The sequence below is a fragment of the Bos javanicus genome, chromosome 3 (assembly GCF_032452875.1).
Source record: "Bos javanicus breed banteng chromosome 3, ARS-OSU_banteng_1.0, whole genome shotgun sequence".
Taxonomy (NCBI): Eukaryota; Metazoa; Chordata; class Mammalia; order Artiodactyla; family Bovidae; genus Bos; species Bos javanicus.
The window spans coordinates 5,915,447-6,059,625 of NC_083870.1; the positions used below are offsets into that span (position 1 = coordinate 5,915,447).

Below are 144,179 nucleotides of genomic sequence, written 5' to 3' on the forward strand. Positions count from 1 at the left end.
AATAACTATTAGAACTAAAAGAATTTATAAAGTTGTAGGCTATGAGATTAACATTAAACAGCCTTCTTTGATACTAACAAATCAGATGGAACTATAATTGTTAAGCGCTTCTTCCCCTGTGGCTCAGTGGTAAAGAATCCACCTGCCAATGCAGGAGTTGGAGCCGGGTGCGACCGCGGGGTGGTGGGGGTGGGGGTGTCCAGGGTGAGCCGCGGGGTTGATCCTTGGGTGGAGAAGACCCACCTGAGAAGGAAACGTCAATCCATGCCAGCGTTCTTACCTGGGAAATCCCACAGACGCAAGACCCTGGCAGGCTACAGTCCATGGTGTAGCAATAACAGTCGGACAAGACTTAGCAACTGAAAGTGCGTGCTGTCATTTCAGTCGTGTTGGACTCTGTGGTAGCCTATGGACAAGAATACTGGAGTGGGTTGCCATGCCTTCCTCCAGGGGATCTTCCCAACCCAGAGATCAAACCTGCATCTCCTCTCCTGTATTGGCAGGCTGCTTCTTTACCACTAGCGCCGCGTGCGAAGCCCATCTAACCCTATTCTTACACATCAGAAGAAAAAGGATAAAGAATTCAGAAATAAGTATGGTAAGGCAATGTGCAGGATTAATGATGAACAGAACGCAAGATAGTGTAATAAATTTTAAAATTCTGACTTAATGCTTAGTTCTTTTGACATTTACTTTTATGCAAGTTACAAGAAAGGAATTTGGCTTTTGAAAGTGAAAGTCACTCCATCATATCGGACTCTTTGCGACCCCATGGACTATACAGTCTATGGAATTCTCCAGGCCAGAATACTGGAGTGGATAGCCTTTCCCTTCTCCAGGGGATCTTCCCAACCCAGGGATCAAATCCAGGTCTCTCACCTTGCATGTGGATTCTTTACCAACTGAGCTATCAGGGACTGTCTCCTCAAAATAGGTAAGTAAACTCTGGCATCCACATCAGGCTTGCCCATCATTTTGAAACATCACATTGATCATCTAATAAATTCACACATATTTTAATGCTTTTTCTAGACTATTTAGTTATACAATACCCCTGAGCTGACCTAGCTGCATATTTCTAAGCTGATAATTGTGTTGATGCTTAAGAGAAAAGGTATTTGCTAAAAGATTCCAATCAACTGGTTAATAACCCCTGCATAACCTAGGGAAAAAATGATTGGAGTATCATTACATAGACTTTAGAATTGTGTAACTGCGTGGTCTTTTCATTTGAGAAATCCTGTATACATGCCCTTCTCACTTTGTTTTTGACACTCTTATTAAATATAACAAGAAGTTGATCTTAAAAGAAAGTTCCCACCTTCTGTGTTCCCTGACCTAGTTTGGAGCCCAGCAAGTTGTTGCTCAGCTTTTAAGAAACTGGTGACTCCCTCCAGGGGGTTTTAAAATCCTAGTGGCAGGTGCTGCACATTTCTACAAAGGCACAGCTCAGCATTTCCAGGCTATTCCAACTCTTCTCTAGGCTGAAGCTAGCAGTTCTGTCAGTCTGTCCCCAAGGAAGCTAAACGTCCCACCAGGAAAGCAGAGAGTCTTGCTTATTTAATTTTGGTTTGCTTTAGAAAGCACATACCTACACATTTTAGTAAACGTCTGTGAGAACTCATTTGTTAACCGAGTGACTATTTCACTGTGTAATTATATGACATCATCCTTCCTGTTTCCAAGGCGGTTTCACTGTGCCCACAGACAAGATGGCTGCAAATTGAATGGCTCTCTTAGGAATCAGATCAGAATTTTTTCTATTTTGACCAAAGATTTTGAAAAGCTTTCACAGAAATAACAGGTACAATCTGGCATTTAGAAAAGTTACAAAGTCCAAAACTGACCCAAGTTAGAGTGAATTTAAAATCTAAAAGTGGGGCAATCATGCACAGTTTTTAAGTTGGTCCTGTAAAACAAATCATCAGTTCAATGAATCATTGTGTGCATGCTTAGTCACTCAGTCATGTCCAACTCTTTGTGAGCCTGTCAGGCTCCTCTGTCCATGGGGTTTTTCAGGCAAGAATACTGGAGTGGGCTGCCATTTCCTCCTCCAGGGGATCTTCCAGACCCAGAGATCAAACCGGTATCTTCTGTGTCTCCTGCATTGCAGGTGGATTCTTTACCCACTGAGCTATCAAGGAAGTCCAAAGTATCGTTAGGTTAGCTTAGTATCCTCTTATAGATAGCTTTGGATCTTATTTTCAAGGTGATTGATATATGAAAAAGACCTAAAAGTTGTGCACAGATCTTGTATGCAGTGAAAAGTGAAAGTGAATTCGCTCAGTCATGTCCGACTCTTTGTGACCCCAGGGACTGTAGCCTAAGAGGTTCCTCCATCCATGGAATTTTCCAGGCAAGAGTACTGGAGTGGGTTACCATTTCCTTCTCCAGGGTATCTTCCCGACCTAGAGATCGAACCCAGGTCTCCAGCATTGCAAGCAGACAATTTTACTGTCTGAGCCACCAGGTAATCAGTAACTTAAGTTTTATGTTTTCTAGAACTATTTTTCAAGGACTAGTTGGACTGATCCCTAACAATTTTTAAGAGGAAGAGGAAAGGGACGTCAATGTACTTTGGACCAAATTCTAGTTATATGGAAGAGGATTGAGGAGTATTGTGAGTGATTTTCTACCTCAGAGAGTCTGGATGACAGCCATTTGGGGAATGGTGAAACCTGATGTTATCTGCTTTCAGTCATGATAATGAACTGTGGCTCTGGCATCGTTTGCTACCTAATTCTGGGGAAAATAAATTGACTAAGTAAAATGATCTAATGTAATTAACCTGCTTATTTTATAATATGTGGTTGGGGAAGGGGGATTTTAATATATGTAATAGCCCTTTAGACAAAGACTCTGGCCGTCAAGTATCAGTGTCAATGTGAGAGCAAACCATTCAGTTTGACAAATGTTTCTGGAATGTATATTAGGTCCAGGGACCATGTTAGGTGCAATGGCTTTAAAGATATGATTCCAACCATAAGAAGTTTACACTGTAAGGGGAGAGACAGATGAACTTACAAAGAGATAATCTCTATGTAATACCATAATTTACAAGTTAAGACCAAAAAAATTCTTGCAAAATTGTGAGGTACAAACTGAAGCATAAGTCTCTTGAAGGAAAAGCCAGACTGCAGAACCTAGATCTTTTATGTATAATCTTGGGCAAGATACTAAATTGCTCCAGTCTCACTTTTTCCATTTATAAAAAAGAAGAGTAATAGAATCTGTCTTGAAAAGCTTTTTGTGAGATTTTAGATGAGATACTTAATATGAGGAGCTTGCTTCTTAGTAGTCATTAAATAAATAGTATCTATTGGTAATATATGTTATTAGTATATGGAGTATACAAATCAATACAAAATTATCCCAAAAAAAGAAAGAAAAATGAACAATGTGCACAAAGAGACGACTAACAAAATAATAAATTCAAATAGCTAATTTTTTAAAAGAACATAATCCAACTTCACTTATAAAAAATTAAAAATAGAATAAAATGCATTTCTTTGCTACCATATTTGCAATTTATTTAGAACTAATACTTAACTGTGGCAAGATCACAGTAAGATGAACTTTTCCAGGCAGTACCAGTGACTGTGTAGATAGATGAAATCTTTCTGGAAAAAAATTACTCAACATATTTCAAGGAACTTCAAAATGTTCATGGCCTTTAGCTAAGTAGTTCTACCTCTGCTTTAAATATGCCCATTACATTGCTCTCTAGTATAAAAAATTTTTTTAAACACAATATAGATACAGAATAATAGGAAAATGTAAAGTTTCGTATGTTGCATTCTAAAGATAGACTATTATACAGTGATAATATACCATTTTTATACCAAGCATAATATAATGCATAATGGCACGATTTTTTAGTAGTATAGTTTTGATTAAAATGTTAAGGGGAGAGTGGGATACAAATTTGTTGTGATTCTTGTATCCTCTCCTATGTGTATGTGTATACAAATGTATGTATATATGTGTACATATGTATGTTTGTATCAGTAACATACTGTTGGGTACATAGGTTCATGTCCATATACAGTATATGTATTAGTAAGTTATTGCTGCATAACAAAGGACTCCTCAAAACTTAGTGACTTAACCATTTATTTAGTTTATAATTTTGTAGTCATTTTAGGCTGGCTCGCCTAGGCGGTTTTCTTCTAGGTTTACCTCAGCTAGGTTTGCTTGGGCATCTTTGATTAGCTGGTCAGTCGGGAGCTGGCTGATGTAGGATGGTCTCAGCTGGAATGACCACCTACTCTCCAAATGTTCTTTTATGCTTCCTCGGGCTAGCCTGGGGTTGCTCTCATAGTGAATCAGGGTTATGGGAGAAAGTGGAAGTGTACAAGGCGCAGAACCGGCATTGTTGCCATATTTTATTTTTCAAATAAAGTCAGATCAACCCCTCCACAAAAAAAGAAGGGAAAACAGAACTCACCTCTTGACAGAAGGAGCCTCAAAGTCACATTGCAAATGACGAGTACATAGGTGTGGGGAGAGAATTGGGAAAACGTTTGTAATTAACCTATCACAATATACATGGAAAGAAGGCTGGAAGGCAATACATCCGAATATTTACACTGTATTTCTGAATGGTAGAATTACTGATGACTTTTAGTTTTATTTATACTTTTTCATTTTCCATTTTCTACAGGCAAACTTCGGGCTTCTCAGGAGGCACTAGCAGTAAAGATCCTGCCTGCCAATGCAGGAGACATAAGAAATTTGGGTTTGATCCCTGGGTCGGGAGCATCACCTGGAGGAGGGCATGCAACCCACTGCTGTATTTTTGCCTGGAGACGCCCAAGGACAGAAGAACCTGGAGGGCTACAGTACATAGGGTCACAAAGAGTAGGACATGACTGAAGCAGCTTAGCACACATGCACACATGCACAAGCAAACTTCACTTTTAGAAGGAGATAAAAATAAATATCTTGAAATGTACATACATCTAGTGATATAGACACATCAAAGCAGTCGTGGGGTCACAGAGGAAGCACTTGGTACAGTCTGAGGGGGAACATAAAGCCCACTTCAGAAGGGGGTGGCATCTGAGCTGGTGGCTGAACAAAGTATAAAGACCATTTGGCTAAACAAAGTGAGGCCATTCTAGGCAGAATGGTTCAAGGAGAGAAATCCTGTACAGTGTGGGGGAAGAGGGCCAAAATGAGGAGGAAGGTCAGAATGGGAATGTGGTCCCAGGAGGGGTCTTGTGTTTCACTGACTGAAAATGAGCTATGAAAATTTGAACCCAGTCTTTACAAACTCCAAGTTGGGTAATTTTAAAAGGGCATTCTTTTTTTTAAGTTTTTTTAAAATATTCAATGATGGTTTTATGAACATGGGTGCTGGAGGGGGAAGTTTGCTTTCAGCTGAGATCAAAAATCCAAAAGAACAGAGGAGCAAAAATAAAAGGATGGCCATCTGTGTTTTTAGCACTGGACCCACCGCCCCTCCCCCAAACCCACTTCCCCTTTAGAAGCACAGAGAATCTGGGTCACTTCCTTGCTATGGAAGATATTTAGAGCAGGATTAATCAGCACCTGGTGATTAAATTTGGGGCTATAAAATTGCAATATAGCTGTCACAGTTCTAGGGACTGTAGTCTGTGTTATATGTGTTCCAATGAAATGCTTAATTAAACTGAATGCCTAGATATTTAAATTCCTAGGACCAAGCAATCATCTGGTTGTTTATGATTTATCAAAGGTATTAATAATGTAACTGAGGTCCCTAAACTCAGAGAGTGAGTGGACCTATACTCCTGAAAATTGAATTCACAGCCTCATCAGTACCTGGCTTTATCGAAGGAAATAAATGCTGCAAAACACACTATCCTACTATGCCAACAGAGATAGGGATAACAAAAGACCATACATGAAAAGCTAATCACCAGCTTCACAAATGCCACCTCCCTCAGTAGATTCTTAACTCTTCTCCTTAAGAAGTCCAAGTAATGTAACATCTATGCTTCACGTGACACCCATAGGCACTTAGTAAGAGCCCAAGGAAACTTCTTTCACTTCCTTCTCTAATTTTCTGTGGCTTCATGTGATTATGGGTAGAAAGACCGGAAAGAAACAGCAGTTTTCTTTTAATGATGAATGTAGTTTAATTAGGATCGCTAGATTCAGCAAATAAAAACTGCAAGATGCCCAGTTAAATTTGAATTTTAGATAAACAGTAAATATAAATGTGAGACATACTTATATTAAAGAATTGCTCCTTGTTTATCTGAAATTCAGACTTAACTGAATTGCCCTGTATTTCATCTGCCAACCCTAATTTTAAGGTTTTGCTGGGATGGCAAAAGCTCTTTGGAGAAACTATGGGACTATCACAATGCCTGGGAGAACACGGAGGTGAGTTTGAACTAGGCACAGTTACGGCAGAATTTCTGTTCTCAAGCCCCAGCTGCATTCTCTTTCATCAGCACTCCCTAGAACGGTGTGCTCCACTTGCTTTGGTGGAGCAAGTCGTTTGACGGATTTCATTATCTACCAACTTATTCCACTGAATTTTATGTCACTTACCCAGAGAGATAAGCTTTTTTAAGCAAAACTACAAATTACCTAATTTGCTCACTTGAGAAAGACAACATTTTGATTGTTAGAGTCACAGTAGCAGTTACCGAACCTCTCTATATACGTATATTTTTGACCACGCCATGCAGCTTGTTACTCGGCCCTCAGTCTCTGGACCCTTAGAGAGTTCATGGTCCTAACATGGTTAGGTGGTCTAACCTGAAGTCTGCAGTCTAAACTACAATGGTATTGGAGTTTAGAAATATATACATTAAGATGTTATGAAAGCACAAAAGTATAAACTACAAATGAAAATAATCACTTTAAGGAGTATGACTAATTTGGGAAGAACTCTGTTCATCAAGCAGAGCATCCATAATATAGGAATTGAATGCTCCTCTCCAATTCATTCTCATTAAGAAATTAGAAAAAAAAATTGTTTGGTTTGCTGTGGCCAAGAGAAGAAAAATATCCCTGTTCTAGAGACAACCAGATTCCTCCTCTTCTGTCTAGTTTAATTTTGGAGATTCTGCTGGATATTGCACTCTGCTCTTATCCTACACTGGCCTCTCTAGAATAATGCCTCCTAACAATACGGCTCTTTTTACCATGTGAAAATTTTTCCCAGTATCTGTCTGCAATTGATCATTCTTTATTCACAGCTGTAAGTTCTGAGAATGTTCCAAGAGTACTGCTAAGGATATTTCAGTTCAATTAGGCTTAGTTCAGTCCCTCAGTCATGTCCAACTCTTTGCAACCCCATGGACTGCAGCACTCCAGGCCTCCCAGTCCATCACCAACTCTTGCAGTTCACTCAAACTCATGTCCATTGAGTCGGTGATGCCATCCAACCATCTCATCCTCTGTCGTCCCCTTCACCTCTCTCCCTCAATCTTTCCCAGCATCAGGGTCTTTTCCAATGAGTCAGTTCTTCGCATCAGGTGGCCAAAAGTTGCAGTTTCAGCTTCAGGATTGTCTGTCTAGTGAATATTCAGGACTGATTTCCTTTAGGATGGACTGGTTGGATCTCCTTGCGGTCCAAGGGACTCTGAAGAGTCTTCTCCAATACCACAGTTCAAAAGCATCAATTCTTTGGTGTTCAGCTTTCTTTATAGTCCAACTCTCACATACATACATGATTACCGGAAAAACCATACTCTGACTAGATGGATCTTTGTCATCAAAGTGATGTCTCTGCTTTTTAATATGCTGTCTAGGTTGACCATAGCTTTTCTTCCAAGGAGCAAGTGTCTTAATTTCATGGCTGCAGTCACCATCTCCAGTGATTTGGGGGCCCAGAAAAATAAAGTCTGTCACTGTTTCCATTGTTTCCCCATCTATTTGCCATGAAGTGATGAGACCAGATGCCATGATCTTAGTTTTTGAATGTTGAGTTTTAAGCCAGCTTTTTCACTCTTCTCTTTCACTTTTTCATCAAGAGGCTCTTCAGTTCCTCTTCACTTTCTGCCATAAGGATGGTGCCATCTGCATATCTGAGGTTATCGATATTTCTCCCAGAAATCTTGATTCTAGTTTGTACTTCATCCAGCCCAGAATTTTGCATGATGTACTCTGAATATAACCTAAATAAGCAGGGTGACAATATACAGCCTTGACGTACACCTTTCCCAATTAGGAACCAGTCTGTTGTTCTATGTCTGGTTCTAACTGTTGTTTCCTGACCTGAATACAGATTTCTCAGGAGGCAGGTAAAGTGGTTGGTAGTCTCATTTCTTGAAATTTTTTTCACAGTTTGTTGTGATCCACACAGTCAAAGGCTTTGGCATAGTCAATAAAGCAGAAGTAGATATTTATCTGGAACTCTCTTGCTTTTTCAATGATCCAACAGATATTGGCAATTTGATCTCTGGTTCCTCTGCCGTTTTTAAATCCAGCTTGAACATCTTGAAGTTCGTAGTTCACATACTATAGAAGCCTGGCTTGGAAAATTTTGAGCATTACTTTGCTAGCATGTGAGATGAGTACAATTGAATGGTAGTTGGGGCATTTTTTGGCATTTCCCTTCTTTGGGACTGAAATGAAAGCTGAACTTTTCCAGTCCTGTGGCCACTGCTGAGTTTTCCAAATTTGCTGGCAGACTGAGTCTAGCACTTTCACAACATCATCTTTTAGGATTTGAAATAGCTCAACTGGAATTCCATCACCTCCACTAGCTTTGTTCATAGTGACGCTTCCTAAGGCCCACTTGACTTCACATTCCAGAATATCTGGCTGTAGGTGAGTGATCACACCATCATGGCTATCTGGGTCATTAAGATCTTTTTGTATAGTTCTTCTGTGTATTCTTACCACTCTGTCTATCAGATCTAATCCCTTGAAACTTTTTATCACTTCTGCTATACAATCATAAGGGATTTGTTTGATCATACCTGAATGGTGTAGTGGTTTTCCCTACTTTCTTCAATTTAAGTCTGAATTTGGCAATACGGAGTTCATGATCTGAGCCACAGTCAGCTCCTGGTCTTGTTTTTGCTGACTGTATAGAGCTTCTTCATCTTTGGCTGTAAAGAATATAATCAATCCGATTTTGGTATTGACCATCTGGTGATGTCCGTGTGTAGAGTATTCTCTAGTGTTGTTGGAAAAAGGTGTTTGCTATGACCAGTGCATTCTCTTGGCAAAACTCTGTTAGTCTTTGCACTGCTTCATTTAGTACTGCAAGGCCAAATTTGCCTGTTATGCCAGGTATCTCTTGGCTTCTTACTTTAGCATCCCAGCCTCTATGACGAAAGTTCAGTTCATTCGCTCAGTCATGCCTGACTCTTTGCGACCCCATGAACTGCAGCACACCAGGCCTCCCTGTCCATCACCAACTCCCGGAGTTCACTCAGACTCACATCCATTGAGTCAGTGATGCCATCCAGCCATCTCATCCTCTGGTGTCCCCTTCTCCTCCTGCCCCCAATCCTTCCCAGCATCAGAGTCTTTTCCAATGAGTCAACTCTTCGCATGAGGTGGCCAAAGTACTGGAGTTTCACCTTTAGCATCATTCCTTCCAAAGAAATCGCAGGGTTGATCTCTTTCAGAATGGACTGGTTGGATCTCCTTGCAGTCCAAGGGACTCTCAAGAGTCTTCTCCAACACCACAGTTCAAAAGCATCAATTCTTTGGCACTCAGCCTTCTTCACAGTCCAACTCTCACATCCATACATGACCACATGAAAAACCAGAGCCTTGACTAGAGCGACCTTTGTTGGCAAAGTAATGTCTCTGCTTTTGAATATGCTATCTAGGTTGGTCATAACTTTTCTGCCAAGGAGTAAGCGTCTTTTAATTTCATGGCTGCAGTCACCATCTGCAGTGATTTTGGAGACCAAAAAAATAAAGTCTGACACTGTTTCCACTGTTTCCCCATCTATTTCCCATGAAGTGATGGGACCAGATGCCATGATCTTAGTTTTCTGAATGTTGAGCTCTAAGCCAACTTTTTCACTCTCCTCTTTCACCGTCATCAAGAGGCTCTTTAGTTCCTCTTCACTTTCTGCCATAAGGGTGGTGTCATCTGCATATCTGAGGTTATTGATATTTCTCCCAGCAATCTTGATTCCAGCTTGTGCTTCTTTCAGCCCAGCGTTTCTCATGATGTACTCTGCATATAAGTTAAATAAGCAGGGTGACAATATACAGCCTTGACTTACTCCTTTTCCTATTTGCAACCAGTCTGTTGTTCCATGTCCAGTTCTAACTGTTGGTTCCTGACCTGCATATAGGTTTCTCAAGAGGCAGGTCAGGTGGTCTGGGATTCCCATCTCTTTCAGAATTTTAAACAGTTTATTGTGATCCACACAGTCAAGGGCTTTGGCATAATCAATAAAGCAGAAATAGATGTTTTTCTGGAACTCTCTTGCTTTTTCCATGCTCCAGCGGATGTTGGCAATTTGATCTCTGGTTCCTCTGCCTTTTCTAAAACCAGCTTGAACATTTGAAAGTTCACGGTTCACGTATTGCTGAAGCCTGGCTTGGAGAATTTTGAGCATTACTTTACTAGTGTGTGAGATGAGTGCAATTGTGTGGTAGTCTGAGCATTCTTTGGCATTGCCTTTCTTTGGGATTGGAATGAAAATTGACCTTTTCCAGTCCTGTGGCCACTGCTGAGTTTTCCAAATTTGCTGGCATATTGAGTGGAGCACTTTCACAGCATTATCTTTCAGGATTTGAAAGAGCTCAACTGGAATTCCATCACCTTCACTAGCTTTGTTTATAGTGACGCTTCCTAAGGTCCACTTGACTTCACATTCCAGAATGTCTGGCTCTAGGTGAGTGATCACACCATTGTGATTGTTTGGGTCGTGAAGATCTTTTTTGTATAGTTCTTCCATGTATTCTTGCCACCTCTTCTTAATATCGTCTGCTTCTGTTAGGTCCATACCATTTCTGTCCTTTATCGAGCCCATCTTTGCATGAAATATTCCCTTGGTTTCTCTAATTTTCTTGAAGAGATATTTAGTCTTTCTCATTCTATTGTTTTCCTCTATTTCTTTGCATTGATTGCTGAGGAAGGCTTTCTTATCTCTCCTTCGTATTCTTTGGAACTTTGCATTCAGATGCTGATATCTTTCATTTTCCTTTGCTTTTCACTTCTCTTCTTTTCACAGCTATTTGTAAGGCCTCCACAGTCAGCCATTTTGCTTTTTTTTGCATTTCTTTTCCATGGGGATGGTCTTGATCCCTGTCTCCTGTACAATGTCATGAGCTTCCGTCCATAGTTCATCAGGCACTCTATCTATCAGATCTGGTCCCTTAAATCTATTTCTCACTTTCACAGTATAATCATAAGGGATTTGATTTAGGTCATACCTGAATGGTCTAGTGGTTTTCCCTACTTTCTTCAATTTAAGTCTGAATTTTGCAACAAGGAGTTCATGATCTGAGCCACAGTCAGCACCTGGTCTTGTTTTTGCTGACTGTATAGAGCTCCTCCATTTTTGGCTGCAAAGCATATATTCAATCTGATTTCAGTGTTGACCATCTGGTGATGTCCATGTGTAGAGTCTTCTCTTGTGTTGTTGGAAGAGCGTGTTTGCTATGACCAGTGCATTCTCTTGGCAAAACTCTATTATTCTTTGCCCTGCTTCATTCTATATTCCAAGGCCAAATTTGCCTGTTACCGCAGGTGTTTCTTGACTTCCTACTTTTGCATTCCAGCCCCCTATAACCAAAAGGACATCTTTTTTGGATGTTAATTCTAGACGGTCTTGTAGGTCTTCATGTCTTCATAGAACCATTCAACTTCAGCTTCTTCTACTGGCTGGGGCATAGGCTTGGATTACTGTGATATTGAATGGTTTGCCTTGGAAACGAACAGAGATCATTCTGTCGTTTTTGAGATTGCATCCAAGTACTGCATTTCGGACTCTTTTGTTGACCATGATGGCTACTCCATTTCTTCTAAGGGATTCCTGCCCATAGTAGTAGATATAATGGTCATCTGAGTTAAATTCGCCCATTCCAGTCCATTTTAGTTGACTGATTCCTAGAATGTCGACATTCACTCTTGCCATCTCCTGTTTGACTACTTCCAATTTGCCTTGATTCATGGATCTAACATTCCAGGTTCCTATGCAATATAGCTCCTTACAGCATCGGACCTTGCTTCTATCACCAGTCACATCCACAACTGGGTATTGTTTTTGATTTGGCTCCATCCCTTCATTCTTTCTGGAGTTATTTCTCCACTGATCTCCAGTAGCATATTGGGTACCTACCGACCTGAGGAGTTCCTCTTTCAGTATCCTATCATTTTTCCTTTTCATACTGTTCATGGGGTTCTCGAGGCAAGAATACTGAAGTGATTTCCCATTCCCATCTCCAGTGGACCACATTCTGTCAGACCTCTCCACCATGACCCGCCCATCTTGGGTGGCCCCACACAGCATGGCTTAGTTTCATTGAGTTAGACAAGGCTGTGGTCCATGTGATCAGATTGACTAGTTTTCTGTGATTATGGTTTCAGTGTGTCTGCCCTCTGATGCCCTCTCACAGCACCTACCGTCTTACTTGTGTTTCTCTTACCTCGGACGTGGGGTATCTCTTCACAGCTGCTCCAGCAAAGCACAGCTGCTGCTCCTTACCTTGGATGAGGGGTATCAGAGCCACCCCTTCTGACCTTGAATGTGGAGTAGCTCCTCTTGGCCTTCCTACACCCATGTAGCTGCCGCTCCTTGGATGTGGGGTTGCTCCTCAGCCGCTAGACATCTTTTTTGGGTGTTAGTTCTAGAAGGTCTTGTAGGTCTTCATAGAACCATTCAGTTTCAGCTTCTTCAGTATTACTGGCTGGGGCATAGATTTTGATTGCTTTGATTACTGTGATATTGAATGCTTTGCCTTGGAAATGAACAGAGATCATACTGTCATTTTTGAGATTGCATCCAGGTACTTCATTTCATACTTTTTTTGACTATGAGGGTTACTCTTCTTCTAAGGGATTCTTGCCCACAGTGGTAGATATAATGTTCATCTGAATTAAATTCACACATCCCAGTCCATTTTAGTTCACTGATTCCTAAAATGTCATTGTTCACTCTACCATCTCCTTTTTGACCACTTCTAATTTACCTTGATTCATGGACCTGACATTCCAGGTTCCTATGCAATATTTTTCTTTACACCATTAGACTTTACTTCTATCATCAGTCACATCCACAACTGGGCATTGTTTTCACTTTGGCTCCATCTTTTCCTTCTTTCTGGAGTTATTTCTCCACACTTCTCCAGTAGCATATTTGGCATCTACCAATCTGAGGATGTCATCTTTCATTGTCATATCTTTTTGCCTTTTCACACTGTTCCTGAGGTTCTCAAGGCAAGAATACCGAAGTGGTTTGCCATTCCTTTCTCCAGTGGATCACGTTTTATCAGAACTCTCCACCATGACCCATCTGTCTTGGGTGGTCCTACATGGCATGGCTCATAGTTTCATTGAGTTAGGGAAGGCTGCCGTCCATGTGATCAGTTTGATTAGTTTTCTTGATTGTGGTTTTCATTCTGTTTGCCCTCTGAAGGATAAGGTTAAGAGGCTTATGGAAGCTTCCTGATGGGAGCCACATCTCCTGGTGGCTGTTAAAAGGCCTGTCATAGTGCAGGATGACTTTCATTCTGCAAAACTTATTAAATACCCAGCATGAGAAAGGGCCTGTGTTAAGCATGGCATAATGCATTCAACATACCTGTTGATATTAACCATGTATAGTTAGCCAAGAATATGGATAGGATGCTCTGGAAGCCAGGGATGTAGAGTCCCCCACTCCCTATTGGTTAATAATGACAACAGTAATTGGTTGTCTCTATGCCAGGCACTCTGCTGGATATTGGCAATTAAACAGTGAATGAGCCCAAGAACTCACAGATGATGAGAAGTTATTCATACAGAGAAATGATAATAAGACATGATGAGGTTGGTAAAGGAAATACAGGACCTGGAAGAGATAGCCGATACAACAGTCTAGAACACTATGGAGAGGAGCTGATGAGCTTAGTCCAAGGTTGCAGGCCAAACACTTAACCTTGAGACAGGTTATATCATGTAATCTTACTAATCTTTATCAGTACTTGCAAAAATAAAGCCCTTAAAACTCCTTACAGTTCATAAAATACTGGTGGGTATTTTGAATCTATTTTCAAACACTACAGTATTGAGAGCTTTATAGGGTACTGGTGCAAAATAGTTTGGGTAATATCAGCTCACTATTACCTGCTACTGGTCAGCTGACTGAATGGGGTCTAAGTTTTAAGGTAGGAAAGCCAGAGACTGCTACTAGGAACTGCTGGTATTTTTCTTCTTTTCCTGAGCTAAATGTGTGATATTAAGCTGCTCCAACCTTAAAGTCCCCTATCGGTAATCTAGTTCATAACTTGTGACTACTAAATGTTTTGAGGATGAATGTCATGATGTCCCAGAAACAGATGGCTCAAGATATCTAAGTATTCTTACTACACCTGGTGACACTAATATGTACTTTTAGATTTATTTTTAGGACAGACATTACATTTAAAGTACATGGGGTGAGGTTTTACATCTCGGGATATCTAATTACCAACATCATCTGTACCAATCATGAATAAACTTACTGAAGACAAAGTATAACCAAAACCACATTATTGGTGGAGCAAGTCAGAATCCCCATTTGTCTGGGGGACAGTACATAGAAGCAGGACTAAAGTTGAGATTAATGGACTGAGATTATCCAGAATCAGGTGATAAATTGAAACTACTTGAGGGTAAACAGCTGTTTTTAGTCCTAACACTGAATATTATTTAAATTGGATAACAATTCTGGTTGATGCCATCATTTTAACACTAAAGTATGCCCTTCACATGAATTTTCGGTCCAGACTTTCCAAATAAATCAGGACATCTGTTGATTAACCTCAACATTATATTTTATTTATTGTTGCACTAATACCCCACTCAAGTCAATGGTCTTAGTCACAAAGGGAAGGAGATAATGCCAGCTTTGAGCACATAGAAAGGCTTGACAAGGGGCCAGCCAGTCTTCATGATGTCAGGCAGTGAGCTAAGAGAAGAAATGTGAGACTGAAAGTTATGGCATTAGGTGGAAAATCTACAAAGCATTTTAGGATAGAACATGTCCCTAGTAGAGATTGCCCAACAGAGAGAGGAATCTTCTGCAACTTTTTGAGCAGAGAGAGCTCAGATCATCTGTACTGCCCTATGGACTGAAGGTGGAGTTAAGAAGTGTTGATGTATGGCAAAACCAATACAATATTGTAAAGTAATTAGCCTCCAATTAAAATAAATAAATTTATTAAAAAAAAAAAAAAAGAAGAAGTGTCAGAATAATGTACCTCACTGCCTAGCTCCTTTGGTAAGATATCTTCACTGAGCGGTGGAAATCAGGCAGGAAAAGTTTGTTTCTCTTGAGTCTTGGGCTATATTTCTCCTCTAGCTGCCTGCTTATGAGCCACTGGAATCCAGATAAATAGTGCTTTGCACTGCTTGTTCTTGGACTTCCCTGGTGGCTCAGGGGGAAAGAATCCACATGCCAACACAGGAAAAGCAGGTTCCCTCCCTGGGTTGAGAAGATCCCCTGGAGAAGGAAATGGCAGCTCACTCTAGTATTCTTGCCTGGGAAATCACCCGGACAGAGGAACCTGGTAGGCTACAGTCCATGGGTTTGCAGAGTCAGATATGACATAGTGATTAAAACAAAATCAACAAACTTCTTGTTCTAACAGGTCAATAATGTAAGCCTCCAACAGCAAAATCACACAATTTTATCTAGTACAAAAATGAAGTATTTTACAACATGTCTGTTTTCCTTTAAGAGAGGGATTCTTATCCAGAAATATACAAGATGACCTACCACATTGTGAATAATAATGAACATCTGTGTTCCAAGTCATTTCAGTTGCTCAGTCATGTCCAATTCTTTGTGACCCCATGGACTGCAGTGTGCCAGGCCTCCCTGTCCATTGCCAACTCCTGGAGTTTACTCAAACTCATGTCCGTGTTCCAAAGCCTTACTTAAAAAAGAAAAATTTAAGAATACAATTGAAACTCTTTCTGGTAGCCCTCCACAATGACAGCTCTCTCACTGCTCTCAGGTCAGCATTACATGAAATTAGAGTTTGAAATGGGTCACCAGTCTCAGTGGGGCAAGCTATGGTATGAAAACTTCAAGGCGGGCCTAGTGCAGGGGCATGGTTTTCCCTGAAACCAGGCCCTCTGAAGGCTGGCAGAATCCCCTCCCACCTCTGTGTAAATCCCTGTTGCCGAGTAATGCCAATGAATTTTAAAAATCTGGAGCAAGCAAGTGTAGTTTAGTACATTTTTAAAAATTCAAATTCATTACCATAAAAATGAGCCTCTTCTCTGTCACAGCTTACAATTCTCTCTGACATTCAATTGACTGATCAGCAGACCTGGGCTTTATAGTAGGAGACTTTTTGCATTCCTCTTTGATCTGATTTCCCCCTATTTAATAGACAATTATAGGCTCTTTAAATCCCAAAGGTTCAGAGAGAGCAAATAATTACCAGTAGCAATTTTAGAATAAAGCCAATCTAAATGAGCTCAGTTAAATTATGTAATACTAAGCAGTGGCTTTTTTTTTTTAAACAAGGACAGTGAATCAAAACCCCAAACAATCGTTATACTGCCTCAAATTCCTCCTGACAGCTGCCTGTTAAACTTCTGACCTGTTTGTAAAAATCTGCACACCATCTACCAAAGGGATACACACATGATTGCAAACTTCTGTTCTAAGGACATTAAATAAATTATTTCTTTAAGATCATATGGCAGATCTATAATTAATTAAACCCACCATGATATTACGGCAAAATAATTTAGCTTTTCTAAAAAGGTAAATGTAATTTGCCGGTCTGGTATTTGGAAGAATGCTTTACCCCAAATCAATTCCTTTAGTTTCTAGAGAATAGAAACTAGAGGCAATCTCATTTTAATTATATCTCTTTATTGCTAACAAAGGAATGATTTATGCAATTAAATTAACCGGCTACAAAATTATTCTCAGCTGGGCTGTCCTAATTCTTTGCTTTCTGAATTGCAGGTTCTTACACTTTCCTATGTAGATTAATTTTTCTGATATGCAAACAATGCCTCTTGTGTTCATCTTTTCCACTTTTTTTTTTTTTTTTTTAATTCAAAAGTCTCCTTTTCTTCTTGCTGCGACATGAGTAATATTTGTTGAACTGCTGGGCTGTGGCTAAATTTTTTTTTTTTAATGTTAAAAAGATGAAAAAAATCTTTTCCAATCTCATTATTCCAGAACAGAGCAAGGTTTGAGGGATTTCTTATCTGTGATACTAGAACAGCGGCAAAGACAGGGAAATTTTGCAAAAATGTCAAAGGCTGCAAAATTTGAAAATGGTTTCAGCAGCCCTGGGAGTTGTAAATTAGCAAATGCTTTTAGAACCACCTTTTTCCATTGCATCCCTCTGTTCCTTTGCTTGCCCCGCACCCATCCCACACCTGTCTGTATGCCACAATTATTTCTTACAAAATGTAATCAGGTATATCCAGGCATGCTAACATCACCAGCTACAAGCTAGCGTTTATGGAGTGACCTCTTTGAGCAGGACACTGAATGAGGGGCAGGTGGAGGAGGGCAGGGGAAGGGGGTTATAGAGGAATCTGAAGACATTCCCTCTGTCCTTCAGTAGTTGATGGTCTAGGAGGTAATTTTTGGTAAACATTCTTATGAAGTAAGATACATTTCTGTACTGATCAATTAAAGACAGAATGATAACATAGCTCCAGGGCTGATAGCATTATATGGGACCTACATTGATTGAGATTATTTTAAAATATTCTACATAGTTTGCTATTCATTCTTTTAAGATAGGATGAGGTAAGAAGTAGCAAAATACAGTCTGGCAATGTTAAGAAAGTGACAGAAAAGAGATGAGGTGCATGTTTTCTTTTGAAGCATAAATATGTGGCTTCCCAAGTGGCTCAGACTGTGAAGTATCTGCCTGCAATGTGGGAGCTCTGGGTTTGACCCCTGGGTTGGGAAGATCCCCTGGAGAAGGGAATGCCAATCCACTCCAGTACTCTTGCCTGGAGAATCCCATGGACAGAGGAGCCTGGCGGGCTACAGTCCATGGGATCACAGAGCCGAACACGACTGAGCAATTAACACCTTCACTTCATATGATATAGGCATGCTTCTCATGCCTCCACCTTTATTTACCAGATCAGGGGCATAACCCTTCTCTGTGAAGGGCCAAATAGTAAATATTTTTGGAAATGTAGATATTGTTTCAGAAATGGGACCCCTTCCAGGGCCCCAAAGGGGGCTCTTGTCTAACACTAGGAAATGAATTGTCCCAGGAGACACTTGTGCTGAAAAAGCAAGAGATTTTATTGGGAAGGGGCGCCTGGGAAGAGGGCAGGAAGGTAAAGAAACCCAGGAGGACTGCTCTGTCACTGCTCTGTCATGTGGCTTCCAGTCTTCAGTTTTATGGTAATGGGATTATTTTCTGGGTTGTCTCTAATCAATCATTCTGGTTCAGGGTCCTTCTTAGTGACGCACGCATTGCTCAGGCAAGATGGACGCCAGTGAGAAGGATTCTAGGAGGTGATGGGACGTCTCTTTTGGTGGTTTGTTAGTTCCATGTTCCTTACTAGGACCTCCTGTTGTGAAATAACTCATCTAGATGGTTACTAGAGTGCCTGGACAGGGTGGGTGGTTTCAGTGTGCTTCCCCTAACAACGTGGTGTCTGTCACAATTACTGAACTCTGCCATCTTGGCTTGATTACAGGCATAGACAATATGTAAACAATGAGCCTGGCTGTGTTCTAATAAAACTTTATTAACAAAATCAGGGAGCACCTGGGGGAATTCCGGCCCTAATCCCAAGGTTTGCTTCTTTTTTCCTTTTCATATATCTACAGAGGGGAGGGAGTAAGGGTGACTTTGGGGCTGAGTGTGTAGAAAGGAGAAGGGCTTTTACCCTGGAATGCCTTCGCTTCTGCAGATGAACCAGGTGTTGGGGGAGAGAAGTGTACCTCTGGGCAGATGCCCTGTAGTGCGGGTAAGGCATGTGGAGCTGATTTTTGTTCCCCATTCACCTTTCTGAGAAGTTGGAAGAATAATCACTCTGAACATAAAAGTTAAGCAAAAAAAAAAAAAAAAGAGGGAAAAAAGTTACCTTTTCTCTGTATGAGCAAAAGACAAGAGAGTTTTCTTCAAAACTCTCTGGAACCTGGTAACCTAATTTGTTACATAGCAGTGGATAACTACTAAAGGATTTGGGCAAAAAGGAAAGCATAACATTTGCGTGGAGAGAAAGCCCTTAAGAGTTGACAGTGTCCATGGATACTTCTTGACAGCAGAAACTGACTTTTTCACTTGACTTCTTCCAGTGTATATACTCATATTGCATGTGGTATAATTACTCTTAGTAAAGGACCATTGTATTATGGATTGAAGTGGACACCTAAATTCTGTGAAAGTAAATGAAGCCCAACCATGGATATGAGTAAGGGAGCAAATAGGGCCACATGTATAGCCATATATGCGGGCTAAGTCACTTCAGTTGTGTCTGACTCTGTGCACACCATGCTGCTCTGTCCACTGGATTCTCTGGGGAAGAATACTGGAGTGGGTTGCCATGCCCTTCTCCAGGGGACCTTCCCAACCCAGGAATCAAACCTGCGCCTCATGTCTCCTGCACTAGCACTAGCACGTGGGTTCTTTACCACTAGTGCCACCCGGGAGGCCCAGATGTATGTATGTATGTGTGTACATGAAGATATGTGTGTATCTTTCACATATTTAGGGAGACCAATCATTCTGGCTTGCTCTGAACTGAGGGGTTTCCTGGAATGTGGGACATGCAGGGTTAAAAACTAGGACACTGAGAGAACTAAAGGGAACCCTTCTAAGAAAAATAGAAAATGGGAGAACCTGAGGAACAGATGACTACACCTTTGAATACAGTAGGGTTTCTCCATTTGTTTCTTCAACAGATATTAGTTTGCTTCTATTGTATGCTAAATTCTGTAGATTAAAATTTTGTGGCCTCTGACTTGAATGAGTACTTATATAAAGTTGCCTTGATTTACATTAGGACAAATTTGCCTCTAAGATAAATACATTTGATTACTGAGAACTTTTTAAAAGATATTAATATTTCTATAACATTTTTTTTTTTCAAGTCTAGTCTAAAAGATGGCTTTAAGCATCTGTTTTCTGAATCCTTTCTCAGGTATGCCAGGTGACATAGTTGAGAGCAATAAACATTAGTAGTGGGTAGGTCACAGTCGCGAGTTAACACATGCCTTTTTTTTCTGGTTAGATTCTATTTCTTTCAAATTGTAAAAGCTCACCTAGAACCTCTGGCAGCTATTTTTGTCATCTCTATTTCTTGGGTTTTACTAGTAATACTAGCCATTTACAAAGAGTGATAAGAAGCTCACATTTATTTTCTGATTTAATTCCTACAACTATGTGGAGTAAAGACTACTATAATCCCTAATTTACAAATGAGGAACCTGAGGCTCCGAGACATTCTATAACATGACCCAGTTCACATGGCTGGTAAGTCACAAACATGGAATTTCAAAGTCCTTCCAAACCCCACATTCTTCACCACTACACTAAATTGCTCATCCTAATAATTGTTACCATAATGTAAGGTGCTTGCCTATGCACAGGGTGCTGTGCCATGCACTTTACACATTACCATCACTTCCTTGGAAAGTAAAGGACTTGGTGATATGAACGTGGAATCGATGACGAGAGGCAGGGAGTGATATCGACTTTGCTATTCAAGGTGTCGTCCGGAGTCCCGCAGTGTGTTTCACCCAGAAGCTGTTTAGAAACGCAGAATCTCAGTTTTTTGCACGTGTGCTCAGTTGTATCTGACTCTCTGCAACTCCATGGACTGTAGCCCACCAGGCTTCCCTGTCCATGGGATTCCCCAGGCAAGAATACTGGAGTGGGTTGCCACGCCCTCTTCCAGGGGATCATCCTGATGCAGGGATCGAATCAGTCTCCTGCATTGGCAGGCAGATTTTTTACCACTGAGCCACCTGGGAAGCTCTGCAGGATCTCAGATCCCACCCAAACCAGCTGAATGAGAATCTGTATTTTAACAAGATCTAGTCTAGGTGACTTGTAAGCACATCAATGCATTTCAATTGCTATAGAAGACCTATGAAAAAAACCTATCCCCACCTGTGAATGGATTTCTCTGTTGCAGTGATTCTCTAAGTGGGATCCCTGACCAGGAGTGTCATCTTCACCAGGGAATTTCAAATGAACATTCTAGAACCCCACCCCAGACCTTCTGAATGAGAAATTCCGAGGCAGTAATCTGTCTTAGCCTTTCATGGGATTCTGATGAAACCCGAGGTTTGAGACCCACCCTTCAAAGGTTGTACAATCCTCACACCTGCGCTCTACTTGGAATGAGGAGTCAGCAGTGACACCCTGTGGAGCCAAGGGAAGCTTGCATGTTTGCCATGAGTGTGCTTGCCTTTTGCTCCTGGTAAGAAAGATAAAACCATCATGATCTATATTCTTTGTACTAAAATTACAAAGCTGATTTGCTACCCGGTAAACTATATGCTTTAGAATCCTCTGCTCATTTTGGCCAAGCTGACAAGATCCTTTAATTCAGCAAACATTCACTCATCACCAAGTAGGCATAAAGGACTGCAAATAGAGGTAGTGCAGAAAATAGAAAGCCTGCTCCCTGGAGCAATCTACTACCAGTTATGTTTATAACAGCACCAGCTACCATGTATTTGCTGTGTAGCAGGCACTGTGCTGTTTTTTTAAAAGACTCACTCAATTCTTATGAGCTAAAGATGTATTTATTATTCCCATTTTATAAGAAATATAAATACTGACTCTAAAGTGTATGCTTTTAATCACACAGCAGAGATTCTTAAAGTGATCTCCAAAGATCACTGTTATCAGCACTTAGTGCACTTAAGTGTAGCCTCCCAAGGACCCCTCCAAATCAAGGCATATTTAACAAGCACCCCAGGCAAATGTTATAGACAGTATAATTTGGCAACTACTGTGTTATATCACGGAGAAGGCAATGGCACCCCACTCCAGTACTCTTGCCTGGAAAATCCCATGGACGGAGGAGCCTGGTGGGCTGCAGTCCATGGGGTCGCTAAGAGTTGGACACGACTGAGCGACTTCACTTTCACTTTTCACTTTCCTGCACTGGAGAAGGAAATGGCAACCCATTCCAGTGTTCTTGCCTGGAGAATCCCAGGGACAGCGGAGCCTGGTGGGCTGCCGTCTATGTGGTCGCACAGAGTCGGACACGACTAAAGCAACTTAGCAGCAGCAGCAGCAATGTTATACCACATGGCCTCTGTCAAAGTATACTATCCTTCAAAGTATTATGGATCATATCCTGAAGTGAGTTAGCATCAAATATTTGTAAAGCAGTGGCAAAGAGATGATTAAATTTGTATTTTAGGGAGATCTATGTATTGACAGTATGAATGGATTAAAGGAGGATGGTAGTAGTAGAGAAGGACTTTATCATCTTATCATGAAGACCAACAAACAATGTCACACTAAAACAAGGCCAGGTGGTGGTCTAGGTTAATTTCCTAAGTGACTTGTTCATTCTAGTACAGGTGTCTCAAATTCGTGTGCAGGAAAGTTCAGTTTTAAGAGCTGCATGAAATCTAAGCTAGAAATCCTGAACCAAGTACTAGGAGGATAATTTAGGTAATCTAAAGAAAAATAACGAAATAGGGTCAGAATTGGAGCTTTGGCAGAGTCATCCTCTTAGCAAACTTTTAAAATAATTTTAAGTTACTATTTAGAACCTACTTCAATTCCTAAATAGATTGTCTATAAATTCTGATACTTTTTTTTTTTTGAGTTGCTGCTGCTGCTGCTAAGTCGCTTCAGTCCTGTCCACCTCTGTGCAACCCCATAGACAGCAGCCCATCAGGCTCCCCCATCCCTGGGATTCTCCAGGCAAGAACACTGGAGTGGGTTGTCATTTCCTTCTCCAATGCATGAAAGTGAAAAGGGAAAGTGAGGTCGCTCAGTCGCGTCTGACTCTTTGCAGCCCCATGGACTGCAGCCTACCAGGCTCCTCTGTTTGAGTTGTTACTATCACTTTAAAAATTTTCAGCTCTGCTGTTTCAAATCTTAAAATCGAGTTATTCTATTTAATATCATTGGTTATACAAGTTGTGTTATGCCCCCTGGTGGCAATAAGGATAGGAAGATGAGAAGCATATTTCAATCAAAATGAGAGCCGACTTAATTGAAACAGGGGACAGGTCCTGAACTTGAAATGGAATTTCATATAAAACTTTTCTGGTCTTACTAAAAATAGGAAACATCCCGTTAAAACTAAAATCAGATGTGTTAACTTCAGCCTGCAAGGTGCATATTTCAATTTTCCTTGCTTTGTCATAAAATGGATTAGCTCCTTGAAATATGTCAGTTGAACTTGAAATTAAATATTTGCTCTACATATAGCTAATAAGTAGCTGCACTCATATAACATAACTGAAGTCTATATACAGAATTTCCTTCAAGATCAGACTTTAGCATATGTCACATATACATAATACTATCGCCTTTTTTCAGAGCATTAATTTCCCTCTATTAATAAACTTTTCAAGGTTACATAAGCCCAAGTAGTCATTTTCAAGAAGGTGTTACAAAAAAGTTCTAAATTGTATAATTTGCCCTCCAATCAAAACAGCCAAATAATGGTTTTAATGGGCATTATACTGACAGCTTCTTGATTAAGGCTTTTATCTGTTTGGGGACCAAAAAAAGATGAGTGAAGATACTGAACTACTAGAACCTATGCTGATGTTTGGTGTGAAAAAAAAAATGCATGAAAGATAAATGTTTCTTCTTGGACTAAGAAAACTTGGCCTCAGTGGATATATTATTTGGTCAAAGAGGAAAAAAAAAACCCTATGTCTTAAGTAAACAAAGTAGCTACCAGGTGCCTGGCACTACACTATCCTATTAGTACTAAAGAGAGACAGTCACTGGCCTAGGCAAGTGGAGGATGTGTAAAAAATTACAATATGATACAAATTACAGTGAAAGTAATAACAAAAAAAGAGAGGAAAACCTGACCTTTAAAAAGGTATTACAGCAATAGTTTGGGTTGGAGACTTTAAAAATGAGTACTGTATGTTCAGCTGGACACACGGAAGAAGAAAAAAAAAAAAACAGTGAGAAGAAACGTGGAAACACATGGAAGTGTGAGGTGCTAAGAAAGCGAAAATAGGTATTACTCATGGATGAAGTTCAAATGAGAACTGGCAAGAGAAAAGGCATGGGAGTCTAGAGTACAAAAGGTCTTGAAATTCATGCAAATTTCTCCTCTAAGTGACAGGTCCCAAAACTTTCTCAGTTCAAGAAGCTCTTAGTGTATCCGAAATTCTTTTACTATGCCCCTTGGTGAAAAAACAAAAAAACAAAAAAAACAAAAAAACAAAACCCCAAAGCTGAAAAGTTCCATTATCAAGTAGTTAGGTTCAAATAACTTAATAGGTATTTATGCCCTAGCAATGTTCATTTAAACAAAACAAAACTGAAAGAGTATTTTCTTCTGTTGGACAGCAATTAACAGTGTGCATGCCAATTCGGCACTGTACAAATCAGATTGGATATTGGCATTCTCATTTCTGATTCCATAATGATTTTCATGTGATACTTGATTTGTATTACAGCAAACCAGTGAATGCCACAACCCAAAACCCAGCTTTGTAAAGAGGTATCATTAAAAGGAATTTAGTGTGATCTAACATTGAAACTGTGAACTACCTTGAGCTAGCAGTTTGCATTGCTGTCCAACAGACAGCAACGATCACTCTATTTCCTTTGCAAACTTAAAATATTGAGTTTACTATGACACCCAAGCACAATTTGAAAATCTAAAAGCTTTTGCAAAAATAATTGACATAATCTAATTCGCATGTTTGAAGTGAAGTGAAGTGAAGTGAAGTCGCTCGGTCGTGTCTGATTCTTTGTGACCCCATGGACTGTATCCTACCAGGCTCCTCCCTCCATGGGATTCTCCAGGCACGAGTACTGGAGTGGGTTGCCATTTCCTTCTCCAGGGGATCTTCCCGACCCAGGGATCGAACCTGGGTCTCCTGCTTTAACCTGAGCCACCAGGGAAGCAATTAGCATGTTTAGAATAACCTAATACCTTTGAAGAAGTGGATTCGAGATTGTAAACCTAGTAAAAAAGATTACTGCCAAGTACACCAGCTAAGAAATGAAGATGATATAAATTGCAACATGGGCAAAGATGTGAGAGGAGGAGACTTGGGTACATCAATCCATAGTTCTTGCTAACTAAATGGATATAAGGAGCGAGAAGTAGTGGCATAAGAGAGAAAGTTGGCTAAGTTCCTTTTCCATAACATACTTTTGAGTATTTTGATAATCATATTTGAATTTAATTGGTTCCACCTGCAGTCCTGTATTCTATTTTATGCACTAAAACATTACATTACTCTGAAAAGGTCTGTTAGGCTTCACCAGAATGCCACAAGGTTAAAAATTTCTACAGTCACCTCTCAGTATCCGCAGGGGACTGGCCCCAGGACCAGTGATCTGAGACTGCTGATGCCCCAAGGGCCATAGTGATCCTCCGTATCCACAGTTCTGCATCCACGGATTCAACCAACTGTGGATCATTTATTCAAAAGTTCTATTCAAACAAATCCACGTAAAAGTAGACCCTTGCAGTTCACAGCGGTGTTGTCAGGGTATACTGTATTGGCTATTGAATACCCAAGTCTGAAATTCAAGAAAAATATGACAAATGTTAACAATGCACATAACGCAGTAAAAGTTGCATGGATGTTTAATTCATGACTGAAGTGGTGGGTATAGATGAAAGTTTCCAAGGAGGGGTACAGAGGTTGAGAAGAGAAGGAGGGTCAAGGGCAGACGCCTAGAGAATACATTCTAGGGGAGAACAGAGAATGAGACCCTCATGGGAAAATATCTAAAAGGAACAGACAATTAAGAGAACTAAGAGGGCAGTGTTACTGAGACACAGGGGAAAAAGTATTGGACAGGTAGAATGTAAGGAAGATAAAGATTAAAATGGTCCAGGGAATTTTGATAACTAGTAAAATGATTTTAGAAACTTCAGTGAACCAGTATGAATAGAAATAACAACACCATTATGGGCAGGGAAAGAAATAGAGGTACATATAAATTAGGTTTTCTAGAAATTTGGTTGTGGGGGAAGAAAAAGAATAAGAGCTAAAGGTGGAGACAGGTCTTGGTGAGTTAAACATTTTTTAAACATAAAATGAGAGACATGGTCATGTTTACACCTGTTGCCCAGCCCCATAAATAGACCTTTCCATGGGCTGAATTTTTTTTTTTTAAAAAAGCAAGAAAGGCACAGGGCAATAGCTCAATTTTGTGCCCCAACTATTCCTCCATTGGACATCTAGCCCTTTCCACTCTTCCAGGGCTTTTCCTCTTACTGAAAGCCTACTCTGTACTTACTGTAGTATTTTATATTTCTGTCAAAGAGAAAAATAACTGGAACTCTGCTGCTGCTGCTGCTGCTAAGTCGCTTCAGTCGTGTCCGACTCTGTGCGACCCCATAGACGGCAGCCCACCAGGCTCCGCCGTCCCTGGGATTCTCCAGGCAAGAACACTGGAGTGGGTTGCCATTTCCTTCTCCAATGCATGAAAGTGAAAAGTGAAAGTGAAGTCGCTTAGTCGTGTCCAACTCTTAGCGGCCCCATGGGCTGCAGCCCACCAGGCTCCCCCGTCCCTGGGATTCTCCAGGCAAGAACACTGGAGTGGGTTGCCATTTCCTTCTCCAATGCATGAAAGTGAAAAGTGAAAGTGAAGTCGCTTAGTCGTGTCCAACTCTTAGCGGCCCCATGGGCTGCAGCCCACCAGGCTCCCCCGTCCATGGGATTTTCCAGGCAAGAGTACTGGAGTGGACTGCCATTGCCTTCTCCGAACTGGAACTCTAAATACCATTAATTAATATGTATTGTCTACCACGGCACTGTTCTAAGCAGTTTGCACATTTTATTTTCCTCATAAAAATGTCATAGCATAAGACCACCACTCTCATACTTCGTCTTTCAAAGAATTACATTAGGAAGTATGGTATAGTAAAAACATTCCAGACCTCAGTATTACACAAAGCACAATTCAAATTTTGGTTCAATTATTTACTCTTTCAGGACCTTCACCCATCAAGTAGTTATAAAAATGTCTACCTAGAGCTGCCTGAGTGAAGATCAAATGAGATCCCACAATGCTTAGTGCAAAGCCAGGGCTCAGTAATACTATACCTCTGTATGTTGACAAACAAAGCGACAAAAGCCATGAAAATAACAGGGGGAAGAAATTTCAAATGCAATTGTTTATTTCAACCACTACTTACAACAAGGAGCAGAGACATGAATACCTGCACAATTTAAGTTCATGGAAGTCTACAATAAATGTATTATCTTACAAAATAATAATCTATGAGAGTATATAAAAAATGACCGAGCCAACATTATTTAGTACTTTTGATACTTTCATTAACTTCAACTTAACTATTCCCTTTCAGAATATAAAATTAAAAGTTGACAAGCTTTTTATAAAAAGATGTGTAATTCTGTTAATCAGGTTGGGTTCTGAACATTTTCTTCTTCAGTTCAGCTGTTTTCACATCTATTTTAGCATGGCAGTCCTCTGTTGCCTTTTCAATGCCTTCGTGGTATTTCTCCAAAGCAGCTTTCAAGCTGAGAAATATTTCCTAAGTAGAAAATGAAATACAACAAGGATTATTCCATGCAATGACCAAAACTAAAAGTGAATTAAAGAATTCCAACAGTCTCATTCATATTTATTCATAATATTTTAAAGCCTACATTATCTTATGCACGTGCACATACAGACACACGTGTGCCTACTCTTATTAAGCCACACGGATGCACCAAAAAGTCAGCTACTCAGAAAGAGCAAAGCAGAGACACTAACAATGGCTTGAATTCTAAGACATTAAGGACATATTTTTAATAACCAAAGAAAAGTTTTTACTTTGGAGCTTTTCATGTTTACCAGGCAAATACCTAGATTTCTGTAAACAGCTATAACCTCTGTATTTGACTCTGATCATTTAAATTACATGTAAACAGGTTTAATAAGTAATCTACAGGACTGAAAAATACACCAGTATTTTTGTTTTAATAAACTGATCGGGCAGTCCTACTATAAGCAATAATGAATTTTCATATAAACCTATATGGATATGTTAAGAATTAAGAAAAAACTACAAAACAATTTTTATAGACTGAATAAAATAATAAACCAATTAGTCTGCATGCATTATCTTTTATCTCATGCTTATCAAATGCAATTTTGATCCATTTATTATTGATTTTTCTTACACAAAACAATTCTCAAATTTTGATACAAGAAAAAGTAGTATTCTGAAAGATTATAAAAGGTGTTCCACAACTGAAATAAAACAGCAGGCCTTTTCCAATGGAAGAAAAAAGTAATAAATGGGTAAAATGGTTATAAATATTCTCAATTTTAACTGCTGTTTCCATTAAACTTTTCTTAAACCCATAGTATAGCTAGTCCTTATCTTAGTTTAAATTCTAGTGTAGATACTCTCTGATTTTGAGCAAATTATATAGGTCATAATTAAATATAGTAAGAATTCAAAATGTTTCAAAAAAGAACAACACTATTTCCAGAGACTGCTACCTATGCAAGAACTATTGCTGGGAATCTGGGAACTATTGCTCTAGATTAAGTGAATATAAATAGATGGTGAAGGCTAAACACTTTCCTAAAATCTAAACATGGATCATTATTAAATCATAATACAAAAACAGAAAAGTGTATTTAGATTCCCAACATCTAATCAGACATAAAATTACTACAACTATGATGGAATATAAATCATTAGGGAAATAAATTAAAAAATTTTGACACCTTTATTTCTTAAAGCTTATTGGAAAAATAAGGTGAATTAGTTGCTAGCTTATATAAACACCATTTTTAAAAATTGGCACAATCAGCAGCTACAGATCAATTTAATTTCATGGTTCTATATAGGAATATGCACTTATTCATAGTAAAAGAAAGCTGAATAAATTTGGTAGAAAGACATTACTCAGGAGAAACTATTAAAATGAAGTGTAGCTAAATAAAGATATATAATCTGTAAATATCTGAACCAACCTTTTAGACACACTCAGAGGAACAATTTTCTCCTGAGGGCAACTGTATTCTCAAGGAGGAACCAAATCTGGCAGGTAGAGCCACATGAACGAATGAATGAAATATTAAAGCCCAGTTCTACCGCACGTCCACAGAAGCAAACGAACATCTGAAGTTCCAAGCCAATCCTCACAGGATGTTAAACCAATAGATCAGAGCCCTCACCAAAGCTACGTATTTCAGTTTCCAATTAACTCTGTACCCAAGTGGAATTTTATATTAACTTGCATAATAAGTAAGTCTTACTGTGATGGCTTGGCTGAAGTTAAATACTTTTAAACTCAAACTCTAGTTCTACAGTGTCTAACATGACAACCACTAGGAACATGTGATTATTTAAATTTACATTTAAACAGTTGCATGCTCCTCAGCTGCACTAGCCACCCTTCAAACGCACTGTAGCTACAAGTACCTAATGGCTACCATACTCAGTAGTACAGAACATTCCCAGCAGTAACTTCTATGGGACAGCGTTGGTCTAGGTAATTACCTCACTTTCCAAATCAGAGATATCAGGATTATATAATATCTATGGAGTTTTACGGCCAGTATAGCCATTTATCCACCAAGTATGTATTAACTCATCAACCAACATATTATTGAGGCCTCCTACAACAGCACTGAAGGTGGTATAACAGTACAATGGGATGTGCAGTTATGCTCTTCTACCCTATGAAACATACAATCCAGACTAGTTTGGATACTCAGCCCTTGAAATATAGCTAGTATAAACCAGGAAATAAATTTTAAATTTTATTTTATTTAAATTAATTTAAATGTAAGTGTAAACAGCCACATGTTGCTAGTAGCTATGGACAACACAGATCAGAATAGACTAATAATGCTATAGTATGTGAGGAGAGAAATCAACGATATCTGAAAGGAGCCACAGAAAGTTATATGGAGAATATATTTTTTCATTACACCTTAAACAATGAAAACGATTAGCTTAGACACAAAACTTTAATAATCCTAGAAGGTAGAGATCATGGCTTCTTTGTTCACACTTATTCTCTGAATCAAATATAAAGGCTACTACCTAGTAGATCCCTTTTATGGATCATAGCTTTGTCACAGCAAAGAGGCTTAAGTAACTCAAAGATGTTATGAGCCATGCTGTGCAGGACCAACCAAGATGGATGGGTCAGTGAAGAGTTCTGACAAAATGTAGTTCAGTGGAGAAGGACATAGCAGTCCACTCCAGTATTCTTGCCTGGAGAACACCATGCACAATATGAAAAGTAAAAAGATACTATGCCAGAGGATGAGTGACCCAGGTCACAAGGCGCCCAACATGCTACCGAGCAGGAGTGGAGAACAATTACTCATAGCACCAGAAAGAATTAGGCAGCTGGGCCAAAGCAGAAACAGTGCTCCCTTATGGATGTGTCTGGTAGTGAAAGTAAAGTCCAAGGCTGTATACTGTCATCCTGCTTATTTAACTTATATGCCGATAACATCAGGTGAAATGCTGAGCTGGATGAATCATAAGCTGGAATAAAGACTGCCAGAGGAGAGGGTGAGATGAATGGAAAGAGTAACATGGAAACTTACATTACCATATGTAAAAGAGGTAGCTAAGGGGAATTTGCTGTATGGCTCAGGAAACTCGAACAGGGGCTCTGTACCAACATAGAGGGGTGGGATGGGGAGGGAGATGGGAGGGAGCTTCAAAAGGGAGGGAATATATATATGCCTATGGCTGATTCATGTTGAGGTTTGACAGAAAACTGCAAACTTCTGTAAAGCAATTATTCTTCAAAAAAAAAAAAAAATACTGTCAGGAGAAATATCAACAACCTCAGACATGCAGATGATACCACTCTATAAAGAACAATACTGCACAGGAACCTGGAATGTCAGGTTCATGAATCAAAGTAAATTGGATGTGGTCAAGTAGGAGATGGCAAGAGTGAACATCAACATCTTAGGAATCAGTGAACTAAAAATGGACAGGAATAGGCAAATTTAATTCAGATGATCATTATATCTACTACTTGGGCAAGAATTTCTTAGCAAAATGGAGTAGTAGCCTTCTTAGTTAACAAAAGAGTCCGAAACGGAGTACTTGGGTACAATCTCAAAAATGACAGAACAATCCTGGTTTGTTCCCAAGGCAAACCATTCAATATCACAGTAACCCAAGTCTATGCCCCAACCACTAATGCAGAAAAAGCTAAAGTTGACTGGTTCTATGAGAACTACAACAATTTCTAGAACTAAAAAAGACATCCCTTTTCAATATAGGGGATTAGATTGGAAGTAGGCAACGGCACCCCACTCTAGTACTTTTGCCTAGAAAATCCCATGGACAGATGAGCCTGGTAGGTTGCAGTCCATGGGGTTGCTAGAGACGGACATGACTGAGCGACTTCACTTTCACTTTTCACTTTCATGCATTGGAAAAGGAAATGGCAACCCACTCCAGTGTTCTTGCCTGAAGAATCCCAGGGACGGGGAAGCCTGGTGGGCTACCGTCTATGGGGTCGCACAGAGTCGGACACAACTGAAGTGACTTAGCAGCAGTAGTAGCAGGAAGTCAAGAGATATCCAGAATAACAGACAAGTTTGGCCTTGAGTACAAAATGAAGCAGGGCAAAGGCTAACAGGGTTTTACCAAAAGAAGGCACTGCTCATAGCAAATACCCTCTTCCAACAACACAAGAGACGATGCTACACATAGACATCACCAGATGGTCAATACCAAAATCAGATTGATTATGTTATTTGCAGCCAAAGATGGAGAAGCTCTATACAGTTAGTAAAAAACCAAACAAACAAACCCAGAGCTGGCTATGGCTCATTATTGCAAAATTCAGGCTTAAATTGGAGAAAAGTAGGTAAAACCACTAGGCCATTCAGGTATGACCTAAATCAAATCCCTTACAATACAGTGGAGGTGATGAAAGATTCAAGGGATTAAGTCTGGTAGACAGAGTGTCTGAAGAACTATGGACAGAAAAGAGGTTGTCTGACGAAGCTCTAAAAATAGTTGAGGAAAGAATTAATGTAATTCCTTCTTAAGAAGCAATGCAAAGAAATATAGGAAAATGATAGAATGGGAAAGACTAGGGAGCTCTTCAGGAACATTTCATGGAAAGATGAGCACAATAAAGGACAGAAATGGTAGGACCCAACAGAAGCAGAAAAAATTAAGAACAGTTGGCAAGAATACACAGAAAACAGAAGGATAATACAAGAAAGATCATAATGACCCAGGTAACCACAATGGTGCGGTCACTCACCTAGAGCTGGACATCCTAGAGTGTGAAGTCAAGTGGGCCTTAGGAAGCATTCCTATGAACAAAGCTAGTGGAGATGACAAAATTCCAGCTGAGCAATTTAAAAATCCTAAAAATGACGCTGTTAAAATGCTGTACTCAGTATGTCATCAAATTTGGAAAAGTTGGCAATGGTCACAAGACTGGAAAAAATCAGTTTTCATTACAATTCCAAAGAAGGGCAATGCCGAAGAATGTTCAAACTATTGTACAATTGCGCTTATTTCACATGCTGGCAAGGTTATGCTCAAAATCCTTCAAGTGAGGAGTCTGCAGTATGTGAACAGAGAACCTCCAGATGTACAAACTGGGTTTAGAAAAGGCAGAGCATCAGAGATCAAATTGTGACATCTGTTGGATCAGGGCGAAAGTAACAGAGTTTTTCAGAAAAAATACCTACTTCGGCTTCATTTGACTTTGTGGATCACAACAAACTGTTGATAATTCTTAGAAACGAGAATACCAGATCTCCTTACCTGCCTCCTGAGAAACTTTTCTGCAGGTCAAGAAGCAATAGTTAAAACCAGACACGAAACAACTGACTAGTTCAAAATTACTCAAGTTAAGGTTGTATACTGTCATCTTGCTTACTTAACTTATATGCAGATAACATCATGAAAAATGCTGAACTGAATGAATCACAAGCTGGAATAAAGACTGCCGGGAGAATATCAACAACCTCAGACATGCAGATGATACCACTCTAATGGCAGAAAGTGAAGAGGAACTAAAGAGCCTCTTGACAAGGGAGGAGAATAAAAAAGCTGACTTGAAAATCAACATCAAAAAAACTAAGATCATGGCATCCGGTCCCATCACTTTATGGTAAATAGAAGGGGAAAAGGTGGAAGCAGCAATAAATTTTATTTTCTTGGCCTTCAAAATCATTACAAATGGTGAATGCAGCCATGAAATTAAGACACTTGCTCCTTGGAAGAAAGCTATGACAAACTAGACAGCATATTAAAATGCAGAGATGTCACTTGGCTGACAAAGATCTGCCTAGTCAAAGCTATGGTTTTTCCCAAAGTCATGTATGGATGTGAGAGCTGGAGTATAAGGAAGGCTAAGTGCTGAAGAACTGATGCATTCAAATTGTGGTGATGGAGAAGACTCTTGAGAGTCCACTGGACTGCAAGGAGATCAAACCAGTCAATTCTAAAGAAAATCAACCCCAAAAATTCATTGGAACGACTGAAGCTGCAGCTCTAACACTTTGGCCACGTGATGCAAAGAGCTGACTCACTGGAAAGGACCCTGATCCTGGGAAAGAGTCAAGGCAAAAGAAGAAGCCAGCTGCAGAAGATAAGATAGTTAGATAGCATCTCCAACTCAGTGGACATGAATTTGAGGAAACTCCAGGAGATATAGGGCTTCCCTGGTCGCTCAGATGGTAAAGAATCCGCCTGCAATGCAGGAGACCCAGGTTTGATCCCTGGGTCAGGAAGATCCCCCAGAGAAGGGAATGACTACCTACTCCAGTACTCTTGTCTAGAGAATTTCATGGACAGAGGAGCCTGGTGAGCTATAGTCCATAGGGCCGCAAAGAGTCAGACACGATTCAGTGACTGAACAAGAACAATCTTGTAGGTATATAGACCGTTTGCTGAATGGTTGACTAAATGTAGGAATAACTACAGGAAAACATGGAATTTGGGTTTTAAACAAGAAAGTGTAGCAATAAGAGTCATATTTTAACAGGAAAAATTCACTATACTTAGGATTCAGGGCAGATTTGATGCAGGAGAATCTTAAGGAATAAATTTAGCAAGTTTGTGCTGCAATTCATGAATATTAGAAAATTATGTGATAGAAATATGATTAGAAAACAGTTGTTATGAATAGTTATCAATGAGTTTTTATAAGTCATAACATTAACTTGGTGACTGTTTGGATATCAGGATTATCTAAAGAAAATCCAAAACTGCAACTCTTGTGATATTTTGAAAATGATGATGCCAATGAAGAATATGAGGAAGCTAAATGAAAAAGAGAGGGAAAGGGAAGGGGAAGGAGACAGAGGCAGAGGGGGAAGAACAAAGTGAGGGTGAGGAAGAAGACACTGAAAGATGTTAAATTTCATAAATGTTATTTTGTAATGATAAGCTTATCCACTGAAAATATCCATCAGGCAACTAAAATAAGGAGTAGAATTGAGGTGGACAGAATAGGAAAAACAGATTTTTGAAAGCTTTATAAATAAAGATGACAATTGAAGTCAGAAGTGATGAAATGTCTATGGAAAGGAATATTTAATGAAAAAGAAGGCTCATTAGGATCCAACAAAATTACAAAAAGAAAAATTTGGCAATTTTAACACATCCTTCTTTCTTTTTCATGAAAGATGATTATAAACTAAGCTAAAGGGGTTTTTTTGACAAAATGTGTCTCAATGTCATCACAGGACTTAGAGACTCTCCCAAGCTATTTTGGAACAAATGGATATGACAATGTCATCTGCGTAAAGGTAAAGTTAGAACAACTTACCAAGTTGAACAACTAACTGCATCGAAAGTTTTGCTGCTGCTAAAAATCCAACTTGATATTATGCTTCATTTAACAAAAGTATAGTGCTCTGGGGTTGGTGACACCATTACTCGGAAGACGACGTTCAGTACTGAACTCTACATATTAAGCAGAATAAAAAAGCAGGAAACAGACTAGAGGACAGCAAACAGAATGGAAATTAAACTATATAAAGAATGGCTGGGAAACGAGCACTAAGTAACCTGATGAGAAGGCTGAAAGAACCCACGATCTTTATCCTCAAATATCTTAAGCACAATTTCATTAAGTAGAAGAGGGTATAGATTTGTTCCAGAGAGATGATCTTGGTCCACTAGAGTACAGAAATATCAATAACCTCAGATATGCAGATGACACCACCCTTATGGCAGAAAGTGAAGAGGAACTCAAAAGCCTCTTGATGAGAGTGAAAGTGGAGAGTGTAAAAGTTGGCTTAAAGCTCAACATTCAGAAAACGAAGATCATGGCATCTGGTCCCATCACTTCATGGGAAATAGATGGGGAAACAATGTCAGACTTTATTTTTTTTTTTGGCTCCAAAATCACTGCAGATGGTGACTGCAGCCATGAAATTAAAAGACGCTTACTCCTTGGAAGGAAAGTTATGACCAACCTAGATAGCACATTCAAAAGCAGAGACATTACTTTGCCAACAAAGGTCTGTCTAGTCAAGGTTATGGCTTTTCCAGTGGTCATGTACAGATGTGAGAGTTGGACTGTGAAGAAAGCTGAGCGCCAAAGAATTGATGCTTTTGAACTGTGGTGTTGGAGAAGACTCTTGAGAGTCCCTTGGACTGCAAGGAGATCCAACCAGTCCATTCTGAAGGAGATCAGCCCTAGGATTTCTTTGGAAGGAATGATGCTAAAGCTGAAACTCCAGTACTTTGGCCACCTCATGTGAAGAGTTGACTCTTTGGAAAGCACTCTGATGCTGGGAGGGATGGGGGCAGAAGGAGAAGGGGACAACAGAGGATGAGATGGCTGGATGGCATCACTGACTCGTGGACGTGAGTCTGAGTGAACTGGGGGAGTTGGTGATGGACAGGGAGGCCATGCTGCGATTCATGGGGTCGCAAAGAGTTGGACACAACTGAGCGACTGAACTGAACTGAACTGAGAGTACAGAAATGAAAAATTTTAAACTCAAAACAAGAAGTAACATTTTAATAACTAAAAGCTGTCCTAGTAGAACAGCTTGCATGGTGATGAGCTTTATAATACTGAAACAATGAAGCAGAATACATCAGTGGTTCTCAAGAGTTATGCTAAAAAAATTTAGGTTCATGGGCCCCACTGCTGATGGTTCTAATTCAATATATTTGGATGAGGGGTTGCTCATCTTTAATTCTTTTGAATTTTTATTGTATTCTAATACACTGCTAGTTTTAAGAAACAGCATGCTACAAAGATTTATGGAAAGCATACTACAATATAAGGCACCATTCTAGGCATGGTTTGGCATGACATACTAAGGTAAAAAATTTGATCACTATTGTTAAGAAACTTAAAATATTATTGGTGAGACACATATGCACAAAACTAAAAGGAATTTAAAGCAGGCACAGGCACCTTTTATGATCACAGACAAAAGGTACTTACATTAGTAACTGGTTCATTAATTATATCTGACGAGGTGATAATAAATCTGCTCATACGATTTGGTTAAGAAGTAGGATTAAATAAGGTTTTTCTAACCCTCATTCCAGAGATAAACTGAGGGCCAAAGGCTTGGCAAATATGAAGGAAAGTAGTTGGAATGTAAAAGAAAAGTAATTGGAGTGTAATGTAAAAACAAAGAAAAAAATCAGGGTAGACCATGGAAGAGGAAACTCAACTATTTTCTTTTTCTTTCTTTCCTTCCTTTTAAAGCAGCCCTGAGATAATTCTCAGCTGTACATATACACTTATATGTGCACATGCTAACAATCTAATGTTTTGGAGGATAAAGACTCCTGAGAACAGGTGAGGGGATTGTTTACTGTGATTCTTTCTTTTAAGAATCCTTGCAAATTAAATGTGAATGGTGAAAGGTAATGACAGCATGTTTAAATATCTTTCAGGTTTCAGAGGTTGTAGGATATCAATGTAGGCAAGATGAAGCAAAATGAAAAAAAAGAGGCCAAGGGATTTTACATGACAAAGGGCTATTTTTAGTGACTCCTGGTAGAGCAGTTTGGGACCATCTGGAGGCTACCGGACAAACTTTAAAGGTTAAAGAGAGAATGATAATGTGATGAACAGAGTAGGAATAGACGACTTCTTTGGGTCTTTGCAGTCAAGGAAAAACAGAAGCAGGGAACATGTGTGGCACTGTACTGATATTCTGGAAAATAAAAATGTAGAAGACGCCTGTCCACATTAAACTTGAGACTATGAAACAATAAAATAAATATACTTGAAACAGGCAAAGTAACTTGGTAATTGTGATAAAATTATCATTAAAAAATCTCAAAATACAGGAACAGACCTAAGCTACTTTGTTTCAGGTAACAACTCAAATACATCTAAACTGATCCTAAGAAACACTTTTGAGATTCTTTTACCAGAAAAAAGATACAAAAATTTTTTGGAAGACTTTTATTTTAAATCACCATCTAAGTTAATTATCAAAAAAATTCAGAAACTTTATGGAGCACCTACTCTTGCTGCAAAGCACAATTCTAGGTGCTGACAGGGAAAAAAGGTAAGGAAAAAGTGTGAGGAGACATACATGCAAACTATCCCAGGGTAATGGAAAAGATACTACAAATGGAAAGAAAAGCAACAGTCCTAAGGGGTCAATTTTTACTCTGAAGAACTGACAAAATCTTCAAAATGAGGGGGACATAATTTACATTTTAAACCCACGTGATTATCTGAAATTATTTCTTATGAACATATACTCACCTGAGACTTCAGTTTCTCTCTTTCAGCAGCATCTTTTAGTTGTTGAATTCCAAATTTAATTTTTTGGATTTCTTGATTAATTGTGGTTACTCGCTCATAGACAGCACCTCTTTTTTCTTGAACTTTATTACAGTCTCTAAAGGAAAAGAGACGGGTGAAATTATAATTCCACTTAAGCATTTAAACAGTCAAACATTAAATCTAATTTTGATTCCAAAGAGAGTATTTGTATCAATATTTGGCTGACACACCTACATCTCAAGATTTAAAAGCAAGCAGATGAGAATCACAAGGTGGTGCTATAATCAGGAAGAGTAAGCTCTTCCACACAAAGCTGTTATTTAAAAATGAGATTTTTAAGTCACCTCTCCCAGCTGCACTCACTCTTGACTCTTGGTGGGAGTGTGAATTAATACAACTTTCCTGCAAGGCAAGTGACAAATTAAAACCAGGTTCTGCCCTTTTTCTTCATCTGCATGAGGAAAAGGAAAGGAAATCTTCAGACCATCCTAATATACCTTTTACAAACTGAAATAGTGTCATCTCATAGACATATCTGGGGCATTTATTCTAAAAACACATTTTTAGAACTGATGGGAAGAAGATTCTACCAATGAAACATCCAAACATACTAGCCAACAACCACGGTGACAAAATTCTCGCAAAGTACTTGGTACTTAAAAAGTAAGACTTTTTCTCAAAATATGCTATAATGCTCTAGACTAGCTGAACAATAACATGAACTAGTTGATTTATCCTAATACAACTCTGGCTCGCTGGCTCTGAAGTGTACTGAAATAAGCAATAGCACTAGAACCCTTCTAACGAATTATGCAAAGGATTCAGAATTGTGATTATCAGGAAAATAAATTAAAAAAACTAATACCTAAAACATCTCTATACATTTAGATGTAGTAGCATTATGAGTCATAACTAACTGCTTTAGTCACCTAAACATGGAATACCTTTTTGAAATTAGAGAAGGTTTGGAATCTTAAGGAAAATAAAATGAATTAGGCTTTTCTAATTACTTTCTAATACATTAAATTGAAAATAAGTTCATACTCAATCACTGTGCGTTTGTACTGCTTGACATCCTCATGCTTCTTATTTATTCTGAACTGTGCTGTGGCAAGTTTTTCCTTCTTTGCAATCATCAGTCTTTTAAAGGAATTTTCCTCAGTCTTCAATTTCTTCAATTCTGACTCATCACTTTCAATTTGGTCCTCCAAGTTCAGGCTCTATATTTTATGAGATGAATTTAAAGTCAATACAACAAATTAGAATTTACAAACAAACGACTGTCTTCGAGGATGAAACTGAAAATACAATTTCAAAATGTGATAAAACTAGAGAAGTGTGTTTATCACGTCATTTTATCAGCAAGGGCCAGAGCAGAGGAACATATCAAGATCAGCCAACAGGCTAGGTTTCAGGAGGCGAGGGTCTGAATTAAAGGAGCAGGAAGAAAGAGGAAAGGGTAGACCCCAGAAACAATTCAAAGCAGTAGATCTCAATCTCTTTCTTTTTTTTTTTTTTTTTGCTGACTCTTGATGGGAGAAAAGGGAAGTATGCAATTGGGAAAGAATATCCCAGACAATCTCACCTTCCAGCGCCTTCTTCCCTCAAAAGAGAAATCTTTCATCAAAGTCTATGTTAGTGATCCTGGGGACAGTTTGGATTGGGATGATGAAGTGAAAAGGATTTTCAAGTTTCTAGCCTGAGAAACTTTAAACATGTTGGCGTTAGTGGTCCATCGTCGCTCAGGGCAGGGTCTGTATCATGAACCTTAAATCTCTTTATATATCCTAGCTACAGTGTTAGGCACTAAGTTGGGACTTTATACTTACTGACTAGAAGATCATTTCCAACTGTCAGAACGAGTTTAAAATTCCATGACTTTTCCCCAAAATACACATGGCAATACGCTATGTTAATTAATTTATTATTCATTTCATCTGAAGGTAACGATGGGTCTATTACTGCTATGTTTAAAAAGAATAGTGTTTTATTCCTGAGCATACATTGCCACATCTATTATACTGTAGGATGATCCTGCTTTTCGGTAAGAAAATAGCAACTTTCTGTAAAAGCAAACCCGAGGGACTATAGTAAACTATTATATAATAAAAAGACATAAAAATTCCACACAGTACAAACCTCCTTTAAGATAGTGGTTAATTTTTCTCTATTATCTGCAAGGTCCTGTATTTTCTTTTGATATAACTGTACTTCCAGCTGACATGAAGGCAGGCAGTCAACAGAGTCTCGATAGATTTCATATTTTTCCATTACTTCTTGCTTTGAAAGAAAAAAAAAATACAGAAACCAGTTTGACATTCTCCTTTATGAAACTGCAGTAATGTCAATTCATTTGCTCTTAATTTCTGTACTTAATACTGAAAGCTTAAGAGCAAAGAACAATTAAGTTTCTAGGTCAGTAACAAAGCACTATTACTGACACGTGTCTAAGCACATATAATTAGGCTTCCTAATTGTTAAATACCCTTGAACAAAGAAAACATACCATAATTTTACTAAACCACTCATTGAAGTACCTTCCAAAGGTTATTCGTAATGATCTTAAAAGAGTTCATTTCTGCTAATACTCAAACTACTCCCAACTACTCCTGTGCAATTATATTACCAATTACAATCTTCCTATTCATCTGTATAACTATTACTACAAGTAATTATTTCAAAAAGATTAATTCTTCTAAAATTAGGAAATGAGCACATGTTTACCACAAGCACTGCAATAATACAAAGGCTTCTTTCCGAGTCTAACCCTTCTTCCCACTTCATTAACCAGCTGGATTTTGTCTTCAGTGAAATGCTTAATCATAGCACTGCTCATTTTTCCATTAAGCTGTCTTTTTCCTACTAATTTGTAAATACTCTTTTGTATCTTTGCATATCATGGATATAATAATCCCTTTACCTATCATATGTGTTATATATATGTTTCACAGGTCTACTTTTTTCTGCAGCTTTTGGATTTTCAATTTTAATTTAAAAATTCTATCCAAGATAATATTAATGTTCACCTAAAACTGTTAAATTTTCAATCCAATTAGAATTTATCTTTGTAAATGGTACAAGGTACAGACCCAACTTGCTTTTCTTCTAGATGAACAGCCAATTGAACCAAAATTGCTTATCAAATAAATAGACCTCAAATACTCAGATCTATTTCTGGGCTCTCAATACTGTTCTATTAATCTTTGTCTATTCTCATGAGATAATTCTCAATTATCAGAAATGACTTAAATAACAAATTCAGAAATAAACCAGAAACTTTTTTTCAATTAATAGTTTTAAAACCTTTCCTCATAAAGGATTCTAAATTGTCTACCCACTTCTCTCCCCTCTTAAATCTACCTCCCACTGTAGCTCATTATCTTTTTTAAACATAAATCATACCATGTTCCAACATCCCCAACTCATAAATTAGCCAATGGTGCACTCCTGCTCTTGTGAAAATCTAGCATCCTGAAAAACCTGCCCGTGGCCTATTTGTCTATCATCATCTCATACCATTTTCCTTCTTATACATCATACTTTCTTCCTTGAATATAACTTCCTCTCTACTACTACCTCATATAATTGGCACATGCTGTTTCCTTTGCCTTGAATGCTCTTCAGAGTATAAATTTACTAAGATAACCTCTGTTCATCCTTCAGATGTAAGCATAAATTTCTACTTCCTTCCCATTTTTACCTCTAACTTTCACAATACTAAACTAGAGTACTCTCATTATGCTTTTATTGAAGCACCCTATGCTATTTTTTATTTATTTGTTTCTCTTTTTGGTGCTTAAAAAAAACAACAACACTGTTTTTAGAGCAGTTTTAGGTACACTACAAAATTAAGCAGAAGGTACAGAATTCCCATATACTTCCTGCCTCCATACATGCATATCCTATACTTTTTCATAGTATATAACTTAAAATTATATAACTGATTATAAAATTATCACCATTCTCCCTTAAGATATAGTGACTAAGTCTTATGAGGACAAATCACTTCTGTTTTTGATCACCCAGGGCAAAAAAAAATTTGTTGCATAATTTAAAAAAATGTCTTGAAATTATACTTCTTTTCTTATATCCACTTTAGAGAAGAGCTAAAACTTAGAGACAAGGGCAAAAAGTCTAAGAGGGAGAGATGTATAGATAATTTGGAAATTAGAAAATTAACACATGATTAAACAAGAGTTGTTAAAAAATAAAAGAGGGACAGAAAAGCATTAAAATAAAAAGAAAACTCACTCTGGAATTTTTAAGCTTCTGGACTGTATCTTTCATTTTTTCTTTATAATTCTTAACTTTCTCTGGAGAATCCACAATTTTTGTTTTCAAATTCTCTTGTATTTCTTTCAAAGAAACCACTGACAATTTTAGTTCATTCTGTTGAAAAAACGTTTAAATATATTAGATATAATAATAAAACTAGTGATTTGCCACTATAATAATGGAAAAGAAAAAAGAAAATGGCTCTATTTTTGTTATAGTCAGAACAACATATTAAATTCTGACCATATCACATTCCTGCTTGATGGCTCACATCTGTCTACAGGCCAGAGATCAGGCTCTCTTGTACAACATCATGTAGCTCTTACCTTCCAGTCCAGTGTCATCTTTCACCAGCTTCCTACTATACCCTACAATCTGGTAATTCCAGTCTGCCTTATGTCTGGACAATTACAAGCGATCTCTCTCTGATCTCGGAATACTGCCATCCGATTCCTGTACTGCAAATGAATTTCCATTAACCTCTGAAAATCCTGTTCCTACCTACTCTGTATTCTTTCTATAAACAGTATCATCATGTACGTGATAATTATAATTATGCATTTAATATGTGTTTCTGAATTAACTGAGCAACCTGGGGTTGTGAACAGTTATTTTTGCTCTCCCACAACCCAAATAAAGTAAGAGCACTGAGAAGGTACTCAGTATATGGTTATTGAACTAAAACAAATTTCCTTCTGAATTTCAGACTATCTGGGGAACTGAATGAAGGGTCTCTGAGAACTCTCTTACATAACACAAATTCAGTCCTATGAAAACAGAACAAAATAGCAACAAGTATGTATATGCATCTATACATGTGCATGTAATAGCACAGAAAAAGGACTGGTAAGGCTGGCTGAGAGGAGAGGGTCTTTCATCTCTCTCTCTCTCTATATATATATATATATTTACAACAGGAATGTATTACTGTATTACTTGTATAATTTGTCTAAATTATTAACTAAAAATTTTTTTTAAAGTTCTCACTTTTTCATCAACTAACTCAGAAGCCAAAACTGAATGTTTGAAACAATATATTTGTTATTTTATTATTAGAATTTAGCATACCATGTTATCTACTCTTTTAATACTCTATGGAATTAAAGATCATTTTCCTCATATTAGCACTGACTCTTTATCACTTTTAGTCCCTTCACAAAAATTCTAAAATTTGATATTATATATAACTACAAAGTGATTTTAATATCGATTTAAATGGGACAGAGAAATGAATAAAATTGAACCATAGTCAATACTACTCGATCAAAACATCTGGCAATAAAAAGAGTGATAGAAAAATAAGGAATATATTATACTAAAGTAAGTTTCAGATAGTTATAAAATATAAATATCAAAATAATAGGGAAATCATAAAAGTACAATGAGAAAATATGGAATTAAAAAACTGAGGAATGAGATAGGCCTTTCTATACATAGAATTAAACCCAAATGTAAAAGGCTAGTCTATCAATTTTACTACATAAAAACATGAACCTTCTAATAAGAAAACATGATGAATTTGAAAGACAAATGGAGTTAAAACCCGTAACTCATGGAGGTTTAAAAAAAAGTGAAATTAAAAAGGAACATAAACAGGTAATTCACAAAGAAATAACAACAAACCTCTGAATAGGTGGTCTAAATCACTGAAAATCAAAAAAATCAAAATGAAGATGAGACATTTATTCCTCTATAAGAATGACACAGATTAAAAAGGAAAAAAAAAACATAAAAATATCCAATTTTGACAACAATGCAGAGAAAGGAATACTCTCATATTCTATACTGATATCTTTTTAGAAGTCAGTTGGGCAACATGGGCTAAATTTAAGTGTAATTCTCTTTAGCCCCAAAACCCTACATTTAGGAATCTACTAAGATAAAAAGCAGCCTGGTGGGCAAATATACATGTACATATACATGTGTGTAGCACACGTATGCTATTGTTCAATAGCAAAAAAGTTAGAAGCAATGTGAATGTCTATCAATAGGACACAGGATCGACATTAAGGTGCAGTTATCAAAATAATGGAGATCTATATAGATATGATAACTATTTATACTATAAAGTGAAACAAAGCAGGTTTGAGTCACATAGAGTATAATATCATTTATGTAAAATTACAAATATATATGTATATTTGCTTAGAGAAATGTAATCTGTGACATGTATCTGATTGGTGAATTTGCAGGTGATTTTTACTTTTGTCATGCATTTCTGTGTTTCTGTATTTTTTAAAACAATAGTCATCTATTCTATTGGAAAAAGTTAAATTAGCTTCACTTAAAGGGAAGAAAGAGAGAAACATTTAATAATAATGCACAGTTAAAATACTCCTACACACAAGATTCAAACCTTAAATGCTAGTTAAATGAAAAGATGCTTACCAAACGCTTGGTTTTCTCTGAAATATCTGATTTCTTTTGTGAATTTCCCTCTTGCAGCACTATCTAGGGAAAAAAGCAAACAACTATTTTACAGTGATTGAAACAGATTTAAATTTAGTCAATGCTTTTTCACAAAACAGAAGTCAGAAAGTAGAGGAATTAAACAGATTAGACCAGATAATTCTCAAACTTTCTCTGTTCATTATGACCCTAAGGCCATAATAAATCCCTAACAGATCCTTTATTGGGTCATTAAATTCAAATAACTGAGTATTTATGTCCTAACAACTTAGTAGCCCCTTGAAAAAGTAATACATGCAAATTGAAAGAAAAATACTATTTTTATTTTATTCTTAAACAGCTACAACTACTTCCAAATTGGATGGGTATGGTATACTGTAAAACTGAGTACTGTACACATCTTAGAACCATGGGTCACAGGCAATTCTCATTTCCTATTGCATGATAATATTCACACAGCACTTGCTTTTTATTATGGCAAAAGCCAAAAACCCAGGTTCAAAAGATATGAAAGGAAGGTAACACGAGTTCTTGTTGAAACTGTGAACCGCCTTGAGCTAGATATTCAAGCAGTGTATGACAGATGCTGAATGTTGTTTTCCTTTAAAATTTAAAATATCCTGAAGCACCCTTGAGGGCTTGCTGTAGCACCCAGGGTGCCTCGGTGCACAATTTACAAACATCAGGATTAGATACAGAAAAAAATCTTAATTCTAGTCAACAAGATAGCATATACCCTTGACACCATCAATACTTAAAATTCTGTTGACCTGGACAACAGAAATATATATTTATTGTAAGGTGAACAATATATCCTATTTGTTTAGTAACTGGAAGTAATGTGCTGTTGGCCCCTCCATATCACATATACAAAAAACTTTTGAAAAAGATTTAAGATGTCTAACAATAGACACCGTTTTAATTTATTATTTTTATATACGTAAATATATATAAAAGATATATTATTATTATTATTTAATTGGAGGATAATTACTGTACAATATTGTGATGGTTTCTGCCATACACCAGTCTGAATCGGCCATAGGTATACGTGTGCCCCTCCATCCCAAACCCCCTCATTTCCGTCTCCACCCCATCCCTCCAGGCTGGATACCCGGGCACCAGGTTTGGGTACCCTGCTTAGATACCGTTTTTTGACGAAACTCTTGATTCAGCGATTGCTGCAGCTCCTGAATGTCATCTGAAAGCTGCTTGAACTCTGCCTGCTCTTCAACTGGAACAGAACTGAACACAGCAAAGTAAGTTAAAATAAGATGTATCAAGTTCTTAACCTAGAAAGTCCAAAAAAGGTCTCTGCTCTTCAACAACTTAAGTGAAAAAAAACTATCTGCTTTCATGTTTCTGAATTCTCATCCTTCCACATGACAATAATTTAAAATCCATGACCTGGACTCTGTGATCCAGCAAAAATAAAAATCAGATGAGCTCTAAATTTCTGCCACCAATCTATGTATGGACTCATCTGCATACACATCTACCCTAACTCCACTCCTAATTTTAGTGCTGAGTCCATCTTTCTGTGGCTCTCACTTCCTCACATCTCTCTACTGTATCATCCATTTGTTTTGCTCCACAAATCCTTCCTAAGAGCACTTTCACATGTTCTAGTCTCTTCCATATGAATGCTCTCAACTTTAGTTTTTGATATGTGATATGTGGTATAGAATTGTTACTTTAATTTTCATTTCCTTGACTGCTATTGAGTTTAATGATTTTTACATATTTTTAATTAGTATTTGCACTTAATCCTCTGTAAATTCCTTGCCCATTTTTAAAATTATATTTTCCCATCAGTTTGTAGTTCTGTATTTTAGGAATACTACATGGGCATTATTAGAGATTGAAACGCTTTGCTGCAAATGTTGCAAATTTCACTTCCAGTTTGCCATTTCTCTTGTGACTTGGTTTATCATAAATTTTGTTGTTGTTCAGTCATTAAGTCATGTCCAACTCTTTGGGAGCCCCTGGACTGTAGAAAGCCAGGCTCCTCTGTTCTCTACTGTCTCTTGGAGTTTGCTCAAATTCACGTCCATTGAGTCCGTGATGCTAGCCATCTCATTCCCTACCATCCCCTTCTCCTTTTGCTTCAATCTTTCTGAGCATCAGTCTTCCATGAACTGACTCTTCGCATCATGTGACCAAAGTGTTGGAACTTCAGCTTCAGTCATTCCAATGAATATTTGGGGTTGATTTCCTTGACTCGTTTGATCTCTTTGCAGTCCAAGGAACTCTCAAGAGTCTTCTCTAGCACCATAATTTGAAAGCATCAATTCTTCGGTGCTCAGCTTTCTTTATGGCCCAACTCTCACATTCATACATGACTACTGGAAAAAACACAGCTTTGACTTTACAAACATTTCTCGGCAAAGTGATGTCTTTGCTTTTTAATACTCTGTCTAGTTTGTCATAGCTTTCCTTCTAAGGAACAAACATCTTTTAATAACATGGCTGCAGTCACCATCCACAGTGATTTTGGAGCCCAAGAAAATAAAGTCTGTCATTGCTCCCACTTTTCCTCTTCTATTTGAAATCAAGTGATGGGGTCAGATGCCATAACGTTTTAAATGTTGAGTTTTAAGCCAGCTTTTTCACTCTCCTCTTTCACCCTTGTCAACAGGCTCTTTAGTTCTTCTTTACTTTCTGCCATTATAGTCATATTATCTGGATATCTGAGGTTGTTGATATTTGAACACTGTACAAATCTGCCATCTTAAATTTTATTATTGGCCTCCTACTCCCAGTCTTTTCAGTTTACTGCTGTCTCTAACCTCCCTGGTGGCCCGGACGGTAAAGCATCTGCTACAATGCGGGAGAGCCGGGTTCAATCCCTGGGTCGGGAAGATCCCCTGGAGAAGGAAATGGGCTGTCTCTAAAGGCAATTTATGCCAGAGCAGGCTAAAAACAAAGTTTTTAACTGAAACAGAAAAACCCAAAACATCAACATATTAGAAGGGATAAAAAAATTCTTTTGTTCAAAATCAATATATATAAAGCCAAGAATTATAACCCTTGAATGATTTCTTCTCCTATCTGACCTTTAAGTCAAAACAAAACAAACTAAACAATAAACCTCTGTTGAAGGAATAAAAATTTTAAAGAATTAACTGATCTGAAGGAAGAAAGAGAATCCTGTCAGTTACTACTTACACATAAGATAAATACCACTAGATATAATTTAGGAGAGTTGGTTAATGGCTCTAAACATGTCTGGCTAATGCACTAACAACAAGAAAAGAAATAAAAGAATACACTATGTGTATATTAAGAGTTAAAGGAAGCACACACTAGTTTTTCTTCTTCAAAAAAGGTCAACTTAATTAAACACTCTATTTAGTAAGGAAGATAAAAGAGATGAAGTAGACTGTAGATTGTAAAATACTCTACCTTCATTTTGCATTTTGAAATTGCATTTTATTTGTAAATTTCCTACTTACTCAAGTCTCTCCAATTTCATTAATGCCTCCTGGTGTGCAGTATTTAACTGCTGCATTTTGTCCACAGAAGATTTCTATTAAAGCAATTTTAACAATTTAATATCAACATTTTTCAACATAATCAGTGATGTGTTTAAAAAATATCCACCAGTACTTGCACACTCTACAACTTTCACCATGAGAATTAAGAAATTTAAGAAAGAATTAGGCACCTATAACAAATGAGTTAGAAATTTCTTTACTTATTCAACATACAAATGTTGAGTTCTTATTAACACAGTTAATCATGGTGCTAGGTACCAGGAATAACTCCCAAGAAGACTAACTTTTAGTCCCTGGACTTACATAGTTCAGTCTCTTTAACGAGTCAGAAAAATAAATATATACAACTTGTCATAGGACTGAATATAATGACATTCAACCTAACTTGGGTAATGTCTGGGAAGGAGTATCACAGAGGGTTCACAGAAATGATAGAACTCTGAGCCATATCTTAAAAAAAATGAGAAATTAGCCAAGCAAAATTGTGTGTTAGTATGTGTTGGCACACACATCTGTATGCTTTGGAAAGTATTTGATGTTTAGGTGGTATAGGCTGATCATGATTTGTATAAGGAAATATTTATCTATGTAGCTCACTTGTCTAAGTACTAATTCTCTGGTGTTACCCAAGTGCTTTTCTAAAAGTATGGTACCCCAAACTGAGGGCAGATGGGAACAAATCACACAGATGACCCAAAATCTTTCCAAATTCTCTAAATTGTTGGTGAAAGGAGTTTAAAGTGATTTATTTGACTCTTATAATGCAATGCTGAGCAAACAGATGAACAGAACAAAACACCTAATTAGGCCATTATTTAGAAAGCAAATATAAACTTCAAATTTCTCAATTATTTAAAGAACATTACACTATCTATTAAACTCTAAAGAAAAAGAATTTGATTATCACTATTGTCTTCCCCTCCATTTCCTAATAAAGGAAAAGGAGTCCCTGGTACAAAATTTAAATAAAAAACCCAGCCTCTCCCTAATGATACCAAATATAAAAGAAAATCTCATTCTGAGATAAACTCACTAAATTTGAAATTTCATACAAATATAATATGTAAATTTGATTCTAATGGCCATAAAAAATTAGTTATCTGTATCAATCATTTCAAGACATACTATTGGTGTATAAATGATGTTACTGAACTTGTATATGATCCCCAAAATACATTTGAATCTTACATATTGCCAAAGAAATTCCATATATGTCTCACGGCATGCTTCTCGGAAGTGAATAAAGTTGATAATGCCACTTAAAAACCGAGTTGTCCGTTTTGCCTCTAAAAATAGAAAGCAAGCCTCCTTAAATAAATCTTTGAAACAAGAAAAGTGAAAATTTATTTTCTCCCACCATATATTCTGCTTATAGTATACAGAACAAAAGTATTTGTATGCTAATTAACCAAAGTACAGAATATCTGCTCTAACTTAATGATCCCAATTATCTAAATTAAAAAAAACCCCAAAAAACAAAAAGCATTTTTGGCCATGAGAGAACAGAGACCAGATACACTATCCCATCCTAAACAACCAGAAAAACAGATAAAAAGTATAAAATAACAAGCTGTAGACACTGCTGCTGCTGCTCAGTCGCTTCAGTCGTGTCCGACTCTGTGCGACCCCATAGACGGCGGCCCAGCAGGCTCCACCATCCCTGGGATTCTCCAGGCAAGAACACTGGAGTGGGTTGCCATTTCCTTCTCCAATGCGTGAAAGTGAAAAGCGAAAGTGAAGTCGCTCAGTCGTGTCCAACTCTTCCCGACCCCATGGACTGCAGCCTACCAGACTCCTCCGTCCATGGGATTTTCCAGGCAAGAGTACTGGAATAGGGTGCCATTGCCTTCTCAGTGTAGACACTGAACTATAAGTAATATACAACAGCAATTTCCAAGAAAGGTAAATGAGTTGAATCCTGCTAATGCACTAGCCTACCACTTGAGTGAATTTGTAGGCTATATCCTGGGGGAGATCACAAACAGAACTCTTGGGTATTGCTGAGACATGAAAACAGAATTTAGAGTTTGGAGAGAACAAAAAATTAGGATTTTTAAAGTTTAAAGAGGCCAAGGAAGCTAGAATATATAAAAACTCTATCTTCTTGACTCAGTCTTCATGAATATGGTCTATAAATACATTCTGTTTGTTCAGGAAGGTTCAGAAAAGCAATAGCATTATAAGGACAGAAAGGAGAGACCCAAATAAACCTTTTACAGTTGAAAAATAAAATACCTGAGATGAAAAATACAATAGATAGGATTAAGGGCAGATTATATCTACAGATGAAAGGATTAGCGAAACTGAAAACATAGCAATAAAAGCTATCTAAAATGAGAGCCAGAGAGAAAAAGATGAATAGCGTATTTAGGAACTTAAGGACAATATCAAGCAGCATAATAAATGTGTAATTAGAGTCCTACAAAAAGGAACAGTAGAAAAAACTTTTATAGAATAGCTAAATATTTTCCAAATTTGACAGAAACTATAAACATATCCAGGCTTCCCTGGTGGCTCAGATGGTAAAGAATCTGCCTGCAATGCAGGAGATGTGGGTTCAATCCGCGGGTCAGGAAGATCCCCTGGAGGAGGAAATAGCAAGCGACTCCACTGTTCCTGCCAGGAGAATTCCATGGACAGAGGAGCCTGGAGGGCCACAGTCTATGATGTCACAGAGAGTTGGACACGACTGAGTGACTAACACATACACATAAACATATCCAAGGAACTATAAACATATCTAAGGAAGGGGGACAAAAATAAAATCTTCAAAGGCACATGATAATCAAATGGCTACAAACTTGTGATAAAGAGAAAGTCTTATTAAAAACAGCCAGACGTGAGAATCAAGAAAGAATAACTCCAGGCTCAGTAAGCAGTTAGTCTGGATTATTAACTTTCATGAAGAAACAGCTGATCACACCTTGGACTCACATGACACAGGGAACTGGAGCTGAGGTCCCTAAAAGATGTGGGACTCTAGGAAGGCTACATCCTTAGTGAAATGGTAGATTAAGGGGGAAAAATGCAGGGAAATGACAAAGTTTGTAGTGTTTCTGCATTGTCTCTGTGAGGAAATAATCTCCTCTGAGAACTCGAAATCTTGGACCCATTGCCATAAGGATTTTTATTTTAAACTATATATTTGATCTAAGAACTATCAAAATTAGGCATTTAGATAAAAATTGATCTTTGACCAATGATAATCCTGAAATAACTTCAAAAAAGAAAAGATATCTCAGAAGGGATGTGGCCTCAATTCCCGAAGCCAGAGTGTCACAGGACTACTCTGTTGAAGACAAAATTAAATTTATAATCACAAATGCATGTGTGTGTGTGTCAAGTCCAAAGAAATGTAGAGGAATTGAAACTATCACTCAAACATCTATAATAAGCTCATGGGATGCAGCTAAAGCAAAGCTAGAGGGAAATTTATAGTACTAAACATCTATGTTAGGAAAGAAGAAAGGTCTCAATTGATGGCCTCAGCTTCTATCTTTAAAAGGCTGGAGGAAAAAAGAAAGAAAAGAAAACCCAAAGTAAGCATGAAAAAAGAAGGAATAACAATGAGCGCAAGAACCAATAAAACAAAACACAGAAATAAAACACCCAAAAATTAGTGAGACAAAAAGCTGGTTCTTTCAAAAGATCAGCAAAATTGATAAACCTCTAGCCAGATTGATCAGGGAAAAGTGAATGAATGAAGAAACAAATTATTAATGTCAAAATGAGAGAGGGCCATCACTGCCGACCCCTAAGACTGTTCAATGGTACAGGAAAAATATGAGCAATGTTATGTTAATAAATCTGCCCATTTAAAGTAAATAGATAAACTCTCAGAAAAAGGTAACCTACAGAAGCTCATTTAGTAGCTCTGGAAATAACCAGCATAATCCTTTATTTATTAAAAAAAAAATTAATAATTCACAGAGAAAACTCCAATCCCAGTTGAATTCACTGGTGAATTCTATCGAACATTTAAGAAAGAAAGAATACAAGTTTTACATAACTATTTCTGGAAATGAAAGAGGGAATCTCTATAAACTCATCCTGAAAGGCCAGCAAAATCTTGATATCCAAATTTGTCACTGCAGTGGCATTACAAAAAAAATACAGACCAATAGCTCTCATGAACATGATCACAAAAACACAACAAAATATTAACAAATCAAATTCAGCAATATGTTAAAAAACACTATATCATAAGCAAATGGGGTTCATCCTGAATACAAAGTTGTCTTAACATTAAAAAATCAAACAATGTAATCCACTAGAAGAGAACTCACATGATTTTCTCATTAGATGCAGAGCAGAAATTTAACAAAAGTGAACACCCACTCATGATACAAAATGCAAAGAGAAGTTACTTACCCTGATAAAGGCCATCTAAGAAAATCCTATAACTAACACACTTCCTGATAAAAGCCTAAATGCTTTCCCCTGAAGAACAGGAATAACACAATGATGCATACTCTCAACATTTTATTCAACATTATGCTAGAAATCCTAGCCACTGCAGAAGGAAAGAATAATAAGTAAAATACATCTAGATTGGCAAGATGTAAAACTGTCTTTGTTCTCAAATAACTGGACTGCCAGTGTAGAAAACCCTAGGAATCTATTCTAAAAATCTATTAGAAATAAGGTCAACATATAAAAATCAATTGTCTCTCTACACTAGTAATGACCAATCAATTCAAAATTTAAACTGAAAGAAATATACATCACTTACAGATAAATTTAACAAAATGTGTATGACCTGTACTCTGAAAATAATAAAACATAGTCATGAAAAATTAAAGACAACCTAAATAAATGGAGGTAAATACACTTGGATTACAAGACCTAATATTATCAAGTTGTCTCAATTATCCACCAAATGAACTATACATTCAAAGTAATCTCAGTCAAAATTCTAGGAGATTATGGAGGGTAGAGGAGCATAAAAGTAACCAGCTAACTCTAAAATTTATATGAAAATACAAAAGTCCAGAATAACTAAAACAATTATGAAATAGAGAACAATGTTGGAGAACTTAAACACTGCCTGATTTCCAGACTTACTATGAAGGCTGAAGTAATCAAGACAGTATGGTTAGTGCAGAAACAGACATAGAGATCAACAGAGCAAAGAATGCAGCCAGAAATATATATATTAACTGACTTTTTAATGCAGAATCTTTTTTTTTTTTAAACAGGTTTTAAATTTTATTTTATTTTTAAACTTTACAATATTGTATTAGTTTTGCCAAATATCGAAATGAATCCGCCACAGGTATACCTGTGTTCCCCATCCTGAACCCTCCTCCCACCTCCCTCCCCATACCCTCCCTCTGGGTCGTCCCAGTGCACCAGCCCCAAGCATCCAGTACTGTGCATCGAACCTGGACTGGCGACTCGTTTCATACATGATATTATACATGTTTCAATGCTATTCTCCCAAATCTCCCCACCCTCTCCCTCTCCCACAGAGTCCATAAGACTGATCTATACATCGGTGTCTCTTTTGCAGTCTCGTACACAGGGTTATTGTTACCATCTTTCTAAAATCCATATATATGCGTTAGTATACTGTAATGCAGAATCTTTAGCACGCTTTAGGTTCACAGAAAAGTTAAGCAGAAAGTAGAGTTTCCATGTATTCTATGTCCTGATATAGCCTACTCCACTATCAACATCCCCCACCTGAGTGGTACATTTGTGACAAAAGATGAACCTACCCTGACATGTCATTATTAGTCAAAGTTCATAGTTTACATCAGAATTCACTCTTGGAATGTACATATAAATCTGTACAATCTATGGATTTTGACAAAGGTATAGGCCTTTTTATTTATTTATTTATTTTTACTTTACAATATTGTATTGGCTTTGCCATACATTGACATGAATCTACCACAGGTGTACATGTGTTCCCCATCCTGAACCCCCCTCCCACCTCCCTCCCCATCCCATCCCTCAGGGTCAACCCAGTGCACCAGCCCTGAGCACCATGTCTCATGCATCGAACCTGGACTGGCGATCTGTTTCACATATGATATTATACATGTTTTAATGCCATTCTCCCATATCATCCCACCCATGCCCTCTCCCAGAGTCGAAAAGACTATTCTATACATCTGAGTCTCTTTTGCTGTCTCACATACAGGGTTATCGTTATCTTCTTTCTAAATTCCATATATATGACAAAGGTTTGGACACAAATATAACACTGTATAACTACAGTATGATACAGGATAGTTTCACTGCTGTAAAAAATCCTCTCTGCCCTGGCTATCTATTCTTTCTCCCCCCACAGTCCCTGGCAAACAATGATCTTTTTACTATCTTCATAGTTTTTGCCTTTTTCAGATTGTCATAATTGTAATAGTACTGCAAATAGCATTTGCAGACTGACTTCTTATACTTAGTGATACGCATCTGAGATTCCTGATGTCTTTTTATTGCTTCATAACTCATTTCTTTATAGCACTAAGTACTATTCCCCTGGCTTGATGTACTATTTCACCATTCACCTACTGAAGGATGTCTTGCTTGCTTCTAGGTTTTGACAATTATGAATAAAGCTGCAAAAAGATGTTAGCAGGTTTTTGTGTAGACATGAGCTTTCTAGATGTTTGGATAAATACCAAGGCACATGACTATTAGATCATACAGTAAGAATACACTTAGCTTTGTAAGAAACTGACAACCGTGTTCCAAGGCTGCATTTCCACAAGCGATAAATAAAAGTTCCTGTTGCTCCATATCCTTCCTCAGCAGCATTTGGTATTGTCAGTGTTTTAGATTTCTGCCATCCTAATAGATGTGCAGAATCAATTACTTTTGACAAAAGTGCCAGGGTAGTTCAACGGCAAAAGGATAAACTTTTCAATGAGTGACGCTAGAATACTTTGAGAATCACATGCATAATGGAAAAAAATGAACCTTGCCCTTTGCCTCACATGATATTCAAAAATTTAGGCATTAAATAATAAAGGCTGAAACTATAATACACTTACAGCAAAATAAAGGAGTAAAATTTAGCCAAATAAATCCTTGAGGCCAAGATTTTCTGATAAAATGCAAAAAATAGTTTTATGAATGACAAAAGAAAAAATATCAGTTAGAATATTCAAAACTGAAATACATCTTGCTTTTGAAAAGACATGGTTATGAAACTGAAAAAGCAAGTAACAGACCAAGGGGAAAATCTGTATAACACGTATCTGATAAACTACGTTTCCAAAATACTGAAGAAATCTTCCAACTCAATCATAAGACAAACAATTCAATTTTTTAAAAGTAGCTAACTAATTCAAATAGATACTTCACCAAAGATATATGGATAGCAAATAAGCATATGAAAGTTTGCTCATTATTATCTAGCCATGAGGGAGATGTGAGTTGAAACCATGAAATATAACTAGACAATCTTTGCGTGCAGGTGGGCTCAGTCACGTCCCACATTTTGTGATCCCTGTACTGTAGCCCACCATGTTTCTTTGTCCATGGAATTTTCCAGGCAAGAATACTGGAGTGGGTTGTCATTTCCTACTCCACGTGATCTTCCCTGACCCAGGACTCAAACCCATGTACTTGTGTCTCCTGCATTAGCAGGTGGATTCTTTACTACTGTGCCACCTGGGAAACCCAGAGACAGCCTTTAGCATGTCAAATTAAAAACCTACAGTATCGAGTACAAGAAGGATGTAGAGGAAGTGAAACTATCACATACTGCCAACGGCAATGCACTAGAGCATAACGATACAGCCACTTAGAAGAACAGTTTGGAGTTTCCTAAAAGGTTAAGCATGTGCTTACTGTGTAAACCAGCATTTCTACTTTTAGTATTTATCCTGTCTGAATACAGAGTTCCAAAGAATAGCAAGGAGAGATAAGAAAGCCTTCCTCAGTAATCAATGCAAAGAAATAGAGGAAAACAACAGAATGGGAAAGATTAGAGATCTCTTCAAGAAAATTGGAGATACCAAGGGAACATTTCATGCAAAGATGGGCTCAATAAAGGACAGAAATGGTATGGACCTAACAGAAGCAGAAGATATTAAGAAGAGGTGACAAGAATACATGGAAGAACTATACAAAAAAGATCTTCATGACCCAGATAATCATGATGGTGTGATCACTCACCTAGAGCCAGACATTCTGGAATGCGAAGTCAAGTGGGCCTTAGAAAGCATCACTATGAACAAAGCTAGTGGAGGTGATGGAATTCCAGTGGAGCTATTTCAAGTCCTAAATGATGATGCTGTGAAAGTGATGCACTCAATACGCCAGCAAATTTGGAAAACTCAGCAGTGGCCACAGGACTGGAAAAGGTCAGTTTTCATTCTAATCCCAAAGAAAGGCAACGCCAAAGAATGCTCAAATGACTGCACAATTGCACTCATCTCACACGCTAGTAAAATAATGCTCAAAATTCTTCAAGGCAGGCTTCAGCAATATAGGCTGAACTTCCATATGTTCAAGCTGGTTTTAGAAAAGGCAGAGGAATGAGAGATCAAATTGCCAACATCCGCTGGATCACTGAAAAAGCAAGAGAGTTCCAGAAAAACATGTATTTCTGCTTTAGTAACTATACCAAAGTATTTAACTGTGTGTATCACCACAAACTGGAAAATTCTTAAAGACATGGGAATACCAGACCACCTGAACTGCCTCTTGACAAATCTGTATGCAGGTCAGGAAGCAACAGTTAGAAATGGACATGGAACAACAGACTAGTTCCAAACAGAGAAAGGAGTATGTCAAGGTTGTATACTGTCACCCTGCTTATTTAACTTATATGCAGAGTACATCATGAGAAACGCTGGGCTGGATGAAGCACAAGCTGGAATCAAAATTGCTGAGAGAAATATCAATAACCTCAGATATGCAGATGACACCACTCTTATGGCAGAAAGTGAAGAACAACTAAAGAGCCTCTAGATGAAAGTGAAAGAAGAGAGTGAAAAAGTTGGGTTAAAGTTCAGCATTCAGAAAACTAAGATCATGGCATCCAGTCCTATCACTTCATGGCAGATAGGTGGGGAAACAGTGGAAACAGTGGGTGACTTTATTTTTCTGGGCTCTAGGATCAAGACCATCCTCATGGAAAAGAAATGCAAAAAAGCAAAATGGCTGTCTGGGGAGGCTTTATAAATAGCTGTGAAAAGAAGAGAAGCGAAAAGCAAAGGAGAAAAGGAAAGACGTAAGCATCTCAATGCAGAGTTCCAAAGAATAGCAAGAAAAGATAAGCAAGCCTTCCTCAATGATCAATGCAAAGAAATAGAGGAAAACAACAGATTGGGAAAGACTAGAGATCTCTTCAAGAAAATTAGAGAAACCAAGGGAACGTTTCATGCATAGATGGGCTCGATAAAGGACAGAAATGGTATGGACCTAACAGAAGCAGAAGATATTAAGAGGTGGCAAGAATACACAGAAGAACTGTACAAAAAAGATCTTCACGACCAAGATAATCACGATGCTGTGATCACTCACCTAGAGCCAACATCCTGGAATGTGAAGTCAAGTGGGCCTTAGAAAGCATCATTATGAACAAAGCTAGTGGAGGTGATGGAATTCCAGTTGAGCCATTCCAAATCCTGAAAGATGATGCTGTGAAAGTGCTGCACTCAATATGCCAGCAAATTTGGAAAACTCAGCAGTGCCCACAGGACTGGAAAAGGTCAGTTTTCATTCCAATCCCAAAGAAAGGCAATGCCAAAGAATGCTCAAACTACCACACAATTGCACTCATCTCACACACTAGTAAAGTAATGCTCAAAATTCTCCAAGCCAGGCTTTAGCAATACGTGAATCGTGAACTTCCAGATGCTCAAGCTGGTTTTAGAAAAGGCAGAGGAACCAGAGATCAAATTGCCAACATCCGCTGAATCATGGGAAAAGCAAGAGAGTTCTAGAAAAACATCGATTTCTGCTTTATTGACTATGCCAAAGCCTTTGACTATGTGGATCACAACAAACTGTGGGAAATTCTGAAAGAGATGGGAATACCAGACCACCTGACCTGCCTCTTGAGAAATCTGTATGCAGGTCAGGAAGCAACAGTTAGAACTGAACATGGAACAACAGACTGATTCCAAACAGGAAACGGAGTACGTCAAGGCTGTATATTGTCACCCTGCTTATTTAACTTATATGCAGAGTACATCATGTGAAATGCCGAGCTGGATGAAGCACAAGCTGGAATGAAGATTGCCAGGAGAAATATCAATAACCTCAGATATGCAGATGACACCACTCTTATGGCAGAAAGTGAAGAGGAACTAAAGAGTTTCTTGATGAAAGTGAAAGAGGAGAGTGAAAAGCTGGCTTAAAACTCAACATTCAAAAACCCAAGATCATTACATCCGGTCCCATAGCTTCATGGCAAATAGATGGGGAAAGAATGGAAACAGTGACAGGCTTTATTTTCTTGGGCTCCAAAATCACTGGAGATGGTTAAATTAAAAGACACTTGCTCCTTAGAAGAAAAGTTATGACCAACCTAGACAGCATATTAAAAATTAGAGAAAACACTTTGACAACAAAGATATATATAGTCAAAGCTATGGTCTTCCCAGTAGTCATGTATGGATGTGAGAGATGGACCACAAAGAAGGCTGAATGCCGAAGAATTGATGCTTCTGATTTGTGGTGTTGGAGTAGACTCTTGAGAGTCCCTTGGACTGCAAGGAGATCAAAGCAGTGCATCCTAAAGAAAATCAGTCCTAACTATTCATTGGAAGGACTGCTGCTGAAGCTGAAGCTCCAATACTTTGGCCACCTGATGTGATAAGTCGATTCATTAGAAAAGACCCCAATGCTGGGAAAGATTGAAAGCAGGAAGAAAAGGGGACGACAGAGGACGAGATGGTTGGATGGCATCACTGACTCCATGGACATGAGTTTGAGCAAGCTCTGGGAGATGGTAAAGGACAGGGAAGCCTAGTGTGCTGTAGTCCATGAGGTCACAAAGAGTCAGACAAGACTGAGCAACTGAACAACAACAGCAACCTTTATCCATAGAAATGAAAATATGTGCATACACAGATTTGTACACTAATGTTCACAGCAACTTTATACACAACAGCCAAAACTGGAAGCAATTCAAATGTCTTACCAACTGGACAATGGATAAATAAACTGTATACTTATGATAGACTGCTACTCTAAAATAAAAGGACAAAGTACTAATAAATGCAATAACGTGGACAAATCTCAAAAGCACTATGCTAAATTAAAGAAGCCAGACACAAAAGACTATAGTCTATATGATTTCAATTACATGAGGTTCTGAAAAGTCAAAATATTATAGTGATAAAAAGTAGATTAGTGCTTGCAGGTTAAGTGCATGACCAAAGAAACCTAACTGCAAAGGGATATAAGGGAACTTTGAGGGGTCATGACTGTGGTGCTGGTTATATTACTATACACATTTGCTAAGATTTATTCAGTTATGCATTTAAAATTAGTGAATTTTTATTTTCTATAATTTATATGCCAATAAACAACAAAAAAAGAGATCCAAAATGGGATAAAAAATAAATTTTTATATAGTACACCTAATATCTTGAAACATAAAATAACTTGATTTGTAAATGCTAAAGAGTCAAATAAATTAAGAGACACAAAATTAGGAGAACTTTACATTTTAATATAATATAATGATTATCATGATTATCAGTGTTAAAAGGTGTTTTCTTCAAGGTAAAAAGTAATTATGATATTTGATAAAACTGGTATGATTAATTCATTATGCAACACCACAGCTTGCATATTGTTTGCATTCATAATCTCAAATTTACAGAACATTTTCAAATGTAAGGAGTTAAGAAAAATTAACCAAAAAAACAGCTCTTCTGTGACTTTATAAAGGAAAAATGTCCAATAATGGGATATTAAAAAGTTCATCCTTGAGAATCAAGACACACTTTCTAAATCCAAGTTCCTTTAAGTCTTTCTTTTTTCACATTATTGATAGAAAGGTAAAATGTTAGATTAAGGCCAAACATTAGAAATTGTTTTAATTTTCACTTACTTGGATATAGAATATCAGCAATCTCAAAGTCATTCACCCGACAGATGGGCAGAAACGAGTCCCTTGAAGATAAAGTGGAGCAAGTATATTGAAAAGTATCTTTTGAATTACATACTAAGTCAAACAGGATAAACATCTTTTTATCAGAAAGATTTCTGGATATATTTCTCAATGTCAAAGGACAGAGTCAGAAGTCTACTACAATACATAATCATATAGCACTGAAACCTACTTTTTCTGTATATTACACAAGTATTCATGTAATACGAAGGTATAGTTATAGAGTCTAATAAACAACACACACTCTTGGAAGTACTAGGACTCTCTAAGATGCAAAACTAATACTTTTAGACTCACAGTATCTTAATACATCAACTGAAAGAACTGAAGTGGGGGCAGTTAGCTGTATTTGCTGGAAATGTACAATTTTGAATGTTTATGGGAGGGAGTAGAGAGAAAAATGGTAGAAATTCCTTTCCAAAGAAAATCACGTCTTTAAGAAAGCCAAATGTAATGTAAATATGAATGTGGACTAAGAAAATAATGACTCTCTACTTACAAATGGATAAACAAATTGCTGACTGGTAAGAAGCCTTCCATTATATGTGGATACATGACTTCAGAGTTCACTGGCATCTAAACGTAATGCATCACAAAATCCAAGTTACAAATTGATCAGACAAAATGAGAAAAATTTTCAACCTCAAGAAAGTTTAATCACAGATTAAAATCAAAATATATTAACTTGCTGCTGCTGCTTACTATCATTAATTTAAACAAGCAATGCAGATCCTGGCACAAAACTAGACATGTCACTAATTTTAATAATGCTCAGTTCATAGTGAGTGCTCAATAAAGACTGTTTAAATGAGTGAAAAAATAAAGGGGTAATGGTTAGCATTTGCTAAATATCAGGTACTCTGCTAAATTATAAATATATTCTTAACATATATTGCTTCTTAATTTTTATAACAACAGTAGGACAGAGTACTAACCTTATTTTATAGACAAAGAAACTAAGCCTTATAAGGTTTCATAGCAAATAAATAACAAACCCTTAGATTTTCAAACAATATATATTGAGATTCTACAGATATTGCTTTTTTGTACATCTTCAGTTGATGCCCTGATGATTTAACAATAATAGTAAAGAAAGATTAAGAAAAATAATATTCCTACTAGAAATACCTAATTTGCTTAAAGCTCAACTGCTTTATTTCAACTGTTTTCAATCTCAGTGCATTTTTCTAATTTGGAAGTCCTTACTGAGAAGAGAACAGTATCTGTGAAGACTTTGTTATTTCTTATTGTAGTCTCTGAAGACAAGCCTGTAAATCTGTGAATAACAAGTTATTTCTTTCTGTCTCCGGCCGCCGCACCAAGAGGAGTCGCCGCCATGTCCGCGCATCTGCGGACATGGAATCAATAACTTGTGTCATCTAGGTCTTCAGTAATAGTTTTCATCTTAGTAAAGCCATCAATATAAATCATAACTACACCTAAGATTCCTTTGTAAATGACATTAACTTTAAATAAGCCTTTGATTTTGCTAAAAATAAAGTGAAGAACTTCCTATCCTGAAAACCAATATTCAATGTGAGCAGGAGAAATGCAGCAAAAGAACACAATTTTGCTTCATCTTAAACCCACCATGTAAAAATGCTCCAGTCGGATCCCATATACAATCTGTAAAGCTCTCATGTAGATCATATGCAAGACTTCAGGCTGTAACAGAAAAATGCCTTTTAACACTCTGCTGTACCACTATCACCATTACTGTAGTTAACGGATAAAAACAGTGACAACATTACTCCATCTCCCTTGAAATATTTTTTTTTTGCCACTTTATTTTTTAATTGAAGGATAATTGCTTTATAGAATTTTGCTGTTTTCTGTCAAACATCAACAAGAATCAGCCATAGGTACGCCTGTGTGCCCTCCCTCCTGAGCCTCCCTCCCCGTCCTACCCCTCTAGATCGTTAGAGCTTCTGTTTGAGTTCCCTGAGTCATACAGCAAATTCCCGCTGGCTATCTATTTTACATATGGTATTGTAAGTTTCCATGTTACTCTCTCCATACATCTCATCCTTAATTTTTACATGTTTTAAAACACCTTATATACTCATCAGTTTGCTCATATGTGCTAAGTCATATGTGCTGGTCAATAAGATCAGTTGTTTAGGCTAATACACAGAATGATAACAAGAATATTCAAATCCAATCCAGGCAATCTATCCACATTAGGGAATGGAAGAACAGGTTAGTCTTTCAAAACATGTCATCAAACATACGACAAAAATAATGAGGGCGTTTTTTGTTTTGTTTTGTTTTGTTTTGTTTTTTTCTAATTTTATTTTATTTTTAAATTTTACATAATTGTATTAGTTTTGCCAAATATCAAAATGAATCCATCACAGGTATACATGTACTCCCCATCCTGAACCCTCCTCCCTCCTCCCTCCCCATACCATCCCTCTGGGTCATCCCAGTGCACTAGCCCCAAGCATACAGTATCATGCATCGAACCTGGACTGGCAACTCGTTTCTTACATGATATTTTACATGTTTCAATGCCATTCTCCCAAATCTTCCCACCCTCTCCCTCTCCCACAGAGTCCAAAAGACTGTTCTATACATCAGTGTCTCTTTTGCTGTCTCGTACACCGGGTTATTGTTTTGTTTTTAAAAAGAACATGGGAAACCTTGGTTGATGCCTCAGATGTTAATTAAGATGTTTAGTTGTTTAAGGGACTACTATGATTCAGGAGGTATACATTTAATAGGATAGTATGGGATTTTTAACTTTCATCTTCTAAATCAGCAATTCCCAAATACTGGCCTATAGAACCTTTTCTCATCCATATACAAACAAGTTTGTTTATTCTGAGATTATTCCTTCCATTTTAAAGGATTACAGAGTCATCAAGATCAAAAAGTTTAAGTTCTACATCATTAAACCAGGTTTTATTATGTTATCACTTCAAGATGAACACAGGAAAATGGAAGGAGACTTTGGGATTTTCTGTGACACATGAATAGTTCATTTTTGCATTTAACAACTAAAGACATAAAAAAAACACTACCTGTCAAAACAAGTCAATTCCCCGTTGGAGCATAATGCAAGAAAATTAATCTGTAAGCTTCCCAAGAAGATTGCTTCTAAGCACTTTTTGTGATTGGAAACCACCTGGAGCAAGTTCCTTCAAGCTTTACCAATAAATGATACCCTCAGACCACTACTCCAATAATAAAAAGTTTCAGTTCAGTTCAGTCGCTCAGTCGTGTCCGACTCTTTGCGACCCCATGAATCGCAGTACGCCAGGCCTCCCTGTCCATAATAAAAAGTTTAATATACTGTAATACATCTATGGTTTAGAAGCTTTTTTTGGAAGAAAACAACTGCATTAAAGACTTGAATTCCTAATGGGAATGCAGAAGTTGCCCCACATAAAAACAGTGTTATTTTAAAATAACTCCAGTTGAGAGATTTTCTCTGGATTAAAGTTACTAGCCTATATCAAACAGTGATACACATGCCTTTCCCCACACATTACAGACCTCATGTGGCCTGTATACTAACCACATGCAAAAAGAACCACGTTTTACCTTGGGATTTGGAGAAAGATCATTCTTGGAGAGGTTTTTACCATCGGCTCCTGTTAAGATTTTGTTTCGAATATGAACCACAACTTCAGCTGCATTATATCTGGGAAAAGACAAAGTTTCCATCTTGGGAGTCCCCTGTTGGTTTGAAGGAATTAAAAACAAAGGTCAGAAACATGGCACAACCAGCAGTTCTCACCAACTGGAAGCTGACAAATGTAAGGACAAAATTAACAAGCCAGGGTTGAGCTGTATGTATGGTGGTGCTATCATCAAACCGTCACACATCCTAGTAAGGTGACATTAAAAACAAATATAAACACATGCACACACACACCACACACACACACACACACGTATATATTCTAAAACAGCTTTTATTCTAAAGCAACACAGTCATTTTCTAATTTAACTAATACTGTTTTCTTTTTCATGGGAAAGAGGACTTAGGTTGAACACACAGATAAGAAACTATGTTTTTTGGGTTGTTTTTTTTTTTAAAAGTTTGGGAGGCAGAGTTCAATAAGATCCTGAGAATTAATCTTCAAAGTAAAATATATAGGTAGGACTATCAGCAGAATCTATACACAAACAACAGCAACATAGGGTAAATAAATAATAAGCTGTACTGTACTCTGATTTGACATTCTATTTAATGACACACAGTGAGATGATTAATAAGGTTTAAGATGTAAGCAGGACCAGAGAGAAAAAAACAGAGTACGAATAGAATAGCTGTAAGTGAGTAAAAGTCATCAGTCATGTCATCATCACTCTTTGCAACACCATGGATTGTAGTCCACCAGGCTCCTCTGACCATGGAATTCTCCAGGCAAGAATACTGAAGTGGCTTGCCATTCCCTTCTCCAGGGGATCTTCCTGACCCAGGGATTGAACACAGGTCACCTGCACTGCAGGTAGATTCTTTACCATCTGAGCCACCAGGGAAGCCCATGAATAGCTGTAACTGGCAGGAATTCCAATCACCAGAGTGAGAACTTGAAAAACAAAATAACAAAAAAACCACTCCCTACAATGTCCTTCAATAGTGAAATATTCACACTTGTGTCCTCCTAGAGCAGTTGTTCTCACAGTTTTGGAGACAGTTTTGGTTGTCAGCACTAGACTGAGGATGCTACTGGAATCTAGTGGGTAGCAACCCCAGCATGCTGCTAAACACCCTGAAAGGTGATTGACAAATAACTTCCCAGTTCTGCTTAAAAATTTAAAACATCACAGAATTCACTCTCAAAGCAACTTTTTGTCCACCTTAGTATGGCTCTAATAATCAGATAACTCTTTCTAATACTATACAGAAATCTGTTTGTTATAACTCATCTTCTGGTCCTACTTCCTGTCACTACAACTAAATAGAATTTATTAATCCTTGGTCACATGACTTCACTTTCAAAAATGTGAAGAAAGTTATCATCTCTCTCTACTTAGTCCTCTCTGATCTAAAGTAAGTATAGTTTAAGAATACCCACTCCATTTATGACTGTTTTAGAAACTATCATTCTGCTCACTTTCCTCTAAAACTATTTCATGAGTGTCTTCTTAAAATGTAACGCTCAAACTGAACATAATATTCCAGATATGGTCTGATTACGGTGGAATATCAATACAGTTGGCAACAGTCACTGCTGATCTAATGCTACTATAACACATACTGACAAACATGTGTGTGTGTGTGTGCGTCTGACTCTAAGTCCCAGAACTTTTTCAATGTAGCCCACTTCTCCATGACTTCTTACATGACTTTGTAGTCCACAAGCCAGGACTTCTCCATGCTCTTTTTACATAACTGATTATTTGAACCTTAAGAATTTGTATTTCCTATGATTGAATTTCCCATTATTCCTATTTCATACTATTGAATTTCATAATTTGCATTTACTATTATTGAATTTCATAATTCCAGACTTTCCTTCTATCAGTTCAGTTCAGTTGCTCAGTCATGTCCAACTCTTTGCAACCCCATGAATTGCAGCATGCCAGGCCTCCCTGTCCATCACCAACTCCAGGAGATCACCCAAACTCATGTGCATCGAGTCAGTGATGCCATCCAACCATCTCATCCTCTGTCATCCCCTTCTCCTCCTGCCCCCAATCCCTCCTAGCATCAGAGTCTTTTCCAATGAGTTAACCCTTTGCATGAGGTGGCCAAAGTATTGGAGTTTCAGCCTCACTATCAGTCCTTCCAATGAACACCCAGGACTGATCTCCTTTAGGATGGACTGGTTGGATCTCCTTGCAGTCCAAGGGACTCTCAAGAGTCTTCTCCAACACCACAGTTCAAAAGCATCAATTCTTCAGCGCTCAGCTTTCTTCACAGTCCAACTCTTACTGTCAGAATCTTTTTGTATCCAGATTCTGACACCTCACATGTTATATGTCCCTTTTACCATTAATATGCATTCTGTATTTTCATCTAAGTCATAGATTTAAACATCATTGCCAAAAGACTGCAGAAAAAGTCATTTTTCCAAAACAAACTATTAATATATATGGATCAGAGATTATTCCAATAGAGAAAGAGGTGCAAAATACAATATCTTCATAATTATTATCACACATCTCTCCCTTCTAAAGTCTTGAGCACTTTGCTATCAGGTTAATCTGCATAGAACAACAAATGCATCAAGTAACATCTTTACAAAAATAATTACTTGCCCTACCCATCACATCAAATTCAAATGTTTCTGCTTGGCTTTTAAAAACTTCCACAATTTAATAACCTAATCAATTTTCTGTTACAAGTTAGTCTCCTCCAGGACATTTCCCAAACTTCCAATGTTTCCCTTTGAAACCACCTCTCCTATCTAACTTCTTTCTTTGATAGTACAATTTCAGTTCCAATTTATTCACGAGTGTGTGGAGAGAAGGAGGGAGAATGGAACAGAGAGGAGAGGGAGAGAAAAAGACAGGTGGAGAAGCCTTCCAATCCAGTTTGAGCTCTCTGGTGAGATAAAGTATGCTAAGTCACTTCAGTCGTGTCCGACTCTGTGCGTCCCCGTAGACGGCAGCCCACCAGGCTCCCCAGTCCCTGGGATTCTCCAGGCAAGAACACTGGAGTGGGTTGCCATTTCCCTCTCCAATGCATGAAAGTGAAAAGTGAAGTCGCTCAGTCATGTCCGACCCTCAGCAACCCCATGGACTGCAGCCTTCCAGGCTCCTCCATCCATGGGATTTTCCAGGCAAGAGTACTGGAGTGGGGTGCCACTGCCTCTCCGAGATAAAATATACAAATGACCTATTATGTAAAGTAGCAGGCCATTTACTGCTAATCACCTCTCGGTGTCCCATTATCTGCAACACCACAACCAGCGCACAGTAGGTTCATTTTTCTAAAATAAACTAGATCGTGGAAATCAAAACCCCAGGGAACCGCTGCTAAACAAAGAGAAAAGAGTCCCAACCTCAAAAAATTAAGTTTTCGGAAGTTATTCAGGGAAAAATGATCGTGCCATGCACGCAAAGCGTTATATATACACCGCCCTCTTCCTCTGACTTTTGGATTAAGCATGATATTTCTAATATCACACCACAGCTTGGTCCAGTGGATCGCAAACAACACGACCTGGCGACTGAACAACAAAAACAACATGATATTTTAGCCTTTCGATTTTTGATTTCGACTTTGGTTAAGCGATGTTTGAGTAACGGAGATTTATGACAGCATCTGGAACCCCATTATCTTCTAAATAAATCGGTTAAAAATATAGAAATACAACCTTCAATTGACCAGCTGGACCTCAAGTTTCTTCTCGAGTAATCTTTGCTGTACCAGACGGCAGACAGTCGTTTCGTAGGAAATGAGTTCAGATTGTTTTGGGGACTAAAATGTACCCAAACGACCTATGCGCTCACCCGCACCACCCAAAGGCGGGCTTCTGCAGCCTCCTCCCCAGCGACGCGTGTAACGAAAACACTGTCAGGCCCGTGGCTCCAGAGCGAGAGAGCACACAGTGTCTCCCGGACTCCGTCCACGCGTGTCTCTTTGCTCTCACCTACCGCAGCAGCCGCCCGCAGGACGGCGGCGAGTCCGTGGAGCAGCTACACGCGAAATCAAAAGTCAGCAAACATCGACCGTTGTCAATTTTCAAACCAGCCGCCTCCTCCTGGAAGTCCCTCCCCGTTCCGCCACGCCCACTTCCTGCGCTCCGACCGCGCTGGGTACCGGCTGGGCTCAATATGCTTAGAACGGTTTGGCGCTGGAGTTGCGAGAGAGAACGCTGGGCTGTAGGCGGAACTATTTTTTTCGCGGAGTTGACGTCCAGTCGGAATTGGATTCTGCAGGAAGTGGCAGAGCCGCGGTTTGGGGAAGTAACCCGGCGTTGCCGCGGAATTCCCGAGGTCAGTGGATGTGTTTGGCTTTAGAGATGAAGAGTGAAAGTGAATAGAGGGTTTCTGGAGACTTAAGCTAAGCTCCGGGTAACAAATAAAGGAGCACGTGGGGCTGTCAATGGGGCAAAGTAAGTCATAGAGACTCAGAGTGGTAATAATGCTGATGTTTTTTGAACAGAGCCCCCGGGTTCTGTGCTGGATGCTTACAGGTATTATCTCTTTTCAGTTCAGTCGCTCAGTCATGTCTCTTTGCGACCCCATGGACTGCAGCACGCCAGGCTTCCCTGTCCATCACTAACTCCCCGAGCTTGCTGAAACTCATGTCCATTGAGTCGGTGATGCCATCCAACCGTCCCACCCTCTGTCGTCCTCTTCGGCCTTCAGTCTTTCCCAGCATCAGGGTCTTTTGCAACGAGTCAGTCTCTTCGCCTCAGGTGGCCAAAGTATTGGAGTTTCAGCTTCAGCATCAGTCCTTCCAATGAACACCCAGGACTGATCTCCTTTAGGATGGACTGGTTGGATCTCCTTGCAGTCCAAGGGACTCTCAAGAGTCTTCTCCAACACCACAGTTAGAAAGCATCAATTCTTCGGCGCTCAGCTTTCTTTATAGTCCAACTCTCATATCCAACTGACTACTGGAAAAACCTTAGCTTTATTAGACAGACCTTTGTCAGAAAAGTAATGTCTCTGCGTTTTAATATATTGTCTAGGTTGGTCATAGCTTTTCTTCCAAGGAACAAGTTTCTTTTAATTTCATGGCTGCAGTCACCATCTCCAGTGATTTTGGAGCCTCCAAAAGTAAAAAGTCTGTCACTGTTTCCATTGTTTCCCCATCTATTTGCCATGAAGTGATGGGGCCGGATGCCATGATCTTCGTTTTTTTAATGTTGAGTTTTAAGCCAGCTTTTCACTCTCTCCTCTTTCACTTTCATCAAGAGGCTTTTTAGTTCCTCTTCACTTTCTGCCATAAGGGTGGTGTTGTCTGCATATCTAAGATTAATGATATTTCTCCCGGCAATCCTGATTCCAGCTTGTGCTTCATCCAGCTCTGCATTTCACATGATGTACTCTGCATATAAGTTAAATAAACAGGGTGACAGTATACAGCCTTAATGTATTTCTTTCCCAATTTGGAACCAGTCTGTTCCATGTCCCGTTCTAACTGTTGCTTCCTGACTTGCATACAGATTTCTCAGGAGGCAGATAAGGTGGTCTGGTATTCCCATCTCTTAAAGAATTTTCCACAGTTTTTTGTGATCCACAATATCTCTTTTAGGATTCATTAAAAAGGGAAAAGGGACTAATAGATACCATCATCAACTTAGGGATTAATTCGGGGAAATTATGCCACCGAAAGCTATGTGCAGAAGTTCGTGCATGCATGCTAAGTCACTTCAGTTGTGTCCAACTCTTTGTGACCCTATGGACTATAGCCCACCAGGATCCTCTGTCCATGGGATTTTCCAGGCAAGAATAATGGAGTGGGTTGCTAGTTCCTACTCCCATGTGGATAGAATCCTGGTCTTCTGCCTCCCTTCTTTCATGCTGCCACAAAAGCCAGACACTGCCAATGCCTTCCATCTGTTCCCTGAACACACATGCACCTGAGTGAGTTGGATTCTTTAGTTGATGCCTGAACGAGGGGCAGGCACCTCATACCTAGTCACAAATCAAGGCCTTGCAGCAGAAGATGGGACGATAGGACGGCCTAGTTGTCCGGGAGAGTGGGGGACAACCATTTAGTTTCATTATGTATTGGGACACTGGAAGATGTAATAGAACTTGCATCTTATTGCAGGGTACAGTATTAATTAGTGAGGGTGATGTACTGGTTGGGACGTCTGCACTGAATCAAGTGAAAAATAATGCTGGAAAGATTGTATTGACAATAGACACAAATTCTGGTACTTTGTTGTATGGGGGAGTAGAGGCTCTACCTATTAATACAGAAATTTATGCTAATTTGAAGTAAAAGTCCATTTCATATTCAGTAGTTTAGGGCTTTCTTTTCCCCTTTCTATGTCCATTTACTGATGTAATTCTCAAAAGTCTGAATCTAATAAAACTCAAAAGTTAGTTAGGAAATAGATTTTTTAAAAACATTGAGAGTCTGGAAAAAAGAGATCTTTCTCATTGGCACTTACCAAATCAAGCTGATTACTTGTGAATGCATGTGACTCCACTAGGCCATATCTTCTTAGAAACAGAGAAAAGGAATATAGACAGCAGTAATATAGATAGCAGAATATAGACAGCTTAGCTCTTGAGTCAGAAGAAGCTGGCTTTAAATCCCTCATTATACTGCTTACCAGCTATGTGGACTCAGGCAGCTTGTTTAACCTAACTAAACTGGTTTCTGCATCTTTAAAATAGCTATAATATCTGTTTTATAGGGTGTCATGAAGATTAGATAGATTTATTCATGTATGAAGTATTTGGCAGAATAAGTATTAATGTTACCAGTTATTTTGACTATTATTATTTATACACTGTCTTAGTAAAATATCCTGCAAATGTTAAGTGTTCAACCATTGTTAAGAGTCCAGACAAGGAAAAGTGACCTATTTGTAAACCAAAAATAGAATGAACAATATGGAGAGAGAAAAATGAGGTGAAAGAGGAGCAGAATGACGGTATTTATAGGATAATAATTGTGTCTTTGAAGGATAATTTTACTGTAGATATGGCAGATTGATAGTTTATTAGAATTAAAGTTAAGAAAAAACTAATAGGTATTTATTCAGGTTGTCTTGATTATAAGGGTAGATCTAACTCTTCAACATTTAGTTGTCTGTTACTGGTCATTGTGGAGTAGAAGGCAGAACATCAGAAATACAGAAATCCCAACCTAGACTGTCTGGAGTTTTGTCATCATTCATAAAGACATTAACTACAGCAGAAAATTAGATTCCGTTACTCTTTATGGCTGCAACATCTTTTTCCCCTGCACCTGTGTACCCTCACATGGTCCATATCTGCTCTTATATTTCATTTTCCCTCTCAACCCTCCTGCCATTACCGCCCTTCCCAGCCTAGACCACATGATTTATCAATATCCAGAGACCCTGTGTTTCCTTGCCTCAGACCCCAGTGCCTGTCAAGACCTTAATGCTGAGTCTGCCCCATAAATCTCCAGCTGAGCGCCTTGGAGGAAATAACACAAAGTGACATACAGCAGATTCTTGGTCTGCAGCTTCAGCTTACTCCAGGTCTTGACACTCCTTTATCATTTGTCAGCTCCCAGTCTTATAACTTTCAGTGATAGCTACTCCTCCTTCCTCAGCTTCAACTTCTTTTTTTATTAGAAGGTGACTAGAGTTGTCTAAAAGGTATTTTTCAAGCACTTAGCACACATTCACATGTGCCTGCCATTTTTATGCCAGTTCCTTTTTTAATTCATGTTCTTTTTCTATTATAGATTGCGCTTGAGATCCCAGATGACAGACCTGTAAAGACTGAGCAGACCTTTGACTGACAAGACGGGATGCTCAGTGAGACCATCGCAGCCTGCAGCTAGGACTTCATCTTTAACTCAGGTGGTGTTCCTGCGGTAGCTAGTGCTTTTGGTTAAAAGTTTTTAAATCTCTTTTTAAGTGACAAGATTTCCAAATTGTTTCTGCTTTTTTTTAGTGGGTTAATAAGGATGAAAAATTGATTGACTTGGTCTACTGTGGTCGGAATAGGTGAAATACTAAGACTGGGTCTCATGCCCTCCTTGCCATCAAAGACCCACTCATTTGAGGATGGAGATTTCCTAGGGGCCACAAACGTTTCCCACAACCTTGTACCTAGTTAACTGAGAAAATTCAAGTAACATATCTTAACTTCCTGTCCACCCCACATTTATCTGCCTCTCTTATTGATCTTGGAAAATGAATAGCACCCACTCCTCCTGTGCTATTGATCAGTGCCGCTTTCTAGACCCTCTGTTACCTCTGACACCTTTGATCAGACCCTTCTTGAAACCTAAATCCCTTTGCTTCTCTCCTGTTTGTTCTCCTTATCTCATGCTTCTTAAGGGCTCTTTCTCTGCCTGTCCTTTAAATAATGTAAGTTTAAACCTTGATTTTTTTTTTCTCTTTTTTTGCATGAATATTCCCCTTCAGAGTACCATATTTGCTCATTGTTTTAAGCTATTTGCTTAAGGATCCTAAAACTACTACTATACCTGACTTCTTCCTTGAGACTCAGACTTTTATTTGCCTACTAGATAGATCCATTTGGGAGGGCTCATGAGCCATTTAGATTCTAATTTATCCCTTCCTTTTATTTCAGCTACCAATCTATCTCACTGTTGCCCCCAACCCTCACCTACATCCCCCAATTTGTCTTTTCAGTAGCAGCCGGACTGATCAGTCTTAAATGTAAATCTGACCATTTTACTGGTCTGTTTCAATGTCTGCAACCCTCCCCCGCCCCTGCCACCACCACCATCACCTACAAGATAAAGTCTACCTCCATAGCCTGTATCCTAGGACCTCCGTAATCTCACCACTGTTTATGTTTCCACTATCATCTTCCATCACACCCACTTCCCATTCATAACACTGTTTTATAGTTACAGAACTTTCATACTATCATTGACACTGTCTGGACTGTCTTGATTTTCTTTGTCTAACGCTTACTTTCTTTACTTATTTTTCAGATGTCTTCTAAAAAGCCTTTCCCTAATCCACAGACTGAGCTAGTTGACTTTCCTTCTGACTTTCTGAGTGTTGATTGATTTATCCAGAAAATACTTAGCCTCTTATTTTGTGCCAAACACTGAGCTAGATATGGAAATATAATAATGAACACGTACATGTAAAAATCAATCTAATAATTGACGTGACAAAGCTTATATTCTCATAGGGAAGGGAAACTCGAATTTTAAAAATGTAGTTCAGTCTGAATGGTTCCATGCTTGTGAATAGATAGGAATTAGCCAGATTAAAGGCTGGAGGGCAAGATAGAGATAACTGTAAAGGCCCAGACATGAGAGGAGAGCATAGTCCAGGAACAGAGATTCTAGATGCAGGGGAAGTAAACAGGCCCAGATCATGAGAAGTATTGCTGATAATATTAAGGCATTTGACCTTCTTCCTAAAGATAATAGTAAGTTTGAAGGGTTTCAACATGATTAGGTTTGTATTTTAGGTAATGACTCTGGGAACTGTGAGAAAATGGAATTGAGTGGCAAGACTAATGGAAGGAAAACCAGTTAGGCCATCGTTGTGGTGATTCAAGGAAGAGAAGATGGCAGCCTGTACTAGGGCATTGCCAGTGTGATGGAAATATAAACCCAGAGGAATTCAGGAAGTAGAACTGGCAAGATTAGACAACTGAATTGGAAGGGCAGAGGTGAGAGAAATAAAGGGTAGAATTCCACAAACAAGTTTTAGTGAAGACCCTATTTGCTATCATATGTTCACAGCCTGGAAGCCCTTAGACATTGTAGATGCTTGATAGATATCTGCTGAGTGAGAGTTTTCTGGCTTGAGCCTAGATAAATGAAATGCCGTTTTTTGATTTAGGAAATGTAGAGGTGAACTCATTGGGGGAGGTGGCTGATGATTGAGTTTTGGATGTGTCTAGCTCAAGATGCGGAGAAGGCAATGGCACCCCACTCCAGTACTCTTGCCTGGAAAATCCCATGGATGGAGGAGCCTGGTAGGCTGCAGTCCATGGGATCGCAAAGAATCGGACACGACTTCACTTTTCACTTTTCACTTTCATGCGTTGAACCCACTCCAGTGTTCTTGCCTGAAGAATCCCAGGGACGGGGAGCCTGGTGGGCTGCCGTGTATGGGGTCACACAGAGTCGGACACGACTAAAGTGACTTAGCAGCAGCAGCTCAAGATGCCTGTGGGAGATACACCTGAAAATGACAGATACAATGCAATTGGGAGAAATCTCAGACATATTCTTTGTATACTTTAAAAAAATAAAGGTTTATATTTTGTTGAAATGATCTGTTTTGTGTCTGTCTCCATTACTACACAGGACTGATTCTTTTTTTTTTTTTTAACTTATTTTTCAATTGGAGGAAGATTGCTTTACAATGTTGTTAGTTTCTACTGTACAACAACTTGAATCAGCCATAATTATATATATATCACCTCCTTGGGCCTCCCTCCACCCCATGCCACCGCCACCCCCACCCCGCCCCTTCAGGTTGTCACAAAGCAGCGAGGGCTGATTCTGAATGACTTGATTCCCTAGCACCTTACACCATGTCTGGCACAAACAGGGCACCCAGGCATTGTTGAACTACTCCTTTTTAAACATGGTACGTCTAACAGGAGAAATTAATAGTAGTAGTCTCTGAGGAGGGATACTGGGGCTCAAAAGATTTTATTGTATGTATTTTGGTTCTTCTTGCTTTTTCGCTCATTTGCTTATATTTCCTATGAAAAATAAAAATGATGAAAAAGAAGTGCTCAATTTGTATGAACTTTAAGCTGAAAACAATACTCCACCTATGATCTGATACAGAGTAGAATATTAATGCTATATGAAGTCATACTGTTAATAGCATTTTTTGACCACATCACATTATCAACTTGTTTACAAATTTGATGATCGTATCATTGTTGCTGTTGTTCAGTTCACTTATATAAATAATATTTATTTATGTCTTTAAAAGAGTGAAATTATCAGCACATACTTTATATTAAGGGCATCAGGAAATCTTTGAAACTATGTATTGTGAGGTATAGTTAAAACTTACCAAGCCAAAGGAGTATGGTACTTTTATATCTGCCTAACAGTTCATATGAGAGAAAGCAGCGTGCCTCTTTGACCTGTCAGCTAACATTTATTGTTTGCTAACATTACAGGTAGTATCCAACATGCAAAACCCTTTCTTTACAAGCGTTGGAATGTTCCTTTTACATCTTAACTGTAGTTAATTATGAATGAATACGTAATAATGCTTCTATGTCTTTTGAATTGGCATTTTAGTGTGTAGTTTTATCTAAGGTTGGGGTTGTAGGTGTACTACAGATGCACTAATATTTAGAGGTGAATTCTAGCAGCATTTTTGTTTCCACAGCACATTCACTGGGTGGCGCTGTTGTATTAATGTTGACCTGACACAGTTTAGTAGAAGTTTTCATTTTCTTTTACAGAAGTAAATAGAGCGGAGTGATGAACACTGAACACAGTGTTCTAGGTGGAAAAGTTAGATTCTGACTTTGTTGGCTTTAAGATACATATTTAGAGTTCAGGCTTAAGACAAATAGCATTGAATTCAAAGTAGGTGTCTGTTTTTGTATTGCCTTTTAGTCATTCCAAATCTGTTAATCTACTTCATTCCTCATCTGTGTCCATCTTTATTGGTAGATTTGGGAACTGGGCTACACATTTGAGTTACTTTAAACAGTATCTTTGTTTTGGATTCAAATGAAATTTTTTTGAATGAAATCCTTTCTTTGTTAATTTGTGATGAACTCTAAACCGAATGTAAGGAAGCAAAAATTTGGTGTATTCTACTTTAACTTCCTAGTATCCTATCCTCAACTTTCACATAAACCTGTATTATTGTAACATAGCATAGAGAACCTTGGGCTTCCCAGGTGGCACTGGTGGTAAAGAACTGGCCTGCCAATGCAGGAGACATAAGAGTTGCTGGTTTGATCCCTGGGTTGGGAAGATCCCCTGGAGGAGGGCATGGCAACCCACTCCAGTATTCTTGCCCAGAGAATCCCATGGACAGAGGAGCCTGGTGGACTATGGTCCATAGGGTCTCAAAGAGTCAGACTCGACTGAAACAACTTAGTAGCAGCAGCAGAGAGCCTAAGAAATCAGTAGCCCATACAAATTGAATATTGATAAAAATATTTGTCTAATGTGACTTTTTAAAGTACGATTCTTATACTGTGGGTATTTCTTATTTTGGTATTGTAATATCCTGTAGTGCTAACAGTTATTTCAAGGAAGTTTAAGAGATTCTTGGGGGAGGAGGGGTAGGAAATGTGAACACTTATGTTAAAATTAATCGCTTATAACAGATTTTGGAAAAGGAAGTTAAAAAAATAGGACCAATAATGACAGTATCAGAAAACTCTGGAGATAACTAGCTTTTTTGTCAGAGTTTTAGTGTCACATTGTCATTCCAATAGATTCTTTTATGCTAGTGACTTCTGTTATCTAGAGTAAATCTTCTAGTATGGACTTTATTTAATGAACTCTTAGAAGGAAATCACTTCTAAGTTCTCAACATCTTCTTTCCATAGCCCCTAATCTTACTTCTCTCAAAAAGAGGCTGTATCTGTGTGTTTTATCAAAACATTTCTACATAAGTACCAGGTAAGAGTATCTAATTTCGCCATTAGTATCTGAAAAAATTACTCTTCAGTTTTCACTGACTGTTAAGCAGGCAACTGATAAACAAATTGACCAGGTAAATTCAAAATTGATATCTGAATGTTGTCCTAGGATAACCCATTAAGACAATTTCCATTTATATACCTTTTGCATACAGCATTTAAATAATACTAGTTCACATTCATAGAAGGTATTCTAGGTGCTAGGTCCATGTATTTTCTCATTAATTCTCAGAACTGCATGAAGTACTTTCCATTCCCATTTTTCAGATGTAAAACCAAAAACTTCAGTCACTTAAGAAAACTTAAACAATTTGTTTATAGTCATACATCTAGAAAAAGAGCCAAACTTTGAACCCATGCAGTCTAACTAAGTGGAAGCTAAGTCTAAGTGGAAGCGATCTTTAGCTACTCTACTATACTGCTTAATCTCAAACCCTTATAACTGATAGGGGCAGTGTTAATTTTGTAACAGACTCCTTCTTGTGTTCCTCAGATTGTGTCCCTGGGTTTACCAGCCTTTACCACCTCCCTACAATACTCACACACAAAAACCAGTGTTGTTTCTGACACTATCTACTTGGCGATGCTGCCAAAGCCCACAAGTTAACAGGGAGCTCTCTCTCACAAGACTGCTGCCGCTTCAGCGGCCAGTTACAAGTCCCACATTGTCATCTGTACTTCTAACTGATGGACTATAAATTGGAGTTACCACAGTTCCCTCCTCAGGTTTCAGTAATTTGCTAGGAAGACTCAGAACTCGGGGAAACAAGTCTACTGGTTTGTTACATAATAAAGGATATAAAGGAGTAGCTGGGTGTGAGGTACATACGGCAAGGTCTGGAAGGGCCCCAAGCACAAGAGCTTCTATCTCCATTGAGTTGGGGTGCTCCCTGGCACGTGGATGTGTTCATCAACCCAGAAGCTTTCTGAACCCCATACTTTCATTCTGCAGACATGATTGATTACTAACTCAGTCTCTAGCCTCTCGCCTCTGGCCCCTCCAAAGAATGGGGATTGCAGCTGAAGTTTCCAAGCTTCTAATCATGGCTTGGTCTTTCTGGTGATCAGCCTTCATCCTGAAGTTATCCAGGAGCTCACCATAAATTGCCTCAGAACAAAAGGTGCTCGGATTACCCAAGGTGTTTAGGTGCTCCGTGTTAGGAACTAGGGTGAAAGACCAATTATTAGAACAAAAGATATTCCTAGCACCTTTATCAGTTGGCAAATTACAAAAGTTTTAGCGGCGCTGGCCAGGAGCCAGGGCCTAAAGTCAAATTTTCTATTATATCACAATAGCACCGTGAGAAACTACAAAGTCCTTTTATCTGCTCGTGTTTAGACTCATTATTCCAGTACTAGTGTGTTTCTCACATCATCCAGTCCACTTTTCTTGTTCAACTTAATCTTCCCCTACATGTGTTTTATTTAAGTGTAGTTAATTTATAATGTGTTAATTTCTACTGTACAGCAAAATGACTCAGTTGTACATATATGTGTGTTTGTGTATATATATATACACATTCATATATACACTTTCGTTTTTATACTCTTTTCCTTTGGGTTATCCCAAGACGTTGGTCTCTATGCTATGCAGTGGGACCTTGTTGTCCATCCATTCATATGTAATAGTTTGCAGCTGCTGACTCCAAACTTCCATTCCATCGCTCCCCCACTTCTTGGACCCGGCCTCCCCCTTGGCAACCACAAGTCTGTTCTCTTATGTCTGTGAGTCTTTTCTGTCTTTTACAGTCTTTTAAAGCATACCCTCTGTTCTCATCAGACTGGTCTCCTCACCATAATCCCAGCTCCCATCACCGTCAGCCCTCAGTAGCCTATTTCCACCCTGGTGTATTTTGTTCCTTTTCTATTTAGGGTTCTCTTTCCTCTGTTTCCTGTCTAGCCAAATTGAATTCAGCTATCACTTCTTTCACCCATCCTTCACTTCCTGCTCTAGTCCACACAGATCTCTCTTTTATTTGTTTTCCTAGTATGTACCACATAGTAACATACCACGTTATAAGTTCTTGGATAAGTTCTTCCATACAGGTAAATTTGATTATCTTAATTAAATTGCAAGTACTCTTAAAGTCCTAAAATTACTCTCAAGTCCTAAAATTTCTTCTTTATACATCCTATAATAGTGAACTCCAGTTGGTCTATAAATATAGTCTGACCCATGGACCTATTTAGATCCCTGATAAAGTTTTATCATTTTTAATGAGAAAAATAATACAATGTAGTGAGTTTCTCATAAAGCTAGATTTATTTGGTTTAAAAATGAGCTTAATATTACATCATGTCTTTTCTATACTTTTTGCATTGAATTATCATTTTTTCCTAAGGTGACTGTAATAATAGATGGCTGTTTTCCAAATGTTCCTGTTTGTCAAAGTACATAATTGTTAGTCCTGTGTCAGTACCTCACTTTTCTTGTACTGCTTCAGATAATCCAAAAGTCAAAGCATTACTGCCATCACTGCCATGATTTAGTTACTTTAATTCATGTCGCACAGCTCATTTATTCAAGAAGTTTCAGTTGAGTACCAACTCAATTTAAAATGCATTAAATATTAAACACATTGAGAACATACTGGTAAACACTGAAATGAGGAGAGATTCTTTTTATTCAGTTGTTGTCTGGCAGACCGTGTTCTCTGGTAAAGTGATCTGAACTAAACGTTAAGAATCACTCTGACAGAGAAATTTTTTTTTTTTTTTTTTAATGTAGTTCAGTAGTCAAGATCATTTGTGATGGTGAACTTGTTTGAAATTCAAATTTTTGGACCCCTGCCCCCAGACCCACAGAATCAGGATCTCTGGGTTTAAGAATTTTAGCATTTTAAAGTCGTTTCCCCAAGTCATTCTGATGCAGTTCATTAGAGTTAAGAACAACTGCTAACCTAGCAGACTAATTATAGATCTAGATTCAGGACCCAGTTCTGCCAGTTACTAGTCATCATTTTTGGGGGAAAGTTTCTTAACATCTACAAATCTCAGCTGTTCTAGAAAATATGGTTAATAAGTCTGCTGAGATGAGGACTAAGTGAGATAGTGACTATAAGGTAGTGGTCCAATGAGTATGGTCAATAAATACTAGTTAACTTCCTTTCCTTCCTTTGAAATTCCTTTACACTTTGATGAGTAGAATAGTTTCTGATAATTTATTTGACATTACTCTGACTGCAACCAATTGTGTTACTAATTTTTTTTTTCATCTTTTTTCCTTATTGCTGTTGAAGCCAAGGTCATCCTACTTGTCATTAAGGAGCAGGAATATAGTACTTTCTTAATCCCCAGTTTCCTGCTGCTCCTTTTCTTACCAGCAAGTAACCAAATGGACTAGAAAACATTTGGATGTTGGTTTCTGTCTGGGGAAATTCTCCTTAACTCACATTCACAATACTTCTGACACCAGATGTGGGGGAAAGAGGGTGCTCAGAGGGGGAGTGCAGTTTCCATCAAGCAATTATTCAACAACCAGCTGGGTGTCCCACAGTTCTGTTCAGTTCTGATACTGTCCACCTGGAGTTCACATCAGATCCCACAAGTTAAGAAATTGAGTCCACAAGCCTGCCCCCATTTCAGATGTCAATCACGAAGTCTAGGTTGTTGTTGCCTGGAAAATCCCATGGACGGAGGAGCCTGCTGGGCTGCAGTCCACGGGGCTTCTAAGAGTCGGATAGGACTGAGCGACTTCACTTTCGCTTTTCACCTTCATGTATTGGAGAAGGAAATGGCAACCCACTGCAGTGTCCTTGCCTGGAGAATCCCAGGGACGGGGGAGCCTGGTGGGCTGCCGTCTATGGGGTCGCACAGAGTCGGACACGACTGAGGCGACTTAGCAGCAGCAGCAGCAGCAGGTTGTTACCTGTACTTCTGACTAATCACCTATAAACCAGGGCTTCTGTGACCCCTCCTTGGGTTTGATAATTTTCTAGAATGGCACACCGAACTCAGGGAAATTCTTACTTGTGTTTACCAGTTTATTATAAAGGATATAATAAAGGATAGGGATGAACAGTCAGCTGAAGAGATACATAAGATGAGATCCAGAAGGGTCCTGAGCATAGGAGTTTCTGTCCTTGTGGAGCGGAGGTGTCCTAGCCTCCTAAATGGACTTTCCTGGTGGCTCAGATGGTAAAGCGTCTGCCTACAACGCCAGAGATTCGTGGGGTCCAAAGAGTCCATGGGGTCGCGAAGAGTCGCACATGACTGAACGACTTCACTTTCACTTTTTCACCCTCCCAGATGTGCTCACCAACCCAGAAGCTCTCTGAACACCATACTGTTGGGATTTTTATCACGGCTTCATCATGTAGGCATGATGAATCATTAACTGGGTGTCTAACCTTTCTTCCCTTGCCAGAGAATGGGGTTTGGAATTAAAAGTCCCAAGCTTCTAGTCATGGCTTGCTCTTACTGGGGACCAGCCCTCTTGGACGCTATCCAGGAGCCCACCAAGATGGCCTCGTTTGAACAAAAGACACACTCCTATACCCAGAAAATTCCAAGGAATTTAGGAGCTCTGTGTCAGAACTAGGGTCAAAGACCGAACATGAGAACAGAAGATGCTCCTAGTGCTTTTATCACTTAAGAAACCCTTAAATTATAAAGATTTTAAGAACACTGTTCCAGGAAGCAAGGGCATTGTTTCTATTATTTCAGTTTCCTACTCAATAAAACAGGAACTTATTCTAGATAATTTAATAGATTCTTCCTGCTTAAATAAAAAAGACAAAATTTTTAAATTTTCATTTCATAAATAAAAACTAAGAAGTCTTTATTAAGTTCTCCAATGTAAAATCCTAATGTAAAATGCTAGACTTAGATTGGAAAAAACTTTTATTTCAGGGAAAATAAAGGATATACTAGAGTCAATTTTTATATAAATGATGACATCTCTGGCTCAGAAAGAAGATGCATTAGGGAGAGATAGCAGGGGCTAGAGAGTGGGAAAACCACACTTTGAGTAGCCTAGTCATATCAAAATCCCATAGCTCTTTCCTCTGTTTTACTGTTACCTCTTATACGAGTTGCTCCTAAATATGAGATGAGTTCTTTTGTATATGAATTCAGAAATTGAAAGATTAGAAAAAAGGCATTTTATATTATTAAATAATTTGCTAGGTCTGCTATAACAAGTACCTCAAACTTGGTATCTTTAGCAACCAGAAATTCATCATCTCATGGTTCTGAAGACTACAAGTTCAAGATTTGTAAGCAAACAAGGCCATCACTGAACTCAAGCTTGGCTGCTTCCCAACTGAAAGTCCAGCATTCAAGAGACAAGTGTTGGTGGAAAAGGCGAAGTCATTTTATTCAGAAGACCAAAAATCTAGAAGGTTGGTGGACTAATGTCCTAAGACCACCTCCAAGTTTCAGGTTGGAAGACAAAGGTTTTGAAGACAAGTGTGAGGGAAGGGGCTGCAGAGGCCATGAAGGGCTTGTGCACAATTCTCAGGCTGGTTGACATCAAAGTGAAGTTTTGAGCATTGTCGACATTTTGGTTTCAACCAGTCTGGGGTCTACATGGTTGAAGTCAACAGTTTTCATCTGATGGAAGTCTGCTTCCTGTAAAAACAACTAGTACTTTATCTATCTATATCTTTCAGGGAACTGGGAGTTGAGTGACTCTGCCACTGTGGCTGGTTTATAGTCTAAATTGTTACCAGTTTCCTAGCCCAACAGCTATTCATTTTTACGTCTTCCGATTTCCTGCTCATTAACTCTTGAGCCAACATTTGCAGAATCAGGGGAGGCCTGGAACACTAAAGCAAAGCCTTTCATTTCAAAGGACAGGGATAGAGGAGCTTGTATGCAGTTTCAGTCCCCCTTTTACTTGATACTCCTCAATCTTGAGGGGAACAGGATTAGGACAAGAAAGGGAATGCGATTTTGCATAGAGGGGTTAACTATAAACTCTGCAGAGGAAACAAAGTTTGGGGTTTTGGTCTCGGGGGCATTTGGTCTCAGATTAAGGTGTCGACAGAGTTGGTTCCTTCTGAGGGTTCTGAGGAAGAATCTGTTCCATGCCTCTCCCCTAGCTTATGACAGGTTGCTGGCAATTTTTGGTGTTCCTTGGTTTACAAATATACCACATGACATCCTCACTATTTTGTATCTGTGTCCAAATTTCTCATAAGGACACCAGTCATATTGCATCACCCAAATGACCTCATTTTAACTTGATGACTTCTATAAAGACCCTATTTCCAAATAAGGTCAAATTCTGAGATTCGGGGGCTTAGGACTTCAGCATATTTCTTATGGAGGGTGTAATTCAATCCGTAAAACATGATTCACAACACCCTTCCTGAACAGGATCTATAAATAGCCTGAGGGTTCAAACCAGGACAAGTGTGCATGCTTTCCTCAGAGCAAAATGCAATCCCTTTTTGTACCTCCTTTTAAAATTGAGTACTAATTTATTATTTTTGTATTGACTAATGTCCTTTGAGTGCAACATGCTCAGTTTATGTGTTTCATTTTATTTTTCTTAGAAACAGAACTCTTAAAAAGCACTATCTGAATATCTTCAAAGGGAACAAGCAAAGGTAATTGAATTGGTGGCACTTTGAGTCTTGTCATAGAGAAAAGTAGGTTTCATTCAAAAGACCATAGATGGCTATCCTAATTTACTGAGGACTAACAGTGTCCCTGAATTCTAAAACTGTGCACTTAGTGAATTGTTGTTTTTATTGTTGCTAAGTTGTGTCTGACTCTTTTGCAACCCCATGGACTGTAGCCCACTAGGGTCCTCTGTCCATGGGATTTCCCAGGCAAGAATACTGGAGTGGGTTGCCATTTTCTTCCCCAGGGAATCTTCCTTAGCCAGGGATGGAACCTGAATCTCCTGCATTAGCAGGCAGGTTCTTACCAGTGAGCCACCAGGGAAGTCCGCTTAGTGAATACACAGAAATAAAGTTGAAAGGAACATAATAGAGTGAGCATGTATCAGTTTAGAAACAACTTTTAAAATATGCCCAAACTCCAGCCTGCTGGCATAGTAGCTTGCTAACATGGAAAAGCTTTGTTTTAATGTGTGTAGTCAGTGTTCAGTCCATATCATTCTGAAGGTAGTCATATACCAGCATTGGGCACCACAGTTTTGTAGTGTCAGTCACAATTGATCAGCTGAGGACCTGCGACCCTACTTAAAATCTGGCTGAGAGGATAAAGTAAGGGGAGTATGGTGCAAGAGAATCACAAATAGAAATGCCAAAAAAAGGGAGAGCTTGTCCTCTTATTCCTGCTCATCTGTAGAACCTACAGGCCTGCTTTAGAGTTCCCTTTGGAACACAGTGGGGTAGGAGAGAATTCTTAGGAAAGCTTGACAAGGAATTCAAAAGAGCACATTTTAAACATGAAAGAAAGTGCCTATTTCTTATTTAGGTATTCTGAAAGCAGAAGGCTTACAAGTGTAGCCTGCACCTGTAAGGCTTAAAGGCACCAAAGTAAGGAATATTTGGGAAGAGAACCCATGGGTTATGAGGCTGCATGAGAAAGGATATACTGGTGGGGGGTGAGGGTGGGGGGCAGGATCCCTAAAGTACCTCAGACAGCCATAGGACCAAGAGGCTGAGCCCCCATCCAGAAAAAAATATTGCAGCAGGGCTGGAGACACACTAGGCTTAGGACAACTGAACACCTCTTCAAGAACTAAGCACTCCACCAGCAAAGGACAGAGCCATTCCAAGCCAGGGAAATTCTAGAAATGCCTTACACCTTGGTGTATGGATGGTTTTGTAAGATGACCTCTGGTTCTTCTGTCCCTACCCCTGCCCCGCCCCTAATTTCAGTGAAAATAGACCCAAGAAGGGAGGGAAGAAGTGGAGGAGATGCCACGCTTCACCTACTCCCCTCCCATTTTAAACTAACAAGTCTGTGTTTAGTAATTAAAAGTGAACAGAAAATTATGGAATCTAAGATACTCTTAGGAGATTTAAGATGGCCTAGTTGGAGGTAATAATTAGAAGAAATGAAACAGTTGAAGGTTTATAATGTTTACACTGTAAACACTCTTGAATCAAGTCATAGTTCTATTCTCAGAAGGGATCTTCAGGTCTGACAAGCTAGAGATAACTGAAGATGATTATTAGACCACAGGGCTTTTATAAAAGGGGCTTCCTGGGTGGCACTAGTGGTAAAGAAGGAAGGAATTTCCTGCCTACCAATGAAGGAAATGTAAGAGATGTGGATTTGATCTCTAGGTCTGGAAAATCCCCTGGAGAAGGAAATGGCAACTCATTCCAGTATTCTTGCCTGGAGAATCCCTTTGACAGAGGAGCCTGGTGGGCTACAGTCCATAGGGTTGCAAAGAGTTGGACATGACTGAAGCAATTGAACATGCATGCATGCATTCAACTGAGCTAAAATAACTAGAAAGTAAGGCTTAAAAAAAAAAAAGTCTTTTTAGCTATTCTCAGTGTATGACCCTCTAATCATTAAAGAGTCAGTATCTGATTGTTGTATATTTAGGAATCCCCATTTGAATATATTCAACAAAACATTTATTTAACAAATATATGTCGATAGCCTCTTATTAGGCAGAAAGCATGTTAGGTGCTGGCAGTATAAATACAAAGAAGGGGGCCTTTCCTGATGGTCCAGTAGTTAAGAATCCACCTTGCAATGCAGGGGATGAAGGCTCAATCCCTGATTGGGGAACTGAGATCCCATGTGCCATGGAGCAGCTAAGTCCACGTGCCACAACTACTGAGCCTGTGGCACAACTAGAGAGCTGCCGTGCTGCAAAATGTTTAAATAAATATTAAATAAATAGATATCAAAGACAGTATTGCCTGTCCTTGAAAAGGTCATTGTGTGTGTATTTATAAGTTCAGTTCAGTTCAGTTGCTTAGTCATGTCCGACTCTTTGCGACCCCATGGACTGCAGCATGCCAGGCCTCCCTGTCCATTGCCAACTCACAAAGTTTACTCAAACTCATGTCCATTGAGTCAGTGATGCCGTCCAACCATCTCATCCTCTGTTGTGCCCTTCTCCTGCCTTCGATCTTTCCCAGCATCAGGGTCTTTTCAAATAAGTCAGTTCTTTGCCTCAGGTGGCCAAAGTATTGGAGTTTCAGCTTCACTATCAGTCCTTCCAATGAATATTCAGGACTGATTTCCTTTAGGATGGACTGGTTGGATCTCCTTGCAGTCCAAGGGACTCTCAAGAGTGTTCTCCAACATCACAGTTCAAAAGCATCAATTCTTTGGTGCTCACATCCATACATGACTACTGGAAAAACCATAGCTTTGACTAGACAGGCCTTTCCTTCTCTGTCTCTGTTTTTTAACATGCTGTCTAGGTTGGTCATAACTTTTCTTCCAAGGAGCAAGTGTCTTTTAATTTCATGGCTACAGTCACCATCTGCAGTGATTTTGGAGCCCCAAAAAATAAAGTCTGTCACTGTTTCTATTGTTTCCCCTTCTATTTGCCATGAAGTGATGGGACTGGATGCCATGATCTTAGTTTTCTGAATGTTGAGTTTTAAGTCAGCTTTTTCACTCACCTCTTTCACTTTCATCAAGAGGCTCTTAGTTCTTCACTTTCTGCCACAAGGGTGGTGTCATCTGCATATGAGATTATTAATGTACCTCCACCAGAGGACTACTAGACATACCAGAGAGTGGATAGAAGTGTAGAGTAACACCCAGGAGAAAGCAATTGACTTCTTAGGGAAATCATAGAGGCGTCACAGAAAGCATGACATTTAAGCTGGTTCTTGGAGTAGGTCTTGTGGCTCACCTGGTAAAGAATCCACCAGCAAGTGCGGGATACCTGGGTTCGATCCCTGAGTTGGGAAGATCCCCTGGAGAAGGGAAAGGCTACCCACTCCAGTATTCTGACCTGGAGAATGCCATGGACTGTGGGTCACAAAGAGTCAGACACAACTGAGTGACTTTCACTTTGGAGTAGGTACACATTAAGCCTATGAAATCTGTGGTAGCCTTTAACGCCTTGCTCAGATGAGTTTATCAGGTTGTTTTTCCACCTGGTAGTTTGATGAGAGCAGAGCAGGGAAGCTCTGATGGGAGGAAGGGGTGCCAGAGAGAGAGGGCCTTACAAGAAGGGAAGTCTGGAAGTCAGGGCTCCTTGAGTCTCCCCAGGGATACAGCAGGGCTACTAGGAAGAAAAGCTCTGCCAGAAGTGGAGGAAGACAAAGCTGTAGCCTACATCACTTTACTTGGGTCTGGCCTGGTTCTATTGATCTATTTCAGGGGCTCTTTTTGAAATTATATTTCATATACAGGATTCTGTCCACCAGACAGGACAGTCACTGACTCTTAAGACTTTCCTATTTGAAACAATGTATGCAGATTGATATTCATATAGGACAATCAAACAAGGGCTGAACTAGGTGCAAATGCTCGCAGCAGAATGAGTAAGTGAGCACATACAGAAGTGCAGTTCGACTTCAGGCTGTACTACAAAGCCACAGTTATCAAGACAGTATGGTACTGGCACAAAGACAGAAATATAGATCAATGGAACAAAATAGAAAGCCCAGAGATAAATCCACGCACATATGGACACCTTATTTTTGACAAAGGAGGCAAGAATATACAATGGATTAAAGACACTCTCTTTAACAAGTGGTGCTGGGAAAACTGGTCAACCACTTGTAAAAGAATGAAACTAGAACACTTTCTAACACCATACACAAAAATAAACTCAAAATGGATTAAAGATCTAAACATAAGACCAGAAACTATAAAACTCCTAGAGGAGAACATAGGCAAAACACTCTCCGACATACATCACAGCAGGATCCTCTATGACCCACCTCCCAGAATATTGGAAATAAAAGCAAAAATAAACAAATGGGACCTAATTAACCTTAAAAGCTTCTGCACATCAAAGGAAACTATCAGCAAGGTGAAAAGACAGCCTTCAGAATGGGAGAAAATAATAGCAAATGAAGCAACTGACAAACAACTAATCTCAAAAATATACAAGCAACTCCTCCAGCTCAACTCCAGAAAAATAAATGACCCAATCAACAAATGGGCCAAAGAACTAAATAGACATTTCTCCAAAGAAGACATACAGATGGCTAACAAACACATGAAAAGATGCTCAACATCACTCATTATCAGAGAAATGCAAATCAAGACCCCTATGAGGTACCATTTCACACCAGTCAGAATGGCTGCGATCCAAAAGTCTACAAATAATAAATGTTGGAGAGGGTGTGGAGAAAGGGAACCCTCTTACACTGTTGGTGGGAATGCAAACTAGTACAGCCACTATGGAGAACAGTGTGGAGATTCCTTAAAAAACTGGAAATAGAACTGCCTGATGATCCAGCAATCCCACTGCTGGGCATACACACTGAGGAAACCAGAAGGGAAAGAGACACGTGTACCCCAATGTTCATCGCAGCACTGTTTATAATAGCCAGGACATGGAAGCAACCTAGATGTCCATCAGCAGATGAATGGATAAGAAAGCCGTGGTACATATACACAATGGAGTATTACTCAGCCATTAAAAAGAATTCATTTGAATCAGTTCTAATGAGGTGGATGAAACTGGAGCCTATTATACAGAGTGAAGTAAGCCAGAAGGAAAAACACCAATACAGTATACTAATGCATATATATGGAATTTAGAAAGAGGATAACAATAACCCTGTGTACGAGACAGCAAAAGAGACACTGATGTATGGAACAGTCTTATGGACTCTGTGGAAGAGGGAGAGGGTGGGAAGATTTGGGAGAATGGCATTGAAACATGTAAAATATCATGTATGAAACGAGATGCCAGTCCAGGTTCAATGCACGATACTGGATGCTTGGGGCTAGTGCACTGGGACGACCCAGAGGGATGGTATGGGGAGGGAGGAGGGAGGAGGGTTCAGGATGGGGAACACATGTATACCTGTGATGGATTCATTTTGATATTTGGCAAAACTAATACAATTATGTAAAATTTAAAAATAAAATAAAATTTAAAAAATAAATAAATAAATAAAGACTGACCCATTCAAATAAAAAAAAAAAAAAGAAGTGCAGTTCGACTTATCTTCATCCTTACGGCCCTCTGAAGCTTTGATGATCTACCTCATGTTTTTAAATTTTCCAGTTTCAAGGAGGTATATACTAAGACATTGGCTAATTGTATGATTTGGAGCAATCAGAAAGATACCATTTTAAAAAGTAATCCGACAACTAGAAGGTTGGACTAAATTACCACTATGAGCCTTTCCAAGGCTACCTGTAATTTATGAGTAATAGAGGCTAGTTCCAATACTTTGGCCACCTGATGCAAAGAAGCTCCAATTCTTTGGCCACCTGATGCAAAGAACTGACTCACTGGAAAAGACCCTGATGCTGGGAAAGATTGAAAACAGGAGGAGAAGGGGACAACAGATGATGAGAATGGCTGGATGGCATCCCTGACTCGACAGACATGAGTTTGAGCAAGCTCTGATAGTTGGTGATGGACAGGGAGACCTGGCGTGCTGCAGTCCATGGGGTCACAAAGAGCTGGACACGACTGAGCGACTGAAATGAGAGGCTAGTTCATTCAGTGCTAATGATCTTATAGTCAGATTTGGCGCACTTAGATCAAATTCATTTATTTAAGAACTATTTGGTCAGTCATCTATTAGTAAGGCTGCCAGATAAAAATACAGGTCACTTGTAAATCTGAATTTCAAGTAAGGAAAAATGACTTTTTCTTAGTATGCTCCATGTAATATTTAAATATGCAAAATACTCAAATATTAGACCTAAAATTAATCTTTAACTGAAGCTCAAGTTTAATTAGGTATCATAATTTTTTTTTTCCCCTAAATCTGGCATTCTTAGTATTAAAAACTAGGCTCTGGGAAAGATGAAAAAGTGAGTCAATTATAGATTCTTCCCTAGAGTCAAAAGAGATTCAAATGTAAAACCACATTACAAAATGAAAAGTGATAAATTTATCAGAAATATACACTGAAAAGATTATAAAAGTTGGCAAGAGGGAGAAATTACTTCTAGGCTTAAAAAACAAGGGAAATCTCTGCTCTGGGCTGAGAAAGATGGCAGGATGAAGGCATGTGAATGTGGTAGGGAGAGGAAGAAGGCATTCCTGGTAGACTTCATGGCTTCAGTAAAGTCTTGGAGGGACAGCGTGGAGTGAGAGAGGTCCACTAGTCACTCAGTTTGACCATGGCCTGATTATATGAAGGGAAATAATGTCAGAGAAGATTGGAAAGGTGAGTTTGGGTCATACCAAGGGAGCCTAGACAGATAGGGAGGGAAGGGAAGTCGCTCAGTCGTGTCCAACTCTTCACAATCCCATGGACTGCAGCCTACCAGGCTCCTCCGTCCATGGGATTCTCCAGGCAAGAGTACTGGAGTGGGTGACCAGGGATGTAGACTGGAAGTCTGAATAGGCCAAGGAGTTTGGCTTGGTGCCCAAAGGTTTTTGATCCAGGGTGACACTGCATACCAAAGAGACAAGGAGAGTATGAAAGATCATCCCAAACCAATCACCTTTAAGAAAACATGGCTCATTAGTTTTGTCTTTGTTCACAAAAGAAAACACATCTTAAAATATGTACTAAGCAGAGAGGAAATGTGGTAAAGTGGAAAAACTGTAAGCTTTGCTATAAAAGTATTCTGAGTTTAAACCTCCATTTTCCCTCTGACTTTATTTCCTGTCTCTGAAGCATGGTTTCCTTACCTGTAAAGCAGGACTAACCATGTTCTTGTTATGCTTGGATATTGTGAGTAGGTACCACTGTGTACCTGGCACTAATTGCTGAGTTATTATTTTGCTTACTAATTCCTTATTCCTCTCTAGCTTCCAGAGTTTCTTATTTTTTTGTAAAAGGTGAAGATGCTGCCAGTAATTAGAAAACTTCCTTTCAAAAATATTTACTTTTTTCTCTCTTTGTAAAAAATTAGTATTTTTAAATAAAGTATAGCATGCTCATCTGAACTGAAAAATACAGGAAGAACAAAGAAACCAATATTTGGAATGTGGGGGCCAAATATTTGCTTTAAACTGGTTCCTCAATGTAAAAAAAAAGCAAAAACAAAAAAAAAAAAACACCTAGGTTCCCTTCCTAACTTAAATATCACATGGTTAGAATGGGTATCCTGGGAAGAGCTTGAGTGTTTCTGGGTGATTATTAAGTGAAAGCAGCCATTTCTACTTATTTATCTGTGGTCTGACCAGATAATGTGAAAGTTGTACCTCAGCTAGTGAGCTAGGGAATCTCAGGCATGCTCCGTGCTTGTTGGAATAACAGCACGTGTGGTCTGAGAACCAGAGGGAAGGAGAGACGTGAGAAATACTAGGACAGTTTATCCGTGTAGAGATCCATTCTAGATTATTATTCTTCTGGTTTCTGGTTTTCTCCCCTAGAATTCTATCTCAGTTGTTTATGTAAAATGAGCCACAAAGACTCATGATAAATGTGTTCTCTGAGAGTAGCAGCTAGAGGAACGGTTACCCAAAGAGACCTGTCATTGTCTGAAATAGCCACCATTGCTGAGCTTGTGTGTTTACAGATAGTGCCTCCCCATTTGGGCATTTTTCTTTCAAAAATGAATTCTCATCAGCAGTTACCTTTGTTCATATATTTTCTCCTTGACTTCATTCCCGTCCCCATTGCCTAGTATCCAAAATAGATTTACAGCTGAAGAGAAACCACCCTTGTCTCTCCCCATTAGACCTGCAGTTTGCTCTCAAGTCTATTTCTTCGCATAGCCCAAAGTAAGCTGTGTCTTAGGTTCATCCTCATGCTTTGTATTTGGGGTCAGTAAGCTCACTAAGTACATAGCTGTGACACAGTAGGATTCCTTCAGATTTTAAACACATGGACATGGTATTTTCAGTCCCAGAAGACCAGTCCTTGGGTGATTTGCCCTGGGTAATATTTTTGGCAGTGCCTCTTCGTTTGTTTTTAATAGCATTCTGGGTTCATGTTTGTGAGACTCTCAAATTTATTTCCAGTTAGATAAAGGTGACCTTCCTCTTCTCCAAGCTGAATCTCCCATGAGACTCATGAATTCTGTTGAGACCTATCACAGCTGTCCTTAGTTAACTGCTAGAGCACCTTCAGTCCTAAAATAGCTGACGTAAAAATAAGACCAAAACACAAAGGAAGAACAGAATGGTCAGGCATATCTCACCACATTTTTATCAAATTATTTAGGTTAGGACTTGAAAACCTGGTTAGTGCTTGACATTTTGAGTTTAAAGATAAATGGAGAAACTGAAGGTAGCTTAATCACAGAGCATAGAATTAGGACCAATCATATTCAAAGTCTGGGAACAGTGAGACAGGTTCCTTTAGAACACTGCTCTCATTTGTCTGAGTGGCCCCCATACAAGAAAACACTCTGTCGTGTGGGTGAGGCTGACTGCAAGACCATTGGCCTCCATCCCATCTACGCTCCAAGGCTTGATCCCCCCGGGGCTCACAAAAGTCAGTCGCTCACTTTGGGAGTGAGATAGCTGAGTCACTTCCTCCTTTCTACTTGTTTTTCTGCCTCTCTAGGAAAGGGACAAGTTTACTGCTTGCCTTGGGAAACACGAAAGTTAAACATGATAAATATAAATGGTGATTGAAACCAGCATTAGATTCTATAAAGTTGAAAGTGGGGCTTGATACTCTGGGATAGTGTATGTTCTTTTGTATAGTCATTTTAGAAAAGTTAAGTTCTACCACCTCTCCAAATATAAGCATAACTTCAAGATACTGTATATAGGTTTGGTTCCAGACCACCGCAGTAAAGTGAATATTGCAGTAAAATGAGTCACACAATTTTTTTTTGTTTCCCAATGCATATGAAAGTTATATTTATACTATACTGCATGGAGAAGGCGATGGCAGCCCACTCCAGTACTCTTGCCTGGAAAATCCCATGGATGGAGGAGCCTGGTAGGCTGCAGTCCATGGGGTCGCGAAGAGTTGGACACAACTGAGTGACTTCACTCTCACTTTTCACTTTCATGCATTGGAGAAGGAAATGGCCACCCACTCCAGTGTTCTTGCCTGGAGAACCCCAGGGACGGGGAGCCTGGTGGGCTGCCGTCTATGGGGTCACACAGAGTCAGACATGACTAAAGTGACTTAGCAGCAGCAGCAGCAGCATGCTATTAAGTATGCAGTAGAATTATGTCTAAAAAACAATGTACATACCTTTACAAAAAAAATGCTTTATTGCTGATGATCCAGTGAATAAGACTCTGCTTTTCAATGCAGGGGCTGCTAATTAAAGACTTAAAAAAATACTTTATTGCTAAAACTTGCTAACCATCTTTTGACAATGTGAGACAGTGAGAGTGAAAGTAGCTCAGTCATGTTCAACTCTTTGCGACCCCATAGGCTATACAGTCCATGGAATTCTCCAGGCCAGAATATTGGAGTGGGTAGCCTTTCCCTTCTCCAAGGAATCTTCCCAACCCAGGGATCGAACCCAAGTGTCCCACATTGCCGGCAGATTCTTTACCAGCTGAGCCACAAGGGAAGCCCAAGAATACTGGAGTGGGTACCCTATCCCTTCTCCAGCAGATCTTCCTGACCCAGGAATCAAACTGGGGTCTTCTGCATTGCAGGCGGATTCTTTACCAGCTAAGCTATCAGGGAAGATCTTTGTGAAAAACACAGTATCGGTGAAGCACAATAAAATGAGGTAGACCTGTGTTCCCAGAGCAATGAAAGAGTAAAATTTAAAACACTGGAACACTGTTGGTTAGAAGGCTCTTTCCCTGTCTCTAAGTTAGGAAAGAATAACACCTACTAGGTAAAACTCATAGAGCAATGCTGTTTACTCAGAAGCCGTAACACTGGCCTCTAGGAAACAGAATCCAAATCATTATTTCTCAAAATTTTTCATCTCAGTGATGCATAGATAGTTTCCTTCCATGAGAAAACATCCCAGTATTTATTTTAGATTCAGTATCAACAAAGAATGATAACTTGTATATATAATGCACTTCTATTAATAGCTTTTTGAGGCATTTCACGTGTGCTCCTTAATTGTTCATTATAGTGATAACCCTCTCCTGGTATTGTTATTTCAGAAGCCCTCCAAGTTTGGGAACAACATGCAAAAAGAAGGGAGAAACGTTAGTTGCTATTCTCCAACTGGCTTCTCTACAAACCTTTCCTCCCAATATGTAAAAGCTGTAAAGGAAGGAAGACTTGAGGCAGGAGACAGATGGGCTCCAGGCTGAACAGTTTCTCCCCTGTGGACAGAAACTCCATAATAGCAGAAACTTCACAAAAGCAGGATGATGGAGGAGGCTAGGCTATGCCCAGATAAGAGGTTAAAGACCACATATTCTTCATTGTCCTGGAGTAGAAAATGGCAAGTCACTCCAATATCCTTGCCTGAAAAATTCTATGGACAGAGGAGCCTGGCGGGCGGCAGTCCATAGGGTCTCAAAGAGTTGGACATGACTGTGTGACTAACACTTTCACTTTTCACTTTTGTTTCACTACTTTCCATCTTTGTGGAAATTCTTTTCTGCAAAGCCAAAGAGCCTGGGCCTTGTCACTGACCACCGGTCTACTGGTTAGAATTTAGTGCTTTCACCACTGTGACCCGACCTCAGTCTCTGGTCGGCAACCGAAGCCACTGCAGGCCCAAGGCTTCTCAAGATCAGACTTGCATTTTTAACACTGAGATATTGCTCAGAGAACTCACTTCTCTGATAAAAGAGGATACTTTGTTCTTGTAAGGTTGTACAACTTCAGTATCCAATTAGATCATGTGGTTTCAAGAGTTGATACATTCAGCTCTTCTCTGCATTCCTCCAGTGCCTACCTCCACAGAGGAAAAGAGAGAGAACATACTATTGGTTTAATAATTCTTGTGAAAACACAGTGTTTAGATTTCAGAATAGGGACAAGGGAAACCCACAACTGGCTGTCCTCTAGATTGTGTGTTTCTATCACAGAAATTTGAGTATTCTTTTCAAAGGAAGTGTGGATTGTTTTTCTTGCCAGCAGCCACAAGGTGAGTAGTGATCTACTTAACCTACATAATAGCAGTCATTAGAGTAGTTCAAAATTTACCCAATTGTTATATATATATATATATATATATATATATATATATATATATGGGCTTCTCTGGTGGCTCAGATGGTAAAGAATCTGCCTGCAGTGCAGGAGACCCTGGGTGTGATCCCTGTGTTGGGAAGATCCCCTGGAGAAGGGACTGGCAACCACTCTGGTATTCTTGCCTAGAGAATTCTATGGACAGAGGAGCCTGGTGGGCTATACTCTATGAGGTTGCAAAGAGTTGGAGGTCGCAAAGAGTTGGACACAATTGAGTGAGTAACACTTTCGCTCTATACATACATGCTTATACATGTCTTGCCACTCCAGGTGAAATAATATACATGTATAATAGATATTTCCTATCTCTATGCCCTGTTTCCTGTTCATTCCTAGAATTGGACCTTGTGTATTTTTAGTGTTCAACAAATATTTGTCAAATCAGTCAGAAATGAAATAAAGATAAACTTCAGTCTAAAAACTTAACCATAGTAGATAGTAGTGGCAGTATTTTTTTCTCCAAAAAACCAAATGAACAGTTTCCAAGCAAAATCAATCTTGCTGATGTTCCTTAATGACTTAGCAATCAAAAATTTCCAGCTCAAAAAATAAGATAAAACAAAACATTAGCTTTGCTGTTACAGATTCTTCAGAAAAATTTGTTCATCATAAATTCAAATATGATTCAGTTGTGCTTTTATCAAACTTTTGGGAATGTATTTCATTCTGCTCTTTGTTCTGATTACACTTGTAGTGGGATGACATTCTCTTTCTCCCTTATTCCTTTTTTCTCTGCTCTGCCTGGTTCTGTGAAAAGGAGACTGTAATTAAAAAAAAAAAAAAAGATTCATATTTGGCATATCGAGGGAAAGAAATGTTCTGTCTTGTAAATACTATGATCTGAAGAATTTAAGGGTCAAAAAGCCTCATCTGAAGATTCACAATACGAATCTGATGCCATCCATCAAGGATTGTTGTTGTTCAGTTGCTAAGTTGTGTTGACTCTTTGTGACCCCGTGAACTGCAGCACGCCAGGGTTCCTTGTCCTGTCCTTCACTATCTCCCTCAGTTTGTTCAAACTCATGTCCATTGAGTCAGTAATGCTATCCAATCATCTCATCCTCTGTCATCCCCTTCCTTTCCTGCCCTCAAGCTTTCCCAGCATCAGGGTTTTATCCATTGAGTCAGCTCTTCACCAAATTATTGTTTGGTGGCCAAACTATTGGAGATTCAGCTTCAGCATCAGCCTTTCAAATGCATATTCAGGGTTGATTTTCTTCTGGATTGAGCTGTCCAAGGAATTCTCCAGTACCACAATTCAAAAGCATCAATTCTTCAGTGCTCAGCCTTCTTTATGGTCCAACTTACATCTTTACATGACTACTGCAAAAAATCATAGCTTTGACTATACGAACCTTTGCTGGCAAGGTGATGTCTCTGCTTTATAATATGCTGTCCATCAAGGATGGAGACAGGGTATTTGCTTAAACCTTTGACATCTTGATGGTATACCTCCAAAATGGAATCAAGTACCTGGGATTGGAGTGTGGATGGGCAGAAAAGGAAGAGGAAAAAATGGGAAGAAGGCAGAGCAAGAATATCCAAGAATGCATATCTTGATCTGGGAAGCAGTATGATGTAGTAATTAAGGTCAGATTCAGATGCCTAAGGTTGACTCTATCACCTTGTTAAATGAGGAAGATAGTCCTGAATTCAAAGAGTTATTTTAAGAATTAAGTGAATTATCCATGTAAATTTCTTAGAACAATGGGTGACAATTAATCATTTTATAAATATTACCCATCATTATCTGAATCGGTTTCTTTTGAATTGGTGGGTATTTTGATAGGGAAAGAATGCAAGTATTTTGGCCCCTCTTCTGGACTACATATATATGTTGAATCAGGTAACAAAAATTTCAATTATGGTCCTAAATGACAGTCCTGATTTTGCTTGGTTTCCAAATTCCCTGCATAACACAGTGGTGACTTTAGTTTTCCCATTAACAGGAGACTATTCTGTGCTCATTCTGTAGTTCTTTTCCAGGAAATAACTCAAGCTCCCCCTTTTTTTCAAATCTGCATAATCTATTTATTTCTTTAAGTTCACTAATGGAATAGATTTTCTACTTTTAGTTTTCAGTCATATTTTTTTACATAAAAATCTTGTGCTTCCATTTCTATTCAAAGTGCCATTAAAGCAAATATTCACAATATACTATTAAATTTTTTAAAGGCAGAACATAACACTATATGTACAAGTTAACCCCCGTTGTTTACTGTAGTTGCCTCCAGAGTAAGACCATGGCGACTTCTGTGTACTTCTTTATAGTCTTACATATTTTATACATCACCTAAATATGCTTAGATTACTTTGACAAATAATTAAAATATTACTTAAAATGAAAGTTATCTAGACTAAATTTTAAATGGAGAAATGAAACGAAAAAGAAGTACCTGATTTTCCACCCCCTCCCCGAAACATATTCCCCAGATCATTAATGCTAGTGGTTTTACTGTCAACCCACCATTAAATGGTACAAATAGATGATACCAATATGCTTAAAATGTTGTTTTATCAGAGTAATCTGGCTGACAGAACCTGAACACATGTTATTTTCTTTTTCCTTATGAAAATTTAGTCTGTATCACAAAGATTATTTATCAGTCCCACAAGTATGATGATTATGCTGCATTGGGTCTATTGACAACTCCAGATTTTTCAGAATAACGAGAAGGAGGAGATAGAAATGAGTCTAATCCTAAATATTATATAACATCAAAAACCATTTCCATTTGGGTTTGGAAAGCAATTGTTTTGGTACATCTATGCCTTCCCCCCCACCCCTTGGAATTAGCAATACATTAAATAAAATAATGAAGCTGTGGCAGTGATTGAGGTAGTGGAGGGAGAGTTCTTTGATTTAACAGAGGACCCTATCTTTTTTTAATGGCCTGATTTCACTTTCTCTGAATGGATGCCCTGAAACTATTTGCAGCACTAGGGATTCATCTGCTATCAAAGGAATCTTTTGATTCAGTTGGTTAAGTCAGTAAAATCCATGGGGTGGGAAACAACAATTTGAACTCTTCTATTATTTTAGATTATTAAATTCCTATGGTTGCCACTTATAAGCATAATTTTATCCTTTTTTAAAATCTCTAGTCCTTTTTCCCTTCGGGAAAGAGACACATGTACCCCCATGTTCATCGCAGCACTGTTTATAATAGCCAGGACATGCAACCAACCTAGATGTCCATCAGCAGATGAATGGATAAGAAAGCTGTGGTACATATACACAATGGAGTATTACTCAGCCATTAAAAAGAATACATTTGAATCAGTTCTAATGAGGTGGATGAAACTGGAGCCTATTATACAGAGTGAAGTAAGCCAGAAAGAAAAACACCAATACAGTATACTAACGCATATATATGGAATTTAGAAAGATGCTAACAATAACTCTGTGTACAAGACAGCAAAAGAGACACAGATGTATAGAACAGTCTAATGGACTCTGTTGCAGAGGGAGAGGGTGGGAAGATTTGGGAGAATGGCATTGAAATATGTATAATATCATGTATGAAACGAGTTGCCAGTCCAGGTTCGATGCACGATACTGGATGCTTGGGGCTGGTGCACTGGGACGACCCAGAGGGATGGTATGGGGAGGGAGGAGGGAGGAGGGTTCAAGATGGGGAACACATGTATACCTGTGGCGGATTCATTTTGATATTTGGCAAAACTAATACAATTTGTAAAGTTTAAAAGTAAAATAAAATTTAAAAATAAATAAATAAATAAATCTCTAGTCCTAAACCTGAAGAATTCTATTCAAGTGATATTTCTTATTATAATAGCCATTTTTAGGACTGTATTTAATGGTGAGTCAGTCAGTTCAGTCACTCAGTCATGTCTGACTCTTTGCAACCCCATGAATCGCAGCACGCCAGGCCTCCCTGTCCATCACCAACTCCCGGAGTTCACTCAGACTCATGTTCATCGAGTCAGTGATGCCATCCAGCCATCTCATCCTCTGTCATCCCTTTCTCCTCCTGCCCCCAATCCCTCCCAGCATCAGAATCTTTTCCAATGAGTCAACTCTTCGCATGAGGTGGCCAAAGTACTGGAGTTTCAGCTTTAGCATCATTCCTTCCAAAGAACACCCAGGACTGATCTCCTTTAGAATGGACTGGTTGGATCTCCTTGCAGTCCAAGGGACTCTCAAGAGTCTTCTCCAACACCACAGTTCAAACACATCACTTCTTCGGCGCTCAGCTTTCTTCACAGTCCAAGTCTCACATCCATACATGACCACTGGAAAAACCATAGCCTTGACTAGATGGACCTTTGTTGGCAAAGTAACGTCTCTACTTTTTAATATGCTGTCTAGGTTGGTCATAACTTCCCTTCCAAGGAGTAAGCGTCTTTTAATTTCATGGCTGCAATCACCATCTGCAGTGATTTTGGAACCCAGAAAAATAAAGTCTGACACTGTTTCCACTGTTTCCCCATCTATTTCCCATGAAGTGATGGGACCAGATGCCATGATCTTCGTTTTCTGAATGTTGAGCTTTAAGCCAACTTTTTAACTCTCCTCTTTCACTTTCATCAAGAGGCTTTTTAGTTCCTCTTCACTTTCTGCCATAAGGGTGGTGTCATCTGCATATCTGAGGTTATTGATATTTCTCCCGACAATCTTGATTCCAGCTTGTGCTTCTTCCAGCCCAGCATTTCTCATGATGTACTCTGTGTAGAAGTTAAATAAGCAGGGTGACAATATCCAGCCTTGACGTACTCCTTTTCCTATTTGGAACCTGTCTGTTGTTCCATGTCCAGTTCTAACTGTTGCTTCCTGACCTGCATATAGGTTTCTCAAGAGGCAGGTCAGGTGGTCTGGGATTCCCATCTCTTTCAGAATTATCCACAGTTTATTGTGATCCACACAGTCAAATGCTTTGGCATAGTCAATAAAGCAGAAATAAACGTTTTTGTGGTACTCTCTTGCTTTTTCCATGAGCCAGCGGATGTTGGCAATTTGATCTCTGTTCCCTCTGCCTTTTCTCAAAGCAGCTTGAACATCTGGAAGTTCACAGTTCATGTATTGCTGAAACCTGGCTTGGAGAATTTTGACCATTACTTTACTAGCGTGTGAGATGAGTGCAGTTGTGCGGTAGTTTGAGCATTCTTTGGCATTGCCTTTTTTTGAGATTGGAATGAAAACTGACCTTTTCCAGTCCTGTGGCCACTGCTGAGTTTTCCAAATTTGCTGGTATATTGAGTGCAGCACTTTCACAGCATCATCTTTCAGGATTTGAAAGAGCTCAACTGGAATTCCATCACCTCCACTAGCTTTGTTCATTGTGACGGTTTTTAAGGCCCACTTGACTTCACATTCCAGGTGAGTAGAAGATTTCAAATTGGGCCGATATCATGGACTATCAAAGGGACACTTTCTTTAGTGAATATATGAAAAAGGAATCAATAGAAGAATCTTTTTTGATATTTGAAAGCCTATATTTTTCTCTTTCAATTATGGAAGCCCTGAAGTCTGAAAGTTTTGAAAGATTTATTATTTTTCTTTCTGTGAGGTACAAATATCTTATGGGCAACATACTTGAATATGGATGTGTTGCCATGAGAGAGAAAAATATTAGTTTGATAATTATTACAAGAGAATAAATAAACCCTTGCTGGCAACAAATAAAGGCATAATTGGATTACTAAAAAGACATATCTATAAATATATTAGGATGACTTAGTAAACAGTGAATAAATTTTATTCAGTATTTTAGAGTTTTACAGAAGGAAATACTGGTCAGATGTTGTTTGTAAGATTAAATACGAAATGGGATACACTAGCATTGAACCAGAAGATAATAGAATTATGTAATCAGCATTTTAGATCAAGAAGATGTCTAAAAGTTTACCTTTCAAAGTATAAAATATAAAATTCAGAAAGATGGACTTTTCCGAGGTCTGAGTCAATAGCACAATTAAGTTTAATGTAACATAGTTATAGTAAGCACTTACAAAGGTTAAAAAAAATAAAACAAATCCTTTCTTTGATCTGATTACCTACTATCTGATTGGAGAGCAATGCAATCTGTGCATTCCCTAGATTTAAATATTGAGCATAGTATTATTGTAAGTACTATGATAGAGGTAAACAGAGTACCTGATATGGAGTTTCTGGAGAAGATGACACACAGATCAGCCAAACCAAGGATGACAGGAAGGGCATTCCAGGGAAAAGTAAACTATAGGAGCAAAGGGATAGGGTATTGCATATACAGGAAATAATGAGCAGAAAAGTGTGGAGGCAGGAGGCAAGAGCTCTGTTAAGTAGGGACAAGGTCTTATAGGGCAACATTGGCAGAACTTGGGAGCTTAATCTTTGGAACAGTAATATGGGGCTTTCAGAGAGTTTTAAGCCTGAGAATATCTTGAATGTGAATTTATGTGATCTTCTGGTTATAGTATCAAAGAAAAGCAACCAATTAGGAAGTGTTTAGAGCAGTCTGAGCAAGTAGTGATGAGGCCATGATCTAGCACAGTGATGAAACTGTAATATACCAAGGTGATAAAACTGGAATATGCCAACCTAGAAATGCCAAAGAGAAGCAGTTCAAGAAATACGAGGAGGTAGAATTGTCAAGGGTGAGGAGTTTATGACTGCTTTCAGGTTTCCAACTTGAGTGGCTGCAGAGATGATGGTGCCTAGGTACTGGAATAGGAGAAGTTTGTTTGGAATTAAAAAATGAATTCAGTTTTGAAAGAGTGTGAGGTGCTTGTGGGACATCCAATTGATGTGTAAAAGGATATGTGAATCTGTAGTTCATGATAATCATTGGCCACCTGATGCAAAGAACTGACTCATTGGAAAAGACCTTGATGCTGGGGAAGATTGAACACAGGATGAGATGGTTGGATGGCATCACTGACTCAATGGACATGAGTTTTAACAAGCTTCAGGAGTTGGTGATGGACAGGGAGGCCTGATGTGCTGCAGTCCATGGGGTCACAGAGAGTCAGACATGACTGAGCAACTGAACTGAACTGAACTGAACTGATTTGAGAGTCATCAACCTAGAGATCTTAGTTAATATTATTATTGTGGATGAGATAAGTAAAGAGAGCACATAAATAACGAAGAATGTCTGACCCTGTTTAAAAATCTGGAAAATGTAAACACAGCTATTGAGAAATGATCAGAGAAGAAAAAGGGAGACTTGATGGAATAGATTATGACTGATAAAGGAGAGAGTTGAATTTCAAGAAGTGAGTGGTTAACAATATCAAATGTTGCAGTGAGGGCTAGACAGATAAGGCTTGAAAAGAATCATGGAATTTGGCCATAGGGTCATGTTGGGTAATCTTTGCCAAAATCTTGGCATTGGAAATCAGATTATACAGTGGAAAAACAAATGATTCCATTGACTCCCAGTCCAGAGCTCTTTCCACTATACAATATTGTTGTGAAACTTTAAATTCTCTCTCACTCATCAAAATTCATTTGCAGATTATCATTCTTGCTATGCATTTTTTTTTTTTTTTTTGCTTAAATACAGAACTCTAAAATAACCTAAGAGCTAATAGGGTCAGTAGGTCCTTTCTTGGACCTAAATGTATAGGTTCTACTGTGTCTATTGCTTGAAGAAAAAAAAAATAGAAGGAAAGGGCTTAAAAGTCTCTATAGAGACTCTGTGCTTTTAAATTAATATAATTTCTAAAGAAAAGCTTTAATATATTTTCTGCCTTTGTGGGTTACAAAGTGCTCATTTATCAGGATATTTAGAAAGGGTTAATTATAGATTTGAGGACTTCAAAGTACAATGACACACTGAAGATCTGCCTTCAGGAAAAGCAGTGAATATAACAAACAATCAAAAATTTAGAATAAAACTCCATCTTTAATAAACTGAAAAAAGGACATAAGGAAGCCTTAAAATATGTAGGTAATTGATTCAATTTTGTAACATTTGGACAAATTAAAGAGAACGCTGTGGTGGAAATATTGAGGCTTATGCATTGGAAGATACATTGGAGGAATCCTATGAAAGAGGTTCTTGATGTCTTGTCTATCCAGAAGGCATGTGGAAGAATTCGGTGGGTGGAATAACTTCTCAGAAATTTCACACTTGTAGTCACCAGCTGTAACATATAACCCAATCGCATGAAGCAGTGTATAACCATTATTTTAAACATCTGCCAGGGTATGAATAAACTAGTAAATGGCACTGTCCTAACAGCTCATCTATGGTTCTTTAATTGAACCAGTGAGACCAAGTAGTGTGGGTAATAAGCAAGAAGTATGGGCTGGGGAGACAGGTAGAGGTTGGGGAATGTTTCTATAAAGACCAGGTCCAGATGAAGACTATAGAGAGAATAAAGCTGAAAGAGGAACCATTCTTAAATTTTCTTTGACCTAGCCTTCCACACAGAGAAACTGCCTGGAGGTGAGGCAGAGTACAGTTGAGAAGGGAAAGAACAACCACTTTGCAGCTGTGACCCAAAATCAGTAAATCTCTCCTCAGGGAACATGTGACATACACAATTTCACTGTGAACCATGTTAATTTTCTATTTATCTCAGAGGAAAAAGTGAAAATGGACACCAACACACACACAGTCCATCAGCAGAGGGTGAATGCTTTTTTGTCTTTTTTTTTTTTTTTTTTGGTCTGCACTGGTCTTTGTTGTGGCAACCAGGCTTTCTCTAGCTGTGGCACACATGGGATTCTCTCATTGTGAAGCATGGGCTCCAGAGCACGTGGGCTCAATAGTTGTGGTGTGCAGGCTTCTCTAGCTGGGGCTGTGGCATGTGGGGTCTTAGTTCCCTGACCAGGGGTCAAAACTGTGTCCCTTACATTGGGAGGGCAGATTCTTAACAACTGGACTACAAGGAAGTCCCAAGTGAATGCTTTTATGCAGTGAAGTGTTTGAATACAATATGACTAATCTTTGGCTAAACACTGAGTTATGCAGATACAGTGGTGACCACTAGAAATACAAACTTAAAAAAAAAAACAACTCATCAGTGACCAGCATTTCAGGGAATCAGGCTCTGCAAGTTTTTCCAGGCAAGTAGGACAATCACAACCATCACCAGGGAAAATCAGAATTCAGAGACGCTACCTACAAGATATTATTTAAGAAACCTGATGCTGGGAGGGATTGGGGGCAGGAGGAGAAGGGGACGACAGAGGATGAGATGGCTGGATGGCGTCACTGACTCGATGGACGTGAGTCTCAGTGAACTCCAGGAGTTGGTAATGGACAGGGAGGCCTGGCGTGCTGCAATTCATGGGGTTGCAAAGAGTCAGACACGACTGAGCAACTGAACTGAACTGAATAGTCAACAACAATAAAATTGAAAGAGCTGAAAATAAACAAGAAATTGTGGCCATATTTAGGGAAAAATATCAATCAATATAAATTGTCTCTGAATGTCCCTATTTGTTGGATTTAGCAGACAAGTCTTCAAAGTAACTATTATATGTATGTTCACAGAACTAAAGGAAACCATGTTTAAAGTATTAAAGGAAAATATGATAGCAATAATTCAATGAATAGAGAATTTCAACAAAGCAAATTTATTAAAAAAAAGAACCAAGTGAAAATCCTATAGTCAATATATTACTAAGCTATTTCATAAAGATAAAAAGGTTTAATTTTGCACGAGTGAAAGCAAAAATCCAAGACGTCAAAAATTTTAGGATGCAGCTCAAGTAATGCTGAAAGAGAACATATATAGCTCTTGACACCTATATCAGAAGGGAAGCAAGGTATCACATTAAAAAACTAAGCTTCTACCTTTAAAAGATTAGAAAAGTGGAATCTAACTCAAAAGAAATAATGACAGAGAAGAAATCAGTAAATAGAAAAAAATAATAAAGGTAATTAATGAAATAAAAATAAAAGATTTTTCAGAAAAAAAGACAAATTCTTAGCTAAACTGTACCATAAAATAAGAGAAGCATAATTTACCAAAATCAAGAGTGAAAGAGGAGATATTACGTCTGATCCTAAAGAAATTTAAAACATTGTAAGGAACTACCATAAACAATTTCATGCCAACAAATTAGACAATCTAAATGACATGGACATTTCTAGAAAAGCATAAATCAGAGAATTTTAATTAATCTCTACCAAGTAAAGAAGTTGAATTAATACTTAAAACTTTTCCCACAAAGTAAAACTCAGAGCCAGATTACTTATATCTGGTTATTCTGTTCCACTCTAGCAAATGTTTAAATAAGAAATGTATAATAAATTATATAATCTATAATAAATTCTTTCAAAAAACAGTAAGAGGGAACATTTTTCAGCTCACCTATGAATGATTATTGCTATAATACTGAAACCAGACAAAGATATCATGAGGAAAGAAAACTACATACCAAAAATCTCATGAACAAAGACATAAAAGTCTTTAATTAAATGTTGGCAAACCAAATTCACAACATATAAAATGCACTATATACCATGACCAAGTGGAATTAGAAAAAACAATGTGTTATAACACATTAATAGAATTAAGGACCCCAAATGCAAGATTACCTCAATAAATGCAGACAAATCCTTTGACAACACTGAATACTTACTGATGATAAAAACCTTTCAACAAATAAGAGTAGATCAGAAGTACTGCAAATGACGTTGCAGGAAAATTTGGGTGTGATTAAAAAAGTTCTAAGGCTGTGGTGGTGGTTGAAAGTCTATAAATTTACTATCTAACTGTATACTTACTAGTAGGTTAGTTTCATAGCATTTAAATTATACTCCAATAAAGCTATCCCAGAAAATGTTTAAAAAACCCTTGAGGAATGACAAAGTCCAAGGTCTCTGTGCAAGTCTGACTTTGTATATTTAGACAAAGACTGAGCTGCATAATGATTATTTTTCCTTCTTTTCTGAGTTGATTAACTCTGCTTTCAATAGTAACAGTTTATGGGAAATTTAGATCCTTAATTCCCTAGAGGACTTTTGACTTTTCTGTTGTCTTCAGAAGAGAAACATCCAGATAACAGAGGCACCAGTTTCATTAATGATGAAAACTGTAGAATTTTTTAAAATTTTAAGACAGATTGTCAATAGTTCTGTATATTTGATCAATAAACTCTCTTTTCAACAAGTAAGTTCACTTTCCGAAGCCCCCGTAGAATAAATTAACTATAGGACTATGTCTCAGCCAGTTTGAGCCGCTATATCTGAGGTTTCCCAGGTGGTGCTAGTGATAAAGAATCTACCTGCCAATGTAGGAGACATAAGAAACATGGGTTTGATCTCTGGGTTGGGAAGATTCCCTGGAAGAGGAAATGGCAACACACTCCCCTATTCTTGCCTAGAGAATCCATGGACAGAGGAATGCGGTGGACTCCAGTCCATGGGGACATGATTGAAGTGATTGAGCATGTACACACTCCTGGGTGGTTTACACAAAACCATTTATTTCCCACTCTTCTAGAGGCTGGGAAGTCCAAGACTGAGGAGCTGACAGATTCAGTTCCTACTGAGAACCCTGTCACCAGTTTGCAGGATGAATCCCGAGCTGGAATCAAGATTGTAGGGAGAAATATCAACAACCTCAGATTCGCAGATGTGCTCATGATCAGTCATGTCTGACTCTTTGCAACCCATGGACTGTAGCCCATCAGGCTTCTCTGTCCATGGGATTTTCCAGGCAAGAATACTGGAGTGGGTTGCCATTTCCTACTCCACAGATATGCAGATGATACCACTCTAATAGCAGAAAGTGAAGAGGATCTAAAGAACCTCTTGTTGAGGGTGAAAGAGGAGAGTGAAAATGTGGCTTAAAACTCAACATTCAAAACACTAAGATCACAGCATCTGGTCCCATCACTTCATGGCAAATAGATGGGGAAGAAATGAAAACGGTGGCCGATTTTATTTCTTGGGTTTCAAAATCACTGAGATGGTGACTGTAGCCATGAAATTAAAAGATGCTTTCTCCTTGGAAGGAAATCTATGACAAACCTACACAGCATATTAAAAAGCAGAGACATCACTTTGCCAACAAAGCTCTTGCAGAGTCAAAGCTATGTTTTTTCCAGTAGTCATGTATGGATGTGAGAGTTGGACCTTAAAGAAAGCTGAGCACCAAAGAATTGATGCTTTTGAACTGTGGTGCTGTAGAAGACTCTTGAGAGCCCCTTGGACAGCAAGGAGATCAAACCAATCAATCCTAAAGGAAATCAACTCTGCATATACATTGGAAGGTTTGACGCTGAAGCTGAAACTCCAATATTTTGGTCACCTGATGCCAAGAGCTGATTCATTAGAAAAGACCCTGATGCTGGAAAAGACTGAGGGCAGGAGGAAAAGCAGGCAACAGAGGATGAGATGGTTAGATGGCATCACCAACTCAGTGGACATGAGTTTGAGCAAACTCTGGGAGATGGTGAAGGGCAGGAAAGCTTGGTGTGCTGCAGTTCTTGGGGTTGCAGAGTCAGACATGACGTAGCAGCTGAACAACAACAACCTTTTGCTATATCCTAATATGCTATATCCTAATCAATATCATTGATCTGGTGTCTCTTGATATGAGAAATAATTATATTCATGAGGGGTTTTTTTATGACTTAACCACCTCCCTAAAGTCTCATCTCCAAATACCATCACATTGGGGATTAAGGCTTCAAGATACAAATTTTGGGGGCACACAGAATTATAACAGGCTATAATGTCCTTGTGAACAGTTTAGGTAAGAAAAAAGAACTGTGTCAAGAATTCAAAGATCTCTGAGTGGTTAAGGGGAGTAACTCCAAGCCTATACATGATAATTTTATGCAGTGACAAAATTGTAAGTAGAATTTACTGGGAAATAGTTACTCTTTAAAGTTTAATAATATAGGCCTCCTATTTTATTGCTTTATTTGAGATTATGTCCCCTTTTCCAGTTAGACTTGACAGAGTCAAATATGTCAAAATAAGTGGCTCATTCTCTCAATTCATTAAGGGGAAAAGAAAGGTCATTCTAGGGAAGTAAAGCAGTCAAGTCAGTTTTGTATGCATGCAGATTGGAGCTTAAATAACATTTTTTATCTTCTACATATAGTTATCCCTCTGTATCCAGTGGGGATTCTTTTCAGGACCACCCGTGGACACAAAAATTTATCGATGTTCAAGTTATAAAAAATGGCATAGTATTTGCCTCTAACCCATGCAGATTCCTCCATATACTTTAAATCATCTCTATATTAATTATAATACCTTAAACAATGTAAATTCAACATATACATGAATATTAAATATTTGTAAATACAACATAAGTGCTGTGTAAATAGTTGACCATACAAGGCAAATTCAAATTTTGCTCTTTGGGACTGAAAACACTTTTCTCCAAATATTTTTGATCCATAGTTGATTGAATCCATAGGTGCAGAGTCCACTGATTCAGAGGGCTGACCATGATAGTTCAGAAAGAGCGTCAAGGTGGTCCAGTGGTTAAGAAACCTGCCTTGCAGTGCAGAGGATGCAGGTTTGATTCCTGGTCAGGGAAGTGAGATCCCACATGCCACAGTGTACTGCAGCTACTGAGCCGGGCGCTGCACGGAAGATGTTGCATGCCTCAGCGAAATTTCTGTGCGCCACCACTGAGACCCCATGCAGCCAAACAGAAACAGTGATGTGGTTCTTAGAAAAAGAAGAAAGAAAGAAACATGAAACAGAAGTCAATGGTAGACGGGAAGTCAGAAAACTGTGAGGCTGTATTCCATTTTTTTTTTTTTTTTTACAAATAACTGTGATTCTGGCATTTAAAAATCTTCAGTTATCTTTTTTCTCTTATATTAAATGGAATTAATAGTAACATAATCGTTGTATGGTGGGGCTTCACAGGTGGTGCTTGTGGTAAGGAATCTGCCTGCCAATGCAAGAGAGGCAAGTTGAGGTTTCCATCAGGAAGATCCCCTGGTGTAGGAAATGGCATCCTGCTCCGGTATTCTTGCCTGGAAAATTCCATGGACAGAGGAGCCTGGCGGGCTACAGTCGAAGCGGCTCGCAAAGAGTCTAAGTGAGCAGCTGGACAAGAGAGTTGTATGCTATTCTATGCTATGCTAAGTCGCTTCAGTCATGTCTGACTCTGTGCGACCCCAGAGACGGCAGCCCACCAGGCTCCCCCGTCCCTGGGGTTCTCCAGGCAAGAACACTGGAGTGGGTGGCCATTTCCTTCTCCAATGCATGAAAGTGAAAAGTGAAAGTGAAGTTGCTCAGTCATGTCCAACTCTTCGAGAGCCCATGGATTGCAGCCTAACAGGCTCCTCCATCCATGGGACTTTCCAAGCAAGAGTACTGGAGTGGGGTGCCATTGCCTTCTCCAAAGAGTCTATGCTGCTCTTCTAATGATAAAATGAGAAAGTTACTAGGTAACCAAAATTAACAAACATGTCTCCAGTCCCTGTAGCTCTAGGGTGCATATAAATAAAGTAATATTAATATTAATAACCCAAATTTACTTGCCTTGAAGTCCCAAACTGATTCAGGACAATATAGCTCCAACCCAAGTCAAGGAATCTTACTCTCATGAATCCTCAGGAATAAGTTTACTTATCTTTTTCTGTCCTCAGCTCATTCTTACTGTCTGCACTTGTGTGGAATCCCTCACTATTGCCTTGACTGCTAGTTTCCCATGCTTTCAACATTACAAACCCTTCATGTGCTTGAAAACTCAGTCCCCTTTAGTTTTCATGGTGTTCTGAGAAACATGCCAAGTTCTTTGGAGCAGTGAGTAATTGTTTTTCCCATATCTGCATCACATTGCTGCCTGGGCCCCAATAGTACTTTGTGGGCCTCAAATTTCAGTGTTCTTCATAAAGACGGCCTTTTAGTGCTTTTCCTAGTCCTTTATCTCTAATAGGTGTCAGGTCCTTTTTCAGGGCCTGTTAGAAATACACAGCGTATTTTAATTTCCTCAGGCATGGAGCACACAAAGTTCACTTCAAAAGTCCCTTATTCCAAGCATATCGAGATATGCAGGTAGATACTTGGATATTTTCATTCCCAAATGTGTACAAAACAGGGAGCTCAGCTTGGTACTCTCTGATGACCTAAAGGGATGAGGTGAGGGTAAGTGGGAGGGAGGCTCAGGAGGGATGGGATACATGTATGCTTAATGCCAAAATCACTGCAGATGGTGATTGCAGCCATGAAATTAAAAGATGCTTACTCCTTGGAAGGAAAGTTATGATCAACCTAGACAGCATATTAAAAAGCAGAGACATTACTTTGTCAACAAAGGTCCATCTAGTCAAGGCTATGGTTTTTCCAGTGGTCATGTATGAATGTGAAAGTTGGACTATAAAGAAAGCTGAGTGTCAAAGAATTGATGCTTTTGAACTGTGGTGTTGGAGAAGACTCTTGAGAGTCCCTTGGACTTCAAGGAGATCCAACCAGTCCATCCTAAACGAGATCAGTCCTGGGTGTTCATTGGAAGGACTGATGTTGAAGCTGAAACTCCAATACTTTGGCCACCTTATGTGACGAGCTGACTCATTTGAAAAGACCCTGATGCTGGGAAAGGTTGAAGGCGGGAGGAGAAGGGGATGACAGAGGATGGATGGCATCACCGACTCAATGGACATGGGTTTGAGTGGACTCCAGGAGTTGGTGATGGACAGGGAGTCCTGGCGTGTTGTGGTTCATGGGATTGCAAAGAGTCGGACACGACTGAACGACTGAACTGAACTGAATGCTTATTCATGTTGTTGTACAGCAGAAACTAACACAATGGTATAAAGCAATTATCCTCCAATTTCAAAGGTTTGAACAAAGGAAAAAAGACAGCCAAATTAATTTCTAGGGTAAGTTTGGATGTGACTCTGTCACATGATAGACATTGTTGATATGAAATATGTGAAGTCTTTGAATGGACAGAGAACCTTCTTGGATTATCCCTACCAGAACAGACTAATCCTGTAGTGCCTTTTTTTCTTACATCCCTCTAGCCCTGATATTTTGAAAAAAAAAAAAAAAAAAAATATATATATATATATATATATATATATATATATATATATATGTATGTATTATCCAGACTGAAGGCAACTGGCGGCAAGGATTGGACTCCTTGATCTAATATACCTCTATGCTGAGCATAGAACTTGAATAGATACAAACACAATGAGCGAACTTAGATACCCTTCTCCAGTACTAGCCCAATTTCATAGTAACCCTTTCCCACATATAACCACAAGGATACACACACATAACTATTTCCTAGACTTTACATATTCCCAGAAACTGTAGTAACACCATACATTTGTATAGAACTTTAAAAATCATTTAGTTTCCAAGAGTAATTTATCTCTATATCATCTTTTGGTTCTCTCCAGAGATACATTTCTTTTTCTTCATCCCTTTTAGAACTTCAGGAGATGCTCCAGAGTACAAAGAACAGAGTTCTGGAAGTCTGGAGACTCTGGTCCTAGTCACAAATCTTTTGCTACTAATGTATGTGACTTTCTTCTATCAATGAAAACACACCTGAAATTTGTTTCATCATATATGGATAATATAGCAGACACAGAAATGATTGTCATGAAGGAAGAAGTTGACACTCACAGTTTCTTAGAAACAGGATGCATAGCACACCATGCTGTGCCACATGGGAAATTCCCAGTTTGGGCAGGAGGCAGAGGGAGGTTCCCAGTTTGGGGGGAGGCAAATTAAAAGGCCTTAGAAGATTGCACAGCCCAGGGCCTTTATTGGGGTTCTCACAGGGAGGAAGTATTGGAGTTCCAGCTTCAGCATCAGTCCTTCCAATGAATATTTGGGACCAATTTCCTTTAGGATTGACTGATTTGATCTCCTTGCAGTCCAAGGGATTTGAAACTCCAATACTTTGGCCACCTGATGTGAAGAGCTGACTCATTGGAAAAGACCCTGATGTTGGGAAAGATTGAAGGCGGAAGGAGAAGGGGATGACAGAGGATGAGATGGTTGGATGGCATCACTGACTCTATGGATATGAGTTTGAGTAAACTCCAGGAGTTGGTGATGGACAGGGAGGCCTGGCATGCTCCAGTCCATGGGGTTACAAAGAGTCGGACATGACTGAGTGAACTGAAGTGAACTGACAGGAAGGAATGAGTGAGGCAGCATAAACATGTGAATTAAGTTTAGGATTGGGTAGTTCAAATAATTTCAGAGAGCTTGTACTAGAAAGGTGGTTTCTAGTTGTCCTGTACCACAGAGTAATTTAAGATAGAGAGAATCTTGGTGTGAGAGAGTTTGATAAAGGAGAGAGTTGGAATTGGGGGCTCTGGGTTTGTTGGTTTGTGTATCAAAAGCATACACACAGGGGAGCTGTATGCTCTCTCTAAGAATTAGCTAGCCCTAGGAGAGGCAGTGACTCCATATCAAGGCTTCAATTGCAAGAGCATCAAAAATATAGAAAATAAAGTCAATGCAGACATTATTTGAGTTGCTTCAACTCTCAGACCTCAGTTTCCTTGTCTGTAAAATGAAAGTATTGAATAAAGTGGCCTTGATCTCTCTCTAACATTCTCTGACTATGAGGGAAAAAAAAAATCCCTTGGCTCTGCATAAGGTAGTTCAAGCTCCTTCTTATGCTAGTTCAGTTCAAACTGTGGCTATGGTTCAAACTATAACAACTATAGTTCAAACTGTGGCTCTATCTCATGCAGAAGGTATTGTTTGTGTTTCAATAACTGTACTTTTAGAAAAGAAAATAAGCCTAATAACTCTAGCACTGAAACATTTTGTGTCTCATTTACACATTGTTTTCCTTAATAGGAGCTGAGCAGATAAAATTTTGAGTTATCTAGTAAAACCATGAAACCTTAGGTGTTAGACAAATCTCATTCAAATTTACTAGAACAGTGAGGACCAGTTGAATCAGATAAGGTATAGTTCAGTTCAGTCGCTCAGTCACGTCTGACTCTTTGTGACCCCATGAATCGCAGCACGCCATGCCTCCCTGTCCATCACCAACTCCCGGAGTTCACCCAAACCCATGTCCATTGAGTCGGTGATGGCATCCAACCATCTCATCCTCTGTCATCCCCTTCTCCTCCTGCCCTCAATCTTTCCCAACATCAGAGTCTTTTCAAATGAGTCAGCTCTTCACATCAGGTGGCCAAAGTATTGGAGTTTCAGCTTCAACATCAGCCCTACCAATGAACACCCAGGACTGATCTCCTTTAGGATGGACTGGTTGGATCTCCTTGAAGTCCAAGGGACTCTCAAGAGTCTTCTCCAACACCACAGTTCAAAAGCATCAATTCTTTGACACTCAGCTTTCTTTATAGTCCAACTCTCACATTCATACATGACCACTGGACAAACCATAGCCTTGACTAGATGGAACTTTGTTGACAAAGTAATATCTCTGCTTTTCAATGTGCTGTCTAGGTTGGTCGTAACTTTCCTTCCAAGGAGTAAGCATCTTTTAATTTCATGGCTGCAATCACCATCAGCAGTGATTTTATTTTATTTTATTTTATTTTTTTTTTTTTTATTCTTCCAATTTTATTTTATTTTTAAACTTTACATAATTGTATTAGTTTTGCCAAATATCAAAATGAATCCGCCACAGGTATACATGTGTTCCCCATCCCGAACCCTCCTCCCTCCTCCCTCCCCATACCATCCCTCTGGGCCGTCCCAGTGCACCAGCCCCAAGCATCCAGCATCATGCATCGAACCTGGACTGGCAACTCGTTTCCTACATGATATTTTACATGTTTCATTGCCATTCTCCCACATCTTCCCACCCTCTCCCTCTCCCACAGAGTCCATAAGACTGTTCTATACATCAGTGTCTCTTTTGCTGTCTCGTACACCGGGTTATTGTTACCATCTTTCTAAATTCCATATATATGCGTTAGTATACTGTATTTATGTTTTTCCTTCTGGCTTACTTCACTCTGTATAATAGGCTCCAGTTTCATCCACCTCATTAGAACTGATTCAAATGTATTCTTTTTAATGGCTGAGTAATACTCAATTGTGTATATGTACCACAGCTTTCTTATCCATTCATCTGCTGATGGACATCTAGGTTGCTTCCACGTCTTGGCTATTATAAACAGTGCTGCGATGAACATTGGGGTACACGTGTCTCTTTCCCTTCTGGTTTCCTCAGTGTGTATGCCCAGCAGTGGGGTTGCTGGATCATAAGGCAGTTCTATTTCCAGTTTTTTAAGGAATCTCCACACTGTTCTCCATAGTGGCTGTACTAGTTTGCATTCCCACCAACAGTGTAAGAGGGTTCCCTTTTCTCCACACCCTCTCCAGCATTTATTATTTGTAGACTTTTGGATCGCAGCCATTCTGACTGGTGTGAAATGGTACCTCATAGTGGTTTTGATTTGCATTTCTCTGATAATGAGTGATGTTGAGCATCTTTTCATGTGTTTGTTAGCCATCTGTATGTCTTCTTTGGAGAAATGTCTATTTAGTTCTTTGGCCCATTTTTTGATTGGGTCGTTTATTTTTCTGGAGTTGAGCTGTAGGAGTTGCTTGTATATTTTTGAGATTAGTTGTTTGTCGGTTGCTTCATTTGCTATTATTTTCTCCCATTCTGAAGGCTGTCTTTTCACCTTGCTAATAGTTTCCTTTGATGTGCAGAAGCTTTTAAGGTTAATTAGGTCCCATTTGTTTATTTTTGCTTTTATTTCCAATATTCTGGGAGGTGGGTCATAGAGGATCCTGCTGTGATGTATGTCGGAGAGTGTTTTGCCTATGTTCTCCTCTAGGAGTTTTATAGTTTCTGGTCTTACGTTTAGATCTTTAATCCATTTTGAGTTTATTTTTGTGTATGGTGTTAGAAAGTGGTCCAGTTTCATTCTTTTACAAGTGGTTGACCAGATTTCCCAGCACCACTTGTTAAAGAGATTGTCTTTAATCCATTGTATATTCTTGCCTCCTTTGTCGAAGATAAGGTGTCCATATGTGCGTGGATTTATCTCTGGGCTTTCTATTTTATTCCATTGATCAATATTTCTGTCTTTGTGCCAGTACCATACTGTCTTGATAACTGTGGCTTTGTAGTAGAGCCTGAAGTCAGGTAAGTTGATTCCTCCAGTTCCATTCTTCTTTCTCAAGATCGCTTTGGCTATTCGAGGTTTTTTGTATTTCCATACAAATTGTGAAATTATTTGTTCTAGCTCTGTGAAGAATACTGTTGGTAGCTTGATAGGGATTGCGTTGAATCTATAAATTGCTTTGGGTAGTATACTCATTTTCACTATATTGATTCTTCCAATCCATGAACATGGTATATTTCTCCATCTATTAGTGTCCTCTTTGATTTCTGGACGGGGAGAACACTTTCTCCCCCACAAATTCATCAAAAGAGCATTTAAACGTCGAGTAAATTCCACAAGACAGCAGTGATTTTAGAGCCCAGAAAAATAAAGTCAGCCGCTGTTTCCACTGTTTCCCCATCTATTTGCCATGAAGTGATGGGACTGGATGCCATGATCTTAGTTTTCTGAATGTTGAGCTTTAAGCCAACTTTTTCACTCTCCTCTTTCACTTTCATCAAGAGGCTCTTTAGTTCTTTTTCACTTTCTGCCGTAAGAGTGGTGTCATCTGCATATCTGAGGTATTGATATTTCTCCCAGCAATCTTGATCCATCTCATTCTCTGTCATCCCCTTTTCTTCCCACCCTCAATCTTTCCCAGCATCAGGGTCTTTTCAAATGAGTCAGCTCTTCACATCAGGTGGCCAAAGAATTGGAGTTTCAGCTTCAACATCAGTCCTTCCAAAGAACACTCAGGACTGATCTACTTTAGGATGGACTGGTTGGATCTCCTTGCAGTCCAGGGGACTCTCAAGAGTCTTCTCCAACCCCACAGTTCAAAAGCATCAACTCTTCAGTGCTCAGCTTCTTTATAGTCCAACTCTCACATCCATACATGACTACTGGAAAAACCATAGCCTTGACTATATGTGCCTTTGTTGACAAAGTAATGTCTCTGCTTTTTAATATGCTGTCTAGGTTGGTCATACCTTTTCTTCCAAGAAGCAAGCTTCTTTTAATTTCATAGCTGCAGTCACCATCTCCAGTGATTTTGGAGCCCAAAAAATGAAGTCTGACACTGTTTCCACTGTTTCCCCATCTATTTCCCATGAAGTGATGGGACCAGATGCCATAATCTTCGTTTTCTGAATATTGAGCTTTAAGCCAACTTTTTTAACTCTCCTCTTTCACTTTCATCAAGAGGCTTTTGAGTTCCTCTTCACTTTCTGCCATAAAGGTGGTGTCATCTGCATATCTGAGGTTATTGATATTTCTCCCGGCAATCTTCATTGCAGCTTGTGCTTCTTCCAGCTCAGTGTTTCTCATGATGTACTCTGCATAGAAGTTAAATAAGCAGGGTGACAATATCCAGCCTTGATGTACTCCTTTTCCTATTTGGAACCTGTCTGTTGTTCCATGTCCAGTTCTAACTGTTGCTTCCTGACCTGCATATAGGTTTCTCAAGAGGCAGATCAGGTGGTCTGGTATTCCCATCTCTTTCAGAATTATCCACAGTTGATTGTGATCCACACAAAGGCTTTGGCATAGTCAATAAAACAGTAATAGATGTTTTTCTGGAACTCTCTTGCTTTTTCCATGATCCAGCGGATGTTGGCAATTTGATCTCTGATTCCTCTGCCTTTTCTAAACCAGTTTGAACATCTGGAAGTTCATGGTTCATGTACTGCTGAAGCCTGGCTTGGAGAATTTTGAGCATTACTCTACTAGTGTGTGAGATGCGTGCAATTGTGCGGTAGTCTGAGCATTCTTTGGAATTGCCTTTGTTTTGGATTGGAATGAAAACTGACCTTTTCCAGTCCTGTGGCCACTGTTGAGTTTTCCAAATTTGCTGGCATATTGAGTGCAGCACTTTCATAGCATCATCCTTCAGGATTTGGAATAGCTCAATTGGAATTCCATCACCTCCACTAGCTTGGTTCGTAGTGAGGCTTTCTAAGGCCCACCTGACTTCACATTCCAGGATGTCTGGCTCTAGCTGAGTGATCACACCATCATGATTATCTTGGTCGTGAAGATCTTTTTTGTACAGTTCTTCTGTGTATTCTTGCCACCTCTTCTTAATATCTTCTGCTTCTGTTAGGTCCATACCATTTCTGTCCTTTACTTACAAAAATTACCATGTATCTTAGACCGTTCAAGTTGGCATGACAAAATACCAAAATACCACTAAGCTGTTGCCTTACACAACAGACAGTTATTTTCTTAAGAGTTCTGAAAGTTGCTAAGTCCACGATTGAGGTGCTGGTCAATTCAGTTTTTGATGAGAGATCTCTTCCTGGCTTATAGGTGGCTATGTTCTGTGTCCTGAGAGACAGAAAGAGAAAAAGACAGAGAGAGACTGAGAGACAGAGCTCTGTAGGGTCTCTTTTTACAAGGGCACTAATCTCATTATAAGGGTTCTACCCTCCTGACTTCATCTAACCTAATTACCTCCCAAAGGCCCCACCTTCAAATACTAACACATCAGAAATTAGGGTTCAACATATGATCTTTATGGGAAAACAAACATTTATTTCATAACACCATGTGAATGGCACTTCCCAAAGTCATAAAGTGCATAATTTTTATAACTGTTGCCTCTTTCTTTCTCTGGAGCATCTTTCAACTTTATTTTTTTACTTTATCATTTTATTCTACTCATTTTCCCAGGCCCACTTAAGGTTCCAACTCCTCCACTTATTTCTTTAAAAATACTTAAGAACTAGATATTTTCTGGAAACTGTAGTAGGTTTTGGAAATATACCAACAAATGTGGTATGTCCCTGCTTTCTCTTACCTTGCAGTCAATTAAATGAGAGAAATGCTAAATATAATAAAGTGTCAAAGATACAGAGATATAAACCTGTAATGTGTGTGTGTATACTCAGTTGTATCTGACTCTGCAACTCCATGGACTGTAGCCCACCAGGCTCCTCTGTCCATGGGGTTTTTCAGCCAAGAATACTGGAGTGGGTTGCCATTTCCTACTCCAGGGGATCTTCCCAACCCAGAGATCGACTCTTGTGTCTCCTGCATTGTCAGGTGGATTCTTTACTGCACCACCTAGAAAGCCCTAGACAAAAAAAAATTAGTTGTACAAAAGAGAAAAAGATTCATTCTACCAAAAGGAAATGAGAAAGCTGTGGTATGTCAAGAGTAGAGTAAGAATTCACAGAGAGTTTTAAGCTGAATTTTCAAGAATGAATGACTTCTCTGGTGGCTCAGATGGTAAAGCGTCTGCCTACAATGCAGGAGACCCGGGTTCGATCCCTGAGTTGGGAAGATCTCCTGGAGAAGGAAATGGCAACTCGCTCCAGTATTCTTGACTGAAAAATCCCATGGACGGAGGAACCTGGTAGGCTATAGTCCATGGGGTCGCAAGGAGTTGGATATGATGGACTTCACTTTAACTTTTCACTTTCAAGAATGAATAAGCATTTGTTAGGCAGAGTTGACAGGTGTGAACATTAAATATTGAGGCAAAGTGTGGAGATAAATCACTGAAAGCTCATTATCACCTTCTGAAGAGTTTGAACTTTAGCCTGTAAAAGGCACCACTTAAGAAAACCACTGTGCTTTAGAAACATCATTGGTGATTTGAGAGATGCAAGTCCATAGTGAGACAGAGAAGTGACAACTGTAAGAATAAAAACAGATGATAAGATGATGATGGCAGTGAGATGGATGTGGAAATGAATACAAGAAATATTAAATAAGGAATAGCCATACAATTTAATGGGTAAATAAACGTGAGAGGATCAATGAAAGGGAGGAGACCATTGTGACTGCAAGTTTCTGAGTCCCAGTTAAATGACTGCATCTTCCCATAAGTTTAATTGCAAAAGTAAGGATACATATAGGATGACGATAGAAAGGAAACAAGGTTTAAGGAGAATATGTTTTAAAAGTTATTGTTAAAGAAACTTAATCGTGTTCACGTCTTACCTTAAAGAAGTTCAAAAAAGAGAAAAGACAGCAAATGCGGGATAGAAAAGGATTGTGAAAGTATAAGCTCCATCCATTATAGGAACAGGTGATAAGAGGCAGAAAACATGAAGAAAATAGCACTGAACTGGGGAAGAAAAACCTCTTCCTTTGTTATAGAAGCAGAAATAGCTAGGGTGAATATACACTGAAATAAGTTGCAGTTTTGTAAGGTCAGAGGTAAGATGGTAAGGGAGTTAGTGTCTTATAGCTTCATTTTTTTCCCTGTATAAATCTGCTGAAGTTGCAAGAAAGGGAGTAAAGATCTAAGAAGTGTAAAGAAAGCATGAACTAGCTTCTGTGAGGGACAGAAGAGAGAGCTGCTGCTACTGCTGCTAAGTCGCTTCAGTCGTGTCCAACTCTGTGCGACCCCATAGACAGCAGCCCATCAGGCTCCCCCATCCCTGGGATTCTCCAGGCAAGAACACTGGAGTGGCTTGCCATTTCCTTCTCCAATGCATGAAAGTGAAAAGTGAAAGTGAAGTCACTCAGTCGTGTCCGACTCCTAGCGACCCCATGGACTGCAGCCTACCAGGATCCTCCATCCATGGGATTTTCCAGGCAAGAGTACTGGAGTGGGGTGCCATTGCCTTCTCCGGAAGAGAGAACAGAGACAGGTAAAAAAATTGTCACACAATACAGGGGTTACCACTGAGATGGAGAACACACATTTCTAGTGGTAACAATACACACAGATATGTAATAGCCTTTTGTAATGCTTAACAGTTCAAGTGTATGAGTGATGAAAGCACATTCTGGGTTTATCCATGGCTATGAATTGACAGGATATATCGAGGGTTAAGAGTCTGTGGATACTGAAGTGCTGGCGAGAGTGGTTTGAGAAACTCACTAGAGATCTAGATCAAATTGGACAAGAAGAGAAACCTTAAAGGAAATGATGAATTGAGAACAAAAAGGAAAAATGCAAAGAACAAAGTCTCAAGAAAGTTGAAGAATAGGTTGACAGAGGGGAATATAATGGCTATAAGGATAGAACTGGATAGTCAGATCTTAGAAAACTAGAATTTAACAGTCCAGAGATAGTACATTCCAAGGTCCTGCTTCAATCTTGTGCTTGGGTTATTGAATTGGAAGAAGAATTTAGGGATCAAGGAGTTTAAGACTAAGTTGTTGCATGGGCAGTTATATTCATGATGCAATCATAGGTGATCTTGGCAGAAGTTGGGCCAAAATGAAAATGGTGAGTCATACCAGAATGCTTAATGGTGAGAGGTGTGGGATGTAACATAGAATAAATAATGAACAAGTAATCTGTTATTCAACTCAACATTTACAACATATTACTCACAGATATTATTTTACTTAAACAAGCTATGATACAGACATGACTATTTGTCTCATTTTGTAGAGAAATATAGATTTAAGTTGGAACCCCTCAAACAAAAACCACTCAGCCAGTAAGTGACAAAGCTAGAATTCAAGCCCACATTTTTTGGTTTCACAGCTTTTTTTCCTTTCCAGGATAACATGCTATCTTAACTAGCATAAAATTTTACCTCTCCAAGCACACATTTCACAGAGGAACTCTAAAGGTATAATGCCTTAATCTAAACAAAAAACACTCAAATATATAATTTAAAGCCCACTGGTTTAGGTAAAAGATGGTTTCCCAGAAGCTTCTGGTTGAAGAGAAGAATGTTTCTCCTAGTTTTTAACAAGGAAATAAAAACTCTCATGTACACACGTGAAGCATAGATGCCCCCCTTAGATGCTTGAGTTCATGGGTGGAACTGACCCCTCTGCTGCTGCTGCTGCTGCTGCTAAGTCACTTCAGTCGTGTCCGACTCTGTGCAACACCATAGATGACTGACCCCTCCAACACACCGCAAAAGCTGCTTGGCGGTGAACTCACCTCGATTACATCTTCCCTGTAGCTCAGATGCTAAAGAATCTGCTTGCAGTGCAGGAGACCTGGTTTTGATCCCTGGGTTGGGAAGATCCCCTGGAGAAGGGAATGGCAATCCACTCCAGTATTCTTGCCTGGAGAATCCCATGGACAGAGGAGTGGCGGGGTCACAAAGAGTGACTAACTGAGTGACTAACACTACTACTGCTACACCTTTAAAATGTCAGATGAAGTGGTCAGGAACTGAGGAACGGAGCACCCAGGCTATTTAAAGAATTTCTGCTTCAAAACAGCAACGTAAAAAAGTGGATATCTCAGATCTCATTGTTTGCCTCTCTCTGCTGCTACTGCTGCTGCTAAGTCACTTCAGTCGTGTCTGACTCTGTGCAACCCCATAGACAGCAGCCCATCAGGCTCCCCCATCCCTGGGATTCTCCAGGCAAGAACACTGGAGTGGGTTGCCATTTCCTTCTCCAATGCGTGAAAGTGAAAAGTGAAAGTGAAGTCGCTCAGTCATGTCCAACTCTTCTCGACCCCATGGACTGCAGCCTACCAGGTCCTCCGTCCATGGGATTTTCCAGGCAAGAGAACTGGAGTAGGGTGCCATCACCTTCTCCATTGTCTCTCTCTAATGACTCATTTCCTCTCAAAGATAAAAGTGCTGATAATTACTTAAACAAAATGTTTTTTAAATGCGCAACTTTCTGGGAGCAATAATTACATTTCTTACTTTTAGACAACATTATGATCGTTTATTTCTTCTGTTTGACTCACCATGACTATTAAGGTAGGAAATTAAAAATGAAAAAAAGAACTAATTCCTCTTTCATAGTTTCCTTTGATTTTTGCACCCAGGGTTTATTCATGAAGGAATGAGATCTTGGGGAGTCCTTCGTGCTCCTTGCCTACCCAATAATAATGCCTAGAATATGACTGGCACTCATGATAGGATAATTGACTTACAGTTAGCCCAATAACTAGCTCAGGAGATTGTTCATCAGGAGAAAAAACATAATGACAAGGGGAGAGAGAAATACCCAAAACCATTTTTAAAGAGGTTAGAAAGGAAGAAGAACTGAATTCAAGAATCTGAAGAAGCAATCTCTTCCTAGACTGTAGACTGAATATTTGGAGGACTCAAGAAAGGCCCCTATTTTAGGAAAATGCCTAGGGGCAGACTGGTGTGAATTTGAATGGAGTGAGCCTGCAGATGGCAAGATAAAAGAAAATCGAAATGTTATTATAGAAATGTTAAGCAAAGCTATTTTCAGTTGAGACTTTATGGAAAAGGCTTGAGCTATAAAATCCAGGTAATGAAATCCCTGAAGTTTTTACCACACAAGATGTGTGTGTGAGTGGGTGGTGGGAGACAAGCTGAACTGAGAGGTGAGTTGCATAGAATGCCACCTAGACCACTTTGTGAAACTAAGTCCTTCTTCCCAGCAAAGAATTCACCCCTACTCAAGAAGGCACAGGAATTGCCAGACTATGAAGATGTCTAGGGTGAGAAAGAACTTTGATGTTGGTAGCAGTGATGGAAAAAGGCTGAACAATCAGTGTGACTCAGAGAGAGGGCTTCTTCTAGGTACAGTGGGCCCAGTCATTGAGAACCTTAATAAAGAGGCAGGGGAGTCTCTAATCAAAGGGGAATGGGAATATCTCACACAGTAGAGGATGCAGAAAGTGATGGTGATGTCAGCATAGATCGGTATGTTTGCCATCTGAGGATCATGCCCTCCCAGTCCAGCCCCATGATGTCTGCAGCACAGAAACAACTACTTGACAATAAGGAAAGAATCCCAGCAAATTAGCCCTACATAAAGCCATTTAAATAGACAACATCTTAGACTTTCCAGAAACATGGCGTCTAAGACCAAGAATAGACACCGATGGCATGCCATCCCTCCATAAATCATCCCTCCATAAATCCTATTTCTAAAATAACTACTAAAAAATTGACACTAATTTATGTTCTGAGGAGGAATAAATACCTTGTGAGGAGAAGCCAATCTACTTGAGTATAACCTAATTAACCCCAGAGTTCTTACCTTCTTTTGCCAGAATGCAGTTTGGCTTCTCAATTCCAGTGTTAATCACGGCAGCCAGTTTGGCTACTGATCCATAATCTATAGACATTAGCAGAATGGCCCAGTACCTCTCTTCTTTGGCATAGTCCCAGAAGGTGGTCTGAGTGCTTTGGTGCCTTCAAGAGCAGAAAATGGACCCAGTTTTGTAGACAGGGCCTAGGAAAGGTGACAAGACCTCAGAGAGGGTGTGAATACACAGAGGTCAGAAGATAGTCATTAAGAGATGACTGAAAAACAAGACAAGAATTGCTGTGCATTTACACACAATAAAAAAGGAACAGAGAGAGCTCCAGTCCTGGAGGAGCTGCAGAGAGAGGACCAGAGGTCATCATGATGATGAGGTGCATAGAAAATGAGGTCCAGACAGCATCCTTACCTTTGGGACTTGGCCCTTCAAGCTCTTAGACACAAACTGGGAAAGGATAGGAAACACATAAAGTTTCTACTACACAAGCAAAATAGAGGCTTGAAATCCAGTTTAGGTTGAGTTATTAAGCACAAAAGCTAAATTTACTTCATATATGAATTCGAGGCCTCAATTTACAATAGATAAACTGCCCTTATGCTAGTTGGCTACTTCATGAATTTATGTCTTGGGTTCCCAATCAGGTGCACCAATATGCACCTTGAGCATTATATTTCCTTGAGCATTTTAATGGCCACTCAATCTATGAGTTTCCTGGACTGCTTAGTTCCTGGGAGTACATCTTTGAACAAAACTGGGGATGTTCCTGGATTCATGGAGTTCACAGTCTTATGCAAGAAGTGGACAATATTCTGAAGATCCCCAGAAGGATGTATGATCCATTCCATTCAAGGATTCAAAATCACAGAAGTTTTTCTGGTCTGAGCTCAAAACCAGGCTGCTTCATCTCTTCTGTCCTCAGATGTTCTGCTTCTGATGATATGAAAATTAGTGAAGCATATAAACATTAAAAATGGTAACAATAGTCTGTTAATAGGTGAAAGTGTACCACATATTATTTAAGAGAATTAAGGCACGTATTAAATACTATGTATTAAGTTAAGGAATATTTCTAAAGCAGAAAATAAAACAATCTGTATAGCCTGGGAAAAAAAGAGATGACTAGTATTCAAATGAACAACATATGAATATGACATTTAAGCTGTGATAAGTGAAGTGAAAATTATAGATAAGGGCAAGAGAGGTATCAAGAATATTCACTAGTTTGGAATCCATTACATTTGCCCAGTGAAACTGTTAAACTGAATAGACTGGAACTCATGCTTTTTGGAGCACTGACAATAATTTGGAATGTTAACATTTTCTCAAGAAAGTCAAAATACACAAATGAAAGAAGCAAATATTTATATACAATACACAAATAAACCAACCAAAGGCCTTATTCATAAGAAAAGGGGAAATGACAGTAAAAAAATCACATGAAGACAAGAACAAATATATTTTTCCTAATTTACATTCAAGGGATAGTGAACACGGGGATATATCTGGGGAGATTGGCAGCCTGGAAAGGGTGCAGAAGCCTCGAGCCCTCTCCTCATACCTTGCCCTCTGTATCCCTTCCATCTGGTTCTAGAACTTATAGGGACAGAAGACAGAGGCCCTAGACTCTAAGGACAAAGTGTGTGTCTTTAATTTTTTCATGGGCAATCATTCATCTCTCACTGACTGAGTCCAAGACAGGTTGGAAAACAGAAAAAGGGGTAGGTTCAGGATGGCAGAATAGAAGGACTTGTGCTCATCTTATCCTTTGAAAGCACCAAAATCACAATTAGCTCTTGAACAACCATCTACAGGAGGATGCTGATACCCCCTAAAGATACCTTATGTATAAAGGACAAAGGAGAAACCTCAACAAGATGGTGAAATTGCTCAGTCGTGTCCGACTCTTTGCAACCCCATGGACAGTAGCCTACCAGGCTCCTTCATCCATGGGATTTTCCAGGTAAGAATACTGGAATGGCAAGAATACATTTCCTTCTCCAGGAGATCTTCCCCACCCAGGGATTGAACCCAGGTCTCCTGCATTGTAGGCATACACTTTACCGTCTGAGCCACCAGGGAAATCCTAGGGTATAATCACGATAAAATGAAATCCCATACCTGCCGGGCTGGCAACCCACAACTGGAGAACAATAATACAAAGAAATTCTCACACTGCTGTGAAGGTTCTAGGCACCACATCAGGCTTCCCAGTCTGGGGACTCAACAGAGGGACTGGGAATCTCCAGGGAATCTGACTTAGAAGTCCAGAGGATTTGATTGCAGAACTTCCACAGGCCTGGGGGAAACAGAGACTCCACTCTTGGAAGGTACAAACAAAACTGTTTGTTTGTGCATGCCAGGGCCCAGGAGAAAGGAGCAGCGACTCCACAGGACACTAAGCCAAATCTGCCTGCGAGTGTCTGGGGGTCTCCTGCAGAGGTGTGGGTTCTCAGTGGCTTGCCCTGGGGACGGCAGCAGTCCTGGGAGGTGCCCTTTGGAAAGCCCTCTTGGAGGTCACCTACCGTAGAGCCTGTTGACTCCAGGGCTGGGTCACCTTAGGCCAAACAACAAACAGGGAAGGAACAGAGCCCCACCCATCAGTAGACAATTGGATTAAAGTTTTTCTGAGCACCACCCTGTCCACCAGAGTAAGATTCAGTTTTCCCCACTGCCAGTCCCTCCCATCAGGAAGCTTACACAAACCTTTCATCCTCATCTGCAAGAGGGCACACTGAAGAAGCAAGAAAAAGTACAGTCTACAGCCTCCAGAATGAAAACCACAATCACAAAAACTAATCAGAATGAAAAGGAATAGGATTATGTCCCAGGTGAAGGAATAAGATAAATCCCCTGAAAAATAACTAAGTGAAGTGGATGTAGGCAAACTTTCAGAAAACTAATTCAGAATAATGATAGTGAAGATAATCCAAGATGTTAGAAAAAGAATGGAGAAGATACAAGAAATGTTTACCAAAGACCTAAAAGAACTAATTTAAATTAAAATATCCTTGATTTCAAAAGTTGTGAAGTGTTATGGCATCATGAAAAAAAAATCAGAGGCTTTGGATCTGAATTCCTGTTTCAGTTATATTACCCCAGGCAAACTGCTTAACTTTTTCTTAACTTATTTTTTTTCAGTCTTCATATAACATAAAAGCAGATTAGTAATTCCAAACTCACTGATTTGCTGTTGGGAAGATTATATTTAGTAAATTATAATTTAAAAGAATCATGATAATGTTATGGTAAAATATTATGATACTGTAAGCACCCAATAAATGACAATTATTTAAAAAAAAAAAAAAAAACAAAAAACCTCTCTTGCTCCCTTCCTTGTAGGCTCTCATAGATAGGTGTGGATGACATATAGGAGTGAGAATGGAAATAATGTACACTGGTAATATGTCATTGCTTTATGAGCAGAATGGAACACAAGGATATTTTGAAGCAACCAGAGGATGACTTCAGAGTTCTGTTTTGGAATTTGCACTTAACCTCCATTCTCCAGCATTCATTTAGGTGTCTTCCTTTCCTGGCAGAGGATACTGTCATTCTATTACCCTGAGTATCAGTGCTCAGGGCTCCTCCCCCAAGTAAGACCCTGCCTACCTCTGCTGACCACTCCAAATCTGCTGATTCCATGTCCATGTTTCCTCTCCCTTTCTAGCCTATAATTCTATGAATGATGAAGAACTTCTGCAATCCTCGTGATTCACACAGTAATAACTCCCACTGGCTTTTAGGAGTCAAGTATCACATGCCCTTCCTTGTCTCCATCTGTATCAATGTTCTTTCATCATACTCTTGGTTCCCTCCATCATAATTACTTGCTGCACTCTATTGCAATCATCTGTTTATAGCTCTCTCTCTCTCCTCAAGGGCTGTAAGCACTTTAAGGCTGAAACAGTTTTTGTTTATCTTTTTTGCCACAGTGCTGGATATAAACTGGTAGTTCAGCTTCATTTCAGCCAATGAAGGAATAATCCATCATCACTATTTAATATGCATGTAACACTTTGACTCCATGCCTAGCATGATGTTAATGATTTTATATGTAGTAAAATGTACATTTTAGTATTCTCCTTCTGAAGATAAGGCTGTGAGTTTGGGTTAAATAACTCAAAGTTTGAGCACCTAGAAGAGAAACATATTGGGTCAAACCAGAGGGAGGGCCAGTGGAGAAAGATTTAGCAGATGAGGACTTTTAGCTTTCCTAAATCTCATGTAAATATAGCTACATTTTTCTGCCTCTATGTAAAATGGGTTTGGGCTTTAGGATTTCAAATGTCACTGTAGAAACAGAAGGAGAAAGGACTTTGCTATTATTATGTGTGTGTGCATGCTCAGTCATGTCCTGCCAGGCTCCTCTGTCCTCGGAATTCTCCAGCCAAGAACACTGGAGTGGGTTGCCATTTCCTCTTGCAAGGAATCTTCCCCACCTAGGGCTTGAACCCATGTCTTCTGTCTCCTGCATTGGCAAGCAGATTCTTTATCACTGTGCCACCTGGGAAGCCCTTTCCATTATAAAGCCATCTCTATTTACTCCATCTTTCCTAAAGTCTCCCACCTGTTCACAACTAACTCTATAAAAGGCATTAATTTGTCAAGTTATTTTTTGGGGGCCTTCTGACCATTTTTACTGAAGCTGAGAATTTCCCGGATGAATATCCTGAGAAACTAGTTGGGTTTTTTTTCCCTAATAACATTCAAAAGCATTAATTAATTCTTCTATGAACAGATTCAAACCACAAAGGTTGTAAACAACATTGGAAGAAGTCAAGCTGGCTACCAGCATAAATATTTCCCTCAATATGGACTGCAAGTGGCTTGCATTTCAGTTCTGCAGAAAGAGCCAGGACTGGTGGGAATGCACTAACGAGGGACTAGCAATCCCAGTCTATGTATCTCCCTAGGGAGGACTGTCCTTTAAGGTGCCATAAGGATCAGTTAATGAGGCCAGCCTAAGGTCTTGGGTCATGTCTGAAAGAGGAAATAACAAAATCTTTGTGGGAAAATTATGTGAAGATGAAAATAGCCTGAATATACAAGTATTATCTAGTACCCTAGGGAGGTTATATGTGTAGCTTGAAAAATAAAAAGGGGGTGGGATGGGGTAGAGGAGAGAGGGGCAATGGAAAGAGAACCAGATTAGGAGCTTAGTCGCAACTGTGTTAGCATATTCCCATGCATGTGTTGCTCTCTTTCTCTGGACCTCAGTTTCCTTCTGGATGTGTCACTTTCTGTGAGATACTTTCTAGTGCTAAAATTCTATAGTGCTGTTTTCAAGAGCAGAAAAATAGGAGAGCAATGTTTTGCCATTTAATGGCAGGCTGGGAGTTTAAAGATCTCCCACCTCACATTTACCAGTTGCATACCTCAGAGAGAACAAAACTCATGCTGTTAGATCCCCAAAGGGAATTCTAGATTTAAATAAAACCTGACTAAGAAGCCTTTTCTCCTCTTACAGTCCTAGACAACAAATCCCCTTCCTGGGCGTTTCCCACTCACCCAGGCAGAATTCTTCCTTTTTGCTTTCAATAACCCTCAATCAGTATTGCCAAAAAACATATCACATTATTTCATAACTATTTCTTTGGTTGTCTAATCTGTACTAGAATGGACTAGAAAAGATTTGATGAAAAGAATTGTGTCTTAATCACTTCAGTGTTCTCAGGATCCATGGTAGTATCTGGCCCATGCAAGTGTCAGCTGCTCAGCCGTGTCCAACTCTTTGCCACCCCATAGACTGCAGCCCACCAGGCTCCTCTGTCCATGGGATTCTCCAGGCAAGAATACTGGAGTGGATTGCCATTCTCTTCTCCAGGAGATATTTTTGATCCAAGGGTTGAACCTGGGTCTCTTGCATTGCAGGCAGATTCTTTATGGTCTGAGCCTCCAGAGAAGCCCATTTGGCCCATAGTAGGACTTCGAAAGAAGAGTAAGTGAGAATGCATGAGTGATTGTGTTGGGGAAAAAAAAAAAAAAAGAGCACAGGAAAAAGGGAAAGATGGCTGGCAACAATACCTTCCAAATCCTTTCAAATCTGATATTGTTAAACTTTTATTGATCTAAGTAACCAGTTAGTTTTCTAAATATCAACATGATTTTGGGATGACATTCTTTCCCATCAACCCTGTCTGTTTCCTTCAACTTCAATGTACCTATTTCTTGCATTTACACTTCTGCCTCTCCCTCCTCTCAGTACTCAGTTCAGTCACTCAGTCGTGTCTGACTCTTGGCGACCCCATGGACTGCAGCATGCCATGCTTCCCTGTCCATCACTAACTCCCAGAGTTTACTCAAACTCTTGTCCATTGAGTTGGTGATGCCATACAACCATCTCATCCTCTGTTGTCCTCTTCTCCTCCTGCCTTCAGTCTTTTCCAGCATCAGGGTCTTTTCAAATGAAGTCAGCTCTTTGCATCAGGTGGCCAAAGGATTGGAGTTTCAGCTCCCTCCTCTAGCACCAGGATATCAGCATTGCTTAGACTGACAGTTACTTTCATCTTCTTTTCCCTCCATACATGGACAATATTCTTTGTTCCCCTGTCTTAGGATGACAAATTGAGCAAAAAACATCTTTTGAAACTGATTTCCAAATTGCTTAGGTGATGTACTCTTTGTGTGAAGTTCCTTTTAAGCAAAGATGCTGTTGCAATTAATTATAACAATCTTAATGATACTACTTTTATTGGATGGATGTGTATCTGCCTTCATGGCTAGTTAATCATCATCCTAGTCTTTTCATCAATTTCCTCTTCCTCCTCTCTCTTTCCTGATAGCTCCATTTACCTTTAGGAAAGATGGTTTCATTCTGTCCTAATTTTTTCCTGGTCACTGATTTTCAATGTTGATTTATATTAGAAACAAAACATCAGAGAACCAGTGTGTAGATTATCTTGACAAGGGAAATTTGTAGAAGTGGAGGCTTGCTTCAACACTCTGATTCTAGAAGAAACAGAGTGAAAACATTAGAGCTCTATTACAAAAGTGCTCCAGAAAATGGGCTCACCCCAGAGCAATCCAAGGGCACATTTAAACACACTCAATGCTCAAATTGCCCCTTTTAAAGAGTTTCCAAGTAGAATTATATAATAAGCTCATTACAGATGAGATTCACATTTGCAATCAGCTTGTATATTACTTTAGTTTAGAATTATAAAAGTTTTTTTAAAATTTTTATTATTATTATTATTTTTTACCTTACAATATTGTATTGGTTTTGCCAAACATCCACATGCATCCACCACGGGTGTACACACGTTCCCCATCCTGAACCCCCTCCCACCTTCCTCCCCATACCATCCCTCCGGGTCATCCCAGTGCACCAGCCCCAAGCTTCCTGTATCCTGCATCCAACCTGGACTTAACTTTGCTCTAGCCCTTTTACTTTTGCAGATGAAGAAACTCAGACCCAGAATGGTGTGGCTTATTTAAAGTTTCACAGACAGTGACAAATCTACGATGAGAATCCTCATCTAGTGTTTCTCTTTTAGCAATCTGAAGTCTTTTCCCAATCAGCTTTCATGGAGACAAAACTTTCCACCTTTAAAATCACTTCTTACTTGTTTTAAGTTTGCCTCTAGAAAGCCCCTGAGAGAGTACAATATGTACGTGGGAACATGGTGCATTCTCATAGCACTCACTGCCATTAATTCAGTTTCAGTTTTCTGATTAGCTCCTGGCCCTTTCAGAAAGTAGGACCCTGGGAGAATTGGGGGCATCATGTGACAGGTATACTTGAAAGCTAGAGGTGGAAATAAGGAATGGCTGAAACAGCATTTCTAAATATTCTTTTGCAGATACTTATAATCTTAAGATGTTAATTATGGGCAAAGATGGTAATCACGGTAAAATCAATTTAGAAACAGTGAAATCAGTTCGGTTCAGTCGCTCAGTCATGTCTGACTCTTTGCGACCCCATGAATCACAGCACGCCGGGCCTCCCTGTCCATCACCAACTCCCGGAGTTCACTCAGACTCACGTCCGTTGAGTCAGTGATGCCATCCAGCCATCTCATCCTCTGTCGTCCCCTTCTCCTCCTGCCCCCAATTCCTCCCAGCATCAGAGTCTTTTCCAATAAGTCAACTCTTCGCATGAGGTGGCCAAAGTACTGGAGTTTCAGCTTTTGCATCATTCCTTCCAAAGAAATGCCAGGGCTGATCTCCTTCAGAATGGACTGGTTGGATCTCCTTGCAGTCCAAGGGACTCTCAAGAGTCTTCTCCAACACCACAGTTCAAAAGCATCAATTCTTTGGCACTCAGCCTTCTTCACAGTCCAACTCTCACATCCATACATGACCACAGGAAAAACCATAGCCTTGACTAGACCAACCTTTGTTGGCAAAGTAATGTCTCTGCTTTTCAATATGCTATCTAGGTTGGACATAACTTTCCTTCCAAGGAGTAAGCATCTTTTAATTTCATGGCTGCAGTCACCATCTGCAGTGATTTTGGAGCCCAGAAAAATAAAGTCTGACACTGTTTCCACTGTTTCCCCATCTATTTCCCATGAAGTGATGGGACCAGATGCCATGATCTTTGTTTTCTGAATGTTGAGCTTTAAGCCAACTTTTTCACTCTCCACTTTCACTTTCATCAAGAGGCTTTTGAGTTCTTCTTCACTTTCTGCCACAAGGGTGGTGTCATCTGCATATCTGAGGTTATTGCTATTTCTCCTGGCAATCTTGATTCCAGCTTGTGCTTCTTTCAGCCCAGCGTTTCTCATGATGTACTCTGCATAGGAGTTAAATAAGCAGGGTGACAATATACAGCCTTGATGTACTCCTTTTCCTATTTGGAACCAGTCTGTTATTCCATGTCCAGTTCTAACTGTTGCTTCCTGACCTGCATACAGATTTCTCAAGAGGCAGATCAGGTGGTCTGGTATTCCCATCTCTTTCAGAATTTCCCACAGTTTATTGTGATCCACACAGTCAAGGGCTTTGGCATAGTCAATAAAGCAGAAATAGATATTTTTCTGGAACTCTCTTGCTTTTTCCATAATCCAGCGGATGTTGGCAATTTGATCTCTGGTTCCTCTGCCTTTTCTAAAACCAGCTTGAACATCAGGAAGTTCATGGTTCACATATTGCTGAAGCCTGGCTTGGAGAATTTTGAGCATTACTTTATTAGCATGTGAAATGAGTGCAATTGTGCGGTAGTTTGAGCATTCTTTGGCATTGCGAAATAAACACAGTTAAATGAGATTTTAACTTTTACTCTGCAAAACACTCTGTAAACAGATCCAAAAAACATGCTACAAGCAGAAAATACTTGCAAACCACATATTTGACAAAATATTTATCTAGTATATATAAAGAACTCCCAAAAGAATACAACTGGAATATGGGTAAAAGAGGGACTCCCTGATAGTCCAGTGGTTAAGACTCCATGCTCCCAATGCAGGGGGCATTGGGAGCAGTTCAATTTCCTGATCAGGGAACTAGATCCTGCATGCCGCAACTAAGGAACAATGCATAAAAAATGTTTAATGGCCAAAAGACATAAAAACTTCATCAGGAAGAATATAGAGATGGCTAATAAATGCATGAAAAGGTGTTCAACATCATTAGTCATTGAATAAAGAAAAAAACATTACTAGATACCACTATACACTCACTAGATTGGCTATAATCAAACAGACAACAATACCAGGTGTTGACAAGGATGTGGAGAAACTAGGTCTCTCATACATTGCTGATGGGAATGTAAAATGGCATGGCTACTCTGGAAATAATTTGGCAGTGCCTTAGAAAAATAAATATACACTTAGCATATAATTCATCAATCACATTCTTGAGAGTATATCACAGAAAAATGAAATGTTCACACAAAAATGTATATGAGCATTCATAGATAATTATTTGTAAACTTTATTTGTAAAGGCCACAAGTTATAAATAATTCAAATAGCTTTCAATAGGTAAATGTTTAAATAAACTGTGGTGCATACATAATGAGAAAATGAATGGACAATTGATACCTGTAGCAACTTGAATGGATTTCAAGAGAATTATACTGAATAAAAAAATCTAATCTCAAAAGGTTGCATACTGTATAAAACTTTTTAAATAACATTCTCAAAATTACCAAATTATAGAGATCCCCTGGAGATGTAAATGGCAACCCATTCCAGTATTCTTGCCTGGAGAATCCTATGGACAGAGGAGGGTGGGCTATAGTCTATGGGATCACAAGAGTTGGACATGACTTAGCAACTAAACTGCCATCATGACTGAACTCATTGTATGGCAGAAACCAACACAGCATTGTAAAAAAAATTTTTTTAAATAAATAAATGAAAAAAGTACAAGTAAAACTTTTTTGATATGATGATAAACTCCTTAAAGACAGAAAAATCTATTGCTTGCTCAGGGAACCAACATTCTTCTCAAAGAACTTGTTAAATCAAGATATATATTGGCTAAGATGTTTAATAGTCATGACTGAGGATTGAATTTCTCTGGTATATGTTGTGTTGTCTTACATAAATATAACGAGAAAAAAAGAAAAAAATCTGAATATATTACTGGATGACTTTCAGGATTGAATTTTTTTCTCCTCTAGATTCTAAGTTTCATAAGGTGAGGGATAGTACCTGTTAAGTTCTTTGCACAGTGCCTTTTCACTTAGTAAATTTCCATAATATTTGAACCATTTTAGGCCTCTTTAAAACACATAAACACCCTCAACCTTATATTTATGCAAAACTCCCTTGCTAATGACTAAGCCCTGGGTAGAACTTGTCGATAATTTTACATGTCCAAATTTTTTTCCCTTATATGGATGAAGTTTTATAGATCATAAATTCAAATGTTCAGAGAACCTTAGAAGTTATTTATTCTTACCCTCTCTACCAATCCTCTTACATTGAATTACTAACTAAACAGAGCTTAGCTGAGATTGGCACTTTTCTAACACTAATAATATTTTCTATGTTTTGTTTCTTTCTGCCAAGAACTTAAAAGTGGTGAGGTAAGCAGGGAAAGGCATTTCCTCTCCAAACACCAAATCTTGAAAGTTCACCCTGGCATCAGCCACAGTAAGGCTTTCTCTAGACTCCCCACACCTGACTTTAGCATCTTTTCTTTAGCAGGGGTTTAGGAAACCTAGATACTATTTGTAGCTATGCCACTAGCTCACTGTGTGACTTTGGACAAGCCATATAATCTTGATACTATGATGACTCACCCTAACCACTTCTTAAATTTACTATGAAAATGCTTTAGGTAATATTCATGATTGGTTCAAGAGACATAGATGGTTAAAAGTCATTGTCCTAAATATAGATATTATTTACATATTTATCTTTGACTTTATTTTTTTCTTTGCACTCAATTTAAGATAATCTCATGGCTATAGTGAAAAATTAAATTCACAACTGTGTTTAGTCATGCTGTCTTAGTACTTGAGTTCTAGGTGTTCAACATTTAGCTCTGCAACACCATAGCCTAAGCCACATTTGCAGAAAGACCTAGGACTCAGCTGGGTAACCTAGTGGACCTCTTTGGGGCCTTTTGTCCTGGGTCAGCCAAAATCTTTAAGATGTTGTTAAATTAAATGAATAAGCTAAGTACTTCTGGGCTCAAGCCCATATTTCCTAGGAAACTGTGGCAGTATTGTACCTACTGATTGGAGTACTGTGTACTAAACTATGGGTAGCTGAGAGAAGGCAGTGGAAGGTAAATATAATGATAAGACTAATAACTAGTACTTACTAGTGATTGGAGAAGGCAATGGCACCCCACTCCAGTACTCTTGCCTGGAAAATCCCATGGACGGAGGAGCCTGGTAGGCTGCAGTCCATGGGGTCGCCAAGAGTTGGACACAACTGAAGCAACTTAGCAGTAGCAACTAGTGATTAATTCATTATTAACTCATTTAACCTTCACAAAAACTGCATGGCAATTACCATCATTCCTCATTTAATAAGAAACCAAGGAAAGAGTGGATGACTTTCTCAAGGAAATATTGAAGGTTTGATAGAAAGTTGGAGACATTATTTAGACTTCTAAAAATACCTTCCTTCATGCTATGAAAAACATAAATTAGAAGAATCATGATAAACATGCTAAGAGATATATTGTCATGGAAGAGAAGAGAGATAAAGACCTAAATTAAAAGCTTCCAGAAGGAGGAATTGGTTCTTTCTTTCTTACATTTTCATAGAAGAGACACTTTTTCTCTATTCCTCATAAAGTAGATTATTGTAGTGAACATTTCTTGTCTCTTTCCACTCATTTTTGTTCAAGCTCAGGGAGCATGTATAGATGATTTGAAATTTGAGAACCTTATGCTTAGTGGAGGTAGCTTCACTTGCAATATGTTTTTTTAAATTGAATCTCAATGTAAGGACTGTTCTCATTCTCCTTCCCCATGTACTTTCTGCCCCTTGTTTTATAAGAGGGGGCAGGGCTTTCTCAACTCTTTCTCCCATAATGAAGCAGATAAACAGGGCAGATGTTCCTCCATTTGTTGAAGATGTACCATTTTCCAGTTTTTTTCCCCTTGGTATTGGAATGAGTAAATCAAACCCTACTCTTCCCACTGATACAAATGTCTACATTTAGGGCCAAGTGTTAAGATGGTCCTAGCTTGGCCCAAGACCCTAGCCACACTTTTAAATGCAGCTTCTCAAGAAGTTCTGTATTTTTTGTTTTACTGAACAACCACCAATAAAGCTGGTTCTTTTCAGCTTTTATCTCTCTATGCCTGTTATTAATATAATCTTAAGGAGAGAAAGCATTACTAGCACCTGGGGTTCCAAGAGGATCATCAGTGGGGATAGAAATAAAAGACTTGTGTTCATCAAGCAGTGTTTTTCCAGGAAAATGCTTCCCTAATGTTTGAGGAAACTCTGCTTCCCTGCTTTCCCAGTGCTCAGTAAAAGAAATTTGTCTGTCAGTCTCAGGTTCCATATCCATAAAATAAGGATTATGGACAACTCTGGGGAGCAAGGGTAATGCTATTCTTTATTCCCCCTCCACCCCACCTTTAGGTTCATAATAGGACATGACAGAGCCCGGTGAGTCTCCTATCATTGCCAGTCCAGGTTCGATGTACGATACTAGATGCTCGGGGCTGGTGCACTGGGATGACCCAGAGGGATGGTATGGGAGGGAGGAGGAAGGAGGGTTTAGAATGGGGAATACATGTGTACCTGTGGCAGATTCATTTTGATATATGGCAAAACCAATACAATATTGTAAAGTTAAATAAAATAAAATTTAAATAATAATAATAATAAAAAAAACCCTCCATCTGGTCTTTAGGACACCCTGATTGAGTGTCAGAAGTCATTAAATTAAAAGAGTAAAGATAAACCACAGGAGTCTTTGATCCCTGGGTCCAGTAATCAGTTCATTAAAAAATTAGAGGGTAAGGTCCAATAATGCTCTCTAATCATATTAAAGCCAGGGCAGATCTGACTATCTACATGTTTTGGGGGCCTGTTGGCCTCACCCAGATCTAATAAAGAAAGTGATTTTATCTCTGCTCTTACTAACACTGTCACTCTCTTTCCTGAGGGAGTGATATAGGTAGGAAAAAAAATGAGATCTAGAAAGCTGAGCACCAGGATTGTCCTGCTCACATATCTGTGAGTGCCCCTAGGGATAAATGTATTGTATTCAACATCTCTTTTCATTCTGTTCCCCTGTTTTCATAAAATTTTAGAATTTCCAAGATTTAATTATTTGCTTTTCCATGGAGGAAACAGAGGCATTACCCAGAGAAATGATCAACATCACAGAGCAAGTTAGTGATGGAATGGAAACTGAGAAAATGTATTAATTGACTGAAAGAGTAAACATCTGTTGATCCTCTACCATGGGCCAGCTTTGTGCTAGGCTCTAAGAGTAGGATTAAAAGATGAATAAATATTAGTTGTTGCCTTCCCCTCAGGAGCAATAATGTGTTGGTGGTACTGTAAACGAACTCTGTGCAATATACAGGGGGATCAGTCAAGATGGACTGGCCATTTTTCCAGAAAGAAAAAAAAAAAGTGTGTATGTGTGCACTCAGTCATGTCCGACTCCTTGAGGCCTCATGGACTGTAGCCCACCAGGCTCCTCTGTGCTTGGAATTTTCCAGGAAAGAATACTGGAGTCAGTTGCCATTCCCTACTCCAGGCGATCTTCCTGACCCAGGGATGGAACCCTGTGTCTCTTGTGTCTCCTGCATTGGCAAGGAGATTCTTTACCACTGTGTGACCTGGGAAGCCTGTATATATATTCTAATATATCAGTTCAGTTCAGTTCCTCACTCAATTGTGTCTGACTCTTTGCGACATCATGGACAACAGCACGCCAGGCCTCCCTGTCCATCACCAACTCCCAGAGTTTACTCAAACTCATATCCATTGAGTCAGTGATACCATCCAGCCATCTCATCTTCTGTTGTCCCCTTCTCCTCCCACCTTCAATCTTTCCCAGCATCAGGGTCTTTTCCAATGAATCAGTTTTTCTCATCAGGTGACTAAAGTATTGGAGTTTCACCTTCAACATCAGTCCTTCCAATGAACATTCAGGACTGATCTCCTTTAGGATGGACTGCTTGGACCTCCTTGCAGTCCAAGTAACTCTCAAGAGTCTTCTCCAACACCACAGTTGAAAAGCATCAACTCCTCTGTGCTCAACTTTCTTTATAGACCAACTCTCACATCCATACATGACTTCTGGAAGAACCACAGCTTTGACTAGATGGACTTTTGTTGGCTACATTACTTTATGTCTCTGCTTTTTAATAAGCTGTCTAGGTTGGTCATAGCTTTTCTTCCAAGTAGCAAGTGTCTTTTAATCTCATAGCAGCAGTCACCATCTGCAGTGATTTTGGAGCCCCCCAAAATAAAGTCTCTCACTGTTATTCTAATATGTACGTCAATCCAATTTCAATGTGCAATATAATTTCCAAAGGTAAAGAATTATATAGATGATTTGAAATGTTATGGTAGAGTTAAAGGGCTTCCTAGGTGGCACTAGTGTTAGAGAACCCACCTGCCAATGCAGGAAATATAAGAGACGCGGGTTTGATCCCTAGGTAGAAAGACTCCCTGGTAGAGTTAAGTGCAATTTAATTGAATATGTTTGCCTGATAGTGAGAGAGTCAATGCCTAGGCAGGTTAATAAGAAGTCCGGGTCTCCCCAAGGAGAGAGGGGTCTGGAATTCTCAAGGAGGAGGAAAGGACAAATGTTTTTGTTGTTGTTGTTGTTGTTGTTGTTTTTTCCCTCTACATTCCTTAGGATGATATAACAATAATGTATACAGTTTCTGGGAAAAAAAAACAACCTTCTGGCCAATCCTGTTATCTGATTGGCCAGAAGGTTGTTTTTCTTCTTTTTTTTCCCAGAAACTATATACATTATTGTTATATAATCCTAAAGAATGTAAAGGGGAGAAAAAAAAAAGTTAGAGATACTAAGGGAATATTTCATGCAAAGATGGGCTCCATAAAGGACAGAAATGGTATAGACCTAACAGAAGCAGAAGATATTAAGAAGAGGTGGCAAGAATACACAGAAGAACTGTACAAAAAGATCTTCACAACCCAAATAATCACGATGGTGTGATCACTCACCTAGAGCCGGAAATCCTGGAATGTGAAGTCAAGTGGGCCTTAGAAAGCATCACTATGAACAAAGCTAGTGGAGGTGATGGAATTCCAGTTGAGCTATTTCAAATCCTGAAAGATGATGCTGTGAAAGTGCTGCACTCAATATGCCAGCAAATTTGGAAAACTCAGCAGTGGCCACAGGACTGGAAAAGGTCAGTTTTCATTCCAATCCCAAAGAAAGGCAATTCCAAAGAATGCTCAAACTACCGCACAATTGCCCTCATCTCACATGCTAGTAGAGTAATGCTCAAAATTCTCCAAGCCAGGCTTCAGCAATATGTGAACTGTGAACTTCCTGATGTTCGAGCTGGTTTTAGAAAGGCAGAGATCAAATTGCCAACATCCGCTGGATCATTGAAAAAGCAAGAGAGTTCCAGAAAAACATCTATTTCTGTTTTATTGACAATGTCAAAGCTTTTGACTGTGTGGATCACAATAAACTGTGGAAAATTCTGAAAGAGATGGGAATACCAGACTACCTGACCTGTCTCTTGAGAAATCTGTGTGCAGGTCAGGAAGCAACAGTTAGAACTGGACATGAAACAACAGACTGGTTCCAAATACGAAAAGGAGTTCGTCAAGGCTGTATATTGTCACCCTGCTTATTTCTTATGATGCAGAGTCCATCATGAGAAATGCTGGGCTGGAAGAAGCACAAGCTGATCAAGATTGCCAGGAGAAATATCAATAACCTCAGATATGCAGATGACACCACCCTTATGGCAGAAAGTGAAAAGTGAAAAGTTAAAGTGAAGTCACTCAGTCGTGTCCGACTCTTAGCAACCCCATGACCTGCAGCCCACCAGGCTCCTCCGTCCATGGGATTTTCCAGGCAAGAATACTGGAGTGGGGTGCCATTGCCTTCTCTGATGGCAGAAAGTGAAGAGGAACTAAAAAGCCTCTTGATGAAAGTGAAAGAGGAGAGTGAAAAAGTGGGCTTAAAGCTCAACATTCAGAAAACAAAGATCATGGCATCTGGTCCCATCACTTCATGGGAAATAGATGGGGAAACAGTGGAAACAGTGTCAGACTTTATTTTTGGGGGCTCCAAAATTACTGCAGATGGTGATTGCAGCCATGAAATTAAAAGATTCTTACTCCTTGTAAGGAAAGTTATTACCAACCTAGGTAGCATATTAAAAGCAGAGACATTACTTTGCCAACAAAGGTCCATCTAGTCAAGGCTATGGTTTTTCCAGTGGTCATGTATGGATGTGATTGTTGGACTGTGAAGAAAGCTGAGTGCTGAAGAATTGATGCTTTTGAACTATGGTGTTGGAGAAGACTCCTGAGAGTCCCTTGGACTGCAAGGAGATCCAACCAGTCCATTCTGAAGGAGATCAGTCCTGGGTGTTCTTTGGAAGAAATGATGCTGAAGCTGAAACTCCAGTACTTTGGCCACCTCATGCGAAGAGTTGACTCATTGGAAAAGACTCTGATGCTGGGAGGGATTGGGGGCAGGAGGAAAAGGGGACGACAGAGGATGAGATGGCTGGATGGCATCACTGACTCGATGGACGTGGGTTTGGGTGAACTCCGGGAGTTGGTGATGGACAGGGAGGCCTGGCGTGCTGCGATTCATGGGGTCACAAAGAGTTGGACACGACTGAGCAACCGAACTGAACTGAACTGATATGTAAAATAGGTAACTATAAGAACTTACAGTATAGCACAGGGAACTAACTCTACTCAATACTCTGTAATGACCTATATGGAAAAAGAATCTAAAAAACAATGGATATATGTGCATGTTTACATAAAACTGGTTCACTTTGCTGTACACCTGAAACTAACACAATGTTGTAAATCAACTACACTCCAGTAAAAACTAATTTAAAAAAGAACTATTCTTCCTGTAGATTAGAGCTGTCATTAAGTATTTAGGTACTTTTCTCACAGATGGTTGTTCTGCTTTTAATTACAGGCCAAATTGAGGACATAATTTGAATGCATTATCTGGAGAAGATAATTACCACACTTCAACTGTACAGAACACAGAAGCTGTTTAAGTTATCATTTATTGAAGTCATGCAATGGGCCAAGTGCCAGTCTAAGTCCTTTATATATCCTATCATAGTGAGTCCTCACAGCACCTCTTTGAAATTGGCATTTTTATACTCATTTTTACAGACGCAGAGTCAGAGTTCCCAAAAGGTAAAACAATGTACTCAAATTGACATGGGTAGTAAGTGTTAAAGGCTAGGCTTTGCTTTTGCCTTCTCAGTACTGATATAATAAACATTATACCAGGCATTTCAGGAGATGCAGCAATATAAAAGTTGTGTTTACTGATTTCTAGGATTTTATAATACTTGAGAAATCAGGTATTTATGAAAGCAAAGTTACATCAGTGCTAACTTTTTAGAAGCATAAACTCTTATAGTAATATTTAAAAAGAAAAAGAAACCACTGTGAAGCCTTTTGGAAGAGATGGGAACTTGGTGAAACTTCAAAAGAACTATTCCTACATGTTATCATGGGGAAAAAGAGAATTCTGGGCAAGGGTTCTTGAACAAGTGTATAGGGTATACTTGGAAGTCATCAAGTAGATGAGTGATGGAGTTCTTGATACATGAGGGGCTGTTGAAGACAAGACATCTTGGAAGGTTGAGGTGGGTGTAAAGAGAAAGATCATAGATTATTTCCCAAGAAAAATATTGAAAGAGTTTTAAAGCTATAACATTTATGATGTATTTCAGGATTGTTTAGTGGATAAAACACTGTTTTGCTATTTTGAGGAAATCTATTCAGCAGAGTACATTCAATAATGTCATTTAAGGTTTTATTTCTCAGCTATCTCTCTCCAGGACTCCCTCAGCCCCATCTACCTAGAAAATATGGGAGTCAGGGAGGAGGAAATGAATCTAAATTCATGTGCCTTTATGGGGTATGAAAAGAAGCAGAATAGTTGGGAAGTAGAGCTCTAGATGTCTATTATGAAACCAAGCCTTTACCAGGGACAATGAAGTCTGGGACAAAGATTCTTTAATGTCCACGTCATTGGGCTTGTCATAGATGAGCAATTATTAATTAAATCCTCCTGATAGCTCAGTTGGTAAAGAATCCACCTGCAATGCGGAAGACCCGGGTTCAATCCCTGGGTTGGGAAGATTCCCTGGAGAAGGGAAAGGCTACCCACTCCAGTATTCTGGCCTGGAGAAATCCAAGAGGGGTCGCAAAGGGTCAGACAGGACTAAGCAACTTTCAGTTCACTGAGTGATTCTGTTATGCCAAATCAGTCTTCAGTCTTGCCCTCATGGATTACTGTTTTCTGTGAATATGTTGTGTTGCTTGCTTTTTTGGTGAGTCAACAACTAGAGTAAAAAACAAATTGCATTCGTTGTCTTTTTTGAGTTCTTTAATTTGCCTTATTTTTTTTTTTTACTTGTAAATGTTATTGTTTCTACTAAAGTTATTTTTCTGTTTTTTTTAAAGGTTAAAAAATCATTTGTAAACCTTGTAGCTTGCTTTCTCCATGAGTCACAGAAGCTGTTGTAGGGTAAATTTCAAGCAGTTGGGAAATAATATGTTTGATAAACTTTGCTGTGTTAAATGTTTTGAAGATCATTCCTGAGCAAGAGAAGCATAATGAATTAGTAGGTACAGCGTGAAGCTGCAAGTAAGTTAGGAAGTGTTTACTCATTGAAGTAATTTCTGAAAATGAAACTTGGAATAGATTTGGAAGATTTTGTGTTCTTTGTATGGATCTTATTTCGTTAAAAGTGAAAAACCATTGCCATGAGCTTTATCTTCTTGACTGTAGACCTCAAGTTGCTTCTGGAAAATGTTATTCCTCATTGACTTGGGAAACATCTCAAATCAGCAACAGCAGTAATATTAGCTCCCAGCTTTTGTATACTCAGAATAGGTAACCTCTATATTAAGTCCTCCATATTGGTTATTATATTGATAGCTTAATAAAACTGTGAAGTAACTATTTTTAACTCCTTATTAGATAGTTTAAGTATCTTAAGGAAAGTTACAGTTACACAGTTAGATTTTTGTCTGATTCTAAGGACATGTCCTTAACCTTTGTAATATATTACCTTTCAGCCTTGCTGATTCTCTGCCAGACTAGTGTGTGTGTATGTATGTGTAGATGCCTCTTTCTGTGTATAAAGACACCCATACAAATGTACCTCTACTCTCTTGAGTACATATTATCTGTAGCACTTGGTGGAACTACCATTTGTAGTGATCAACAGCTAACTGTACAGACTGCTTTTATGTTCTTCCCGCAGTCCAACCAACACACCTGTATGGAGGTAACTTTTTATTACTCAGATTTGACCATGTCACTATCCTCCTCAGAAAACTTCAGTGGTTTCCTATAGAAAATGTGATGAACCTTTAAGCCCTAAGCCTCCTTATCAGCTTTCCTTCTGCTTAATTTTACAGCCTTATGTCTCATTATATCTCCCCTCCAATTCTAAGTTCTCATCATAGTAGGCTACCACCATCCCACCAATATACATGCAATTTCCTGCCTGTGCACATTTTTTTCATGATGATGTCCCTTATGCCTGAAATTCCTTACCTTTCCTAAGTTTTAAACACCTTTTAAAACAGATGAAACACTTAAAGTAGAACATGTCTTTGCATTTCCTGATCATATGGTAGATCTGATTATGTTATATCTCAAAGTTTGACTTCAAGTATGACCCTCAATTGTGTATATCTCTGTCTTATCTCACAACTCCCTCCCACTTGCATGCTTTTCTAGCACAAGGAACAACATCTGGTTCATTTTGCATCCATATTGTCTTGCCTGATGCGGAACACATGCTCAGAAAATGTTGGTTGAGTTGCATCAGCTAATCACTAATGTTATCCATTACTGTAACTACTTCATTTCAACAGTGCACAAGATGTATTTATGTCATGCGATGACCAAAATGCTAATTTTTCCTGATATAGTTTAACAATATGCTATTTGATCCATTATTTGACTTCCTTTATGGAGCCACTACCTTACATGCTTAGGTCAAAACTTTAGAGAACTCATCTCTCTGAAGCAGGAATCACATTTTAAGAGCAAGTTACTGTTTTTCAAGAAGGATCTTTCTGCATAATGAAGAGGTTCAGTTCAGTGTCCCACTTTCTTAATCCCAGAACTCTCTATGAAATGTGAAGTAGCCTGCGGTGTTTGAGATTAATATTTTATGGATAATTCATCTAGTTTAATCTTAAGTATACAATACTTAATACAAGTACTATACTCTTGCAGACATTTATTTTCTTAATAATGATTAATTGTACCCCCAGGAGGTCAACCAAAGAGCTCCCTCAACTATATCCACTGACCAATTCTCCATGTCCAGTGAAAATATTGGATCCTTTTTTATTTCAAATATTTTAAACTTACTTTTATATGTGAATGTCTGTTTTTGTCAGTGTTTTCTGTCTTAAGTTGAACATATAAGAACCTACCGTATAGCACAGGGAACTCTACTCAGTGCTCTGTGGTGATATAAATGGGAAGGAAATTCAAAAAAGAGGGGTATATGTATACATATAGCTGATTCACTTTGCTGTATAGCATAAACTAACACAACATTGTGAAGCAACTATACTCCAATAAAAATGAGGTCAGAGAGATAGCCAGAAGGATTGTGCTGGACCCAGGCATTGATTCTTTTTTAATTTAGATAAAATTTATATACAGTGAAAAACACAGATCTTAGGCAGAGAATTAAATACATTTTGATCATTATATTCACCCATGTAACTCCATCTCAAACATGGTATAGAAAGTTTCCATTGCCCCTGAAAGTTCTTTCATATCCATATCCAGTCAATCTTCACTTTGCCTCTTGAAGCATGCAGTCTAATCTTCTTCTACCATGGATTAGTTCCACTCATTCTATAACTTCATATGAATACAATCATAGAATATATATTCTTTTGTGAAGTCTTTGTTTACTCAATGTTTTTTGAAATTTATCCAGGTTTTTTCATGTATTAGTAGTTTATTTTTACTTCTAATGAATTAGTATTCCAATGTATGGGCATATCACAATGATTTATCTACTTTCAATAATATTTATTTGAATTATTTCTACTTTCTGGCTGTTATTGCATACAAGTCATTGCGTTGACATATCTGTTTATTTCTCTTGGGTAAATATTTAAAAGTGTGATTTCTAAGTCATAGGGTAAGTGTATTTTTTTTACTTTA

At 38.9% G+C, this 144,179-nt stretch overlaps 1 protein-coding gene and 1 long non-coding RNA gene across 3 annotated transcripts; one reads left to right on the forward strand and one right to left on the reverse strand.

Annotated features, from left to right (window-relative positions):
• Positions 1-27,396: 27,396 nt before the first annotated feature.
• Positions 27,397-67,900, reverse strand: NUF2 (NUF2 component of NDC80 kinetochore complex). 2 transcript variants are annotated; one of them, XM_061399917.1, is made up of 14 exons: positions 67,812-67,900; positions 63,801-63,935; positions 61,845-61,919; positions 60,754-60,830; positions 60,195-60,256; positions 49,358-49,455; positions 48,128-48,201; positions 45,821-45,917; positions 44,652-44,714; positions 42,240-42,377; positions 40,128-40,268; positions 39,033-39,208; positions 37,968-38,103; positions 27,397-27,796 (listed from the first exon to the last, which is right to left on the reverse strand). In XM_061399917.1, the coding sequence occupies exons 2-14, from the start codon at positions 63,921-63,923 to the stop codon at positions 27,659-27,661; spliced, it is 1,398 nt and encodes a 465-aa protein (XP_061255901.1). In that variant the 5' UTR covers positions 63,924-63,935; positions 67,812-67,900; the 3' UTR covers positions 27,397-27,658. The 2 variants fall into 2 exon arrangements, with proteins under 2 accessions (XP_061255901.1, XP_061255912.1); XM_061399928.1 differs by having other exon boundaries at positions 67,808-67,890.
• Positions 31,632-74,095, forward strand: LOC133237661 (uncharacterized). Its single transcript, XR_009733293.1, has 2 exons — positions 31,632-31,785; positions 73,969-74,095. It is a non-coding gene; the product is annotated as an uncharacterized LOC133237661 (long non-coding RNA).
• Positions 74,096-144,179: the final 70,084 nt, after the last annotated feature.

Bases quoted from the DNA above. Each gene is read 5' to 3' on its own strand.
- NUF2 (XM_061399917.1), bottom strand. From the start codon at position 63,923: ATGGAAACTTTGTCTTTTCCCAGATATAATGCAGCTGAAGTTGTGGTT. The intron at 39,209-40,127 runs GTTTGTACTGTG...CATAAAATATAG, and splicing joins TAACCACTATCTTAAAGGAG to AGCCTGAACTTGGAGGACCA. The intron at 38,104-39,032 runs GTATGAACTTAT...CTTTTCCTTTAG, and splicing joins TACAAACGCACAGTGATTGA to AGACTGTAATAAAGTTCAAG.